This window comes from Aspergillus lucknowensis (genome assembly GCF_044049455.1).
Source record: "Aspergillus lucknowensis strain CBS 449.75 chromosome Unknown BJX67scaffold_50, whole genome shotgun sequence".
Classification (NCBI taxonomy): domain Eukaryota; kingdom Fungi; phylum Ascomycota; class Eurotiomycetes; order Eurotiales; family Aspergillaceae; genus Aspergillus; species Aspergillus lucknowensis.
The window spans coordinates 1618-122168 of NW_027263594.1; the positions used below are offsets into that span (position 1 = coordinate 1618).

The window sequence follows — 120551 nt, forward strand, 5'->3', positions numbered from 1 at the left end:
TGACAGTCTGGAGAGACCGATGCGACAACAACAATGGCGTCCTGGTGATCGATGCCCCATGGGGCTTGTCAGCTGCTGTATATCTATAATAGGGTTTATTATCAAGATGGGTATACATGCTGATACATTTCCATGGTGAGCGGCCAAATGGTTCAACAAATTAGGCGGCTTGTAAAAAGTTTACTTCTGTATGTTGCAGAAATTCGTTGGATCTTGTCTATAGCCTAAACTCCTTTGGTCACACATTTCCACAGGGCTGCAGTATCAACCTTGCCACAAACAAGGATCGAAGTCAAAGGCATCGATATGCCAAGGTTGAGGGTGTGTGAGAGGCTCTCATCCTTGTGATGATATCAGCATGCATGCCCCCTTTGTTCTTCTGCCTGGTCCCTTCAAGGCGCGGGTAAGGCTGGGGACTCTTTGTAGGTCTATACGTAAATCAGTAGCTCGTCTCTTTGTCTAATGGGACTCTTATATAGTCCTCGGCCCGAGACCTATCTCCCAATTTAACGCAGCTCAAGATTATATACTACATCCACACTGAGGTCCTTCTCATCCCGCAATAGCCCGTCTAACCACCCACCTATACAAACATCAATCTAACCATGCCCTCCAACCCACCCCAGACCAACTTCGACCTCGACCACCCCCCCAACAATCCCCGCACACATCGTCTCCCTCCCCCAATCCACCGCAGCCGCAACCTCCCTCGCCCTCTCCCTCCAATCCTCTCCAATATCGCATCCCTTTCACTCCTACCTACAAATCCCACCGGGGAAATCCAACACCCCCCGCCCACTAACAACCCACGAGAAAGCCCTAACGACCAAAATCTACAAAACACTCACAAAAGCGCACATTCTCAGCGGTGACAGCGCGCTCGTCATCTCCGCCGGCCCAAACCACGACGCCGTATCCCTGTGGCTTTCACCAGACAGCTCCCTATCCCCATTTCCGTTCCCGTTGAGATGCGAATGGCGTTGTTGGAGGGTGTTTTTGCGGAGTGGGATGTGGAAGCTCTACCTGCAACTCGGGCTAGGTGGACGCGCAGGCGGTTCTTTGCCTCGAGACAGGCGCTGCGGGCTCAGGTGGAAAAGTATCATGGGGTTTCGGGCGACGGAGACGTGGGGTGTTGGCGGAGTTGGGGACGAGAGTGGAATCGAGGGGACGGGGGTTTGGAGGGAGGGTTGTTGAGGTTGGTGTTGCGTTGGTGAGTATCTGAACGTCCCTCTCTTTTATCTCTGACTGGGGCCGACTGATAGGGATCTGCGATTATAGGCCGACTCACACCGGCAGCCGGTTTATGTGGAATGTTTCGATGAGAACGTGGTCTTCTTCGAGAGGGTTGGGTTTAGGCGGATGGGGCGGAGGAGCAGATCTTTTTGCAAGTGATGGTTAGGGAGCCGGTTTGGTAGTGTAGACGGAGACTTGACGGGATTGTGTCTTCGTACTTGATGGAGTGTCGAACGGGAATGTGAAGTCGAGACTGGCTTCAGCCTCTATCTGTGCGATGAACAGGACATAAAGACGGGCTATAGGTCTGCACTGGCAGTACAGCATTTAGAACTATTTATCGAGCGGCTGAAACCAACAAGTCATGGGTGTCTTGGCTATATATCCCTTCGCATACCTTCGCCTCTTAACATGAACCGCAAGGACTAACTACTAGCATCCGCTTGCCAAACTCATGACATGTCGACAATGCGCCGAATCCTGCCATATCTTTACACCGACCCAATGCGATAGTAAAAGACACCATTCTCGAAGCAGAGGAGGCACTCTCCCCTCACATGTACAAGAACTCATCCAAAAGGGGCCTCATGGCCGTGAACAAAAAAATCCCCGTTTACCTTCGAAACACGAGCAAACCGGAGATGGAGGAGAATGGTCGATTATAAAATACTACTCATAAAAATTGCGTGGCTCGTTTCCGGGGAAGCGGATTGAAGCGAGCGCCATAGAGGAGAATGAGCGCATCATCTCTTCCTCAGCGGCGTTTGAGCTCCGTGTTCAGAATCTCCAGAACCTGTGAACAATCAGTAAGAGAGTACGGATAACCTAACGGCGCAACGTACCGATTCGGGGACGGATCCTTGGTTGTACAGGTATTTCGCGAGGCCGCGAACTACGTCGAGCTGTTCGTCGACGGTGAGCCCATTGATGGCAGTTTCAATGATATCCCCAACGCTCGCCTTATAGACTGCAATGAAGCTGTGGTAGTACATAAATGCGAAGAATCCCATGATGAACTGGCAGTCCATTCGGTCCGTGATGCCACCGTGACCGGGAATGGACTCGCCGAAATCCTTGATTTTAAAGGTCCGCTTGAGACCTGATGCAAAAAACCCGCCAAACGGAGCAATCAGAGAGGCAAAGCTAGCGAAGAGTAGGATATGCAGCTGCATGGGCGCAAGATAGAACGTCCTGCCAAACCCGGTCCAGTCTGGAATCTCAAAGGGCTGGGGCACGAAGACCGGGTTAGGTACACACTCCAATCCAGTCAAGACGTTTGATCCAAGGTCATTGACGGGACAGATAAAGTACTTGTAGCGCATCAAAATGTTGGTCATAAAGTAGCCGAAGATGATGGTGCAGACCCATGCACCCAGGAACCCTTCCACAGTCTTTTTAGGTGATAGTTGGATCAATTGGGTCCGACCAAATGTGATGCCACAGACGTAGGCAAAGATATCGTTCGTAATAACAAGAGACGCCGGGAGGAAAAACCAGATCATGCCCTCCAGGATGTTATTCATGACAAAATGCGCCTGAACGACGATCAAATATAAGGCCATATGGGTCCAGGCGAATTGGGTAAACTGGAATCGGTAGTGGCCCTTTTGCAGGGAAGCGACGAAGAATACAAAGCCTAACGTATCCAAGTCAATAACAGAGGTAGGCATACGATAGTGGAGAAGGACAGACCCATGACATAGAGGGTAAAGCTGATGAATCGGTGATGAGTCGCTAGTGGCAGCAGCACCTTGTCGACCAAGAGGATGTGCTTAAAATAATAGATGACGCTTTCTCCGTAGAGGAAGTACATGCTGGTCGCTAAAAAGTACCAGTTCAGCGACTTGGTGAAACGGATATTCTTCTCCTTGCTCGGCACGTTCGCAATGGCGATGACTTCCTTGAACGAGATGATCTGAACGGCGGTCACGATTCCAATGATGTATATGTGGCCCGAAAACATGGCAATGAAGAAACCGGCAATCATGACAAAAGTCCATATCGTGCGCGTAATAAAGGTCTGCTTTTTCTTCTCGTATTCAGATAGAGGCTGTTCGGCTTTCTGGAGACGCTGTCAGCACCAAGTCTCCAGCCCATGTCAAGGGGGCCGGGGGCTTCACGTACCTCCTCGGGTATTGTCGTCGGCGTGTCAACAACTGCATTGTTGGTCGGACTTCCCTGATCAGAGGCAGCATCGCTGGCTTCCGATATACTCGATCGACGAGCATCGGACGACCTATGGGGAAACCGAACACTCCGGCGTGATTTGGACATGGCGGAAAAGGAGAACTCGAGGAGAAGATCGTCGGTCCGATGCGCGGGGAGAGTGGCGGGTGAGGGACAACTCGAGCGTCTCGAAGGGAAAAAGGGCAGATCGATGGCGCCGACCAGGCGAAGACGGACAAGCGTGCGAGGGGAGGAAAGGGAGGAAACGAGAGAGAGTGAGATGCAGGAGGCTGAAAGATGCGAGATCGTCGTCTCAGGAAAATTTCATGTGAGAGCCGAATGCCGGGGAGAAAAAGCAATGATCGAAGGCGAGCACCAAAGGAACAACGAGACAAGGTGGGAAACGAGAACAAAATCCCCGTTCAACCTGACATCGGCGGCGAGGGAGTCGATGAACGAGAGAGGAGAGGGGGAAGGCAAGGAAGAGGAGGAGGTGGTGAGTCCGTGAGATCAAGCAGAAGCACAGGCGGCTGCCATCGACGTCAGCCTTGAGTTTCCCTCCGTTTTTTCAGGCACGAGCCCAACAACATTTCCCTTCTCCACCACTCCCAACAACTCAAACAACTCAACCAATTCCTCCTCGATTATTCATGGCTATCTCGTTCGTTGGGCATGGAAGCTATCGACGATGACTTCTTTTCCGACGACGGCTTCGATGACCTATCCCCGGACGCTTTACTCCAGCTCGAACAAGATGCCTTTCGCGCTACACAGGCCGAGAATCTCACGCGGCCGGAAGCTCCTACGCAGTCGCACTGGGCTTCACGAGATGTTGTCGATCAAGATTCCCAGACCGGAGCCGTGAGACGACCAGGGGCCTCTACTGATGCGACTGCTCCGCTACGACCACCTGCGCATCTACATACCGGCTTAACGAGCGATTATGGAGCATTGGATGTTGGAGAGCTGGACGCGGAGGTGATTGACAGTGGGCCCAGCCCTGCAGCCCTGAACCAGGCAATTGCGTTTTCCGAGCAACGATCTCACTATCCAGATGATACCATTGTATTGGATGAGGAAGAACCTATGCAGACCGGACGGGATCCCTCCTTGTACTCCACGATGCACAAGGAATATGCACAGCTCACGGAAAAGGTACTATAAAGGTGTTTCTTATACAAATACTATGAGCTAACCTTAGTTTCTTTTGTCTTTGAATAGCTCCAACAGGAAAATGAGCGATACTCTCGCCTGGAAGCCGAACTCGCAACTGCTAAGTCCATGGCGGAAACCAAAGCCGGAGAAGCTGCCATAATTCGGTCAAAACAAGCAAAACTGATTGAGGATTACGAGAGGCAGATTGCTACCTTGCGCAAAGTGATAACTGAGGAGATGGCGAAATACAGGGAGGAGGCCGATGCCGCCCGTGCTGAGGGCAGGATGCTAGCCACCGAAAATGCATTCCTCAGACAGGATCTGGCCGAAGAGGCATTACGAACGAACCAATTAAGAGTGAAGGTACGAGCGGAAGAGAAAGAACCACCTATAACTCCCAGGAAGACCAAGGTCCTTCCCTTTAGGGATGGTTTCGACGACGACGAGATTTTAGCAGCATCTCCTAGCAAGTCGGGAAAATCCAAACGGACAACGCCAACGGTAAGTGGGAAAAAGAGGAGAAGAACAAGCCAGGGTAGCCCGACGCCTCTCCGTCTGAGTCCGCGGGGAGAGCTGCCGGGTATCGAAGCTGCTGAGGAGTCGTTGGACGAGGCAATGCTGGACGTTGCCGTGGAAAACGTCAACGCCAAAGAGCCGGCATACCGGGACGAACATCAGAGCATGCGGGTGGTGAAACGGATCCTTAATCATCGGACATATCCTCACAACAAACCCGACCTTGAAGTCATGGCCGAGTTGGCATTCCCATCGGAGCCGGAGCGAACGCTGTCGAGCATTCTCTTGGAAGAAACAGCTAGGCTGAATCTGGAAAGCTATGCCGTCGAGCATCTTCACGCCATCATGTCACTGTGGTCTCGGGCGCTGAAAGAACAATACTATCAGCCAATTCCAATGTTCCTGGAAATCGTGCAATTTGTCCTTTCTCTGGACGAGGCCGCTGTCTTGGGTCTAATCGACCGCCTGCTGCCGCTACTGCAGGACTCTGGCGATGTCAACGGGATACCTCGCTTCAAGCACTCCCCTGTGTCGCGCCAGAGCTTTGGACAGTTACGACAGACGCCGATCTCCCAGATCGAGCCGCTGGTAGACTCAACCGAAGCACTTAGGGTGATGTATCAGATGGCCTGTCGGAGCTTGAGCGTGGATCGAGATCTGGAGAACTTCTGGCGCCATATGCGCTACGACTTTGTGTTGATGATGTTGAACTGTTTTCAACGCATCACTGACATCAGCTTGACCTTGAGTCTGCTCATTACGAGTGTGCGCGGCGACTCGTTCGGCTCTATCCAAGAGACCGAACAAGACCAGAACGCGAATGAAAACTACATCGTCGACCGCGTGGCCAATCTCTTGAGCGAAACGCCGCAGCCGGATGAGGGACAGCCTCCGTACACGCGGTCAGAGATTTGCGACCTGCGACTGGAAGCGTTGTCGTTTTTAATGACTGTGGCCTTCAATCCGATTGTGCCGGCGAGCTCTCATGGCAGCTTGGTCATTGCGTCGCATCCAACAGCGTTGGCGCGCCTAATCCGGGCCATGCATGACGAATTAGATGCGCTCTACTCCTTCCCACCTGAGAGGGATATGCATGCATCGTTGGTAAACAACCTCATGCGTTTGATCTACAGCGTCGTTCGACGGCACCCCGAAGAAGTCGATTTGCAGTCGAAGCTATACCGAGTGGCGGGAGGGAAACAGAAGTTCCTAGTTGTGTTGACGCGACTCGCCTTTAGCGAAGGATTGGTCCTGGAATCCGGCATTGAGGATGAGACGGTGGAAATGGCGCACGAGATTCTGGACGACGCAGTAAATCCGCAGGAAGCGGAGGCTTTGCTAGACGCGTTTCCGCATGCAAAATGGGAGGATACGGAGATGACAGAGTGAGAGAGGCTTGCATCTTTTGGCGTTACATTCTAGCATGGATTGATTTAGATTGCACATATACCCTGCAGCATGGATATAACAACGAGGTCCAGAAGAGACGATACAATTCCCATGACATCTTTTTAAGAGAAAACTATTACAACGCAAGGAGCGAGAACGGAATACATGAAGCATCAAGCGATCCGCTCCGTCGTCGTTTACCAACTATCCCAAGCCTAGAGTATTTCCCCTTCTCCATACCCCCGCGCGAGGCGAAGAAATGATGAAAGAGATGAGACCACAACGTGGAAAGTGCCAAAGAATACGCCGATCAATGACCCGCAGGCCATTGAACAGATCATTCCGCCGCGCTGTGCAATGCAGGGACCAATCTGTAATCCACCGCCTCTTGAGCGCAGTGAATTTCAACAAGGTAAGTATGAAGAAAAAAAAGAGAAAAAAGTTTCAAAAGGACGGGGAGATCCGCGGTATTTATAGGGGCGATTGGCGGCGTGACCTCAGATTTGGCGCTAATGAGAAGCGAGACTTGCTGGCCAATCAGAGATAAGAGAGTGAGAGCCGATCTCGCTGCCTGATTACGGAGGCTGCAATATCAGGTGCTTGTTCTGTCACGTGATGCAGGTGAAGTTTTGGGTGGCCCGGCGAAATCACGGCTTGGAAAGGAACAGACAAAGGCAACTGCCAGACTCGCCAGGATGAGGAATAGGGCTACCACGCCGCTGAGACAGGTGGTACGTTTATTCGAACCTCACCCATTGAATCAATGTCACCCGGAACACACAAGTAACTAACTGCTCAGAAAATCCGACAATCATGGAGCAAATACAACCTGTATAACCTCACCCGTCTCCGCAACCCCGTAGTGGGCAACAGGACATTCTTCCAGCAAAAATGGACGGCAAAGTCTATGGCGCGAAAATACCACGGCGAACAAGTCCGCGAGAGTCAATGGGAGCGCATGTTCTCGCGCCGCCTGCGCACCGTCGTCCCCATGAGTCCCTGGAAACTGGCGGAGGATGACGGGTCGGGGATGGCTGCTGGCCGTGGAGCGGGTCTTGAGCTTCCGTCGAAGGATTCTAATTATACGCGGGAGACTCCATATACCACGATGACGTTTGCTCCGCTGGAGCGTCGGCTAGACGTGGCTATTTTTCGGGCGCTGTTTGCGAGCAGCGCGAGACAGGCGAGGCAGTTTGTTGTGCATGGGGCTGTGACGGTTAATGGGAAGAAGGTATGGTTTGTTTTATATTGGATAAACTACATTTCTGACTGATGCTAGATGAGATACCCTGGTTACCTCCTCAACCCCGGCGATATGTTCCAGGTTGACCCTGAGCGCGTGATGTTCGCTACCGGTGCGCCGAAAGACAAGTTCGACCGGCGGGAGGCTCGTATTGAGCGAAAAAAGGCTGAAGAAAAGAAGGAGGCGGAGGGCGAGGAGGGCACCGCGGAGGAGTCGAAGGAGAGCGAGCCGGAAGCGGAGCCCAAGGAAAATGAGTCTGAAAAGCTCGATACCCGCAAGACATTGCAGGGCCTTTTATCTCAGGCTAAAAATCTCATTTCAAAGGACAAAAATGTCCTTCCCGCAAAGCGCAAGCAGGAGCTGCGTGGATTCCAGAAAGCCGTCCGCCGAGTGATGTCGCGATCTGGCGCCTCCCAATCTGTCCTCACCGACAACCTCGAGGATCAATTTTCCGAACTCATGACGCTTCTGAAGGCCAAGAAAGCTGAGACGAAGGGCGAAAAGGCCCCTAAGGAATCTAAGGAATCTAAGAAGACGGACTCCGATTCACCAGCGGCCTCAGAGTCGAAAGATACCAAAGATGCCGAAGCTACCGACGCTGCCGCTAGCGAGAACAAGCCAACAGAGGCCCTCACCGAAGCCTTCCGCAAGGCGGCCGAAAATCCCGAGGAAGAGGTGGACACATCGGAGCTGACTGAGGAGGAATTCGAAGTGCTGAAGCGCGCACTTGTCCAGATGCGCGACAACCCCATCGACAGCTCCAAGCCCTATGCTACCCCATGGAGACCACGCGACTACATGAGCGCATTCGCCTTTATCCCCCGTTATCTGGAAGTCAACCAGAACATCTGCGCCGCAGTGTACCTCCGACACCCGGTTGCTCGACCCGGATACTCCGAGGTACCAACACCGTTCTCTGAGACCGTGTCGACTGGCGCCTACCACTGGTACCTGAGACGACGCTAGATGCCTTGTAATAATCCTTTTCTCCTCTTTACTCTATTCCCTTCCTTTTCTGTATTACTGGGATCTGGCGCGCATCTTCTTGTATTTGTCGAGTTGGGTCTAGCAAGGGTGACCATTTGTGAACAGCCTCCTGATGTATGGATGCACCTGTAAATTAAACTACAATCTAGATGACAGAACATTCGTCCTATACGTGACGGTCTCAGGGAGAGTTCAGCTCACAGCTCAGATATCCATCATTTCAAGAGGATGTCGCAAAAGAGGATGAAATATCTGTTTTTCACGGGACCAATCAAACGGTAATATTACACCACCGCCCTCACAAAAACCGCCCTCCGGCTCATCCCGCACTGAAAATTGCAAAACCTGCGGGATTTTTTTCACTCCGCCATCTCAACACCGTCAGGGTCAGCATCGAGAACTATCTTTATCTATCTCCTTGCCCAATTTTCGCTTGACTCGAGCTCTCTGGAGCGTGTATATATTCTCGGTATCTATTAACCATTGCCTGACCCTCCGCAACGTCCCAGACGCGACAAGCAGACACGTAAAAGTCGAAGAAGAGGGAGATGTTCAATCCCTGGGGCACCCATAACCCTGGACACGCCCACGCTCACACTCACACACATGGAGGTCATGGACACGCCCACGGCCACGGCCATACACACACGACAGCTTCCGCACCAAACGTGACGTCGGTCTCTGTCCCCGCCACCGTCTCCGCAGCAGCGGCCAGGATGGACCTCGACTCCTCCCCCTCGCACACTTCGCACAGCCAGTCGCCCCCGCAGCCGTCGTACCAGATGTCTCAGATGCGCTGGCTCCCGAGCATGGTCACGCCGCGCTCGCACAACCATAATGCGTCGCTACCGACTATTTCGTCGAATCTAAGGCTTCAGCATCCGCATCCACATCCGCATTCGCAGCACCAACAGCAGCAGCAGCAGCAACAACATGCGCAAGCGCCGGGTTCGGTCATTGCTGAGTCTAGGGCGCCGCCGCCGGCATTGGTGAACGCGGCAGCTCAGGGAAGGGGGCAGCAGCAAGTTGTGGAGTCGGTGGAGAGCGAGGAGAGTGATCGGTCCGAGAGTCCTGGGGAGACGACATCGGGGACGAGGGACGTAAGTGGGGCAGATGCATTGGGGGATCCGGACTACGCGGGCAGGAATAGTCTTGTTGGCGTTGAGAGGGGCGATGGGGATGTCAATGGCGAGGGTGGTGCAAATGGTGGGAAAGATGCTGGAGATATGGCACATATGGCACAACCAGGAAACACGAACCTCACGCCACGCAAACACGGGAAGCGACTCACAACAAAGGAAGAAGTATCTCTATTTGAGATTTGCAACCGCCACGCAGCCGAATTCGGCCGCCGCAGTAACCTCTGTAAATGGTGGATGACCGTCACCATGGAGTTTACCCGCGGCCAAAAACACCCCTACTCGTGGCACTCGGTCCGGCGAAAAGTCGAGATCGTCACGAAGCAGCGCATGAAGTTCCTAGAGGAACAGCGCGACAAGGGCAACACCGAGGCAGATGACCTCTCGAACCCGCGATGGCGTGCCGTCGTCGACGCCTGGATCCCGACATGGCAGCGCTGGGAGGAGGCCGAGGCGCGCCGCATCGAGAAACGGGACTCGAGACGCCCCAGGAAACGCAAGTGGACTGTCACTACCCCTGCCTCTACGACCATCACCACGGACGGGCAGTGGGATTTACCCAATGCAAACGCCGCCGTAACGGCCGCCGACACCTGGCGAGCACCATCAAGCACCACCAGCAGCCCCATGGTGAGCCACACCATCCACACCCACAACCACACGCCGCAAACGCACATCCAGACCCAGACCCCCCAACCCCTCGCAACACCGAAAACCGCCGCTACGTCCGTCCGTCTCCCTCCAGGCTTCGACACAATGTTCGCCCAAAGGCCCTCCCCATCATCATCATCACCCGCGGCAAACCCCACCTCAGACAACACAATGATGGCCGCCGTCCTCGAAACCCTAGGAAAACTAAACAAGCACCTCGACTCCTCTTCTACCCCATCCCTTTTACCACCAACGACGGAGCAACACCCCTCATCATCATCCCAACAAGTGCTCGTTCCTGGTCCGGAGAATCCCAACGGCCTAGACGACGGCCTGCAGAATATCCCCCCCACAGCACTCACCCGGCTAAAGGAAGAACTGAAAAAGGAAATGCTGGGTGACCTCCGGTCAGAATGGGACAAGGAGCGGGCGGTGCTAGAGGAGAAGCTCGACTCGGTGCAGCGGACGCAAGAGATGATTCTTGAGATGTTGAGGCAGGAGCCGACTTGATTTGCATCTTGGATTGTCCTTCTTCTGATTCATTTGTTGCTGTTAGCTGCGTTTTTATGATACCTCTTTCGCTGTCTTGATTTGCCCCAAGGTCGCAGCCCATTAACTCTACAGTACACAAGAAGTTACTTGAACCGGCCAGTCTCGCAATAGTATATTTCCTACAGGAGATCCAATGCAGACAAATTTGGCTAAATTACAAAGTAAACGTCATGGTGGATAATTGTAGCACGCCTATACTCGCTTCTCCCGGGTTTCAATGCATAAGGAGAAGATAATGGAACAAGCTGTGAAGGGAGAGCTAGTAGTAGAAAGTCTCATCGACGGTGCGGCCCCTCATCCATCGGGGCTCGCTGCCACGGACGTAGATATCCTCAAAGAGAATGCGGGAGTTGTTCTCGGGAATGGGCATCTTCTCAGCAATGGCAACTTCCTCATCGACGAATGCTCGGGCAGACTTGTCCAGAGCCTTAAGGTCTTCCTCAGCCATGACACCCCAGTCAAGGATCTTCTGCTTAAGGCCTGCGATGGGGTCATGGGTGCTGCGCATGCGCTGAATCTCCTCACGACTACGGTAGGTAGTACCGGGGTCAGACATGGAGTGACCACCGTAACGGTAGGTAACATATTCGAAGACGAGAGGGCCATTGCCGGAGGTAGCGTACTCCTTGCCGTACTGGACGGCAGCCTTGGTGGCGAGGACGTCCATTCCGTTGACCTTGATACCGGGGATGTACTGGCCGCGCTTGTAGTACTCGGTCAAGGCGGAGGAACGAGCGGCAGATGTACCCATACCGTACTTGTTGTCTGCAATCCATTAGCTTCTGGGAGGCTAGAGGGAGGGAACTGTAAACATACTCTCACAGCCAAAAAGAGCAGGAAGGTTCCACAACTTCGCCATGTTGAAAGCTTCGAAGACCTGACCCTGGTTGGAGGCACCATCACCGTACAGAATAATACTGGTAGCCTTCTCGTCGTTGTACTGCTGAGCGAAAGCAAGACCGGCACCAACAGGAACCTGAGCACCGACAATACCGTTACCACCATAGAAGTTGGGAGCGAACATGTGCATGGAACCACCCTTGCCGTAGGCGATACCCTCACGACGGCCGAGCAACTCTCCGATGATCGAGCGAATAGTACCACCGCGCATTAAAGCGAAACCGTGGCATCGGTATGCTGTGATAATCTTGTCGTTGCGGCTGATAGCGTGCTCGATACCGGTGGCAACGGCTTCCTGACCGGTCGACAGATGGCAGAAACCTCTGATCTTTTTCTCCTTGTACAGGCGATCGGCGGCCATCTCCATGCGCCTGTAGAGCGAGTATATTAACATGTGATGAATTCCAGATAATGCAAGAAGTGCCTAGTCCGTACCTCACCGCGACCATGTCATAGTACATCTGCTTCAGCTCCTTCTTGGTCACCTCCAGGGTGTACGGCGGAGGGTCGATCTCGTAAGTCTCGAAGCTCTCATCGGAAAGTCGAACCGTGAAGGGCTTGTCCTCTTCCTATCCAGGCACATTGCATGTCAGTATGAAACATCCATGTGCTTGAAGCCGATTGCGCAGGATTTTCATGCTCGGGATAGCTGGTACCGACCTCTGGGATATTTTCAGCATGCGACGAGGCAGCGTCGGTGGTGACGGAGCGCCGGGCAAGAGGAGCAAAGGCCTGACGCCTCAAAGGCGCGGCTTGACGGGCCCACGCAGTTCTGAACAACATGATGGACAGCAGCCAAGGCCAATTGAGAAGGGGGGGAGGTGAGAGACAGTGAGACGGAGACGGGAACGGGTTATCTTTCAACAACAGTCGGAGATGTTGGGAAATCACAGAAGGAACTTTCCGGCACCGCTAAACCGCTTTGGGAATGGGCTTAGATAAGCCCCTTCCGCTTGGGACGCCGGTGTGAGCAATGCAAACACTGCAAAGTTAGCCATTCACACATCTGCCACGCAGAATGTAGTCTGTCAAGGGACCCTTCCTGGGTTCTATCGCGCTTCGTTATCCTCCGTCAATCGCATCTAACCGTATGCGAGGTTTCGAAATCTGGCCCATCGCTAAATGAGACCAAAAGAGAGTTCCCTGCTTCTAGTTGTGATAATGCCTGAGTTATATGCATAAGCATATGTGCAACCTCGTCAAGATGGGAAGAGACTCTGTCTAGGCCTGCATTAAAGCCGCGTGGCTTGTACTCGGTATGCAGAAGCGAATGGCTCCTGTTTAAGGCGGGATAGGACTTGCAAATTGCGGAGGAAGTATAAAGTGGTTGCTATAACGTTTTCAGGGAGCAGTTGCTGTCCGCGTGAATGTTCGTCTTTGAGGGTATCTCAATAGACTTATATGACAGCACACAAATGAAGCCCCGTATCCCCATTCTACCCAGATGGACCATCTCCCACCCCCTCCAACGGAAAACTCCCCCAATCCTCCATCCAGTTCCTCCCTTTAACAGGCCACAGATCGCGGAAATGCGTCTCATACCGCGAGTGCTTGTTCAGAATCAACTTGCGCTCTAGACTCTCGTGGCACTTCTTCTTCCACCCGTCTCGCTTGTACACGAACCACCCGTCGGCGACGCGGTATGCCTCCCATATACTCTTCATCACCCGCGCGAAGCGCTCCAGGTCCAGGGGCATGCGGCCGTATTCGGTGTATACCTTCAGTGATCGGAGGGATGAGAGTGAGGAGTCTGTGATGATGGCGAGGATTGCGCGGACGAGGGATTCGTCGACGGCGAGGTTTACCAGGACATGTTTTGGATCGGGGCCGTCTTGTGTCGTTGTTCGTCTTGCTGGGAATTTGAAGGCCGTGCAGTCGAGTTCGAGGGTGATATGCTTTAGGCGTGTGAGTTTTCCGAGAGAGCGGTAGACGTTTACTTCTTTGGTGTTGCCCCCTGAGCGGGGGATGCGGAGGGTCAGGTCTTGGAGATTAGGGCAGTGAGCCCTGATGCTGTCGATTAGCTCTCGGGTGACTTGGGACCGCCAGGGGTCTCCGCGATTTATGAATATGAGGCCGAGCCTGGTTAGTGTTGGGCCGTGGTGTTGGAGGGCTGCCGTGAGTGATTCTTTGGCGTAGTAAGATACGATCAGAAGATTCTCGAGTGGAGGGAGGTTCGAGAGGAAAGTGGCAGCATCGTTATCGAGCCGGAAGGCTTCCTGAAGGCTCTCCTCGTACGCCACCATCCGCAATCGCAGGATGAGTGTTTTCAAGGAGGGGAATTGATACTCGGCGGCTTTGGCCAGGACGGTGGTGTCGTTGACAGTGGCGATTTGGAGGGCTAGTAGATTCGAGAATGAGACATGTGAACTCCACGCGTCTAAGCTGGCGGGTGACGGATCGTACAAGCTCAAGGAATGGAGGCTGGACGGCGTTGATGGTTGATCCTTGAACCGGTCTGGGCCGTGGGCAATTTGGTTTCCTTGATAGACGAGACAGACTTGATTCAAGTTCGGGGCATGCCCAGCAGCAAGCCGCATAGCCGTGCCCTCATTCCGCTGGGCAGTGCACATAATACTCGTCAGAGAGGGAGACGTTGCGAGAGCGTACTCATGACGATTGAGATCATCAGGGCCGCTTTGTTCGTCACGCAGACTCCCCAGCTTGAACGCTTTCAGATGGAGACGACACTTCGGGAGGGTCTCATGCAGGACATCAAGGAGACACGGTGGGAATTGGACGCTAGTAAGCCAGAAAAGATCCCTGAGTCCGGATAATTTTTCAAGAAATTGAGACAGCGGCTTCCAGGCCTCCATAGCCTTTGCGTCCTCGGGGTCGGGCTCGTTATTCGTCAGCTGGAGGACATTAATATACTGAGCGCCCTTGAACGTCCATTCATCTTCTCCAGAGAAACTCCGTCGACGCTTATTCGGCCGGTCTCGTACCTCCAGGTCAAGCAAGTCATCTGGATCATTGAACTCCTCGGATGGAAGATGTCCGTCGACGCTCAGGCGCCGAACGAAGGGGAAGGCGTTAGCGCTCTCAAGGACGCGCTCCCAGTGCAGGATATCTATCTGCAGTCGGTCTTCTGCGGCGACGCTGAAATGGATCTTGCGAAAACGGTGGGGGTTTGTGATGGAACAGCATCGTCTGCTTGCGAGGGAGAAAGCGTGCAGGCTGGGGAGGTGGTCGGACGCGAGAATGTCAGCCACATCGTTGAGGATTTCTGCAGGCAGCGACTCAATCGCAGAAGCCATTCCAGCGAGGGTCCCCAAGATTCAGCTTCACATCTAAATAACGAGCAAATCATATGCCTGGAGCAAAGTACGAGCGCTTTGACTCTTGCCCAGAAGGTTGCAAGTGCTCAGACGCAGCCCCGCATTCTGGAGATCCTTCCGTGGGTCGACAAGAAGCTTAAATTAATATTATTCCATTCCCTGAGAAGTAAACAACCTGTCGCCGGTTGACCCTGAGCTGGATATGCGTGTATAGTCTGTGGTATATTATTCGTCCTAGAGTTGACTTTGCGCGGGTACATCCCGTCCATCGCGACAGGGGAGAGGCACAGCAAGTTTCCGTAGGAGTTGCACAAGTGCCGTGCCTTTAATAAAAATCCCCGAGGCCGTCCGTGCTTTGGAGCGATCTTGGGACATACTTTGCCCATCGGATTAGGGCAGTAATGCTAATGGGTTCTTGGTTGTAGACGTTCAATTTTTCATAGATAGCATTCGGGCCTTAGTACATCAACTTGATATCCGATGCTTCTTAATCTCATTTTGATTCAAATACTATAGATTCATTTTAGTATGTCAAGGCTTGAGCCCATCAATCTAGTTTGCAAAGATATTATCATCACCATGAAGTCTAGCCCAACACCAGCGCTAACGGAGACCCAGCACTTGAATACCACACATCTACCGCAAAAGCTCCCCCAAATCCCTCTTCGCATTCTTCGGAATCCCACACTTCGCAAGACAAGCCTCAATCCCCAGCGCCACATTCGCCGGAATCATTTCCCGGAACGACTCCAAATCCTGTCCTTTCAGCGTCTGAACACCCCCCAGCGTCGCCTGCACGACATCACCCCGAAGACTGAAGAAATTCTGCGCAACCTGCGAAACCCCCGGGTCCGCATTATTGAACCCGGCCACGAAGACGGCCTCCTCGCAATCCGGGTTGAATTCCTGGTGGATGGCACCCTGCGGGAAGACAGCCATCTGGTACTGCGAGAGGGTGTTTTCGATTGGGGGGGAGCCGTTCTCGAGGACGAAGTTTGTCACGAGTCGGCCCTGCACGACGACGTTGAGCTCTGTTGCGCGGTTGTGCACGTGTGCGGTGTTCATGCCGCAGGGCCCCAGGAAGCCCAGGGTCATTGAGGCGCCGTTGCCGATGAGTGCCGGCATGGTCTTTGCGTGGGCGGCGACTGAGGATCCGCCGAGGCCGGAGGATTTGGAGCCCATTGGGGCGGTGGACTCGTTGAAGTCGAAGATGTAGTCGCCTGGTTGGTTGAGGAGTTGCACGCGGTCGGCTTGTGTGGGGGCCAGGAGGAGAGACGAGATGAGCTCTTGGTTGCCGGAGCGGGTGTTGACCGGGACGACGGGGGGGAGGACGGAGTCGATGTTGGGGTAGGGGTATGTGGAGGGCGACGGGGATGGAGACGGAGAGGGAGAGGGAGAGGGAGAGGAACGGGCGTCGATGTCGGAGCGGATGGATTTGGAGGGCCCTGTTGGGACGGCAAGGGCGACGCCTGCCAGGAGGGGGAGAGAGAGGACTTGGTTGAAGCGCATGTTGTATGATAAACGGAGAGTAGTATTACAGATTCAGACTGATAGATAGTTTGTATGAGTTGAAATTGCGGTGATGAGAGGTCTACCTGACGACCATGATGCCCTTTATATGCTCTTCCAAGTGTAACGATTTCGGAAATAACTGATATCCATCATCAACATTGTGAAGCTGGTCGGGCTATGCTTTGGGGTCTATTCTAGGGCTACCAAGCCACCACAAGAACCTCTGCAGAAATCCTTCCAGGATTAGCTCTGACCACCGCAGTAAACAATTGGGAAGCGTTTTCGCTTGTCATCCAGGGCTGCGGACGGCCCCCAAAGTATCGCAGACTTGGACGGCGAGCCTTTGATTGAGCTTGAAGTTTGCCAACGCACTAGCCCTGCTGCTAAGAGTTTCCAAGGTTGACTTGGCGCGCTCGTCGTCTGCTATTTAGCCCGGAGAAGGACAACAAGATCAGTTGGGGTCGCGACCTGTGCTCTACCCAACTACTTCGTATATGGACTTAAACTGGGTACTCATGGACGGTTTATTGAGAACCGATAGACGATATTCCAGCACTGCTCGTTGTGCTTCAGTCGCTTCCGAACAACCCCTGCAGGATCACCTCCAGGGTCCATCCATGGCAGTCCTAAAAATGGAGTCGAACGCGGCTTAGCCCTGGGGGCGGCTGAGCATGGGCATGAGTCCACAGGGCTGCGAGCACGGTCCACAAGCTGAATGCCGAAGCTGCGAGGACTCCATCCAAAGGACGAATCGTATGATTCAAAACCAGGAATTTGCAAATGGTTCGTGCGTGGTGCATGTTCGGCGTCCAACACTGAAGAACATTCTGCCCTGACACGTGTGGGCTGAGTCAGTCAACGGCAAGCTGTGAGCCTATCCAGATTGTTGAATCTGCGCACTAGCGGAGAGCTCCATGGCCCCAGATACCGCTCAAGCCTCCAAGCTGGAGGCACACTGGTCATGAGCCTGGCACAGCCGGGTCTCAAGCGTACGTGTGCCTCTGGACAAAAGCACCGGTAATTGTATGATTTTGAGTCATCGGATGAGACGTCAAAAGTACAGCAGGCGTGGCACTGTTCGTCTGAGTAGTCGGGATGCTTACTTGGAGGTCCCTGGATACTTCTATGCAGCTCTTTTCCCGATATATACAGGTACTTTTGATAGTCAAACTATCTAACTATCTAACTTATTTTCGTCCTCTTCTATCATGGACGGCGACACCGAATGGGACACGTAGACCCACTGGCTGAATTTGCGATGGAGGGGCCGTTTTGTCTCTGCATGTGGCAATTTCTCGTAGCATAGATTTCCAAAGCGCATTTGGTGGGAAGTGCCGTATTCCAGTCCAGTCTCGTTACAAGCGTCGACATGGTGAACGATTCCACGAACACTTCCTCCCGCCCCGAGCGTGGTGGTCGTTCGATCTCCTCAACTCTTCTCCGGCACGTGGCGTCTACTGACATCTGATGCATAGCGCACGCCGAGGATGTGAGTTGACTCTGCCATCAAAGAGTAAACTCACGGAGCCAGTGGAATGAGAAGCTCGTGTATCCGTCCACGTCAGAAGGGTGTTCGACTGCACAGGCAAATCCTCTCCTTTTTTGGTTATGGGTTGGAGGCTGTTCCGCAAGCCAGTGCATTCACTCCTCCACTTCGTATTCTTCCATCTCGACATTGAAATACTGCGCCACGCGAGCTTTCTCGGCTTCCGCATATTCCGCGTCCACGATAAACCGTACCGCTGCATCTCGGCCCTTCTCTCCTGGCTTAGGGCGTTCTCCATTCGCCGTGACTGGGATAAGAGGGTGGGGAAGTGGACCGGCTGCGGGTTTTTCATTCCTTGCTGAGCCGTTAGTTGTTGGTCCTGTTCTTCTAGCCTCTTTTCTCGCTCTTCCTTCGTCGATCCAATGAGTATACCGCGGCAACCTTTGTTCTTCGGCTTCCTTGTTCAGGGGAATACGGACGGTGAGGAATCGGTCTGCGGGGAAATGAGGGCCAACGGATGTAGAACCGCGGTTATGCGTGTATAGTTCTAAAAGGTCAAAGAGGGTTTCTAGTCGAGTTAGCTCAATATGCCGCGTTTATTTTTCCTGGGAAGCATACCCATAACCTCCTCCCGACTTGTTTTCCACCTCCTATAATCTGTTCCAAGCTCGACAGCCTCAATCCGCTGTTCCAATAGACGGCCCGCAAGCTCGAGACAGCTAAACGCCATCGTAGACGATGTCTGCTTGATTGGCGCAAAGGTGCGATAAAGGTCTTGCGAAATGCGGTACGCAACGTTCGAGACTTCCGACTGCGGTGATAACCCGTATTTCCTTGCGAGTTTGATCAAAGTTTTCTGTGGGTGCCGTGTTCGGAAATCGAAGCCGGAGCTCTCGAGCATCAGTCTCTCCAGCCCGATAATGCCTCGAGCGGGGTCGTCGAGGACCTGAACAATATACTGCGTCAGTCATAGGCCGGGTAACTGGCGTCGGCAAAGTTTCGTACCTGGTTATCCGAGGAGATGTGCTCTGACTGGGGAAGTTTGAGGTTATAAGCGGCGCAAATGATGTCGCGGGATTTCTTCAGCGTGTCCTCAATTTTGCAGGCCATAAACAGGGCAGCGGCAGCGGCATCCTAACACGTTAGGTTGAATGAGATAGGAAATCGAGAAAGGAAATTACCATATTATTGTAGTCCGTATCTGGGTGAATCAGCCGAAACTTGTGATAATACACCACAGCAGTGTTGAAGGTGCGAATTGGCCTATGCGCGCGTCAGCAATATGTTCCATAGCAGAGAAAGACGATACGAACAGATTTAGTGCCCGACGAACATTGTCAATCCAGGTCACGCCCTGCAGACGCATGGACTCTTCGCGCAGAGGATTGATCTCCAGAGCCGCGATGCATTTCTGGATGGTTTGCTCGAAGATGTACGGCTTGGCTACCTGGATAAAGGACGGGTGGATGGGCGGAGGTTCTGGCAGGGGCACGTCGGATCCGGGCTGGCTCTTCGAGTCCTGCTTCCATTCGGGCGCCATTCTCAGGGTGGAAGTTGACGATCACCCTCGAGAAGGTTTCCTTGGTTGCCGAATGCCAATGAAGAACTGGGCTTCTTTGGAGATCTGATGAGCTAGGTTCTGTCACGTGATTTTGGCATGTTCCACCAGATTTCTCCGGTCCGGAACAGTACATGACAATATTTCTGTAATAATCAATCAGGAGTGACTGCAGGAATGGAATAGATCTGGAAGAATCACGCTGAACATATTGTAAATGTGAGCGAAATAATTAACATGGTATTAATCTCTATGTTCCATTTCCTATGGTGTTGGGTGGGGTGGAATGTGGTCACTGGAAGGGGGCCTCCATTATATACTTCCATACTTTTTGAGCAGCTTCTCCATGATTGACACAGCACCAGACCGATATCCAGCTCCAAAGATCGCGTGATGGTTCAGATGATGATACCTGTGCATGTAAGTCAATTGAAGAGCATTCAGGGGTGCAACATACAATTCATACAGTCTGACCCGGTCCTCATACTCCTTGACCGGCTCCGTCTTGGGAACAATCCGGTGATATTCGCTAAAGAACGCCGACCCAAATCCTCCAAACATTTTCATGATTCCTAACTCATACTCGCTATGCGCATAGCAAGCAGAGGGGTCGTAGACGACGTCTCCAACCTCCTCGTCCTCCTTCCGCCCACTGCCTACAATGCGCCCTCGATCAGCGTTCCCACTCCAGAGGTCGCCATGAACAACGACGGGTACAATTCCCTGCCCTTCGCCGGATCTATTGTAGCCGAGATGCCCATCTCCGAGAAGCGCCGGGACAACCACTCGAGCTGTCCGCTCAACCAAGTCCCGGAGACCAGTATCGCGCCCATTCCGTTTCTCCGACGTCGCCAGAACAGTCAGGAGTCGCTCATTCGCATAGAAATCCGCCCACGACTCGCGCGGATTATTCGGCTGCTTCGTATCCCCACAGAATGTCGGTACGGGGAACCCAAACATGCGCTTCCCCGTCTCCGGATCCGCCGGTGCAGGCGTAGAGTGTAACTTTCCCAGTCTCTGCGCAAGGGACCCATCCTTTCTCCCCCCAGCACGTAAATCCAAAAACTCCGTGGCAAGGAAGTAACTTTTCTCGCTGCGTTCTTCAAGGGGCCCCCAGGCGATCGCGCGCGGACAGAAGCCGGGAACGGCACTCGAGATGGCGTTCAGGGACTCGTACTCGCCCTGGAACATCTCTTTTGCGGCGGTCCCATCGGCGGATGTCTTTACAAAATATTTTCGCTCTTCTTCGCCGGAGCCGTCCGCTGCTGGTATTGTGGCTTTTATTGCGCCTGTCGTGGTGAATCCGGAGCCTCGACCGGCTGCGGAGAGGCTGGCCTTGGAGGGGTCGGAGATGGAAAGGGCGCGGAGTATCGAAGCGGGTACTGGGGCCATTGACTTTGATGATGATAGATTGGAGATTGAAAGGCTTTGTTTAAGGAACCATGAGGAGAGGCGGAACGACGTATCATGAACGTCCTTGCTGCGATGACGTTCTCCCCTCCCCAAAATCTTATCGATAAGATAAGAGCAGACAGGGCATCGGGTGTTTGAATGTGTACAATAAAGTGGGCACAGCCACTGCACTGGGGTAGATTGCGCTAGGAATTTATTGAAGAGTTTTGTACATCTATAATAGTGCCAATATCTTTCTCATAGCCCTTATATGGCTGGGACCTGCAATCATCAGGTGCAAGAAGGCAACGCTAAGAATGAGTCAAGGAGTTTACCAAATGAAGCGCTGTCTTGGTTCGCTCTCGAACGTCAAGGTCCGGATCATGCTCCAGGCTTGCCAGTCGATCCAAAACTCCTGCTGAACGCAGTTTGAGGGCCCGCTCTCGGCATCCTTCCCGGTCGCTGGCATCGTCCTCGTACGTGAGGTTAATGACCACCCACACACAGTTTGTTCGGACGTCTCGGTGGCTGTGATTGAAGTAGTTCATGAGATAGCGCAAGAGGTCGCGGTGTGAAACAAGAAGTTGACGATGCCACGGAAGACCGGCAGCAAGATGGATGATGAAGAACGTTACCGCGACCAGAATTTCGGTGGGAACTTGGAGAGCTCGGTGGTTTGGAGACTCTCGCCGATGTGGTAGCTGAAGAGACCGCGGCCGGAGTTTGTCTGCCAAAGCGTCGAGCAACAGATCCTGGCCAATCTCTTTGAACAAGTAGTCAATCATTTCTGACGCGCCCGGCCCACAGACAACATTGCGCAACAGATCAAGAGTTTGTTCTTGTACCGCAATATCGTCCTGGCGTGCTTGAGTGGTCTGATCGAGATCCCCGTGCAAGGCGAGCTTACGCCGTCGGGTTGTGTCTGGCATGAACATCCCTAGACTGACCTTGGATGGAGGCAAGGGATCAGTCATTTTCTGGTCCTCATCTCTCCCCTCCGAATCGTCTACCGGATTTAGTAGGTCGACCCGTTCGCCAGCGGAGTTGGCTCGGCTCATTCCGCTGGGAGTACTGCTGTCCATCTCCTCGTCAAGCCCGCGCTTGGCTAAGAAGCTCGTGGGATCTTGGCCGATAACCTGCTTAATCCATTCGGCTCGTAAGCCTTCGATAATCTTGGTCTTGACGTCGTTCGTCGTATTATACGCGACATGCTTCAGTGCCCATAGTGATTCAATTCGAAGTTTGGTATTGGAGGAGTGTGCATGCTCGCACAAGATAGGAAGAATTTCAGCGGAAATGATCGCCTGTAAGAAACGAGGCGTCAGTAAAGAGTTTATAGAACATTCGGATCGGCAAGAATTACCTCTTTCATTGGACTGAAATCTAGAGCGAGATTGCATATGACCGAGGTGGCCGCAATCTGGACTTCGATATCCGGGTGTCGAATCAAGACGAAAAGAGGCGTTGAGACACCAGCGTCAATTAGGCTTGTCCTCAGAACGCTCACTGAACGGGTGAGCATCCGCGCAGCACCGCAAGCTGCTAATAGGGTGGGCGTCGGATTACCGTCAGTCGCGGTGTTCCGTGCGCTGGAAGATTCCGCAGGTAGATCGGTGGGGCATGGTTTGAGTGAATCGATGATATATGGGACCACCCCATTTTCGCAGACTGCCTTACGATATTCGTCCTTGAATGGAACCAGGGCGGCCAATGCTTTCAAAATGCTTTCGCGGAATCTCATGATATGACAGTGAAGAGGAGAGTATCCAGGGGGCCCAAGCCGACACTCCGCTGGCTGTGTGCCCAACTCCTCGGCAGTTTCCTCGCCTTCCGCATGCCACATTGGTCGCGTATTATCGTGGAGGGGATTATACGTTTCTTTGAGTAATTGGGATAGCCGCTTGATTGCATCTCCATCTACCGCATGCTTCTGTAGCTCTTGATCATCAATAACCAAGGTCGCGAGGACACCCGCGGCTTCTTCCTTGATGCGCTTGGTGGATGATATCAGCCCTCCATACTGGACGCCATCATCGGTGGAGACATCGTAATCCTTATCAAGCAGGCGAAGCAGAATTGGAATCAGTAAGTAAGAGAGCATGGAAACTCTATGCTTTTTGGTGAGGCCCAAACGGAACAACACAGTCACCAAGCGGGCTGCCATCAAGCGAGTCATGCCATTCTCCGCACGAACGAGGTACAAGAGCCAAGGGACGACGGGATTCTCATCGTCTTCAGACGTGGGCGGATCGAGGTTCGAGAGCGGGGTCGGGAATGAGTGGCTATGCCGTCGGTGTGTTCCTTGCTGGCCTGGGAGCGGAGGGAAGTTGGTGGCGCTTGCGGACGGTTTGAGCTGCGATAATGGAACCGAGGGAAGGAGATATTCCAAAGGGGTGCCCCCCAGGTGTCGCGGGACCGCTGACCCTGAAAGATACGTAGAACCCCGCGGGCCCTTCTTAATATCCGATGGCGAGAATTCAAGTTTTTGTCGGGGAAAAACGGTTAATATTCCGGGCGATGAAAGAAAGTGCTCCGCCCGCCATTTGGAATGCTCGATAATGACTGTGACAGCACGGAGGATGGGTGCGATTTTGGCCCCTCGTGGAGCAGGAGACGGGATCGACCCTAAAGTACTCGGGTCTTCCAGATGGCCATCGGCACCGGGAAAGACAAAACCTTGGGCGACTATGAAGGAGGCGATTTTTACCGCCAATGTATCCAGCACACCGCAATCTGCCAGAGATGCCTTGTGAGAATCCTCGGTGCATAGTTTCCCGATAAGCCCAGCAGCCAACTCAATCGATGTCAGGCGGCTATGTGTACCGTAATCTTGTCCAATAATGCGGGCTAGGCATCCGATGTGCTCGGTTGAGAAAAGAAGGTCCGCTAGCCGTGTATCCTTCGGCCATTGCTGCTGACTCTGAAGAGGTAATCGATCCGCCACGCTGTTTAGGATCCGAAGAATGGGAAGCACAAAGGCGGAAGGGCAATCGGGCGAGGATAAAATCGAAAGGAGAATCGGAAGGAGGTTGCTAGAAAGAATTGGGGACAGAAAAGACGCACCTCCTGATGGATGATGTCAGTAGATGCGGCCGTTACCGGTATTTAGTTTTGCTACTTTACCTTGTGCTAAGCTCCCGATAAGGATGATAGCCTGTAGGCAAGCATCATCTGCCTCTTCCTTTGACCCGGGCAAGTCGCGAATTTTCAAGCTCCTCTTCGGCTCATGTCCCCCGCCGAGATTTCGCGAGGCAAGTAGATTGGTGAGGATGGGAATAAGTCCAAACCGTACCAGAGACTCCTTGCGCTGATCGTGGCCAATTGTCTCGTTCTTAAGGTCTCGGAGAACCGCAGCCTGTGAGGACAAGGATTCCGCACTTTGTAGCTGTAAAAGAATGGGCGGCGCCACAGAGCGAGTCATGGTCCGGGGATCACCGCCTCCCGGAGGAGACGTTTGTGGTTGCGTGCGTCCGTCGGAAGAAAGGTGGGGTTATCTGGAAATCTCAGGACGTTTGATCGCTGGAAGGTAGATGTGCTGAGATGAAGGACAAAGTTGTTGTGATGAGCGGGATGGTGTTCCGGAGTGATGGGAGGCCGCTATATGCGATTGCGGGATCGAGGTCCGAAGCTTCGAATCCGAGTCACGAATGAGAGATCGAGGGAAGAATAAAGGACAAAGCACGTTATGTAAATATGAGTATATCTATCACTGAAAGAACGCCAGCCCGCAGAAGTGAAACAGAGATGGACAAGGAAATATCGAGTTCCAGCTCATTCTGATCACTCTCGCCGTCACAGCAAAGAGCATCGCGCCGGCCTTGGCACGGTCACCATCTGCTTTGCCGCTTTTGGCAGCTGATCAGGTGATAGTCACATGACATTACTCTTCCAATTGACGTCACGTGACTCAGCCTTATGGGAGTTGGACTGGAAGAGCTGGGGGATGGCGCTAAAGGGAAGGAATCAGTGAACCTGGGGTTCAGTCGGCAGATTTCCTCTCGGAACCATGTTTGCAAGGTCGGGGCTGTGCACGGGGGAAGCGATGTCATTTTCCTCCAAGTCCCCTCTTTTGCAAACGTTTTTTGGCTTGGGCCCTGAGCGTCGAGCCATTTGCCCCCCCCCAAATTTGGCGACTTTTGTCCAATAGTGACGGGACGACGACAGACTCTTCTCACCGAGGGGCCCACAGTGGCTGACTATGCTGGGCAATCTGTCGCATTCAGTTGTGAGTTTGTATTTACGTATCATGCATGTTCTGCAGTTCCGGCTTTGCCGCTGTCGCTCTCCACTTAGAGCTTCGAGTGGTCAGATGAAGAACGCTATGCTACTTTAGGAATACTTTATCTTGGCATGTTCTGGGCCTTACAGTATTGTTTCAACGCTTCCTCCACAGCTCCAGAACAGGGCACAGGGTAATGTGACTTGCAGTGGAAACAATTTCGCTTCCAAGTCTTCCTCCCTGCTCCAAACCGACTTCTCGTTCTGTCCTCACCAACTTGTCTTTTCGAACCCATCCTTTTCATTGTGAGAATCGAGTCAGTCTTGTGCTGTCCCCCGGTTGCATCACAATGAGTCTGTGCACGACACCGAAAAGTAATAGTACCAATCTTGGGTTTCACAGCGTCTGCCAGTCTCGAACAACCCCGTTCAATCGTGCGCCCACGTGGTGAAGTTGCTGGGCGGAGATGTTAGTTTCCTCGCCCTCTCCCTCCGCCGCCCTTCGACCTTCTCCCTCCTCTCCTTCCACCACCGCGCCTCAACCTCCTCTCTCTCCGTGTTCGACTCGGTTTTCACGGCGCTTGTCGTCGACTTCGGCTGCCTTTGCCTTCCATAATCAGCATTATGACTCTGCCGCCGATCGCTCTGCCGCGCCCAGTAGTCCGTTCACTCCCCGCTCCTCCCGTATCGCCATTGAAGAACTCCGGTCTGCTCTGAAGAAGCACTCGGTGTCCACTCCCCACACCAGGCCCTCAGGGGCTCTTGCTCGCGGCCGTATGTCCGCCGGGCAGACCTCCCTTGAGGGCGGAATTAGCGCCCCCGTGTCTGCAGCAACTGCTCCCGGTCCTAACGCCGCCCTCCCCGAATCCTCCGATCGGCCTGACAGTAATGGTTCCTCTGCCCCTCTTGCTGGCCCTGTTCCCGCGCACACTCCTGCACCTCCTATTGCTCCTGCTCCCGCTCCTGCTCCCGCTCCTGCTCCTTCTCAGAGCTCGCTAGCCCCTCCAATGCCAGCGCCCAATGCCACTTCGGGATCCAATAAGCGTAACAGCGCGAATGATCCATCCACTGGAGGTGTGGCTGCGGAAGGGCCAGGAAGCTCAGAGCTTGAAGGCTCGCAGTCGAAACGGCTCCGCCCCGCAAAGTCTGCCACCAAATACCTCCCAGTTCGTTATGAGTTGGCGGATACCAAGGACATGGTTGTCCTTATCTCAAGCATGTTGATGGAGCTCATTCGATTTAATGACAAGATTCCCCTCCATCAGGGTCGACTGACGCGCTTTCATTCGCGCTCCCCACCACGAATCTCGGTACAAGACTATCTACAACGATTAACGACTCACGCTACTCTGTCGCCGCCAATCCTGTTGAGTATGGTATACTATATAGACCGGCTTTGCGCGCTATACCCCGCCTTCACCGTATCCAGCCTCACAATCCATCGATTCCTGATCACGAGCGCAACTGTCGCCTCCAAGGGTCTGAGTGATAGCTTTTGGACCAACAAGACCTACGCTCGGGTTGGTGGAATCAGCATAACGGAGCTGGCTCTACTTGAACTGGAGTTTCTTTTCCGCGTTGAGTGGCGCATCGTCCCTCAGCCCGAAGTGCTCAACGACTACTATCAGAGTTTGGTGGAAAGGTGCGACGGGTATGAAATTCAAACCGAAAGGTGATTGCCCTGCTGCACCTGGCTGGAACAAGATATGAGGCATTAGAGGAACGGTGGCCTATATTTGAATGCATCGACACACATACAAGGGCATGGAGTTGGCATTGCATGGATTAGAGCACTTGACAACATACAAGTGTGGTGGGGTTCTTTTTCGCTTTGACCATTTGGGTCTCTCCGTGTTTTATAATATCCCTTGCGAGTTCTGTACAACTTCATTTCCGGCGTTTACTGGGCGAGTCTTAGGAGGCATTTTGAATTTTCTGCTTTCTGAAGACCAGCATGATATCCCATAATACACACTCATGAATATCCATTGGCGACCCCTCTCCTTGCGTACATAACTGGTTCAGAGACTATTGGATTCTGGAAGGGTGATGTAGTGACGCAATATACTGCCTGAGGCATGAAACCCCGGTCAGGGCTTAGGTTTTAGGGTACAGGGTTGGTAGGATGATCTCTTCTCCTCTCTGCTCTTCTCGAGAGATGCAAGTTGCCTGCTCATCCAGCGCCCAATCTCAAAATGCCATAATATGGACGGTCTTCTACCGCCGTTGCAGCCCCCTCCCGTGCCTTCTCCGCCCTAGCCGATAAAACGGCACCCCCGCTATCTCCTTCAAAAAGACTTCAGAACACCCCCAGAATCAATGGAGGTACAGGATGTTATTCGGGGCGTGCAGCCTCTAATAGGCGATTTAATACCTATAAAAACGGTTCAAGAGACTCAACCGACGGAGGAGTATGGTATGTACTAACGCATTTCTCTCGCGTGTCATTCAATGGCCTCTAACAACCTCTAAGGCGAGGCCTACGTCGCAGAAGTGAACGTGAAGAGCGCCGCAAAAGTAGTCAAGTAAGTCGCTCATCCTGTGGTTCATTAAATCAAGAGCTAACAACACAGATAGAGTTCTCGACGCGAACATCCCTCGCGACCCCGTCCGCCCGATGAACCATCTCCGCCGCTTCGCAAAGCAAAGCAATCTCCCCGAACCCCTCCACCCACTTCTTCTCGGCGATAACCCCTCCCCCCAAAGCATCTTCGTCCTCATCCCGCCCCCTCTACCGGAAGTTGAGCTCCTCCAAGAACTCCTCGCCCCTTTCGTCGTCCCCTCACCACAAACAGAAACAGAAGCGGACACTCCTTCCGATACGCAGTCGCAATCTACGTCCAAGGTCAAGCTATGCACCGTCAAGGTCCCGACCCTCCCACCGCTCGGCGCGGCGCAGGCAGACAGATGGACAAATGATTTGTGGCCCGTTGTGTATAACCCCGCCGCTGCACGGGCGACGGTCGCACCGCCGGTTCAGGTTCTCAATCGCACGCGGGAGTTTATCCAGCCGGATGCCGGGTGGTATTTGTCGTTTGCCCGGAAAGTCGCTGAGGAAGCCGTACAGTCCGGGCGGGGAAGGAGTGTGGGTGCGGTCGTGGTCGATCCGGATATCGTCTCCAGATTACTCGACGCGGGAGAGGATATGGATTTTCGATGGCCGGATGCGATTGTTGCTGTGGCCGGTGACGCGCGGTATTCACGTCGGGAAGCTGGGCAGCCCTCAGCAGCGGAACTCTATACCGGGGTCGGGCCTAATCCTGCAACGGAGACGTATAATGCTGACTTGGAGGGTGGCCCGGACCTGCATGCTCTCATGCGTGCAGCCGAGATCATTGCGCAGAAAAGGCGAGCTGGGGAGTGGGAGGCAGAAAACGATGAGCTGCCATCGCTCTCCCCGCTCGAGGCGCACTTCATCTCCCAGCTCGACGCTACAGCTCCAAAAGCCCACTCCGAGTCGAAAGACACAACCCCAAGTCCGGAGAAATATCAGAAGACGGGCGTTGAAGAATCTCATGCCATTCACATCTCAGCAGCATCGAAACAAGAAACTACACCGGGATTTCGGATCCGACCACGCACCCAAGGCGGATATCTATGCACGGATCTGGACGTATATTTGACTCATGAGCCCTGTGTATGCTGCTGCATGGGCCTTCTACTCTCCCGCTTTCGATCTGTTATATTCCCACAAACAGGACGAATGGTTACGGGAGGTCTAGCTTCTGAGCCTGTCGTTACACCCGTTCCTATTCCAGAGTCTGAGATGACAGAGCAGCACAACGCAGAACACAGCGAACACAGCCAGGGACATATGTTGATACAAGACGACGATGAATCGAAACGGACGCGACAGTATTACGGTCTCCACTGGCGCAAGGAATTAAACTGGCGGGCGCTGGGGTTTGAATTCATCCAGGAGAACGGGGACCATGAGAATCTAGCAGCAGACGGCGTTGCCTTTTACGCATGATCTCCTTTCACTGATCAGACTCTCTGTTGAGATGACCACTGTATTAACACCATATACTCTAGCCGGACTGACTCTGTCAAAGGCAGAAATCATGATTTAACGAATCCTTCTACGATTAATACTCTCTGTGCTTTCATTATGACATTTCAAGACCTCTCTACCGCTAAGACTTAGCATGATGTAGAAGGCCACCTACCCGTACCCGTTACGGCTAAGACAAGTCCATCAGTAGCTAGCATTAGGAAAACACTTCCTATGTACGATCCCCACGCCGACCTCCTCATACTCCTGCCGCGTAATCCACATCTTCTGGAAGAATGAGAGGCTCGAGAGGATAGAGCCTCCAATCCAAACGTCGTATAGCCTTGTACTTGATGCTGGGATGTTGAAGTGCATTCCTGGATGTGCGAGCGCTGAGAGTTCCCGGGCAAGCCGGGTTGCGAACCCGGGGAGGAGTGTTGAGCCGCCGGTCTGATGCAGAAACAACGCATTAGTCGAGGGTGACTGCGTTTTCCCTTTGTATAGTTGAGGCATGCTTAGATGGGGAGAGAAGCGTACCAAGATGACATTATACGCCAGATCCCGCCGGATATCAATATCGCACTTCATTATCGCGTCAAAGACTACCTCCTGGATCCCCCCAATATCCCTGCCCACTAAGGAAGGGGTAAAAAGAGCCTCCGCCGCTTCAAACCGCTCTGTCCCCAGAACAATCTCCCGCCCATCAGGGAGTCTATACTTCCTCTCTACGCTCGCCGCGGTCCCTGAACAACCCAACGCAGTCTTACTCTCGCTCTCTCGCGCATAGTCCTCAGCAACATAGCACAGCTCCTCCTTCATCTCCCGTGCAATCTCCCACTCCGCTGTCGAACCGAGATACACCCCGCGCCGGGTAAGCAAATCCCGTAGGGACGCCGTAACATCGACGCCCGCGAGATCCACGCGCGCGATCGCACGCGGGACGGTATAGTTGTTCGTAACAGTGAAGGTGTGCAGCACGCCCTCGCCGCAGCTCACCGCGATGCCCGTATTTCGCCCCGCCGTGAGAATGGCGAGGTACCCTGGCACAGCGACGTGGAAGCCCGGCGTTTGGAGACCTTCGAGGAAGAACTCGGCCATGTGCTCGCGGTTTGTGCGCGGGTTGTGCGGGGGCTCGGTTATGAGGATTTGGTGCTCTTCTGGGTTTATGGTGAGAGCGTTGGTTGTGATATGCGTCCAGATTTCTTCCATGGCGGGCCGGTTTGTTACCACGCCGCGGGTGATGGGGTATTCTAGGGAGAGGATACCGCGTTTGGCTTGGGCGTCGGTGCCGATGTAGGAGTCATTGGTGTTCAGAATAGGGTGTATTGCGGATCTGTGTATTGCTTTAGTGTCTGTTTCCTTGGGAGAATATTGCTATATGGGATGGTATGGAGGTACCTGTTGTTGGGAGGTCGGCCGACAAGGTTGGCTGCACCAGTCAGTCTGTTCTCTCTACAATCCACGAGGTATACAAAAGAGAGAGGGAAAAAGGAGGGAGAGGAGCTCACGAAAAACTATCTTAGGTTCGTCATCCCCTCCGAAGCCAGCTTTGCAGCTAAAAGAGCTGGGAGACAAGACGTCAGCGCATGCATTTAGCTTCAGGGTCACAGGCCATGTCTCACCCATTATCAAGCACAATGGGCAAGCGCTCGTCTGTTCCCATCATGGGTGAGGACGATGAGCTGGATTGGATGCTCGAGGAGCAGCGAAATCATCGTTGTCGTTGGGAATATGTCCAGCCTTTTCAGATCGTTTCAGCCTAGCTCGTGTGTCGACAGGATTATGCGGGGCATTGGAGAGATACCATCCTGAGAATACGAAGAGCCTGGGCAGCTTACGGAGGGCTCGCTAATTTGAAAGTTGTTGAAGAGCGTCTGGGGCACTCGTTATCTTCCCAGTGCCTACAAGCTAAGCATCAAGTACCGCCCAAGAAACACTCCAAATAACACCTCCATTCTGAAGTAGATCATATCTAATGCTCACCATGCTTCGAAGCATGCCTGGTTACCATTATGTCTGCAGACGTAGAAGCCAGCATATCCCTCATCATCTTGATGTATCGCGCCAAGCATGATTCATAACTATCGTGACATCCAAATGCAAAACGCATTCAACATGCAATCCATTACTGCCCTAACCACGCAGCTCTCTAGCACGGCGCGAGAGCGGAGGGATCCTGCGGAGGATGGGGTCGTGCGGTGCTTCCTTGGCGACGGCCATGTACAGACCATCGAGCCGCTGGATGAGGATATCCATGATCTTGGGTGTGACCTCTCGGATGTCGGGATCCTGGCAGCAAATTAGCGACGCACCTTGAGGGAAGGAGTGGATAGCGTACCCTGGGGTTGACAGTTTGAAGGACAACTTCCAGCCATGACAGCCGCTCCTTGACATTCGTCTGCAAAGATGATGTGACTGCAACGCCAACAGACAATGCCACAATCGGGGAGAGTCCATTGAGATATGAAGGGTTCAAGCGTACAAAGAGGCTGTCAAATAGGAACGCCTGCTGCTCGGATTGGAGCCACTAGACTGATGTTAGAGTGAGTTCAAAACGGGGTAAAGTCTGCCGCAAACCTTGACGGATCCTTCCTCATATCTGCCCTGGCTCATCAGCTCTGTAACTTCGGCGATCTCCAGCTCCTCCTGGCTTCTGGTATCCGCGAGAGGAACGGGCGATGCTGGAGCGGCTGACTGCTTGTGAGTATGTCTCGCTTCTTGTCCCTGGAAAGAGGCCAAGGCTTGATTGAGACGGAGGACTTCAGTCTGGAACCCAGCCTGGGCCGCGGCCATCGTAGAAACCGTGTCCGACAACCCACGAACAAGAGTGGTGAGCTGATCGATCTTGGCAACGTCACTCTGGCGCTGGGTCTCGTACTCTTTCATCTGTGCCTGCACATGCCTTTCAACGTCGTTTCCGACCTTCTCCGCAGCCCGCAGTGAGATGTTTTTAAGGGAAGATGTGATGGTATCATGCAAGGCCTTGATCTGGCCCTCCACCTTCTGACCCACAGCATCCGACACAACTTTCGTCACGTCAGGCTGCTGCAAAGCGCGATTAACTGCTTCAGGCAGAGATTGGCGCAGTTCACGAGAGATGATGGCCCCAGACTGTTGAGAGAGCACCGCGTTCAGTTGCTTGCTAACCGCAGCGGAAGTAATATCAGTCAGTGCCGGGACAACCTCAGACTGGATGCTCTGACTGACGACGCGAGCAAGGTTCTTCTCCACATTGTCGGAGAGTGTGCTCGAGACTAGTCGCAAGACCTGTTCCTGCTTGGCAGCGGACGCGGCATCCCAGCTGCGTCGCTCTTCGTCAAAACGAGTGTACAGACCTTCCAACTCGCGGCCGAGGCTCTTGTTGAATTCAGACGTGACTCCGTTCTGCAAAGTCTCAATGTGTTTGTTCCAAGTCTCAGAAGAGTCGCCGATGCTCGCCTCTGCTACTGTGAGTTTAGGGGTGACCTTCGGAGCTTCACCATTCAATTGACCCGCGATTGGTTGCACGTTGGGTGCATTTGTCGGGGATTCCTTCACCTTCGTAGCCTCACCGGCTGCAGCCCCCTTCTTTTTCTTTTTCTTTTCTTTCTCGGGCTTTTCAGGCTTCTCAGAAACTCCGACCGATGAAGCCGCCTCGATTGGCTCGTCCTGCTTCTTCTTAGTGGCAGCCTTTGTCGGCGATGGCACAGGTAGGATGCTCGGTGCAGCACCCGCGCCGCTCTCGGGAGAAGGCTCCGGCGTAGGCTTCACAAACTCTTTAGGTATCACCTTTGTGGAAGTGGATATAGAATCGCCGTTGACGGAAGGCTCGTCAAACGCATACGTCGGGAAGGCCTGAAGATCAGCAATCTCAATGAAACCCTCCTCTAAAGCGTTGACAGGGCGAGTAATCTTGTTATCTTGGCCCCATCCAAGGTCCTCTTTCTTGATATTCAGACACGTCACGCCACGCGAATGCATAACGTAAAGCTCAAAGAGCCCGCTTTCCTCCCCAGCTGCCTTCGTAATCGGAAGAAGATCCAGGCTTCGAAGCTGACCTTTTGACGCAAAGGAGATCTCACGAATTCCACTCAGGCATGCGGTTGACTCTGGCTTTGGAAGGCTAGCGTCCTTCTCCGCAGCCCGTTTAATAAACGATGCCTGCGACATCGGCTGGAGGTTGTACTTGGGGGCAGACAAATGCACAAAGTAAATGGAGTTTCTCGTGGGGTGCCCCACGACAAGTATTCCAGAAGAGGCGTGATATGCGACGCTGCAGATGGCGTCTGATTCGTTTTCATGGGGGAACTTGAGCTCCTGCACAGCCTTGCCAAGCCCAATATCCCAGAGCTGCAAGGTGTGATTCTGCTTAAGCCCAACCAAGACATAACGGAGCGCCATGGACTTGACATAAGGCCGCAACTTATCTAGGAAGAGGACAGATGTGGGCCATGACTTCTCAGTAGGAGAGCCAGTGACGAAAGTGTTCAAAGGAACACGGATTTCAGCAGAGCTGAGCCCGGAAACTGCATTGTTGACAGTCTCCCGAATGTCCCAGAAGCGGAGTCGGCCAGTCTTGTCAAGAGAAGCGATGACGGTATCATCGTCGCTGAACACGAAATCCTTCCCGGCTTTTCCAGTAGAAATCTTCAAGGCACGTTCTTTAAAGAATTTTTCGGTGTTAACAATCCGACTATTGCCAGACACACCGTACGCAGAATTTGTGGCAGCCTGCGGAGAAATCACGTAGATGTTCTTGCCGCGGCCGATTGCGAAAAATCCAGGGTGACGAGAGCTCCGTTTGGCCCGCGTTTTCAGCTGGCCGCCAGATGTGTTCTCATCAGACGCGGGGAAGGGTGGAAAGGTAAGGGACTCGCTCTCCAAAGCGTCCTGCTCAAAAAGATCTCTGTCGCCTCGCGAGATCAGGGCCCAGTAGACGGCACCGCTAACGCCAATACCGAGAACGGCCTGCTCGTCCGACGAACCGCCCGTCGACTGCGACGTGCACACGGCAACGCTGAATACACGGTCACGAGTGGAGCGGAAGACCTGTTTGTCGCTCCCATCGTCTTGGCGGATAATTCTCATACCACCGTTTTTGGCGAGAGCGTAAACAATGTAGTCCGAAGTGGCCGAAGTCAAAGATCGGTCGAGCTGATCAAACTCCTTCTTCAAGCGAGCAATATCCATGATCCCATCATCGCGCAAAGTCGGAAGCTTTCCAGCATTAGGCTTGACAACGATGGATATGAATGGCTTCAAGGGAAAATTGTGCACAGCGACGACGCGTCCTTCATCCTTTTCAGCGCTATCTTCAGCACTTTCCCAACTGTCTGCCAATGGCTCGCCACTGTCATTTGAAGTCTCTTTCACTTCGGCAGAGGAAGCAACTTCCTCCATGGCTCCTTTCAAAACCTGGCTCTTCCCATTGGTATCCTGAACAGTGGTAGTAGTGGGAAAAGGAGTAGCTTTGACGCTATCCTCCTGACCAGCTGGTGTAGGCGAACTGTCCTGCAGGGTTGACTTATCGGAAGATTTGTCGGTATCGCGAGTAATCTGCTGAACGAATCTACCAATCACATTGGACACGGCCTCTTGTTGCTCCTTGGCCAGAGGGGGTGATTTAGCGCGTTCAGTTTGGGCAACGGCCGAAGCAGGCAGAGGTCCTGCTGTGGTGGCCACGTTTACCTCGACAGCCGGGCTTTCGTCGCGAGATTTAGGTTGAGGAGTCCTACTGCGAGACGCAGCCGCAAGTAGCTCGAAGGGATCCGCGTGGCGAAAGAAAGGCTCGGCACCTGATGAGGATGGCTTATCTGGGTTTCCAGAGGCCAGCTCGGCGGTTTCCACGGCACCTTGAGTGGATGGGGCCACACTGCTGGTCAATTCAGGCTCAAAGGAGTTTCTCTGAGGTGAAATAGTGGGCGGAGACTGTACCACAGTGTGGGATGGTTCGGGTCCGCGGTTAAGCAACCGAAGTAGCATGTCTTGCGGCTTCTCGGCGCTTGGTGCGGCAGAAGATCCTTCCGCAGAGGGTTGGGTTGCTGCATGTGGCGCGGCGGCATGTCCTTGGGTAGTAGGCGCCTGGCCCTGCTTACCAAAGAGCGTGGCTACCAGGTCGGATGCTGAGATGTTCCTATTATGGGACTTCGAAGTGTCTTCCGCGCCATTTCCCGAAGGGTGAGTGTGGACGGGTTGTTCTGCAGCCGCAGGAGGCGTACTCTGCTGTGAAGAAGCGGCCTGAGGTTGATTGAACTTCAGAAGGTTCAACAAATTGGCCGAGCGATCAGGATTCTGCGGCTGGGGTTGGTGATGCGCAGGATGCCCTTCGCCTGGCGTGACGACGTTGGGGCTGAGAACGTCCGAGCCGTTACGGGGAGGGGTGTTGACGGGGGACGGGCTGTGCATGGCTGACGAGACCGAAGGGTGTCGGTACGTCTGCTGATGCAGATGGGCGTGAGTGTAGCCCTGTCCTTCATAGGGCGGCTGCTGAGGCCGGTATCCATGCTGGTAATGCTGATGATACTGAGCCATGCCGGGGTCCTGAGTAGGAGTGCTCGATGGCGACGGACGAGGCCTTATACTCGCCAGTAGGGCCTGGATATCGTTTGGGGTGGACATTTCTGTCGCTCGCCGTTGTGTAAGGCGACCTCCAAGTGCGAATCCGAGCTCAGTGTCCTCTTGGGAGCTCTCTTTCGAGAGACCGTGCAGAGCGGCGGGGAAAAGGGAACGACCAGACGTAATCGAGGAATTCAAGAACGCAAAAAGAAGCAAAGAAAAGCGGATTGCGAGAAAAAAAAAGATTAGTGTACAGGGACGAAGGAGGAAGAGTAGAAGGAGAAGCAAAGGAAGAGAAGAGAAGAAGTCTGAGAGAGGACACTGGGGAGAGCCGAAGTTTCGTCGTTGTGTGGCTGGAGCTGCCGCTGACAGTACGATACGGATGCTGATTTGTATTTTACGCAGGCGCCAACCTCAGCCCAAAACTGAACAAGAGAGGAAGAGACGATATCCACGTCAAGATCGAGAGAAGACCGTCCCCTCTTCTCCTCAACAATGGACTGTTGAGTTGGGATAACTTCACCGCACCGCTTACATTCCTGTTACATTAACCTGTTGTGGGACAGCATCAATTCCACCTCCTTTTCGCCTCCGCCCTAGTCCTTTCATCATTCCGCCTGGACATTTTTTCCCTCTCCATCCCAGCAGCGAGCTGTCTGCTGTTACGTCGTCAAGGACTCACGCCTTCACCATGTTCTGCCTCAGGAGGTAAGTGATCAGACATACATACTGCATGCCAATACGAAACTATCCTCGCCGCAAAGCACAAGAAAGCTGAGCTAACCCACACCAGCTGGCTCCCTCTCCTCTTCATTCCAACCAACGCATCCCCGCTCTTCCTCATCTCCTTCGTCACCCTCACCTACCTCCTCCACCGACCCTGCATCTACTGCTCTGCGCTCCTCGTCATCCTCTTCGCCTCAACCTGCACCTGGTCCGATCGATGCTTCTTCAACCTGCGCGCTGACTGGTTCGCACCCCGCTACTCACCCTACGATGCAGCTGCGCCAAACAGCAGTCTTACATGCCCGCACAACGCCTCCTCCGCTTCAATACTTGGCCCAGAAAACGAGTCGTTAGCAGGCTACGTCTTTGAGACGGTCAACAACACCGCGAAAGCGCTGGCTGGTGCCGTGGTCGATGAAACACAACGGCGGCTCTTTGCAGACGAGAACTCATGTCCTTCGGCTTCGGCTTCTGGCGCGAGCACAACAGCGGCGGATGAATTGACGGGCTTTGGACTGGAATGGCTGAGGAGCTTAGTTGGACGGAGGGAATGGACTCTTCCATGTGTTGATGTGAAGGTCCGAGTATGATATCGGTTTTACTTTCAGGATATCGACTCCGGTGGCCAAACATCATTACGGGGGTTCATTCATGATGAGTATGCAAATAATGTTTCTACATTTTCTTGTTTTCTCCTTTTGCATATGGCGTCAATAAGGATACCGCTTGTTTGATTGGCGATATTTATTCCTTCATTTTCTACGCATCTTTCCGCCTCCTGTCGGGGCCGCTTTTGGCAAGCCTGATGTTAACCGCCGAGGATGGCTTGGGTATGAGTATATATCCTCCCATGCGCCTTACGTTCCTCTCTCATGATGTGTTCTTATCACCACACACCTATGCGGCCTACTTTGACCCTAGTGTACTGCCACCACGAACTTGCACTTGGTCCTTGGCTTTAAATTCTGATGGCAAAGATTGCAAAGGACAATGTATTCGAAATCCTGGATCAATTTGTTAAAACGAATGGAAAGGCTCAATTGCTGAGTTGAATACAAGAAGTGGGCGCTCTTACTACACTAGTGAGCATGGAAAACTATATACCAACCCTACGAGCACCGAGCAACCGACCACGCCATAGAGTGATCACTTAGGGTACATTAACTATGTTACTAAATCCTACATACATCGCGAATAGGTATCTAACGGGGACGTAAAAAGATACAAAAATAGATATCGCTGCCTTAACCCGGCGAAAATGGACGGCACCACTGGCACATCTGGTCTCAGAATTTCCATCCTTAGAGCCGCGTGTGGCCGCCGCATATTTACGGTCCGGGTAAAGCATAGTTCAAAATGGCAGAGATGTCGTAGGCACATTGGCACATGGCACGTCCAAGACAATCGTGGGAACATAAACGGGTTCGAAGCGGGAATGCCAGTAGGTGTAGATGTCGCGTTGAGTTCCGTTCGTCATTCAAGAGGAAGGTGTGGGAGTTGAGGTTGGACGCCGAAGGATCGTGGGGTTGCGACAACGACAAGTCGCAGCTGGCGGAGGTTTGAGAGGAAGGCGAGAGAAAGACACTCTCTTATGTGAGATAGACGGTATGGTGCTTTTCGTCTCTGGTGGGTTTCGCCGCAATGCCGAGCAAAATCAATTAATTGTAACCTGGCATAGGTTGCGACATCGGCATGGGCCAGTCGTCTTCTGTGATACTGCTCCAAAAAATCCACAGCATGACAACGGAGATTACCGTGAAAAGGGTCTCGAATAAGGCGCCGTTGATCTTTCCGTCCGTCGCGTTGCACAGATGAACGCTGACGACATAGTTGAAAACTTGGCCGATGGCAAATAGAATAGCCGCAGCGCCGAGATACACTGTCCTAAGTTAGATGCATGGATTACACCAATCAACATTGCAATTCTGAATGGGGGAAGACATACGCATTGGCCGTAATTCTCCGAGAACGCGAATCACAAGGTAGGTTTCCAGAAGGAAGAACGCAACAAGACAGAGGAGTGGGAAGAGCTGGTATAGGACATAGAGGGCAATATTCCGATACTCGTTTGATGGGTTGGTCGCAAACTCGCCCGTCCAGTCAAAACCGGTGTCCAAGGCAATGTATCCAGTACCGACGAAAATAGCTGCGGCCGACACAAGAAAGAGGCCTATTGAAGCAGGAGTTCCATCATCCAGTAACTGGAAACCAACCATCGCGTTCAAGAAAAGGACCCAGGAAACTGCGGCAATCGCAGCGACGTGAACAGCCGAAAATCCCTGCCAAACATATTAGATTCGCTCGTCAGGTGCATTGGACAAGCCATACCTTTCGAACATCATCCCTAAGGGGGATACCACCTACGGAGAATATTTCGCAAATCTCAATGATAATGAAACCAAGCAGGAATAGCTGCATTTCCCTAGAGACAACCGTGAGCCCAAGTCGCATTCTCCGGGTAATCTGTCAATTCCGCATACCTTCGCCCTACAGCCGCTTGTTTCCGTTCCGATCGCCATATCAGGAGCAACGATGCTAAAATACCGATGAACGCGAGCAAAATAGAACCTGGCCAGTATGAGTAAACGTGGGTTCTCTGCCCACGAGATGACGGATCATACCGAGATTAGCGAGGTTTCGACCGCCGCTGAGTTCGAGGCCGACAAGCGGACACCCGCCGAAGATACCATTAGGGGGCTGATTTTTGGGAACAAAAAGCTTTGAAGGTGAGAATCAGCAACACGGTACCTAGGAGACGATATGTGTTGCGCGATACTGAGGAAACTAGGTAGATAAAAACGGGGCGGCATACATTGCAGACTGGCAGCGTGGAATCGCGACAGAAGTCCTTTGACGATGGAAAATGCGGTCAGTTTGTCTTCGAGAAGCGGTAGATGCCAGCAGCGTCGCTAACTCACGTCGAAGTTTCCAAACCGTGTCGAGCCCATGACTTGCGAGGCCGGGTCAAACTATCACCATGCGAGGAAAGAAAGAGACGGCGAGCGTGGAGCGATGGATGGAGATCGAAATCGGGGTCGATTTCGTCTGGTGGATCCACGCTCAAAACCAGCCGCGATCGCGCCGCAGTCGATCTGCGATGCGGGACGAGGAGGCTGTTGTTGATTATTTTGCTGGAGGTTGGCAGCAGGCAATTATTATTAGCAAGAATGGACTTCCGAAGGTGCGAAACAAACGTTGCAGAAAGAAGGACGATGGACACGCCGAATCTGATGCAACGGGTTGCAGCAGGGGTTGGCTCTGAAACTGATCGTGACGGAGCAGCGAAAAAGGAGTCACTGTCTTGGAAAGACGCCGACAATCTCACAAACTGGCGAACGAGGGTCTCGACTGAGATCGATATGGGTATATTAACGCCCGTTGCGGAAAAGACGGACCGTGACGGACGGAGAGAAACAGGGTAGAAGGAAGGAGGAAAGGCAGAGAGTCGTTGATGATGTTCGCTCCCCAAGCGTCCACGGCCAGGATTCAGGACGGTGAGCCGAGACTGGGAACCGGCTGGGATTGGACTGGGATTGGAAGAGGGAGAAACATGAGATGGCGCAGCAATTAACCAAACAAGTTCCTCCAGCCAACAACCGAATCACAATTCAAAATGACGACGAACCCTGCAGAACGCAGGGAATCTGAGGCTATTCCAATCGACTCTTGAGTTCCTCTCATCAATCCCTTCCCAGCCATCAATAATTCTTGGGGTCTTGATCGAGGATACGGTCAATCATTCACCCCTTTTATCTCCTCCGGTTGTGCCTTGGTCCCTGGCTCGTCTTCACCCATGGACCCGATCGACCCCTGGGCCCGCCCGGGGAGGAGGGGGGGGGGTTTCTATTCTGGGCTGCTGGTGCCTGGGGCAAGGTTGCAGATATCACCACATTTCCCATTTATTTCCCATCTGCAAGCAAGAGCAACAAACCTTGAAAAATCTTGAAAAATGTTTAAAAACACAGAATAGTCTGTCGCAGAAATAGCCAACATAGTCCGATCAACACTTTCAGAGACAATATCGGCAACTTCTGCTCTCCCCCTCACCGTGTGTCGCGAAGCAATTGTCCACCAGGCAACGTGACACCAGCCCAGCCACAACACCCCATCCCTGAGTGAAATGCAGATTTTGTGCCACTTCACGTATGAGATATCGGTCGCCTGCAGGTCTTTGGTGGTACCGCAATTTGCTCTGCCCCTTGCGTCTTCTCCGGATCATCGTTGATCGACACCATGGAATGGAGTGTTTGCCTTACATTGAGATCTATGGTTTCTTCGAGCAACTGGAGTTAAGAAGACTGACTTTGCAAGGAGGAGGCGTTTTTGAAACTCTAAGTTTCAAAAGTCCTACCCTCCTGTCTTTCCATATCGCTGGGACAACATCATGAAGGCTTGTGCGAGCTGTACTCGAAGTAGTCTACTCTCGTCTTGGATGTCGCATGCTAAATGACCCTCTCCAAGCGCTTGCATTGACCATTATTCGATGAGTACGGAGGCCGTCCGGGCCACTGTTATGAAGACGAAGACCCACCGCGGAGAGAAGATAAGCTCCGTCAAGCCCCATGGATATTCGTCGTCTTCCTTTACGTGGACCGCCGATCGCACCGTCCCGGCAATGGAATGTTGAATAATAGTATACAACCACTCTTGCCGCATTTCTCGCGGATGTTCTCTTCAGAGGCAAACGGATTCGGGCGACGAAGTGCGTTGAAATTCATCGGCATACCAATGGATACCCGCCCCGGCAAAGCTTTTTATCATCTCGATTACCTGCATAGTCTTCGAATCCGAATGCCCTCTCATAGAACAAACGCACACAGGCATGGCCCATGGTGATCAACAGTCAGATTCGTATGGCCTATCCTCTCATGGCTCATGTGAACGAGGATATGAGACATGGCACATGGCCGCCATACTTTCCTCATATCTCACGCCCATCCCGCCTCAACATCGATGCTCCAGAATCCCGCTCCGAATGTCCGTTATCCGGCCCCGAACAATGCAAGTTTTTCAATGCTTCTTCTCGCAGCTGGTTGCTTCCCGACCTGCTACGTTTCCGCTGGTCGCCGCCCTTTATTAGACAATACCGGACGACTGAGCCCTGGGTCTGGGGCAATGTCAGAAAGGCGCAACTAAGCATGCCAAGTTTCTCTTGGTATTTGTCGAAGATAATATGTGCTTCTGGCGCTCTGAATGGCTCGCTCGTTTGTTCGATCGCCATCAGGATCAATTCCAACATGCGATCAGCTCCTGAGCGCCTCGAAAGCATCAAACCCGTTGGGGACTGAAATGAGACTGCCTCATGCATTGAAGCCGGCGTATAGCAATATATAGACTTTGAGTCTACCTATAAAATGGTCCTGGCGGGCACGTCTCTTTGAAAATGGAAGTCATAGAATACAATATTACTCGATTGGAGACCGTTCCTAATTGTATCCAAATCGATCCCCCGACCCCGAAGAAAGAGCGTTCTCTCTAACCTGTGGCCAGCAATATCCAATTTCCTTCCGACTTCGCGCCATATCGGGCACCTTCTGAGGTGAGGGTGCAATGAGAGGTGATTGCGGACAACTCACTTTACTCTCAACCTGAGTCTCCAGGCAACCGATCTCAACGCGAGGCATTCCAACTTTACCAGGTCTCTTCCACATTCTCCCCTGCCAATGCATCAAGGCATATCTGCCCAGGTGTCGTCGGTCATATCCCGTCTCCCATCCGCCGTCCTCCTCTCTCCTACTACGTTCATCCTCCAATATTCTTTCTCTACTCTCCACCTGTGTCACCTCTTTACCCCCCTCCCAGATCATCTGTAGGCCTCTGACCTACCTCGTCCCTTCCAGCGCCTCATACATCTTCCGTATTTATAGCTTCTTACATATACTCTCCTACATTTACTTCCTTCGCCCTATCTCCTCTTCCCTTGTTCACAATCCTCTCACACATCCTTTGCCATATCGCGTTTCTCTGCCACTCCTCACGAACTTTCTTGGCTTTCTTCCACCATCAGATCTCCTCCAACTTCTAACCAGTACGGGCACCCATTTACCCTCCTCGTTGCAGTCTCTTTCTCTCTGGCTCGACCTCAGAATGAACGTCAGAAACTTCCAATTCCTTTACCATCATCTCATACTACCGCCAAAATTGCCATGCCAGCCGGAAGGTAGTCGAAGATCTCTTGAGAGGGAGCTACTTCTTTTCGTCAGAGATGCTCTGGCCTCGTTTATGGAGCAGAGACCGGCTGATATTCAAAACAAATGGAAGCCGGCAGCGAATATGATCGAAATCTGGCTCTCCATAGACGCCACAGGACATGCTCTAAATCGCCACCAGGAAGCTCTGGTCCGCGCCATTGCGGATTTGAGGATACACGGTACGGTCATATCACAGCTAGCGGAATGATTTGACTAACGCGTAGTCCATTTAGGTGCCATCGCCCTCCATATAAATGCGCAGAACTGCGGGGGGGTGGCACACTATGACACGGAGAAGGAAAACGTCATTATCGACGCTTTCGAAGCATCTGCTACAACAGCTGCTGTGCTTGACGCACTCGGTCCGCTTGTTCGTCAATTCCCCTCCAAGAGCGTTGCAATACCCGTTGCTATGATCGATGATCACCAATTCTGTGAATATTTAGCCCAGAATGTTTGTCGTCTGGAGTCAGAAGTTGTCCGCGGTATGTGCCCCAAGGCGACCGAGGCCCGGGAATATATTGAAGAGGATCGAGACACAATCCACCCTGGACTAATCACAGAGGGGCTGATGGTGCAGCTACTGGCATTTGGAGAGCACAATGCCTGGAAGTCTTTCGATAAGCACTCAAGGGATGATATCAATTTCGAGAACGGCAGGCTTCCATGGCGACGCTCGCCACTGTGGTTTGTGATCAAAGTCGCTCTTCAAACAATCCTTTATCGTGCTTTCCCAAACTGCGAGGGCCGTATGGAGTACAAAAACTTCATGATATACCTCGTGGCCGCGCTTGGATCGATTGCTACTCATTCAAAGGTCCCCGATTCCAAGGACGTTCTCACCATTATACGCGCCAAAGCCGCTCGACGAGTTTGTAAGCTCCAAGAAAAGACGCTTGATTTTGTATTGCAGAGAGTGGGGGAGGTAGACGCGGCTATTATGTTACACTTACAAAACATCCACCGACTCATTCAAGCATCTGGTGCGAAAGGAATCCCTGAGAAATTTGATACTCTGCGGGATAACGACTTGGAGACATCGCTGAAGCATTCTCGGGGATACCTGCACTCTGCTATGGGGCAAACACCGGCTCCTGCTCCTCCGAAAGGTTTCAAGCGGAGCCATAGGAAACGGCAAGTAGCCCAAGGAAGTGGGCTACCTAAACTTGAAGACAACGAAATTGTCTCGCTGGTTGACCTTGAGATCTGGGTTGACACCAAGCTACAGAGCTGGAGTACTGAAACAAAAGCTTCGGACAAAGTCTGCTGTGAGTTGGCAGAGTTGATCGAGAATTATTCGTGTTATGCACATGGAAGGTACGCCGAAAATCCTGGTGCCATGTCCTTAATGCTTCTTGTCATCTTCGAACTGTGGGTTTCTCTAGACAAGATGTGCACTTCGGTCTGCCGGTTCCTCGAGGAATTCTCGCCAGAACTTCCAGAGGATCTCCTCGAGGCACTCCTTTTACCTCGCCGGCGTCAGATGCAGCGCGCCGAGGAAGTTGAGAAGTACATTCTGTCAAGGCACGAGAAATCTAAGTCGACTGCAAGTGTCTTTGATGATCTTGGGCCGGACACGTTTGGCGCTCGGTATTTTGCTGAATATCGGCGTCCTAAAAATCTTCGGGATAAAATTACAGATTCTGCCATGAAGGAACGCGATGCTCGACGTAATTCATGGCAAGCATTGTCTAAAAAGTACCAGGACCTGATCAGCCAAGCGTCAGGTCTCTCACACGATTCCGAGCCAGACGAATGGGGTCAGGAAACTCATTTGCCAAACTGCGAGAAATGTCGGGCAGAGCGAGAAGCAGCAAATCTGACCATCGAAGTCCATGAGTGGCCACTCCCAGCTGACGAAGATTTGGTCAACAACGTTGTATTTGAGCTCGAATGTCCTCGCTGGTTCTCTAAATGGCGAGATATCACTTGGCAGATTGTGAACGACTATGGCGGATCACGAAAGGCAGAATCCTCACGTATGGAAACGGGACTGTTTGAATACCCAGGACTAAAGGAGTTTTATTCTAACCGAAGCCAGAGGCTGACCCTGGAATCTTCGAGAAAGTCCTGGCTAAACACCCATTATAGTACCCAGAGTTTTCCGGTCAGTTTTGAGAACATAGCGGTCCCTAATGCGCTTCGTTTTGCTCTCTGGGACAGAGAAAAAGAAATATGGGTTGCAAGCAGGCGTAAAATGCCGAAGCCTAGTATCAAACACCTCTATACGCTCTCTCTCAGCGCCACAGCCTATTCTGATTTTCAGTATGCCATCGAAGGGTGTCGACATACCCAAAACAAAGTAATGGCGGACCAGCGGAACCACGGGTCAAAACTGGATCTCCACGAAATGAGCGCTTTCGGTCATCTCCGCTCTGGGGAGCGCTTACAATGGTACAATATCGTCAGAGAATTGGCATCGCCGTCTCTTTCCATGAGCCAAGAGGCAGTTCACAAGTTACTTTGCCAAGCAGCATGGGAGCTCGGCTCATCAGAGCCGGCTACGTGGCTCAGGGAGGCTCACGCTTTCTTTGAAGATGATAGTTCCGTGAACGTACTCTGGGAAATGCTTGAATACAGGTTGGGCAGCATTGGGTCGAATTGGAATGAGTACTACACTCTACATACGCTTGTCATCCTGGGACTTCGCAGTCTGAGCCTGGGTCCAGCTTCGGCTGTCAAGCGTGCGGGAGCCTTCCTGCGGGATTGTAGGAAAGTGGCAATGGAATGGTGCACAAATCTAGCAGCTAGTCGTGATGCGAATGCAGAACAGGATAGCGATGGACCACTGGGACTCATGCTACGACTTGGGGGAATCTGCCTCTCGACCTACGATGTGGATGACGAGCATCTCCCGGCTTTCCTTTATACTCGAGAAGATCTGCAATTCCTAGTGAGATCCTCAATTGTGCTCTTCGAAAATACCATGCACCCATCAGCAAGCATGGACATGGAGACGAGGGGCTTGGTTTTGAGTGCCTCCCGAGTGCTTTGCCATGTAGAGCACCGAGTAACCGAGTTAATCGAATCCGACCCTTCCGGCCTCAATTGTGCGATCCAGCAAACCGTTGGCCATCTGCAAATTTCGTCTCCATGGCGATTCCTCGAGGGGAACAGCAAAAGGTGGGCTACAAATAAATCGAGCGCGAGTGTTGATGAGTGCCAACAGGAGATCCACTACAATATACTTAGCGGAGAGCTTCTCATAGATAACCAAGTTGCGAGCCGCCTTCCGGAGAGTTTCACAAAACACACTTTATACCGACAACTATTTGGTTCGGTAAGTAGATACAGCGACCGAGTCTTCCAGAGGTTGCACTAATGGTCCAAGCAAACACTCTCAGTGGTCCCTTCAAGATTGCCAGGCTCATCTTTCACGTCATCCCAGTGTTTTGGCAAGTCCAAAGTAAAAATGCCTATCTGTACGACGAATCTAAATACAGCTACTGACGTATATAGATCCATTTTCGTCTTCATGGAGGTCGGCTTATCGTGAAAGCAGAAGAAGTAGAGGAAGTAAATGAAACGGGGAGAGCGAGCAAAGGGAAACGGCTTCTGCGGTTGATCCCACACGAAACCCTACTTGGAGACTTCCCTGATTTGCTGGTTAAACAACACACACATTGGTTAGATCTCGAAGCCAGGACGCTAGAATTCCGGCCCCTTGACCAGGCATGGCAATCGAGCCACCGAAATTGGTGCACGTCTTACAGAGCTAAGAGTGGAGAGCCTTCAATAACCTCGCAAGGCCAGCGGATATTGGTCGATGTCCACAGCGAATTCTTCGCCCGTATAGCCAATGTCCTGCGAACTTTGGACACTTCGAAGCATATTTTTGTTACGAAAGCTCCAAGCGGTATAATCGAGGCCAAGCTGGTTCGGCTGCACCTAAATTTCTTCGTCAATTCCGACGGGGCGCTGGAATGCCGTGAGCACAATTCTATAGTCGATTCCGACCAAGATATTGGGTGTCTCTATGGTTTGACGAACAAGCTGGTCCTGCGGAGTAAAATTGGGCAGTGTCGCCGCACGGTCCTAATTTCTTATGGGAGGGTTCGGTTCAACAGAGGCCCTTGGCATACCGATGTCTCTATTGAGCCTCCCACCGATTCGCGAATTAGATGCTTCCACTACTTGGTGGACTCAAATCTGGGAATGCTCTCGGCTACATCTGGTATGATAGGAACTCTATATCAGGCTTATTTGCACGCCGTCACTTCGTTTGTGCTCCCTGATCCACTTACAAATCGTTCGGGAACCGAAGAAGCTCTTCGTATATTGAGGCAGGCCAAGTTAAAGTCATCCTTTCCTTTGGATAGCGACTGTGTCCATTTACTAAGCCTTATAGCGGCCCTAACGCCTCGGCGCCAGTATTATCCGCCGAAAAGAGACACCGCGTCGGCCGTCGTCTTCATGCAGAGAGTTACGTGGAACCGAGAGTTGGGCGAGCTCGCACAGCACGATGAGTTCGCGCAGGTAGCGAACAAGATATACAATTACACCAACAAATTTGCGGTTTTTCATGACCGAAAGGCAGAAAGCCCTCCAGGGTTGGTTCGCGGGGACATGAATCTTCTTGACAGAGCACGCTTTCGCCACAAGAGGTTTCATAAATCGGGGTTCGGAGGAGGTTCTCAAAGGCAAGAGGTCCAGCCCTCACCTTACAAGGCGCGGGACAGAACCCCAACGGAAAGCGCACGGAGTCGTCGTGTGTACGAAATGGCGACGCTTGTCCGAGACTGGCCGTCTACATTAACGGCCAGGGAAGACCTTTTCGACACCATCAGGAGCTGGGGTACGATGAAACTGGAGGTTCGTCTACCGGAGCAGGAGACTTACACGTCTCTGTTAGAGACGCCGATGAAAGAAATATGGTGTTCTATCTACAATAAATGCTGGTCAAGCATGCGGGAGACTGACCTTTACCGTCTATTGTCCGTGTTCTGCACCATTGCCTTTGGCGGATCGGAAATACGGTATCTCTCCACTTTGTTGGCGATTGCTGTCTCTGGAGGGTTCCCGAGTATTCCCGAGTCTCTAATGAACCAGTCGGTGGATTTGAGTATGAAGCCTGGCGAGGGGATTGATAGATCGGAGATTCAGGAGATCATCTCAGCGTGCTATCCTCCATGGCAACCGAGGCGAGACAAAAGCAAAACGGGTCTGTCACCGGCGGAGAAAAGGAAAATAACCCGTATGCGACATAAGGAATTCGATGAGAAGAAGGAACTCGACGTCCAGGCCCTGGAAATTCAGATCAGCAAACAATGGCCATGCGAAACTCTTCAACGGCCCTCTTCGTTAGAGCCATGGCAGTCAGAGAGTTTCGACGAGTGTGAGAGGCTGTTTGGACGTTGGAATCGGAACATCCAATTCTATCAGTTTCTCCAAGTGGTTCAAAGGAAGCTGGATGCAATTGCTATATCTTCACGCCCACCTCGACCACTGCCTGCCATTCCGCGGGCCCTCTATATTGATCCCCGTATCGCCCGTTTCGCCACTCGGCTTCCGCCGAGTCTCCACGATCTGCTCCGTTCTGCAATCGCTCCTTGCCCCATGGACATCGACTTGACAGCCTTAAAATTTTCGAGAGCCCAAATACCAGCAAGTTCCGATATTGGACTGAGCGATGAATTCCAGTCCCTAATCTCCGGCCTTAGTGAGACCTCAAACCCGCTCCGCCAGCAATATGCGGAAAATCTGTCGATGAGCTTGGAAGCCCTAAGGAAGGTAGACTTGCCTTGTGGCCCGACAGAATTCCCAGTTGAGAGAGAAATTCTTGAACACCATCACCAAAGTCTGTTGGAACAGCGAGACGGTCTCTGGGACGAAATTACCGCCGCACTAACAGACACTGACGATGACTGGAAGAAAGTGGCCGTTGCTACACTCTGGCCCTCTATTACAGTATCATCGATATTATCCTTCCTTGTGGCAAGCAGGTGGGTATCAGTCCCTGAACCATGGAAATACGCGTGCCTGGTATTCGCTAAAATCATTGCCTCTTTACGTCGGTGTGAGAGACTTATCATGCATTTTGACAAGGGGGATGTCAACAGCTTCTATAGAGAAGCGGAGGCTGTGGGATGTGAAGGCTGGGAGGCTTCCGAATTCCCTGAGTGGTTGCTCTTCGAGATCGAGAGCGATTTGACAATTCGCCCGCTCCAGGCAGAAGTTGCCCTGAGGATGATAACCCCTGAATATCAAGGAAATTTCGTGCTGCAGCTGAATATGGGAGAGGGTAAGACCACCGTAATCGCGCCAATGATTGCAACATTCCTCTCAAATGGATCCCAGATCCCATTAATCATGGTGCTGAAACCTCTTTTACGGCAAAGTGTTAACATTCTTTCCCAAAGGTTGGGCGGACTGCTAAACCGCCCAGTGTATCATATTCCCTTCTCGCGCACGACACCAGTTGACGAGAAGACGGTGGGTATTCTGAACACAATTTATGATGAATGTTTATGCACAAGAGGAATCCTCATTGTGCTTCCAGAACAGTTGCTCTCCTTTCGACTGGTTGGTTTGGATCTGGCAAACAACAAACCCAGCGTAGCTCGCCGTCTCGTCGAGATCGAGCAGGCATTGCAAGAAAAGTGTCGCTCTATTATCGACGAAAGTGATGAGGTCTTGGACCCCAAGTTCCAATTAATCTACACAAGGGGCAATCAACAGAACCTTGATGGGGCGAGCAACCGTTGGGAAGTCATCCAGTATGTCCTCGAGGAGGTGGAGAAGCAAGCAGTAGCTTTGCAGTCGCAAGAGCAGAGCGTGTTAGGTATCGAACGGCAGGGCAATCGCTACCCCATTCTACATTTCTTAGAGACCAACGCTGCAGATCTTCTCGTCAAGAAAGTCTTCGAAAGCATCCAGAACGGAGCTATTCCGGGCCTCCCGTTCCACGAGTGGCCGCCGCGAATTCGCGATAGCTCCCTAGAGTTTGCACACTCTGTCGAGGTCACTGGGGACTGTAAGGTGACGGTCCTCGAAGCATTCGACGGGAGTATTGTTCTGAAGAACCTGCTTGTGTTGAGGGGCCTTTTCGCTCATAGAATACTGCGTTTCGCACTGGTCAGCAAACGCTGGTACGTGGATTATGGGATCCATCCATCGCGATGCCTGCTAGCTGTACCCTTCCGAGCTAAGGGCGTCCCGTCAGAAAATGCACAGTTTGGGCATCCAGAAGTCGCTCTGATATTGACCTGTCTGAGCTACTATTACGGTGGACTCACTGAGGACCAAGTTCGACAATGTGTTTCTTTGCTGGTGAAAGAGAACGATCCTGGCGCCGAGTACCAGTCCTGGATTGCGCGTTGCAGAGAAGAGCTCCCGACGGGATTCCATTCGTTCACTGGTATTAATCTCGATGATACCCGTGGCTTCAAGCGAGATCTATATCCGCACCTCCGGTATCAGAAGGGGATCATCGACTTCTTCCTTTGCCGTGTCGTCTTTCCGCGGGAAGCCAAAGAATTCCCTTTTAAACTCTCAACTTCAGCATGGGACATTCCGTCAAGGCCTGGCCATCCCCTCGCAACGGGCTTCAGTGGGACCAACGATAATAGATACCTCCTCCCAACTTCGATGCCCCAGCAGGATCTACCATACCTTTTGCATACCAACGCTATGGTACTCGCCCAGCTTCTGCGTGAAGAAAATCGAGAGTGTGTCCTCGCTGAGGACGAGAACGGGCATCAGCTTTCGATACTTAATTTGTTGCACCTTGTTAACATTCAAGACCCTCCTATAGATGTCATCATCGACGTCGGCGCACAAATTTTGGAGCTCAGTAACCAGGAAGTTGCCGAAGAGTGGCTGAGCATATCCGGTCGAACAGCTGCTATATTCTTCGACGACAATGATGAGGCTATTGTTGTAGACCGTGAGGGCTATACGGAGCGACTTCTCGCATCTCCGTTCAACGAACAAATGTATCGTTGCGTGGTTTTCCTTGACCAACAACATTCGAGGGGGGTCGATCTCAAACTTCCATCAACATACCGCGCCGCAATAACTCTAGGCCCACGATTAACGAAAGATCGACTTGTTCAAGGTTAGAATTCGTTAGCGGAAGCCCCATGTGAGCCAGTCCTTACTGACGTCTATTAGCTTGCCATAGAATGCGAGAGCTAGGAAATGGCCAGTCAGTGACATTTCTCATTCCTCCCGAGGTTAAACACAGTATAAGCAAAGAAAGCACAACTTTTACCTCCTTTGATGTACTTCAATGGGTTCTTGAGCAAACCTGCGGCCAATTGGAAAGGCTGCGGCCACTCTGGGCATGGCAAGGACTCCATTATGTCCGTTCCGCGCAAATCTGGGATACCCTAAGTCCAAACCGGGAAGACCTAGGGCCGATAGTGGCGCGAATTCAGGAAGCAGGGTCAAAAACACTCCATCAACTTTATGCTCCTTGGGAGGAATGTTGCCGCGTCCTCCCCGAAATACGTGAGATAGCCGGACGCAATACAACGGTTGCAGAACTCCTGGGAGAGTGGGAACAGTACGGTACTGGGGGAACTCTCCTCCACGAGGAGCAAGAACGTGAGATATGTCAAGAGGTGCAGAGGGAGCTGCGGGTCTGCCGCCCTCCACCTGTCTCTCCGGCAAAGCACCTCTTACATAGCCATTTGAAATTCTTTGTGAAACATGCTTGCTTTCCTGGGCATGTTTCTGAGGCCGCCGAAGCGGCGTTCCCTATATTCGCTCGGACGTCTGCTAGCCATTTCGGCGTTCCCCATGCCATTATCGACGGATTATTTGCCTCACGCGACTTTGTTGAGACTGTCTCTCAAAATGCCGACGTGGAGGATGAATTCCTAAAACCCGTCCATTGGGTCCTCTCAAACGTCAAAAACTCGAATCTCCTCATCATTAGCGAACACGAGGCAAACGAACTCCTACCACTTATCAGGACCTCGAATAATACAACTCTCCATCTATACGCCCCGCGAACAACAAAGGACATGCGCTCCTTCAGTAAGCTGGATGTCCTCTCCATTGGAAAGAACAGAGCCGGCCTCGGCCTCTCGTTCACTCCAGAGATATTGGGGGCTCTCGAACTCTTCTCTGGAAGTCTGTATTTCGATACATACACGGAGTACGAAGACGCCCGGTGCTTCTTCGGGTTCATCTCCAAAACACCAGCTACACCGGATCTCCCCGGTGATGCGGTCACGAGCGAGGGTTTCGTGGCGAAAGAGATCCGTGACTTGGTCGGATGGCCTGTCCAATGCCCATTCCAGACGAGCCCACTCCCATTTTTGAATACGTGGTACAGTATCCGGACGAAGGGCCATGGGTTTTCACGGTCTCATATTGGGTCTATTATAGAGGCGAAACCGTTGACGGAGGACCGGTTTTGATGCACATTCTTGGTTAGTCGGCAGGGCTTCCTCCATATCGTCTGGTCCGGACGTTTATGTTCTGGTTTCTTTTTTTTTGGTTTCTACCATTTATCATGGCTCGCGGTGGGGTTTTGGATATGGGGGTCTTTTTTCTTTCGCTTTTTGGGCGTCTTTTGGAGACTGGATATCTACACCTTTCCGCTCCCGCGGCTCGGAAGCACCTTTAGTAGTCTGATTGGGAAAAGAGAGGTTGTTACTAGACTCGAGTAACATGATACCCGCAGTAAGAGACATTTCCCTTCGTTCAATTAAATACTCCTTCTCCTTCAAAATGTATCTGATTAACACCTCCACGTGGGAAACTATATACTTCTAAACAGAAGCGAAGAAACAAGAGGGGAAGTATTTACAAGAATGGATGGATAGCGATATTGAGCTATGGAAGAGGATAAGAATGTAACGAAGGCAAGTATGTGAGAGAGAGAAAGGATGGAAAGAAAGTGAATAGGAAAGAGAGACTCCACTCATGCAAATGCTCGACCTGATCTGGCTGTCTGTCCCCCCAGCCAAAGCTATACAAGGCGGAGCGGGACCGAAGTGAGGGAACAGGGTCGGGAAAACGTGAGACTCGAGGCGTCTATATCTATATGCCTGTTTTGTGCTTTGTACGTATGGGACCACCCATAGTCGTATATACATCGTGCCGTGCATCTTCATATCCTAAGTTTCCGTTCTTTCGGAGGTTAACGTAGGGTTGTAATGGGGTGTCGGGTGACTAAGAAGTGAGGTTGGGGCATTCGCCCTGTGCGCGCTGGAATGCGCCTGCGAAGAGGTCCTGCATTGCGAGGTAGTGGAATAGGATGCCGCCGAGGACAGCAAGGTGCCAGATGTTATGGCTACCGCCAAAGTAGTCGAAGAGGCCGGGGCGCCAGCGCTCTGGGATCCGGGAGGCGTAGATGCAAGCTCCGATGAAGTAGACGAGGATGCTTTTCATGACGGGGGCGTAGAAGTAGAGACACCACGCGAAGCCGCGGGTGTAGGTTAATTGGGCGAGGGGTGCAAAGCCAGTTAGCGCGAGGGTGACGTAGAAGGCGACGCGGATCCAGGCAAAATCTGCGCGGTTAAAAGTTGGGTGCCAAGGGAGGATGACGCCGCCGATTCCCAGGGACATGGTGAGGAGGATATAGATCCAGCGGGAAGTAGGCTCGCAGTAGAAGGCTGTATACTCGGTTGTGACGATAGAGGCGGCGACGAGGAGCGAGATACCGGTGTAGTCGACGCAAGCGAAGCGCTCCATGAGTGGCTGGCTGGCGATGCTGTTCATTGTGTGCCATAGGGTGCTGCAGACCAGGCATTTGCAGGCGGCGAAGAAGAAGACCGCTGCGACGAGCATGTCGGACTTTGTGCTGAGGTGGAAGTTAGGGTTCAAGGGGTAGAAGTAGAAGGCGATAGAGAGGACGATGCAGAGGCCAATTAGGTGTGACCAGATGTTGACGAGCTCGTTGGAGAAGGTAAACACGGAGGTGAAGCATTCCACTTTTGATGAGGTGAACCGGTAGCCCGAGAGAATGTGCGGGTTTATTCGCCACGGGGCGGGTAAATCTGAATATCCAATCAATCGTTTCTCTTGGGCGAGCAGAATTGCCCGGTCAATGTTTTCGCGGAGTGCATCTTTGACCATGCGAGCCCGTTCCATCCCCTCATCCACAACCTCCTTCGCCTGCACCAACTTCGAGTCGACCACCTTCCATCCATCGTCGAGAGCTCCGTAGACGCCGCGGTGTCGGACGGCGTGGGCACGAGTTTCCAGCTCGGTTAGGAATGACTCCATTAATCGGATGCCGGCTTGGGCTTTTTGCTCCAACGTCTCCTTCGTAGCCAATGCATCATTGTAGCGGTCCTCCAGAGTCTCCACCAGAATCTTGGCTCTCTTCTTGCCACTACCCATCAGCTCCCCTGAGGCATGACAACAAGAATCTCTCACAGCTTCCAGAGTTGCGTACGCTCTGCGTAGGCTGGTATCGATCTGGACTATGTGCGATCTGCGGTACTGTTCGATCCAGTGGAGACGCCTTTCCAATTCCGCGAGAAAGAGTTCAACCTGATTGTACTGTTAGGATAGATGTTGGATGCACAGAGCGCTGCGGGGCGTCCGGTTGAACGAAAACATACTCGCAGGAATATAGCATCGGCATCATACTCGCAGGATAGTTTCCTCGCCGTGTGAAAAGAATGTCTTCGCTTGCGATCCCGCAGCAGAGCGGTCTCCTCGGAGGGAGTGGCGTAGGCCGATGAGACAGCAGTATCGAGATAGGACTCGATAGTCACCGATTGAGTCGAGCACGCCATTATATAAGTATAGCCCGCAGACGCATTCCTAGGAGAATTCAACCGTACATAGCCTGGATCTGACAGCAGTCAGATCGGGCTGGGCGGCCAATGTTGGGGACCGGAGAGAGTCTCGGGTTTGGGGAAAGATGGGCGACAATACTTACATGAAGAGAGCGGACCGAACAACAGGTGCTAAATAATAAGCGAGGGAATGATGGAGGGGCTGGAAGGAGGGAATAGAGGTGATCGCTGTCGAAGAGAGGAAGAGGCGTTCAGGAGGGGAGAGAGAGAGAGAGAGAGAGAGAGAGTGAGAAGGCGCTGCGTTGGAGGAAGACAAGCAGGAGGTGGGGAAGAGATTTGTTAATTTATTTGAATCGATCGCCTTCTGGTCAACGAGTTTCTCCGACAAACAACAACTCCCGGCTCCTTGCAGCATGAAGCCTGACGAGTTGTCTCCGATGATCATCTGAATTTCTGCATCTCGACTTTGCCTTCAGAATCCAATCCGTTGGCTCGGACCCTCCACGTTCAACCCACCATCCCACCAACACCTCCCCCCAGTGCTTCTCTCCGCCATCGTCATTCGTCGTTCACCTGCCATTCGCCCTCGCCGTCTTTATCGTCATGGCTGCGACGACTGCCATCCGAGATATCGTTTCCGACCCCTCTCTGCTGCCCGTGTTGGACTCTGCCGCCGAGACTCGGGATCTTTGCCAGAAGCTGCTGTCGCTGCTGGACCCTTCGATCACCCCCGACCAGAATGCCGAATCGCCACAGACGGTCCAGAAGCACCTCTTCGCTCTCCTGGCTCAGCTCCGAGGTCAGAGTCGAGATGCCATCTTCCGGGTCCGAGATACCAAACAACGGACAGCAGAAGCAAGGCAGGAAATTGATCGGTTACACCTTCAGCTTCAGAATCTGTATTATGAACAACGGCACTTGACTGGGGAAATTGCTGCCTGCGAGTCCTACGAGTACGTTTTGTAGCCGTCTCATTCTGTTTCGTGTGTTTCACATTGCTAATCATTCGGCATTTCAGTCACAAGTACCGATCTCTCCCCTTAATCCCGCTGGAGGAATTTCTCGAGCTTCACCCAGAACACCGCGAATCGAGCGAGCACGAATTGATGGAAGCGCGGATAAATCACGAGCACGCGGAGCGCGAGAAGCTTGAACAGGCCCGACAGGAGCTGCTCAAGCGCAAGCAGGCATTGATAACAGAGAATAATAAAAGGAAGGACGACCTGGCCAGCCTTGACCAGGATCTCGAGAGGTTTATTGACGTACGTTTGTCGCCTTCCCGTAAGCTTCTCTCCCTGGCTAACCATCCACATACAGGCTGCAAAGCCTATTCAGAAGATTTTCGAAAAGGAATACTAGCATTGATCGCATAGACGGCGTTGGTTGGGTGTGTTTCTTGGGCATTTGACGATTAGCGTACGGCATTTACGGAATTAATATCAACAATGGCAACATAAATGCGATAAACACCTGTATCTCTCCCTGTCAAGGACGCCACCATCCGTAGAGACGTTTCCAGAGATTCGAGGGTTTTCAAAAGATGAGATACAGGGTAAGAAGTAGAAACCCAGTAGCACCAAACTCGACTGAAGCATGCGTGGTAGAAATCCGGAGCACGGAATGTTGCGATGCGGCTCTCCGCCCCGAACCCGCCATCAACCACGCTGGCTTTCTTCCTTGGCCTCCTCGCCGACAGTTTCACTCCACAACCTCAAGTGGATTCGGGACATCACTCGTTTGTATAAAGTATGCTCTGTCTATTATGAGCGAAAAGCATGAAGACCAGGGGGTTTCGCAGACTCTCATGACCCCCAAAACCTCCGCTTCGAGTCTCCCTCCTCCGGAGAAGCCCAGCGCCATACAAACTCGCTTCAGGGTTGTGGCCGCATTTTGGGCTGTTATTCTCTTCCTGGGGTTTCCAATATGGTGGAAGACAACTTCCATTTATCGTGCTGAGCTACCCCTGGAGGAGATGCTTAACTGGGCTGGTGGAAAGGTGAGCAGCTACCAACTCCAGACTCCTGTGGGTGTCCTTAGAAAACGCACGACTGATCAGACTTCGTGCGCAGAGTTGTCGCCCTGTCTTTCCGGTGGAAATTCGATTTGACACGCCGTCGCTGCCCGAAGTCGAAGCCCAGCAGCTTCTCCGCACCACCCAGCACACCCTTGACGATTTGAATGACTTCTCCGCGCATCATTTGCGGTTGAAGCTAGCAGATGAGGAGGTACAGGAAGGACTTGAGAAGGCAGATACTGCATTGACGGTCCGTCTTCTGGCGAAAGATGGACTAACCAGTCCTCTCTCCGAGCTTCAACCGGACACAACAATGCTCGAGATCTTCTATCCCCCGAGCCAGATCCCCCCCCCTTCGTCGTCGAATTCGCCCCTCTCCTCGTTCATTGCCGGAGAACTCCAGCGTTTATTTGCGGAAGAGAAAGCAACTGTGGCACATATCCTGTCTAACAACGCAATTGGCACCCATGCGAGCTCACCTCCACCGCAAAATAGCCAAGCACAGCAGATTTCCCCCCAACTCGCGGAGAGCATCACCAAGCGGCTGAGACGGTCAATGAAGTATGCAGAGACGTACCACCTTACCTTCTCGCTGTTCACGCCAGGACCTGCCCCTTCCTCTTGGGATATTGAATCTACAGTTCAGGACTACATATCCCCAGTCGTTCAGGCATTATCTCCAATTAGCAACTTCACCATTGACACCCAAGTCCAGCTCTACGCCACATTCTCCCCCACTGCTCCAGCACCGGAATACGATGAAACCCAATCAGTCTGGACACTCAAGGAAGAGAACCTCAGCGCTTTCATCAACGCCGCGGAATGGCCGCTCAACCCCAGCATTGGAACTGGCCCAACAATCAACTTCATACTCTACGTACCAGCACCCTCTCAATCCCCGCTCGTTGTCAAAGAAAGCAGAGCAACTAGCTGGATCATCCCACAATGGGGCGGCGTCTTCATCCTGAACCCGCTCCCTCCCACAACACAAGACACAACCCCCCTCTCAAACCCATCACACCTCACCCGCGACGCCCTCCGGCCCGCCTTCCTAACTTTCTCCCACCAACTCCTCAGCCTCCTTGGAACCCCCTCAACACCAGTCTCCCTCCCATTCCGCCTCCAAACCCTCATCCGCATCCGCGCCGCAACCCTCCTCCTCTCCGCCTCCTCGACAATGGGATCCCTCGCCCGTCTCACCGAATCCCTCCCCTCAATACCGATCCCGGCAACAGTCGCCTCCTCCGTCTCCATAACCCTCTCCCACCTATCTTCGTCCTGCGAAAGTCTCCGCAACGGCCGGTTCCAAGATGCGTTGGCGAGTGCCCGTGTCGCGGAGACGGAGGCCGAGCGCAGCTTCTTCGAGAAGAGTATGGTCGGCCAGGTCTATTTCCCTGATGAGCATAAGGTTGCCGTTTATTTGCCGTTGTTGGGCCCTATTGGTGTTCCGCTTATTTTGGGGCTTCTGAAGGAGATTAAGAGGATTGTTGCTGGTTGGAAGGGGAGGAAGTCTGCGGCTCCTGCGTGATAGTCTTTCTCTAGGGGCAGGTAGTAGAATTTGCCCTTGTAGTATACAATATACTCTTTGTTGTTCGAGTTGTTAATACCTAGATTGGACTCTTGCTTCAATTATATCTATATTGCTAATCGGGCGCGTGGGTAAGTTGAAAGTTACAGAAGAAGGTTGGGGTAAAATAAATGCTCGTTAAATGCTCGAACCGCGAGAAAACAACAATGAGGGTATGCTTCCCAATACGCTTATGCAACGGAACATAGAGAAGATAGAAACTAAGACTCGCTTCAGGGACGAAGAGGAATGATCAATAAGGCAAAGGCTTCCGACGAGCCGAACCCTGCGGCGGAGGCTGCAAGAAGCGCTGGTTTGCAGTAGTGGCAGTGCTATTAGTGCTACTATTGTTCCTGCTGGAAGCCGCCGACTGTGCCCGAATCTGGGCCTGGGCTTGATCCAAGATCTCGGTCAGGGTGGTATCAGGGCGGCGATCGGAATACGGGGCGGGATTACGGGCGCTGGCGTTCGCAAATACGCCTGGCGGTGTATAGACGCGAATGCTTTCTGTGCTTGGTTGGCGCTGGCGAGGTGGAGTCATGGGCATCGTGGGCACTGGTGGCACATCCTCTGCTGGCGCGGAATTTGGCTTGAGGCCTCCGCTGAAGAGACTCTTCACGCGGGATCTGCTGCGTTGGAGGACGGAGCGAGCGCCCTCGGAGTTGCGCTTTGGGTTCGTGCGGAGGAAGTCTGTCCGGAATGAACTCTCATCGGAGGGTATGGGGTCGGAGATGCCAATTAGAGTGCCTGTTGATTTCCGGTATGTGCTCTGGGAGACCTTCTCGCCTGCTGGAATGTTGTTTTTCTGGTGTCTCCGGAAGCAGACAGTCAGAAGTAGAGCAGCTACGGCCCCGAATACGGAACCCGGGAAGAAACCTGCTAAAACCGCGTTGGTCGGGAAGGTAGGACACTTGGCTTCCGCTGCGTTTAGGTTGTCGTCTGACGTAGCTGAGTACTGTGAGAGCGTTGGGGTTGGCACTGTGATGGCCGTGGCCGACGATTCTGTTGTTACTGTTGAAATTGTCCCTGCGGTGGGAGTTGTGGCATCAGATGTCGCCTCATCAGCGGTGGCTGTGGAGGGTACAGGGGACTTTGTCTTGGTAGTTTCAGAGGTTGACGTAGAAGTTGCTGTCGATGTAGTCTTGCCCTTAGTCGATGTGGGTGAAGGAGCATCGTCCATGGCGCAGAACTCGCCCTGACACGTGTATCCGAATGGACAGCACAAATTTCCGCATGTAGGCAAATTGTCATCCAGGCGAGTTGTCTTGATTACATTGTCAGGGAACAGACTGGGGTCTTGTTTCGTCACGTCGCATGTTATCGGCTCAATGTATGTGCAGTTCTGGCCGTCCGGGCAACAGATAACGGAGCTCCCACTGTCAATGGTAACGCAGGACGATGAAGAAGAACAGCAGAAGTTGTCCGGTAATCCATCACCAGTACATTGTTGTGAGGAGCTGGGGCAGGAGTCTGCTCTCTGGAGGTGTAGATTGGGAGAGGCATTGGCAGTCAAAATACTTAAAAGCATTAGGATTGAGCGTCTCAGGGAGACATGGGTCGTATGAGGATTCGCCATGATATGAAGATGCTTTTGACGGATGTAGTTGCAGAAAGAAGAGTAAAATCCACAATGCGACTTCAACCTTCCAGAAAACAAGGGGTGTTAAGTTTCAAAGAGGTGCGACAATGGGTTGAGGCGTGAAGTGATCACACAAGACAGGTGAAATGTGTTTGAAGAGGCATGATCTTGGGTGTTGCCTGGTATTTGACGCTCAGGCATAATTGCCTCCAGCATCATTTAACAGAAATAACCCACAACCAAGCGTCTGTAAGCGCCGTGGTCCAAGAATAGAGGCAACTGATGGAGCTCATGGTTGCTGGTCTAATGGGGAGGAATGGAGAAGCGCCGAGAGAACGGGGACAAGGAGGGACCATCTTTGGCCCGCAGCGGAGCTCCTGGTTCGACGATCAAATCAAGGCGCTTAGGGAGATGAATTAGCTACAACAGACACAGATGAACCGGCGACGTCCACAAGAGAGACGAAAATGGATGGAGGAGGATGACGGAGGTGATCTGCCGCCTGTGATTGGCCGCTGCTGGCGCCCGGTTACCTCAGCCGCGCTAAGCCGAGTTGGGTAGAGCTCAGGGAAATTCTTCGGATTCGCAGTTGGGAAAAGCTGCGATTTTGACTGTTGGACGGACTTCTTGCGGCTTTCTCTCTCCATAACCGATCGCCATGCTCAATCGCCTCCTCCGACCGCAGGCGCCACTCCGTGCGGTCTCCTCCCTCTCTCAGGTGAGCTTTCCCGCCCTTCAATGGGTTCTTGCGGTCCTCCTTAGCTAACCTGCCTCGCTCCAGAAACCCGTTTCCGCTCTCCCACGCTTCCAGACTCGAGGATTACACCAGGTGCCGCAATTAACATACAATTCGCAATACAAGGAGAATGGTGTTCCGGGTCTGCTATCTCCAGAGGCGTTCGACTTTGCGTGGACGCAATATCAGAGTCTCCTCGTCGATAAACTCAACCTGTTGACGCAAGGTATGACTGCCCCCGTATTGGCGATCTGGACGGAAAACCGATCATGAGCTAGGCTTCTGGATACTGATACGCTCTTTTAAAGACACTGTCGATGCCGATACGAAACCCGGAGACTTGCTGGTCAAATACTCCAAACGGCCGGAGATGGCGTCCGTGTTTAATCACGCTTCCATGGCTCACAACAACCATTTCTTCTTCAACTGCCTGGTGAGTGCAGTCTAAGGCTCTGGATTACAAGTGCAAGCTCTAACCGTCTTCTGCAACAGTCCCCAACACCCACCCAAATCCCCGATAAATTCGCCCGGGACATTATCGATACTTGCTCCTCCGTCGAATCCCTCAAGCTCGACTTCCTCGCCACCGCCAACGCAATGTTCGGGCCCGGCTTCGTCTGGCTGGCCAAGAACCTCGAGCGGGAAGGTCTAATGCACATCTTCTGCACCTACAACGCCGGCTCGCCCTACCCAGCTGCCCACGCCCGACGACAGTCGGTCGATATGGCCACGCATACTCCCGAAACGGCCCTTGGCAACCAATACGCTGGTGCGATGGGCGTCCACTCTGCGAACCATAAGAATCTTGCGCCTGGTGCTCTGGACGTCCAGCCTATTCTCTGCGTCAACACGTGGGAGCATGTGTGGATGATGGATTACGGTATTGGCGGGAAGGCCGAGTATCTCGAGCGGTGGTGGGACCGGATTAACTGGGATGTGGTGTTCGAGAACTACAATGCAGTTAGCTCGGCGAGGGGGTACCGGAGTGCGGGAGATTGGAAGCGCAACCTGAACATGCTGTAGACGTAGGCTGGGTCATTGTGTATGTTCTAAGAATTTGTATTATATACTACGGTTGAGGATGATTTCAGCCCATCTAACGTAGCGTGATTCATCGCAGATAGCATTCGCGGATAGTCTTGGAAAAACAGTCGCTCAATGCATGCCACATCTATATCGTACAGCTCCAACAACACCCCCATGCCACACCCCATGCAAAGCAACCCATATCTACATATACATCTATCAATACAAAGCAGGCAGACAATGCTCTAGTCATCCGTGAACCTCCCTAATCCTCCTCTCAAACGCCTCAATCATTATCCCCGCCATCTCCCCCTCAACAGCGCCCATCATCTTCGCATACAGCTGATTCTTAAACTCGAACCGGATCTCCAACTTCACCGTCGTCCTTGCCTGCCCCCCAGATCCCAATCCCGCCTCCGCCTCAGGCACAAGCTCCCACCTCGTACTCAGATACTCGAAAATCCCCTCATCCGCACCTGGGAATCCCGCAAACGCACCCAGCGCACCCAACCCGGACTTCGCGTGCGTCGTACGCCCACCTCCAGAATTAGCGTCGGATGCGATATCGAATTTCTCGCCGGACCGCGCCTCAACGACCCCCTCCTCGGGAAGGCAATCTACCTTCGACGTGAACGTTTCGCTGAGCGGTCCGTATCCGACCGTGAGGTACGCACGGGTCGGATAGTTTGTTACCGGGTCGCGAGCTGTCACGGTCGACGCTGTGAGGAAGGGGAGGAATTCAGCGTAGGATTCGACGGAGGAGATGACGCGGAAGAGAGGCGGTGGTGGGTAGGGGAGGGTGCGAGAGGCCGTTAGGGTGCGGCGGTTCGGGTGTTCATTTTCGTTTCCGTTGTTTGGTTGGGGGATGAAGGAGGAGAGGAATGTTCGTTTTGGGGGGTAGGGGGTTCTAAAGGGAGGCTTTTGCGGAGTTCGGTACGGGCGTTGTGGTGAGAGGTTTGTACGGTGGGTGTTATAGTAGGTTGAGAGATGGCGGCATCTTGACAGTCCCCCTTTGAATGGGAGGATTGGGGATCTCGACTGGCGGCAGAGGTACCGTATTGAGGGGGTGCGGTCCATGGTGAGACGAGGGGTGCGACTCAGAATTCAATTGGGTTATTGTTCCATGGTACCTAATTCAGGAGGTTGTTCTTTTTCTTGGATGTCAAAAGTTGAGGTTCGAGAAATGTTCTAGAAGCGCTTTGTCAGCGGATGCATAAATCAGTTAACTACCTAATTATGCTGGCTGCATTCTTGCCCTAAGAGGTCAACTCCCACCTCCTACTACACTATTCTGTCCTTCCTTTGCTAAATATCGATTGCCAATTAAGTTTCTGTACTTCACGAGAGAAGTTTACCTTCCACCCCGCCATACGACGCGCCACGCCCAAGGATATGTGTATCCTACCTCATGTAGCTTTGTCAACAACTAGTGTTGCTCGTAGCATCTCGACATGTAGCAGTAGGTTCATCCTCCATGAACAGCTAGATTGTAGGCCCGCCAGCAGCCCAAAACTTACGCAAACAACGACGACAAGCTACCCAAATCGACTTCCAGTAACCGCATCTTATTCCGGAACATCTTGAACCCAAATTCCGGCCTCGCCTCGAAATACCTCATCACTCCCATCAAGACCCTTAGAAACACCCTCCGCTCCTCCCGGCTGGTGATATTGAAGACCTTCGACCGGAATAACCTCAACGCCCCACAGACGGGCCGCGTATCCCGAATGCTCTGTATATACTCCGGGGGCATGGATGCCCTGAGAAATGTATACCTAAAACCCTCAACACTAATTAGGAGCTTCGTATGTCTTGAGGCTTTTATCGTAGTTAAATACCATGTTTGCTTGTAGAAGGAGGTGAGGAATTTCGTAGTGCGCTGTTCCACTAGGTCCTGGCTCGAGTTTGCTCTATATCGCGTTAGGGCCGTCTATAGAAACGACGAGGGCCATAACATAACAACGCCCAGAGGAAGACCGCGTAAGTTGACTCCATTCTGTCTGGTCGTCCGGAATATCGTCCCGTGGTCACGCCCTCACCCGGCGTTTGGGCCACAAGGCCGGTTCTTGTAAGGAAGAGTGGGGTGGTTTTCATGGTTCTATGTCATACGAACCAGTCAGTCAAGCCAACGGACAAGAATCAGCGTCAGTGGTATGCGAGTGAGACAAACAGCCGTTGGTCAGGGTATATCTGGTTAATAATATCACCGATGAGATGAGTATTCCCTATTACTAGACCCGTCGCTTTGTGCTGCCTTAGGTCGTTGAGGAACTGGTAGAAGGGGTTTTCGCGATCTCCAATAGAGATTTCATCATGGGTGAATGCGGTTTCCTCGACGGTGGCATTTTGCATTTGGGAGGATATGTGGTGGAAGTCTGTGGATTTGCTACAGTCAATGGTAGAACGGTAGTTATGAGAAAGCTACCTTCCAGGATCATCATCCGATGGGAGATATTGCGCATCCACGATTCTGTTTCTTGGAACGTTGAGATCTTCCTGGAGGTTTGCAATTCGGAGATGTTCCGTTGTCCACGCCAGTGGGTGCTGGTAGAGGAGGCGAGTGTTTCCTGGCACACGGTCTGGAGATTTAGGTCTGGGAGGGACAACATAGGGCCGTGTTCTACGCTGTTTTACTCGTTTCGCACGTTTCTTGACTGGGTCATGGGGTGCTTTTGAGGAGGCCATGTTTCATTGGAGGATACGTGAATTATTCGCCCTCCATTCACGGGATGAAGTGCCCTGATTTATAAGAGCGGATGGTACCGCAAGGACAAAGGGTCAAGACACAAAGGCGAAGAACCCTGGGGCCTCCGCAAATGCCGCTCGCCGCCTCAAATGTGTCACAAAGAGTTTTATTCGATAAGCTCGGTATTCGGGCAGCCTTGAACCCCTACAGTCGAAGAAATCTTCTCCGAGTAATAGGCTGCTGTCAAGTAGCAAATCAAGGCATACCATGCAATAATTAGGGTTTAGTAGAAGGAATAGACACGACGAGTGGCTTCTTGTTATCCATTATTCTATATTTGAATTGGTACCACAGTTTATGATGCAGCAGTCTAATCTGTCTGAGCAGCCCTCAAGCTATTGGCCTGGTTAGGCATCGACCGTACACCCCCCTAGGCAGAGATAGAAAGAAGACAAAATAACATGTATAGAAGTGAGAGTGCATGCAGTCTTGATTCAGGATTCGACTTGGTAAGAGTATTCCGGACGATGGACAAGGTACCGGCCCAATGCCACCATATACTTCAGAAACTCTCTGCAGGCCTCCCGGTCAAACAGATCAAAAGCTTTGGTATACGACACCCTCGCCGTGCCGCATGCTGGTCGCAGAGCATTGATGTTTTGGAGGTATTCTGACGATACCACAGCTTTGACAATTGTATACGTATATACTTCGACCCGGATGAGGAAGACCTCATACTCTTTCAACGTCCCCAACCGGTTGAATATATTGTTCGCCATGAGTAGAAGACGCGGGATATCATGCGCGAATCGTTCCAAGGTCTCCAGACCCTGTATGACACTATGCGTTATTTGTCTTATGTTAGCCCAACGCCATCTCGTGGGCTTATAAAGACAAAGAGAGAGAAACGAACTGAAACAGCACCTAGCGGAAACACCTGTTTTTCAAGGCCCCCTAATGGTTGCAAAATGAGACCATCGTACGAGAGAACGCTTGGTCTCTTGAGCGTGTGTATGTTTGTGCGGAGAAGACACTCCCCCAACATAATTGAATATGCCGTCAAAGAATGTGATATTTCCTGTGAGCTCCTCCACCTTGTCCTCCGGAACACCGCTGATCCCAAAGCGCATCAAGTCATACAAGGTGTCAGCGAACGGGGTGGAATTGTATCGGAAGCGTGTCTTCGCGACGGGTCTCTCAAGTAAATCTAATATTCGATTGAATTCTGTTATATTGTTTTTTATAAAAGGTTAGAATAGCCTGACAGTTCTCAGATGAATGCGCTGACTTACCAGGGTCACCATCCGCGGGAATAAACTTTGCATCTACAATTCTCTCCAAAGGAATATTGTGTTCTTGCTCAACATTGGCAATCCTGAGGTGATCCCAAGTCCAGTTCTGCGGGTATTGGAAAAGCAAGACGGTGTTTACGGGTGGGTGTTGCCTGGGTATCTTTGGCGGCTTGTCTTCGGCCAGTGCAGGTTTCCAGGATTTATTCTGCGGCACAGATGTAGATATTGCAGGGGCAAAGAAAGAAGAGGATTTCGCAGGTCTCGGGCGTAAATTGTACCGGTGTATCCGCCTTGCGGCCCCATCCCCGGGGACAACTCTGCTCTCCGAGGGCTTCTTGAAAAATGCGTAGCTTTTCTTTGACGATGCCATATCTCGGAAGACTGCTGTCTGTCGGTCTCTCTCGGATTAAGTTATTGTGATTGAGATCTGTCTTTACTGGGGGCTGGGCTTCCACATATGAGGATGTCGAATCTACTGACAAAGGATGATGGATCACAAAGACCCAAAAGCAGGGAGTATAGTATCAAGAAAGACATAAAGACTTAGCTATAAAGTGTCTACACTAGTTCCGTATCTGTCATAAAGAAGGATTTCATGACCTTGTACTTGGGTTTGTATGTCCTGAGGTCACATACGTGCGTGAAACAGACCTATTCCAAAATATTTTTTTTTCACACTACTAGTGAACCGGTATCCAAGATCAGGCTGTACATAATAATCATTCCGGTGAGAGCTGGAAATCCCAAAAACCCCAATGTGTGGCCAAAAATCTGGCCTAGAGCACGACCGCAGACACCCAGGTTATCATTGAACATAAAACAGGTCGTTTTCTGGTACTGAGAGATCTCGACGTTGGATTTGTCGGTCCCAGAGTTGCTTCTGCAGTTAGCACACAATGGCTGGATCCGACTGCAGTTCACATTACTCACCCAGTCGAGGTTGGCAGGCGTCTCCAGCATCTCTCCAATGACATCCAGCGATGCGTACGGCGTGTCAACCGGGAACATTGCCCCTGGAAAAAGCCCAGCAGGTGAATCAACGTGGTATGGCAGATTGCTGATGTTGTCCGTGTTGGGAGCCACTGGGTTTGGCCAGCTTCGATAAGGCGGCGGACTGGCTGTATCCCCGTTACTCTGCTCCTGATCTAAGCGTTGGTCACTTATACTGTTGGTAATCTTCTGAGGCTGGATGTTTATTGTAGGGCTTGGTAGATTCGTCTTTGGTGGTGGGATAGTATGTAGTCCCTTCTTGACTCGACGGAGCATAATGGTTAATGCGGCGTGTGCCTTTCGTGCATCGGCAGATTGCCGGCGCAAATTCTCGAGGGTTTTGTGAGAGTTTTCCAAGGTGGATATGAGATCATCCCGATCTGTTATAAATACGGCCAAATCTTCATTTCTTGACGCCGCTAGAGACCCGGTAGCATGGCTATAAGACAGTTCCATGCAGAGAATCATTGCGGCGAGTAGATAGTCAGTGTACTGAATAGAATTAGAAAAAAGGCTGTTCCGGCACAAGAGGCCACCTGGTTGAGTTTCGTTGTATAGATCCGCGTGCACTCGGAGGATCTGCTTTGAGGCGGTAATGCATACCACTCGAGAATATGCATATCGTAGGTTTGTGTGTACTTCTCCCAGATACCGTCTATGGAGCACGCAGCGAGCTTTTTGGTACACGCCTTCCAGGGTGAACCGCTGGAATATTAACCGTGGAGGATCAGCAATGCACTGTTCGATGGGACGGATCTGAAAAATTCGAGGGATCAGACTGTGGGCCTCTTCCAAGCGCCGGTCCAGTTCGAGCGTCTCTTCATACGTAACGGGTGAACGCGAGAATGCCATATCCAGGATCTTGCCAAAACAGAGCATAATAGGCGCCTTGGAAATCGCGTACGTTGTGTTGGTCATTTCAGTCATGGGCCGAGATGGAGGAAGTTGCACTGTTTCTTCGTCAAAATCAGCATCCAAAAGGTTCCGTGGCAGTTCTGTGTCATATTGCCAATCCTGAATTGTCCGAGGGACGCCAACCTCGAAAGCGAAGAGGGCGTCCAGCTGGCAGAGAAAAACCCACACGCGTCGTCTCATCTCCCCGTCGAACGCTGAGATTGTTGGAAATTGCTGGGAATCCCTGTGATAACCCATCCGCATCGCGAGCTTTATTGTGATTCCCAAGATATAGGGGACTTCTGCCTGAGCATCGCGGCTTTTGTAAAACTCTGTCATACTATACAGGAACAGTGATTCCACTTTATACCGCCCTGGAACTAGATAGTTGGACTGTATGAGACATTGAACACTCCGTTTTCTGAAGCTGCTAGTGATAGTCTTCGCGTCACCCGGAATACCAGGTATTGAATCGCCGGTTCGTTGGTAAAACAGGACGCCCAGGGTCAATATTGAATACAGCATCCCGAGCCACGGAAGGGACACTTCCCGTGGATTCGACCAGAAATTACAGTACTACAGAGCGTCAGCAGGTCTTCCGACGATATCTTGCCGTATGTTTCAAACCTCTTTTTGAAAGGTAGGAACATGAAAAATAGCTGGAAGAGAGGTGATCAGCCTTTAGAGATTCTCCAGAGATTCGAGCCACTTACTGACAATCGGTTCCTCTGATACCAGAAAGTAAGAAACTACCCGGTCCGTCACCTGCCGAATTGGCAGATCAGATAGAAGCTCCTCGTTGCTCGTTGGTTTGCTCAATCCAAACCAGAGCGCCGGAGCGAAACCGTCTGAATCATCCTCGTCAAGGAATCCTTCATCCGACAAATCATCGGTGTCGTTCAGAGACTCTTTGAACTCGTTTATCTGAAAGTCCGTTAGCGCCCGAAGGCAATCCAGAAAGTCCAAAGTGCAACCAACCTCTTCAAGAATGGCTTTCCAATGGGCACCGTCAATATACTTAGTCCCCGTATCGTTCACAAGTAGCCTCCCAGGTTGACTGCCGGGCGAATTTTCGCTTGTAGCCTCTGTTTCTTCAGCATTAGGTGGCGAGCGAGCCGACTGTTGCTGCGACTGCCCTCTTGGATCAGACCCAGGTGGAGACTGCGGTAGCGCTGAGGGATCTCGGTTCTGGCCTTCGTCCAGCCTTTTTTGCTGCGCAAATGACATAATAAGGTTCTCAAGGTGCTGGAGACGATCCTGCACCAGGGTCGGGCTGGCTCGGCCGTGCGATGACCTCCCTCGAGGACCCCGGCCGACAAATGTGCACATGTGTCCTTCTCCTCTCTTGAGGCAGTTAGTGCAAGGATGGGTGCGGCAGCATTTCAATCTGGTAAGACTATTAATTCTCTACTTTCAGAAACATCGGGGTATATGTCTGATGCCGCGCACTTTTTGCTTCTGCATGCTGTGCAGGAGAGCTGTACCCGGGTTCTCTTTGTTTCCTTTGGCAAATACCCGGTGTCGTTGGGCAGAATGTCAGCCATAATGGCGCCCTTTCCCTTATCAGGTGACGCTCGTGAGTATGGTCAATGCAGTCGGAGAGCGTAAGATGTATAACAGCACGATGGGAGAGAAGTTTGATGGGGGAGGACAAAGAAATGCGCGTTGGCGCTTGACGCCTGAGAGCCGTTGCCGGACTCCGCTATATTAAGTCCGTCGCTAAATCCGGCCATCCGAGCTTTGGCTTGAGGTTGAAAGAAAGCCCAGGACTTGACATTTGACTTCATTCCATGAAAAGCTACTCCCCAAAGCACCGATTTAGGTACCAAAATGCGCTAATCTGCATACATGTCTAAAGTCATCTAAAGTCTTGCACGGAACAGCGAACGCAAAGAGTCCAGCCCCGATGGCCCGTCATAGATTTGCTGTTCAACAACGCGAGTATTGACCTAGCGCAGAGTGTGAGTACTAAACATAAATGGCAACAAGATCGGATATCTTACATGCTGACGGCTTAATTGTTCAACACGTTCGACGCCAAGTAGCCGCATGCCTGTGGATGTTTCGTCGGCCAGAACTAAACACATCAGTAACTGTACACAAACCTTTGGCATGGCTTCGGTGGGACATACTCTGCAGGGTCCGCTTGACTCCATCGACACCGCCAGCTCCCAGGCCCCACAACGCAGGCCGTCCAATGCCTACAGCCTTCGCACCGAGGCAGAGCGCTTTCACAACATCAGTTCCTCGCCGAATACCACCGTCGACCCACACCTCGAGCTTGTCGAAGACCTCAGGGCAGTATTTCCGGATCTCGAGCAGCGTATGTATTCCCGGGGGAGCGGTGTCGAGAGCCCGCCCACCGTGGTTCGAGAGTATGATTCCTTTGATCTGGGGTCCATGAAGCGATGCAATATAGGCATCTTCGTGGGTCTGGAGTCCCTTGAGAATGATGGGCAGGTTGGTATGCTTAGCCAACCAAGGAAGAGTATCTCTCCAAGTAAGCGTGGGATCCGTTCCCTGGAAAAGCTGCTTCCCAACACCGCTCTCACCCTGACCAGCCCCGGCGACGGCGTTGCCCCGTTCGTCATCCTCCCGCTTTCCAGGGACAGGTGCGTCCAGTGTGAGCACCACGAACTTGATCGCTTTGAGCCTGTTGACGCGCGCCAACTGGGCCTCGCTCTTCTTGCGATCGGTCTGCACATACAGCTGCCATCCGAAAACTTGGTCTGGGGCTGCATTCTCAACAATTTGTTCCGGAGTCATGGAGGCATTGTTCGAGATGATCTGCATGGCACCAAAGCTGCGGCAAGCCTCTGCGATTCCCGCCTCGCCAGCGGGATGACCAAGACGCGCCATGGCGGCGGGAGAAACATAGATTGGTATTCCAAGCATGTGTCCAAGAACCGATATGCCCAAATCACATTTGTTGCAATCGATGAAGACCCGGGGACGCAGGATTATTGATCGATAGACTTCAGTATTGAAGTGTTTTGTGATCTTGTCGTCGGAAGCGGAATAGTAATACGCCCATGCTTTCTTGCTCACTTTCTTCGTAGCCAGTTGTTCGATGTCGTCCATGTTAAGGAGGGCCTCCATCGGAACCGCATCGTCCTCCTTTCCTTCTTGGGATAGAGTCGCATCAGCCTTCGGTTTCGGGAGTGTGGCCGGGTCGACTGTTCCTAGAAACGCCTCCGGCTTGAGGTTCTCCTCTAGGGTCCCTGGAGGGTGAATGGGATCATATTCCTCGGTGGCATCCTTGCCCGAGAGCTTGAGGATTATCTTGGAGCCACCAGGGTGCTCTGATAGAAAGTCGGTGACCTGTCCAATGGATGCTTAACATGGAATCGAGAAGAAACGCGATTAGAGTCCCATACATCGTACACTTTTCCGTAGAGAATGACCCAGCAACTCTCCTTTGAGTTGTGCTTCGCGACTACCGCAGGATTAGCACATGGTACCAGGAATATAGATCAGAAGTCGTCGAACAGACTACCTACCCTCGGCCGCGTCAAATACCTGGCTCATCTTCGCTCCTGATCGCTTAGACGATTGGGAGGAAGAGAGAAAAATGAGAAGCAGCAAGAAAACAAGGGAGAAGAGTTGGCGAGAGGAGAAGAGCAGTAAATTCAGAACTGGGTCGGTCCAATCAGTCCTGGCTTTTTTGCAGACACGGGGTCTTCTCGACCGAGCCCCCAGATATGTGTTGCCGAAATGCTGGCCCTCTCGGAGCCATCTCCGACAATAATAATTGTGCTGCGGTCCTGTCTGGATAAGATGTGGGGAAATCCCACCAAAGATGGGGGCGCCACTGACCTCAACTACCAGGTGCCTTCTCAGGGAATCTCAATAGCCGACAGACAACGGAACAAACTGGCTTGCGATCGCAAGTCAATTGGCGGAAAAAAATCAATCCGAGACTGGTTGATTGTCCGTCCAATGAACCGGAATCGTTGATATTTCCGCGAAAACGCGAGCAGGCGAGGCTCAAAGTATCTGCCACGAACTTGAGAAGAGCAAACTTCCAAGAGATGCCCAGTGAGAGTGGGTTAAGGGATTGAAGGCTTTTACCTCGCCTGGCTCCCTCAGGTTTCTCAGAGCTGTCGTTCCCAACCCTGAAGCGCGTTCAATTGACCGCGGGATGGTTCCGTTTCCTGCCTGTCCACGTGAGCGATTCTTTTGCAGCCCCAGCTGACCCCGAACCTTCAAATTCACCAACGGTGAAAGCCAGCTTCAGCACCTCGACAGCATCTCTTGTTTCGAGTATGTTAGAATTCGGAAGCACGGAAACACCCTCGAATCTGCTTTCAGCAACAACCCATTACGTTTCCTGCCATACGCCGAATAGCAAACAATGTTCGAGGTATGTTTGGCTGCCCTGCACTCTCCCATTCGTACCACCCTGTCACAATGCCGACCTTGTCCTGATTCGTGAGCCCTAACATGTACCAGCGTCGCGCAGCAGATCGTTATCGTCTACGGATGCACCGTGCCCGGACTGTCGCATTAACGAACGATGAGATCGTCGAGGTACGAGCAGCCCAACGAACCTTCGAAGGAGCTTATATCCGGACGGCGCTCTCCCAGTTCTCCTTCGCCCTCGTGGTACTGAAGATCTTCACCAGCGAATTCTACAGCACAGGGGCTTTGTTCGCGGTCTACGGTGCAGGAGTGCTTATAATTGGGCTTTTCCGACGCCAGCAGGGCAATCGACAGTTCTTCTCCGAGGTTGGAGACGACGGAATACATCGCCATAAATTTAGAACAAGCGGAAATGCAGTGGTGATCCTGACCGCCCTGAGTATCGCCGCTTACGCCACGCTCATTACTTTAACTCTGAGGCTGGACAAGTAGATCTGGCTTGCGTGGCTACAAGGGTGCTTCGGGAAACCATTGCGGCAACTGTGTCTGTTAGAGTGATGGGGGTTCTTCGAAGACAACACCGCGTAACCGCCAAGCGCGCCAAGGATTCCGCAGTATGCGATGGCCATGGTTGCTTCTCTATCGCACGTCAACCGTCATCCCGCCTAACGAGTCGGGGGCGGGACAGGCCGATGAACCTTGGGCACAGAAATCATCAGACTGTCCACCGGGAAATACGCCAAGGAAACCTAGGATATTGTGATAAATAACGAGATAGCATGGCTCAGTGGACTCAGGAAACGGGTTACACAGGGAACATCTCGGATGACAGCGCAAATGAGTTTGGCTCCGGGGATCCTGTTGCTCAGCCTCGCGTTTCAACCCATCTCAACTACTTTGATATGGCACCGGCAGCCTCAGCAGCCACGAACGACGTGGACCAATGGCAGAAGGCAGAACATGCCGGATTCCAAGCAAAGCCACAGAAGTGCAGCGTGCGATTGCATCGAATATTGTGAGACCTTGGCAACCTACGCTTTTGGCGCGTGAGCTCGATGAGTGGGAAACGGTCAGCTTATCAGTGCTGTGCCCTTGCTTGCGCCAAGCATTCTGTATTCTCTGTACTGTCACCAGGGGCTGGAGCCAAGCCTTTTTCCTTTTTGTTGTGATCTACCATACAAAGTAGAACCCAGAACATCATCGGACTTTGGGTGTAGAACAAGAAGATAGTAAATACGAGGTGAAGATCTGGAATATTTAAGGTCTTCTGTTTTCCCGGACGCATCAGGATTGTCCAAATTTGACATCATAGGTACCGCTCCAGATCAGAATCCGAGCCATCCGTGCCCATTATTCTTACCTTCGCATTTCCGCTGGAAAGCCACCGGAAATTCCCAAGTCGAGACATCGAGTGACACCTTATAAGTCAGCTCTCTGCGCCGGACCTATTACATCGTCCCATGCTGACAGGTGTTCAAGCTGTTGGGGAAAGAAGCTTCACTCATTATTATCCGTGACGTTTTGTGACTTTGGTGACTTGGTTGACTCATCCACCAACCAACGCCTGCCTCCCCTCATTCACAGGAATCTTCAAGTTGTCTCCCTTTATTCACTGCCGCTGTGACTCCAGCCTGTTGATGAGTGAAGTGTTTCTTGCTTAGCATTATCGATAAAAACCCCCCGGGTTTCTCGCCTTCTGTCGGAAATTTTATCTTTCTTCTGCGATCATCCAACATCTCATACATCTGGGTTGCAAATCCCTGCGCCACCGCCGGGGGATGGCCCAACTCACTGACATTGCACGCTCAGCGATCATGACGAGTGCCGCTTCCCCCGAACATTCTCGCAATCGAAACTCAGCCAGATTGAACGGGAACATGTCGAACGGCAAGCCGGGACACGGGAAAGACGCGACTTTAATGCCTCCTCTGAAAACTGTTGCCGGAAGAGCGCTAGGGAATGACCTGCATTCCGATGCCCACAGGAAATTACAGGCTTCCAGGGATGGTGTCGGCTTCGCCCTCACAGACACTCCGATTTCTACCGCACCCTCGTCCCCACAGTTGTAAGTCGTCCAATATCTCGTTCTTCGGTTTCGTTGGCTGGTTAGAAGCTTGTTTGCAGTTTTGCTCTTCGTGTTGCAGGAGCTTGTTGGTGGTCTAGACTTTCGATGCGTTTCTCTGTGCCCAGTTGTCCTGTCGGGTTTTTGCCCACCATCTTGTGGGCCACGAGTGTATACCTTATTATTCCTCCCTTTGCCTCGATCTTACCAATGACCTGTCGTGTTATCCTTTCTTGATTTATCTCTTTGGGGCAATGCTAATTATTCTCTAGCCTCGCCACCTCGAGTCAGGTGTCCACACCCAGCCGCGTTCGTGCAACTACTCTTGACATTCCTGGCCTCACCAAGTCTAAGGTTTCCCCCGATGGACGCATCGCTCAACGTGACCTCGGCTCCAAGTTGGTCATTGTCATGGTCGGACTCCCCGCACGGGGTAAGAGCTACGTGACGAAGAAACTAGCCCGCTACCTGAATTGGCTGCAGCATGATACTGAAATCTTCAATGTCGGAGAACGACGCCGAGTGGCCGCCGGCAAATCGCCAGCGGCACGTCACAGGGGTAGTTCTGTCCAGCAAGAGCTCGTGGATTCCGTCCGCCGTCTCAGTGTTAGTGTCGGTGGGATGACTACTGCGAATAGCGAGCCTGTTCCTGAGCCTCAGAATATATCACCTCCCGAACTCGAGACTGCACTACCGCCTCCAGTTGTACCCACCAAGATTCTTGTGAACGGAAAAGAGGAGGAACCACCTTCAATGGCCGGCAGGTCCACTGTTATTCCTTCCAGCAAAGCTGAGCCCCGGGAGCAGCAGGAAATAGTCGAAGCTTCCCCGGAGCCAATGGACCAATCCGCAAGCTTCTTCGATCCCCAGAACCAGAAAGCTTTGAAACTGAGGGAACAGGTCGCTCTCGAGACTTTGGACGAGCTTCTGGACTACATTCTAGAAGAAGGTGGCAGTGTTGGCATCCTAGACGCGACCAACAGCACTCTTGAACGCCGCAAAGCTATTGTGGACCACATCCGCAACCGTGCTGGTCCGGAGCTCGGCGTGTTGTTTCTCGAAAGCAGCTGCCAGGACCCTGTGCTTCTAGAAGCCAACATGCGCCTTAAGCTATCTGGGCCGGACTATAAGGACCAGGATCCAGTCAAAGCTCTCGAAGACTTCAAAAAGCGCGTCGCCCTATACGAAAAATCCTACGTCCCGCTCGGCGAATACGAAGAATCGAACGACATGCCGTACGTCCGTATGATCGATGTTGGACGCAAGATCGTATCGCATCAGACTCAAGGCTTCCTCTCATCCCAGGTGGTCTACTATTGCCTGAACTTCAACCTTTCGCCGCGTCAAATCTGGATAACCAGACACGGTGAGAGTAAAGACAACCAAGCAGGTCGCATTGGCGGCGATTCAGAACTCAGTGAAAACGGACATCGTTACGCGAAGGCGCTAGCACGGTTCATCAATCACCAGAGACAGCAATGGGAGCTGAACCAGAGGCAGAAGAACATCATGGCGCAGATGCCACCCCGGCCTGGAGATATTACTCCTCCGAATCCCTCCTACATACCCCAGGACCGACCTCGCAATTTTTGTGTGTGGAGCTCCATGATGCAGCGTACCGTGCAATCTGTTGAACACTTTAACGAGGATGAGTACGATATCAAACAAATGAAGATGCTTGACGAGCTCTACGCGGGGAAGATGGAAGGCATGACTTATGAGGAGATCCGCGCAAAGTTCCCTGAAGAGTACGAAACGCGCAAGAAGAACAAGTTGTACTACCGTTACCCTGGCCCTGGTGGCGAGGGATATTTAGACATCATCAACAGACTTCGAGCCGTCATTATTGAAATGGAGCGGATGACCGATCACGTACTCCTGGTTACCCATCGTTCGGTAGCACGCGTCCTTCTTGCCTACTTCCGCGGACTCAAGCGCGACGAGGTTGCCGATCTTGACGTTCCTTTGGGGATGCTTTACATGTTGGAGCCGAAGCCATACGGAGTGGAATTCAAGGCATATCGTTACAACCCTAAAAGCGACTGGTTCGATCACATACCGGACTTCCAGCTTCAGCAGGCCACTGCCCACAATTAGAGCTATTACTAGGGCAGTTCGACATAGAGGCCGGCTTCCCCACTTTCAACCCCCCGATTTTTCAGACATCTCTTTTATCACGACTCACTTATGACTGACTCAACTGGGCGAAATTCGGTTTTTCTTTCTTTTCTTTTTCGTTTCTATCGTGTCGTATTCATCAGCTGCTGGATGGCTTATTCAATTTTGTTCGCTCAGCGCTCTTTCGACCGTGTATTGCTAGATGTTCGCATGGTACAGGAGTCCGGCGGCGACGCTTCCCAATCTTGGATCTGGTTCTGCGTGTGTAAATTGAGCTGGCATGGCTCACACTTCGTCTTGTAAGGGGTGGACGGGATAGCTGGTCTTCGACACTCCATCTCTGATCAACCATGTCTCTAATGAAGTGAAGAATACTATTCGCTTGTCGCATTTGATGACAATCCCGGCTTCACGAAGACTCGCCACCCTTGAGCTGCTCAAAGATCTCTAGGAAGGCCGCTGGTTCATCAGCACCCTCCACGGCATACTGTCCCTGCACCAGGAAATAAGGCACCCCAGACACCAACTGCCTTCTCGCTTTCTCTGCCTCCTCATCAACCTCCTGCCCCCCAGCGTCTCCATCCAACAATCCCTCCACCTCCTTCCGATCCAACCCAGCCCCGACCCCAGCCTCAACGAGAACTTCACGCTCCGTAATATTCTTCTCTTCCTCAAAATACGCCCGGAACAACCTCTCCACCACCCTGGTCTGCAAGCCCCCAATCACCCCACTAGCATCCCCTTCCTTTCCAGCCTTCCGCAACTCCCTTTCCTTTTCCCCCGCCAACCATATAACTCGATGCGAATCTCTCGTCTTCCCCGTCTGCCCTCCGAACTTAAAGGCTATCCCCTCACCCTCCCCAACAGCCGAAAGACGAGTCAAGATAGCTGTCGTCCGCGACGCACCGAACTTGGAATCGAAGTACTCCTTCTTGCCTACACCCGGGAACCCCGGTGCAACGGGGTTCAGGTAGAATGGGGCCCAGGAGAGCGTGAATGTATCGGCTGGGTGGGTGGTTTTGTGGGTTGTTATTGCGCGGGAGAGGCGGCGGAGGCCGACGTAGCACCACTGGAGGACTTGGTTAGACAAGAAACTTTATGGAGAAATTACGGCGGAGGGGGGAGGTGTGAGATACCGGGCAGACGCTATCAGAGATGATTTGGATGTTGAAGTTTGTCATTTTGTCGTAGCTGGTTCGAGATTGTCGTGTTTCAACTTTCGATCTGGAGGCGAGTTTATATACATTTTAACGGAGATGAAGCATTATGAATGGATTTGTCAGCCGGCGGGTTTTCACATCCGAGCCGCCGAGTGGAATTGCCTGTCTTTTCTGTTGGTCAATTATTGAGAGCCATCAAATTCGAGCGCCGTCAAGATCAATCCATGGATTCAGTCGAGAGAGACCCCCCGCTATGACATCATTTCTTGCATGGATCTGGGGGTGGAACTGTTGGTGATCGCTCAGGCTCAGGTTGGAGAAGTTAATTAACCATCAGATGACAGCCAGCACGAGGATCCCTCTTCGGCTGTGTCATTGCAGGCCTTCCGTCTCTTTTCCTCCTCTCCGTCATCGTTAGAATTGAGAAGGAGACGGCTACCCCAATGCTCAACCACCTCCTCCGCTGCCACGATCATATTTGGGCCGCTCTCCACTTCACGATACTCAATATCCCCCCCTATCGGCTATATCTTTTCCCCTCCCTCGCTGGTTCGGTCTGGTTCCTGACGCTGACCAGTTTACTGCTAACATGGATCGGCCGGGGAATGCGGCCCTATCCGGGGCAGAGTAACCCACATGTCCCGTTCGTCACTACCCTAGTCTCTCAATCGAATCAAGTACGATTCGGCCCGAGACTGCTAACGGGAAGAAACAGGTTTATATCAGATATAGCGTCTTTCGAGCTCAAACCGCTCTTCCTAGTAGGCGCCTCCATCACGGCAATGGGCTTCTTCTTCACCGTGGCAGCTGTGCACGTCATGCGCTATGAGCCTGGCTTTGCGTTAATCCGTGCCCAAGAAAACCACCACCACTGTACATCCATTTCCAATGACGAAAATGACTATGAGGAAGAGGAAGAAGCAACCCTCAAATCTCTAAAAATCATCTCCCTCCTCTCCATCTTCGCCGCCGGACTCGCCAGCACAGCTCTCGTTCTCCTCGCGGTCATGGACACATTCCGGTATAAATCCGCCCACCACGTCTTCCTCCGTCTTTGTTTCGCGGGGCTTGCGGTTCAATCCGCTGGTACGGCGATTGTCTACGCAGATGAGGTCCTCCAGGTGGTCTCTTACCTCTCGCATTTTGGGCGTGGGCGAAACTGGGGGAGGAGCGTTCGGAGGGGTCTACGAGTTCGGATATTGTACGTTCCTCCCCCAAACCCCCACCGAAATCGAGTCTGTGAAACTGATACTACATGATGTGCAGTGCAACCCTCTCCACCTCCCTCATCCTCGTTGAACTCTTCCTTGCCGTCGCATTTCTCTCCCTGACTGTTGACGAGGAAAACGCCGATTACCGCTCTGCAGGGATCCTCGAGTGGATCATTGCATTCCTTGGGACGGCGTACTTGTGGATGTTCTGCGGGTTTTTCGATAGGTATCCCTTTCCTTCCCTCTTTCCTCTCTTTCCCATTCCCCTTCGTCTCGATGCGGACAGCGATCTACTGTGTCGTCCCATTGGCATCATTATCATCACCACACCAAAGCAGACTACCCCTGTTCGAACCGAACTGGCTTGCCTGGAAGGTCTTCTTCCTTGGTATATGCGTGCTGATACTACGCGGTGTAGGCGAACGTTTGACGGTTACGAGCCGAGTATTATCTATCAATCGACGACGGGGTCGACGGGTATGCTTACGCCTCGAACCGGAGCAACAGATTTTGGTTCTTCTGGAGTCCATGGTCATGGTCGTGCAGACGAAGACGTAGATACAGAGCGGGCGCCGTTACTTGGAGAACGGGTTCACACTGATAGAAAGTATACCTGATCGTGTTAGCCTAGAATAGATCTACGATGTAGAGTTGAATTAAAGACAGATAACACAAGTTATTCATATCTCCATTGGGTTATTTCCACGTAACGTAATAAACAAAACCTAGTAACCACCTAGATATAAGAGGATAACGATAACGATACAACTTGAGCAGGAAGCGTAGCGTTCGTTGGTCAGCATGGCATCACAAGTCAAACTTGCAATATTGAGTTACATCGACGCCGTAATGCATAATTCGATAATAGTACACTTTTGTACGGAGAGGATGAGGGGGCAACGTGTACATCAACCCAGCTAGAGGGTCTACTGTTGGTTGACGAATTCCCAGGACTCTGGCTTCTCAGCCACGGAAAGAGTCGGGTCTACGACCGGAGTGCCAGCGGGCAGGTTAGCGCGGAGCTTTTCGAGCGTGGAGGTGTACTAGTACTGCATGTTAGTTCTGAGCTAACATCCCTGGAAAGAAGTGGAGGGAGGTACCTTGAAAGCAAAGTTGAGGACGAGGGCGACAGCCAACCCGACACATACGACTATCGGACCAAATGTGTTGTCAAGATCGCGGCCACTTCGTTGCCGAATGAGCCTCGCGCGCATCTCGTGCATGTACCACCCCCATGCAGCGGAGAATATGGCAAAGCAGGTGTAAACTATGGAGAGGGCGCGTGCGATATCGTTGTGCTTTCCCGCCGCATTATACAGGCCAAGAGAGAGGGAAGACAGCAGGATACTTATGTGCAGCCATTTGATGAATGTCCGTTGGTTGGCAAGCCAAACCTTGGTTTCGACACGGACCGGCCCTGCATCCTTGATCCATGTTCCCGGTTCCTGTACGCCCGGCGGCAAAACAACAGACGATCGTTTCGTGCGATAGTATCCGGAGAATGAGGGAAATAGAACTGCTAAACGAGATTGTGTAATATTCTGCTCCTCCTCTCGTGGAATAAGTGCCGGCTCTTCCTGACGTTCTCGATCTCGTTCACGCTCTCGCTCAAGGCCATGATCCTGCACTACACTCGGACGAGGGGCCATAGATTGCGGCACCTCTTGGGGGCGAGTGGGAGGCTCTAGATCCGTAAACCTCGTTATCGGCGATCCAACAAGAGGCCGTGCAGTCGGACTCGCTCTGGTCCCTAGGAAGCTCCCCACGGCCATATCCTCTTCAGCGTGCTTGGCCTGGCGTTCTTGCTCTTCGTGGAATGCGGTTTCGGGGTCACGCCTAATATCCTTATCAAGCTCAGGGAGCCAGAAGGGGAAGCTGTTGACATGGTCCTCAAAAAGCTGCGCGATACCATGAACGAACTTGGAGAAGCGCGGAGCTTCCTTGACGAGGTGAGAAACCATCAGATCCTTCACCCACTCTGAATTATGCGCGGCAGTCCCTCGTAACTTGATTTCTAGTAGGCCGTGGGGGAACCGAACTATCTCGCCGGTCCTAATGGAGGTAAATGGGAACTCCATCCCGGCGTCGTCAATGTCGGTACGGTGCCACTCGTTGGGATCGCGGCAAGGACGCTCATCATCCAGGGAGTCCTCTCTGATCAGTGCCAAATTGGTGTCGAGAGATATTCGGATCCGGTCATCGCCCGGGATCTGGAAGGCTGTACGGGTATAGTTTGCCCGCAGCATAGGTTGCAAGTTGTTTTCCTTGATGAAGGTTTGTAGCTCCTTCACGTCCTGTTTTAGAGATTCTGCGTGCGCCGTCTCTCCATTCCCCATCCCCTCCATTCGATGGACCTGCTTCTCTAATCGATAGTCTCCATCGAGGAATTCCTTCACATGCTTCTGCTTCAGCTGGACCTTTATTTCCTTGCTGAGGTCATCGCTCGTCACGATCTTTTTCTCCAAATAGATAGCGGGCTTTTCATTCAGGTTGCCCGTCCATCGCAGCCTTAACGACCCGGCTTCATGGTTTCGAGCGACTTTCTGCGTGTAGAGGTCGAACTGAGGGTTATCAAAGTACAGCGATGTGATAGTAGGGTCGTCCGCGTGACTCTCTAGCTCCTTTGAAGATTTAGGGTTGTAGATCAGAACTGGCAGTTTCCGAAGAATAAGCGTCTTAACCTCCAAAAGGTTATCCGCATGAATCCAGAACTTGAATGACGAATAATTGTCCTTGCCGAGGCGAGGTTCCGGCTCAATGGTGCTAGCGCTCAGAATCTCGCGCACGAAAGAGTACATCACCGACAGCCTGCGGACGAGCGGCGAGTAATCTTCCGAATTGAATGGCAGCTGTGACAAGCGGACTTGGAGCAGAGGCTTGACGCGGTACCGGGCACCTCGTTTCCGGTCATGTTTCTTTGCGGCTTTCAGAAAACCCGTGAAGTTGATTCGACTGTACTTCTCCAACTCGCTAACTTCCTTGGTAATGTCATCCAGTTCCGTCAGGACCTCCGAAGCAATCCTGACCTTCTCCTCTTCATCAACGGTTGCAGCATTCTGCTCTCCAGTGCCAGCCAAAGGTCGAAGCTTGTCTTCACACGCGGTGGTCCGATCCCTCAATTGCTGCGAAGTCTGTACCTGAAACGCATTCACCTTATCCAATTGCACGTTGAGTAATTCCTGAACAAACGCCTCCTCGTCCTGTTCGGTCCACGACGTATCCGTGTCGCTCTCATCACCAATGACATCATGCTCCCTCAGCAAACTCTTGAGTTTGTGATAATCGATGTAATTCTTGCTCCATGGAGGGTAGACAGAGTTCCTCAGGGTCTTGCCGAAACGCATCCCAGCACAATTGTTTCAAAGTGGGGTTTGGCGAGACTGCGATGAAAGAGCTTGAAAGGCGAGAGCCACCAATCGAAGGGTGAGCAGAGAGTGACCAAGGACTCTCCAGCGAAAGTCAACTGTGAAGAGGCCGATTCCTCAGATCGTTTGAAATCAACTTTCGGTTCAAGCAGAGGAAGGGGGGGTTCCAACTAATATAGCTGTTCCACTCTTGTCTCCTTAGCTGATGTCTTGGTCGCTTTCTATCGCTGCATTGAGGCACGTGCGACGGAGAGCTCTCCCTGCCTTGGCCAATCGGACACGAGGTGGCGATACCGCACCAGGTCGACCGTTTTTGGTATTCCCGTGACATCTACCGAGCGATACACTCGTGGTAATTTTTGACAACTTTACCTCGGACACTCACTCGCTCTCCGCACATATTCTTGAAGCTAGAGGGACCCTTCCAACTTCTTTCTCAAGCAATCCCTGGTCAGCCATGCTCATACCCTGCGTACCTCTATACAACCCTTGATACAAACCTGTCACCTTTATATTAGACAGCCGGCAAATAGATGACATCGAATGCAATCCCGGCACCCGAGCCGGTTTCGCTCTCCCAATCGCTCCACACCGTCCTACAAGAGCTCCATCAGAATCCCTATCCCCATGTCCCCAACCCTCCCCAGTGCAAGAAACGAGCCTCCGTTGCTCTGGTCCTTCGAGTCCGCCCGACATTCAACCATCTGCTAGATCGATCTTCGCTTCCCGGAAACGATACCAGCGCCCCAGTCAACCAACAGCTAGATACCTTTTTCTCGCAGCCGTGGGTACAGAATGGAGATCCCGAGGTCCTATTCATCAAAAGGGCGTCGCGTGTAGGGGATCGCTGGACCGGCCATGTTGCTCTCCCAGGAGGAAAGCGAGATCCAGAGGACGCAGATGACCGAGCGGCCGCAATTCGAGAAGCCTCGGAAGAGGTAGGCCTCGACCTGACAACGGATGACTACATCTCCGTGGGGAATCTACCCGAAAGAGTCGTAACATCAAGCTGGGGTAGTGTACCGTATGCTCTTCTCCTGCCTGGATCTAAGACGAAGTTAACTGAATCTTCCAAGGTTGATGGTCCTGTGCCCGTACGTTTTCCTGCTGACCAGTTGCGACTCTCCCTCCCTCGCACTGCAACCCTCCGAGGTGGCATCGACGCACTGGGTCTCTCTGAACGTCCTCCTTTCTCCGTCTTCACGAACGGTAGAACATGTCGACATGACGCAACGGATTGCCAGTACTGGTGGGCTCATGGCGCGCCTCGCGAGCCGATCAATGATGGGATATATGCAATTCTCCGCGATTGAGTTGAATCCCACTGAGACCCTCCAATGTAGTATAAATCTCAAACGCAATATTGAGGCTGTTCGGGCCACCACATTGCTGCAGAGATGTAAGTCTTGGGTGTGTGGACCACAACGAGCCACGGACCAGAGCCCACCGCTTCTTCTCTGGGGCTTGACACTCGGCATACTAGCCGATTTTCTCGATATGCTACCTCCTCACACTGCCGTCCAGCTCTGGAACTACCCCAACTTCACCTCGCCGGATTTGCGTTTCATCGTGAATCTCCTTACCTACCAACTACGGAAACGCAATGTGCATCATGTCAAATTTGGTGCTCGGCCGCAACCGAACGACACCGCCGTTGATGGGGAAACTGCCGCCCTGCCAGTGAGTAAGGAGAAAAATGATCGTAACCAAGTCGGCATCGGCGGGCTTGGGGTGGGAAGATATTATGGGTCGTCGGACAAGAGCCCTGACGGGAGCGCCTATGCAGTAGGCATCATGCTTCGGGGCTACTATCAGAAGATCCGCGTCGCTCTATATGTTTTCGTTGTTTGGAGGATGGCCGTCGGGTCGTTTGCGGCTTTCTACGTATGGAAATATCTTCAACGAAGGCGGTTGGCAGGATAGAACTTTTCAGAACTTTTCAGAACCGGATTCGGGTTCACCATTTAGAGATCTGTTTGTTAATATACATACTACATTCCCAATATATAACAACTCCATCCGCTAATCGTTTTCAAAACCTCCAAAACCTCGGGGCATCGGTACAGTGTGTTGCTTCTATGAGGAGGCGTACCGTCTGTATGGTATCTGAAATACAATATTCTCGGTCAGATTCCGAAAGCCCAGCAAAGCTGCCGGTGGGGAACGATAGTAGATAGATTATGTAACGTGACCTCAGTTGGCAAGCAAAGCCCCCGCTGGCATCAGCATGAATCTACAACTCGCCCAATCTTTGGTCAATCCCCGTCATATACAAGGGCAATGGCAGCTACCCAGAAGCTTTATCCTCGCGCAACAGTCAAGCGGATAGTCAAAGCTCAGGCAAACCGCAGCTTGAGCAAAAATGCCGATATCCTGGTAAACAGACATGCAGCGAAAAGGCACCATCATTCCCGAAAACTTGCTAACGACGAAATTATTATCACTAGATATTCCTCGATTACATGCTCTTTATGCAAGAGTAAGTCGATTGCCTACCTCAGCCCGTGCCCTTCGAATTCCTCGGTGTTTTGCACAGTGACAACGCGTATCCCACCACGAGCGGAGCAGTTCTAATGAGACCAGGTTGATGCGTGAAGCCTCCATCCGATCGCGCAAGGCGGGTGAAAAGAATATTAGTGCGAATTCCGTACGGAAGGTGACCGAGGTACGTCGCTTGACAACAGGCTGCTGCGTTTGGATGCAACTAACCAAGGTGTCTTTGGGCACGCAGAAAACGCTACGAAAGTTCAAGGGTTGACTGATGGTTCCCTTCGCGATATGAAGCTTTCCGGAGGATTTGCGAGTTGTGACCAAGGCAATTGTCAGGGCGTTATTGCGTGACGCTCTACAGGCCTCACGGTTTGAACGGGCTCTTCATCCTAGATGTTGAATGAAGGTAATGGGTTATTAGAGTGAATGGCGTTATATGTTATCAAAGTTAAGATACCCAATTATTGTACGTTTGTTGTCAGAAAATACAGTCTTTCGTAACTTGAGACCTAAAGCTCCGTCCCTTTGTATCTTGCAAAGTGTCCATGAGACCCATGAACAATCAGTTGCTCCAAGCCTACTCAGTACAGAGACACTTGATAATGAAACCACGTTGTGTGGTGTTGGGCTGGTCGCCCGCAGCACGCGACAATTTAAGGCGGCGCTGAGGTTTGGCGTCGGCGACCCGCCTTGCTTTCTTCTGCCCTCCACTCGTTTCTACACGTCAGTTCTTCCTCTCCTCTGTTCAGTTTGACTGGCAATCCCATAACCAGCTGCTTGAGCTTTTTTTCAGCTCCGTCTCATCTCATAATATTCTCTTCCTTCTTTATCATCTTAATTTCCACATACTACGCCCGCGAGAGTCAAGTTAAGGCGCTCTTCGACCCACATAATGTCTGCCGACACCGCTGCACAATCTCCCTCTCCCTCAGAAGCAAAGCTGGACAGTGTTACCAATTCGACCGCAGCTCCTACCGCTACCTCTTCTCCGGCACTTGCGGAATATCCCCGCTATAAAGAACTACAGAAGTATGATCGTCCCGAGCTCATATTCGCGGGTCCTGTGGTTTCCTATGCAACTCTGTATCGGGATCGGACACGGTGCTAACTGGACGGACAGGAGCTTGCGCAATGCCTTGAAGAAGCGAGTAAGTTTCTGCCGATGTACCTTGCTTTCTAAACTCGTAACTCACGCTATCCGATCTAGAACGCAACCGCAAAGGTTGATGCTATCATCGCCGAAAACCCGGAAAAATCGCTCGACGAGTTGGTTGAGGAGAACAAAATAAATAACGACCAGAAAGCGCAGGCGCTGAAGAAGCCCGCCCTGCAGGCCACCATTGAGCATCTCGAGGAGCAGATTGCTCACTTCAAGGACTTCGCCGCATTCCTTGAGCAGCGGCAGGCCAACCAGAAGGCTGAGCTGGAGAAGGCATACAAGGAAGAGCTGGAGTCTCTGCGGGAGAAGGCCGCGAGCGCTGTCCCCGAGCCAAAGAAGGACGACTTCAGCAAGCAGTTACTGAGCTTGAGCAAGTTCCTTTGCGCTGCCGCAACTATGAGGCTCTCCGGAGATGAATCTTCTCCCGAGTCCCGCGCTTTCGAGGGCGTTCTGTATCAGGTGTATGGTGGCTCTATGGATGCGGTTGCATCGATGCAGAAGCTCATTGGTGGCGTGGATGAGAATATCGTCAGCGTTGAGGGGCACACGCTCGAAGTCACTTGTAAGGCTACCTTGAACCCTTCCTCGGCGTTGAGACTGACTTTTTCTGCAGACTCAAAAGTCAAAAAACTCTCCGAGGAGCAGATCTCTACCGAAGAGCCAGCTCCAGAAGCAGCGCCAGCGACCGATCCTACCACCGCGAACGCCGCCTACACCGAGCTCCAGGACCCGACCTATGTCGCTGCAGCTGCTACAACGGACATCGCGGGTCCCACGACCGAAGCCGAGAATATCCCTCCCCCTCCACAGACTCTCGTGTCTGATGGTGCGAACGCCGTCGCGGAAGCGGCCTGGGAGCCCCACACCGATCCTCTTGCGTCATCCACGAATACAGAGGGCTTTGTTGAAGTTCCCCGAGACCCTGCCGAAACCGATACTGGCCTTCAGGCAACTATTGCAAACAACGACGCCGACGTAGTGACAGAAGCAAGCGCAGCACCTGCCAAGGCTGGCGGCGACGACTTCAAGCAGGTCGTCCACCATCATCAGAGACAACCTAGCTTCCGTGGCCGTGGCCGCGGCCGTGGGCGTGGCGGCGATGGATTCCGAGGACGTGGTCGTGGTGATGGCCGCGGTCGTGGTCGGGGCCGTGGTGGTCGTGGACGTGGAGGACCCAACGGTGCTCCCGCCGCGCCCGCCGCGCCTCAATAGCTGCAACCGACGAACAAATACTTATCCACATTCTGAACGGCGGAGCCATTCTCTTTCATCCACAGATACGGTCTGTCTTTCTACCCACGACCTCCTTCTCGGCCTTGTCGATGTCTATTTCCCTTCTCTCATAATCTCTTCACGGGTAACGGTGGTGTTATGGTTCACGAATTCTATGAATTTTTCGAAATGATTACAACAAGACTTTGCAGGGAGAGGTTACCCTGGTCCGGAGTTTTACTCGGGATTTTTTTTTCTCCTTGATTTCCGGATGGCTACTGCACAAAAGTTTCTTTTGCTGCTTGTGTTGCAGTTATTGAGCGTGCATATGATGCTCTTCCATATCTCTTGATATCTTGTTTCTATTTACTGTGATCCGAATGGTGCGCTCATTCTACGTTCGTGATGGCTACAGCGCGTCGATTCCCTTCTCAATACCCACATATCTTCCCTTCGACCTGTAATTTAGTTTGGCTCATCTTATCGACATATAAAGCTTGGAGAAGCGGGTTGGGCAGTTGACATGGTGGGCGAAGAGGGTGTCGACTGGGCTGGATAGACAGGAGATAGTAAGGATGGATGAATTGATGGTTGGCAGATTTCTGGCCTCGAATATGCGTGCATCTGTCCTCTTCGTCCGTTGCATACCCCCGGAGTACCCCTCCCACGGTCCAACGCTCTCATACCCTGGGTGCTTTTGAAGCAAGTATGATATGCCTAATTTGGGCACCCGGACGTGGGTAGGGTCTTGGGCTCAGATAACTCAATCCACTGAGGAAAATATGAGCTCCAGCTTGAATGCTGCTTACCGAATCGAGCTATTCTCCCCAATACCGTGGACTGGTTTATAGTATACTGGTAGGTATGGATTGGATTCCTGATACGGATACTCATACGCCACACACTCAACGAGGAGGTTGAGTTAAGATATATCCGTGTCCGGCGTCAATTGCTTACGCCGAAAGACAATCTTCCCCATGTAGTTCTAATGAGAGAAAATCCGGCCTTTGTGGTTCCCTCGTCTCTTGGGATGAGTTCTGCGCTTTGCATCCCGAGGTGGAGGCCGAGGCACGGCAGATGAAGCAGGCCGATCGAGGCGGACATTTGATGAACCAGACCTTGTTTCGAGTCGCCGGAGTCCGTCCACCATCAGACCCAGGAGGCAAGGCTGGGAAGAGCTGAGAGTGGCTGATGGATGTCTTGTGTATTCGGAGGCTGTTTCTGATTGGGGGAGATGATTTGAGATCCATGGAGGACAAATAGTCGCAGAATGACATAATGTTTGCTGGCCTTTTTATTTTTATTTATTTATTTATTTATTTTTTAATTTCTATTATTATTGTCATGGAGCACTTGAAGCCAGCTTGCCTCAGCTGAACCCTTCGAGATATTTCTTCGATGAGTCTCCTTCCTCTCTCTCTTCTCTAAAGGCATCCTTCCTCAGTTTGCTTCTGCATCGCCCACAATATGGCCGTGCCCGCGGACCAGCGCAAGAAGATCCTCAAGGTCTTGATGGCCTCCTTGCTCCTCGACCTGGTAGCCATCCCCTATTCCCGTATCGTGACTCTTCTAACATCTACTTCATAGATCTCATTCACATTTATACTCCCCCTCTTCCCATCTCTCCTCTCTTTCTACTGCACCCAAGACCCCGCGCCAACCTCCACCTTGAATCGCGTCTTCCACTATCTCAATGCCTACAAGAACTCGTTCGCAAAGCCCATCGATTCGCGCTATGATATTGTCCTCCTCGGCGGTGCCCTGGGCTCCCTCTTCTCTCTCCTCCAAGCAATCGCCGCCCCCTTCATCGGCCGCCTATCAGACAAGCACGGCCGCCGCACAGCCCTCCTCGCCTCCATGGTCGGAAACACGCTCAGCGTCGCGCTCTGGGTTGCCGCGACGGACTTCCGCACCTTCCTGGCGAGTCGCGTGGTCGGTGGCCTGAGCGAGGGCAATGTCCAGCTCGCGCACGCGATCGCAACGGATATAAGTGACCCGAGTCAACGTGGGTCGACCATGGCCCTCGTAGGTGCGTGCTTCAGTATTGCATTCACCTGCGGCCCAGCACTCGGTGCCTTTCTCTCCAGTATCACGACCGTCAAGGCCAATCCGTTCGCCACGGCAGCGTCCGTCTCCCTTCTCCTCATAGTGCTTGAAACCGTCTACATCTACGCTTGCCTCCCCGAGACGCATCCCCGACTCACAAAGCTGTCGCAAACTTCGTCCTCCTCCTGGACAAAGGATTCCAAGCCATCAACAGAAAAACCAAAGCTAGCCCCCGGCAAACACACCAATAACCCCGCTATCCTAAACATCCTCCACCTCCTCTTCCTCCTGCCCTTCTCAGGAATGGAATTCTCACTCCCCTTCTTAACAGCAACATTCTACACGACCTCCACAGCCTCCCCCTCCGCCCTGAACGGCCGCCTCCTCTCAACAATGGGGCTTATCGCCTCCATCCTGCAGGGCTCCGTCGTCCGACGTCTCCCACCGCTCCTAACGGTGCGAATCGGGGTCGTCTGCGCCACGATCTCGTTCTTCCTCCTCTCTCGAGTCTCAAGCCTACCGGGCCTCTACGCCGCTGCTGCGTTGCTCGCGGTGACCAGCGCAACGGTCGTGACTGGTCTGAACAGTCTGGGGAGTCTGGAGGCGTCGGAGGAGGAGAGGGGCGTTGTTCTGGGGCGGCTGAGGAGCTGGGGACAGGTGGGACGCGCGGCGGGGCCGATACTCTTCTGTTCGTTGTTCTGGTGGGTGGGGAGGGAGGTTGCGTATTTGACGGGTAGTGTTGTTATGGCGGGGGTTTGTGTAGGTGTCTTTTTTGGGTTGAGAGCGCCGAGGACAGAGGTGAAGAGGGAGTAGATGGATGTTGGATGGGTTCCTTTTCAGGATGTGGTATCACCCCTGTGGAGGAGTATCTTCTCTCAACTATATTGTATCTAGTATTTGTTCAATTTAGCCGCTGGACGGGAAGTTGGAAACGCATTGCACCTGCAGGAGATTCATTTGGGTATAGATGATAGACATATAGTACAGCCGTATAATTAAAGTCAAGAAAGGAGATGGTCCATCGTACAACTCCCACTCTACCCGTAAGCCGAGAAAAGGTTAAACTCAGTTACCTATCCTCGCGCCTCCCTCCCTCCCTCCTCCACGCCAATGACCCAGATTTCGATCTCGATCTCGATCTCGGCCTGGATAATACACTGAAAGCCCACCCCCAGACGGTCCCAGGTTCGAACCGGAACAGCCCACCAGTCCCGGCGGCGCAGGACCAGGGTCCAACGACCCGCGCGCCTTGCCAATCAGCCAATCCGTCAGCGTCACGAACTTCGCCGTGCGCTCCCACCCACTTGCATCCTCCGCGTGTTCGATCGTCTGCGTCAGCACGCGGCCCTCCTCGTCAAACGAGAAGATAAACAGACCCGTGAACTGGTCTTCGCTGGAGAGTTTGAAGATCGGGGCGTCGCCGCCGAGTAGCATGCTCAATCCCTTGTTTGTTCCACTTCCGCCTTCGGTTTTATTCAGGCCGGAGTTGCCCGTGTCCGGTTGATGCTTCGGATTGGCCGATGAAGATGTTGACTGCACTGTCGAGGAGGATGAGGAAGAAGCCGTCTGCTCGGTCCTCCATCGAACAACAAGCCTCTCATCCCCTCCACATCCCCCGCCATCTCCATCCTGTCCATGTGCGGCCGCATGAACATGGCCGTCGAGGACCGTCCCTGCACGAACCATCCTCTCGCTCAGTATCTGCAATTTCACATTCCCAACGAGGGGGACACTGCTCCATGCAACGGGGACGGCCCATAGCGCTGCGCGGTACAATGTTCGTCCCTTAACCGTTGGTAAGTGCGGATGCGTCGACGGAAACAGATGTAGTGTCACGTTGGGGGAGAGGATATGCGGCGGAAGCGGGTTTGTGAGGATTGTTGGGAGGAGCGGGGAGAGGATTCGGAGTGCTGCGCAAAGTTGACCCATGTTAGTCGTTCCTACCCTCCAATAGGCGTAGTAGGAAGCAGGAGGAGACGTACTTTTCCCAAGCTTAATAACCCGTTCATCAGGCGGTTTATGGTCTTGGTTTTGTGAATTCAAGTCATCGGTCAGGGAGTATTCGAAGGTAAATCCTGGAGACGATTGGGATGGGAGGAGGGGCAGCGGATTCGAGGAAGACCGAGAGGAAGAGGATGAGCTCGGATTGCGGTAGAGCGGGATATCATGACGGTTTTGCGCGTGGGCTAGAGGTCGGATGTGTGAGGATGCGGCCCTTGATCTTGGTCGGGAGTGTGGTTGGCGGCGGGCGCGAAGAATATGGGAGGTTGAGGAGTAGGAGGTGGATGCAGGGATAGAGTGAGGAATGGCGAGCTTCGGCATCGCGAATAGTGATTAATATTTGATTAATGCATCGGAAGGCGCTTTTTTTATAGAGTACAGACGGAGGTCGAGCGAGAAAGAAATGGAAGAGGAGCCGGCCGAAGTTTGGACGGAAAAAAAGACTCCAATTGAGCGATGACGTCGGAGGGCTGGCCACTCAGAATCAACCAGGATAAGGCGCAACAATGCCATTAAAAATCTAGGCTATATATGGTATCAATTTTTCAAGTGCAATCTTAAGCTGGTCATACAATCGTAAATCTCAAGCCAGTTCATCATCATCGTCCTCCCCTGTATATCGCCGCTCAGCCAGGTCTCGGATCTTATCCTCCAGCACACCTCGACCATACCGCTGCGCAACTTTGACGGCAGCCTCAACCATCTTGCCGTTGCGGTCTTTCATCATATGCACCAGTTCCAGCGCCTTCATACCACGGTCTTCGCCCTCGCGACATTCAATAGCTAAGAGCTGCAGGAGGACCTTGTCGAGTTCTAATTCCTTCCGCGAGAGTTCCGCGCGTTGCGTTGCCGTCGCATGCGTAGATGAGATTAGATCTTTGAAGAGTGAGAGCAAAACGTTACCCCGGACAAAAGACTCTTCTAAGCGCATATTATCGTTGCGAGAAGCGCCCTCCTCCTCGTCCTCTTGCGCTTTCCCGGGCTTGTCGGAGATCGGTATCCGGAACTCGAATTCACTGAGCATCGGCCGCGGGAAGTAGGGGTATCGATCACCTCCTTTCAAGATGATGCAGTGAAACTTGTCTTGCGCGACTGCGATAGGCCAGTATGTCTCCTCCTTGCGTCCGGTTGCCAAACGCTCCAGCTGCTTTGTGTCGAGAAGTGGAACCCAGCGCGCCTGGCCTGGTGTGCGCCAATGCTGGAGAACCAGTAGCACGCCTTCCGAGTCGTAGATACAGGGATCCTACTCAGTCAGCCAAGTTTCGATAGCACGGTTTCTGTACTCACTCCTCTGTCCGAGAAAAAGACGCTCTTTAGTTCCGAACCCTCGGGGATAGCAACGACGTCCTCATTCTGGCAAATCTCATCGCGTTTGACGTTTTCAACTGAGTACCGTAGCGTTGCCGTCCGCCCATCGCTTCCGAGTGGACCGTTCCCGATGGTCATGACATAGTCTCGCCAGGCGGCGCAAGTCACAGCTGGGCTCTTCTGCCTGTATACCTTGAAAGGCGTCCCATATAATGTGTACACTCGCACGTAGTCTTTCGTCGTCACCGCAACGATGTATGATTCACTTAGCGCCAGCGCTGGTTCTATTAGCTCAGTCCTCCTAATTCAGCGGCCTTCATACCTCTAATGTGTTCTCCCTCCGGAAGCTGAGTCCTCCAGTCCGCTCGTGTGGTCCATGTCTCATGCGGACGGTAAAATATCGTAGCTGGACCGTCACTCGGGTTGTTGGAAAACAGAGCTCCATGTTCATCTACGCTTGTTAGTGACTGTATAAACTCAATTCAGGCATGACATACTCAGGCACGCTCGGTCATACAAATAGGGGTCCGTAAAGTGGAAATCGCGATGCAGCTCTCGGTCGTAGAACTCTACCGTCACCGTGTTGTGAGTTTCCTGATCAACAGTCCAGACGGCACCCGTCAAGTTCAAGCCTGCATCTGTTAGTCCATATCTCGTAATATGATGAATGGTCTCTTACAAAGGTACCGGCGGTTCCCCCTCCATGGCGTACTACCCGGCTGCAGCGGAAGATGGACATTGGGTTTCGCAAACGACGCCAACACCCGCTTACCAACATGTCCATCAATATCATCCAGATGCCCATTCGTGCGTTTCCCATGCCCGTTTAACCCCTCAGCATAGCCCGCCCCATCGTCGTCGTCAACAAAGTCATCCATGTCTTCGTCGTATCCTAGGATATCATCGAGAGAGTCAGGGCTACCCAGCCTCTCCCTACGTTGCGCCTCCTTCGGTCGATTCGCCAACGGTCGTCTCGCATTATCGGAGATCTCAGTCAATGCGCCGGGGAAAATAGGAGCTGCTTGCAGGGGCTTCTGAAGGAAAGGCTGATGGTCTTTGGACAAAAAACCATCATAGATGAAAAGCTCTCCGTCGGACGTAGTAAGCGATAGCGCGTTTTTCGTCGGATGCCAGTCGACGTTGATCACGTTTGGCAAGTCATATTGCCGTAGAATTTTCTGCGTCTTGCTATCCCAGAGAAGAACCTGCCCGTCTTTGGCAGCCGTCACAAGAAGCGCCCCGTTAGGAGACCAGCTCACAGCCGTGATATCCCCATTGTGGCCTCCAGAGAAAGTCATCTCCTTCTTCCACTCGCCAACGGAGAACACGGCTACGTCCCTCGTCGCCTCGGCCGTCGCGAACGCCGTCCCGTCAGGATGCCACACCACTCTCGCGGTCGCTTCGTCTTCCGGCTCAAGTCGTCGAATCACGCCGTCAAGCTTTCGTACAAGTTCTGGCTCTTCTGCGTCCAGAGAATACAGGTACACAATTCCATCCGTACACGAGACTGCCACGAACCGTCCGTTCGGATCGAATGTAATATGCTTCGTCCCCTTCGCCTGCTCACGCAGGTACTTGACCTTGGTCATATCCTCGATGTTCACCAATTTTACCGTGAGTTCACTGCCCCGTCATTAGCCGTCGCATGGCATCATAAGTTAGGTGGTAAGTGACTCACTCGCTCGCAACAGCAACCCACTCTCTATCTTTCGTAATCCCGATATCTCGCACAGGCAACGCACAGCGGACCAGTAACTTTTCCATGCGTCCCGAATGAACCTCGTATTGCCAGACCGTCCCGTCTTCAGCGCCCATGAAGAAGTACTCATTCTGTGTATATTAGCTACCAAGTCTCGTAAGATGTATTCCGCGCAATGGCATACTGTAGCACCAATCCCAAGATGTCCATCGGCTCCCTCCTCAACGGTCTTCGGCTCCCCATCCTGTCCAACGGTGTATATACGGATCGCAGAATTTGAGCCTCCGGTGATAATGTATCGGCCATCCGGGGTATATGTTAGGACTGTCGGTCCGGGGGTATCTGATTACGTTCGAGGTCGAGCATGTCAGTTCCTGGAGCCAAGTCTTCATGAGATGGGTTAAGTCAAACAGGGTACGTACGGGCTGGCCGACCCCGAGGTCGCATCGGTTCGGACATTGTGAGGGACTTTCAACAGAAAACTGAAATGAGACGATGGGGCCACCGTACTCTTTTCAGCATGTCATCGCTGATGTCCAAGACAATTGACATTGGCAATGCAGAGGGAGCGCCGCGGATGAGACGACGCGTTGGGCGCGACGCGTTCCTTCCTAATCAAGTAATATGAGGGCTTAGGGCACAGGGTCAGGGCAACCATGCATTACTTTGTTCTTTCAAGCATCGAAGGGTAGAAACGGTGCAATAACTTCAGATACGCAAAATGCTAATTACTTGACCCGCCATTAGCCGCAAGGAAGTCAAAGTCAGCACCGTCTTGCGCCTGGTTGACAGCCCGCTCATATAGCCCACGATAACCCCGTCGTTTCGGCTTCGCCTCTCGAGCAAATACCGCCTTCCTCGCCTCGATGCGGGATCCCAGCTCCTCGTTGGAAATATCTAGGGAAAGCTTTCGCTTCTCTACGTCGCATGTAATGAGGTCGCCTGTTTGAACAATGCCAAATGGGGACTCAGGGAGTGCCGACTCCGGAGAGATATGCAGGATGATTGTCCCCCCGGCTGTACCTGACATCCGTCCGTCCGAGATACGGAGAATATCCTTTACACCTGCAGACGCAAGCTTACGTGGGATAGGGAGAAGACCGGCTTCGGGCATACCGGGGTTGCCGATTGGTCCGATGCCCTTGAGGACGAGTACCGAGTTTGCCGTTACTTCGAGGTTAGGGTCATCAATTCGCTTGGCTAGGTCAGCGGAGTCCTCGAATACCACTGCAGGTCCGGTGTGAGAGAGGAGGGCACGATCTTTCGATGCGGAAGCTTTCATGACCGCGCCGTTGGGTGCTATGTTACCACTCAGGACAACCAGTGATGAGCCTGGGTAGAGAGGGTCTGATAACGGTCTGATAATCCGTCGAGAGAGTGGAAATTCCCGAAATGGTGAGGAGTCTAAGATATCGCCGAGTGTTTGACCAGTGATTGTCTTCGCAGAGAGATGTAGTAGTGGACGGAGGGTATGGAGGAGCGCCAACATTCCGCCGGCGTTATGGAAATCAGTCATGTAGTTGTCACCACTGGGTTTAAGGTCTACCAGCAGAGGCGTCTTGCGGCCGACCTCTTCGAAGGTTTGGAGGGTAATCACGCCCTGAGTCTTGGGGTTCCGATTGGCAATGGCCATGAGATGAACGACTGCGTTTGTGGACCCCCCGATTGCTTGGAGAACAGTGATAGCGTTGAGAAAGGACTCTTTTGATAGGATATCTTGAGGCTTCCACTTGTTGCGCGCCGCTATTATGGCATTGGCGCCTGTTTCTTCCGCAACTCGAGCTCTTGCAGAAGAAACAGCCGGTGCAGAAGCTCCTCGCAGTGGCATCATACCCAGAGCCGCAGTGATACAAGCCATTGTGCTAGCGGTGCCCATGACACCGCAGGTTCCGATCTAATCACGTCAGCCTCTGAAGCATCAACACTGGACTCTATAAAGGTGTGCTAACCGTGGGAGCAAGTTCCTCATTAATGGCCGAGATCTCCTCAATATCAATCTCCCCGGCACGGAAAGAAGCCCAGTTATTCCGGCAGTCCGTGCAGGCACCTATCCTCTGGCCCCGATGGCTTCCAGGCATCATGGGCCCAGTAATCAACGGTAATACCGGCTTATTCGCCGATATCCCACCCATCAGCTGCGCAGGAACTGTCTTATCACATCCTATACAACATCAATATACGAACGAGATCTCTATGAGAAAAGGGAGAATACACACCCCCAATCATGACACACGCATCCAGAGGTTGAGCACGGATCATCTCCTCCGTATCCATGCTCATAAGATTCCGCAGAAACATACTCGTCGGATGTGAGAACGACTCGTGCACACTGATAGTTGGGAACTCAACCGCGAGCCCGCCATTGAACTGGATCCCTCGCTTCGCCGCTTCGATAAGCTGGGGTACGTTTCCGTGACAGGGATTGAACCCGGAGTAAGTGTTGATGATTCCAATGATTGGCCTCGAAAGAGCATCTTCAGAGTACCCCAATGCCTTGACGAAGACCTTCCTGAGGAAGAGTGAGAAATGGGCGTCCCCGTAGGAGGTTAGCCCTTGTCGGAGGCCGGAGGTGGAGGATATTGCTGTAGAGAGGTCGTAGTCGTTGGGAGGATGGGATGCATCCTGCTCCATATTTACTGACCGACTGTGCTTTATTCTTCGAGGTATTCGGCGTTAGAGTAGACAGTCAAGCCATACAATCCTTGTTTTCCATGGTCACGTATTTGAACTTGTGGATGATGCAACCACAATCGGCGCAAGTCCGCTCCGGATTCTTTTCCACTCCCGAAGCAACGTCACTCCAATTGGCCTTTGGGTGTCAAATTGATGGAGCCTGCTTGGTTTCAACGAAGAGCCAATTCGTCCGGAAGATCTCTGCGAGCACCCTGCTCTTGGTGGGCGGCCCTCCATAACTTCCCCACTTTATTGTCGATATTGCTTGATGCAACATAATTCTATACATACACGCGGAATTGACTCATTTAAACTACTTACATCGCATCATGAAGCAAAACGGGGTGTGATCCGTACTCGAATATCGTTCTTCGGGAGAAAAGCGGCACTGGAAATCTTGTGCTCTGGAATCTTGAATTTCTCCCCATGTGCCGGTTCGACCTGCCATAAAGACACGATGGCAGCAGAGAGAGCCAAGATCTTTTTCTCCGCAAAGGCTTTCCCTTTGCATGCGGGCATACCTTCGCCGAATGGAGTCATGCCTTCGAGCTTTGCGCGCCTCTCACCGGTTTGAGGATCGGTTCGAATGAACCTTAGAGGATCGAATTGATGGGGGTTGGGGAATTGAACGGAGTTATTATGGAGGACCCCGTGAGGAATGATTATTAGCTCACCCTTCTTGAGATTGTAGGACCGTGGACCTTGTTGACCAGCATTTTTAGCCTCTTCCTCTGATTCTGCGACAGTCAGATCTGCCGTCAGCTGTCGGAAAGAGAGGCCCGCCGAATCTAAGCGTAGAGTTTCATAGAACGTTGCCTTGAAGAGTTGGCACTCAGACAACCGATTGATGTCGATGGTAATTCTGGGTGCTTCTAGGATAGGAAAGCCAGTTTCTTCCCTCGTCGGCCTGAATACTTTGACAAACGGTGCAATTTCCTTCCGTATTTCCTCCAAGAGATGGGGGTCAGCGTACAGGTGGAGGAGGTGATAGAAGACAATGTTCGGCGAGTTCCCGTTCATGGCCCACAGTAAGGATAGATGTGCTGGAGCGGCGTCTTCTGGTGACAAGCCCAGGTCTTTCGCCATGCGAACTCGTTTCTTGATCGGCTCTGAGACGTCCTCGAGGTCACGCAGATCACGAAATTCCGCCCCGATCTCTTTACCTTCGTCCCAGAATAGAAGCGCTTGATGGAATACTGTGAGCATATCTAATAGCCGGTCACGGGCAACATATGCTCTGGAAATGATGGGCGTCAACCAGCGTGGCGGTCCCATAGATAGTGTGGGAAACCGATCATCGATGCTCCAGATGTCTTCGAGCAAGCTCGGAAAAGTCTCTAGAATGGCTTGACCGAACATAGAAGCAGTTGTCGTGGTTCCAACGAAGTATCTGATGAGCGCAAAGAAATCCACTTCGCAGACGTGTCGATCCGTTCTATCCGCGACAGTAACGTCTCCCGGACGCTCCCATGGCATCTGGTCAATGATGGCCGGGCAGAAGGTCACTAAGTTCGGAGTTTCCCGTTGGATGAAACGAACCGCTGCTGCTGAAGTCTGCGACAGCGAAGGCTCGTGCATGAACTGATTAGGAATGTTATGGTGGAACACGCGGAGGTCAGTGGGATCCAACTTCTTGAACGCGCCCTTGTCACCAAAAACCTTCTGGGAGACATGGTGAATCAGAGGCGCCGTTGTTATGCCTCTAAATAAGAGAACAGACTTGATCATCGACGGCGACATGACAATAATATGGCGTGCGCCGCCCAACAATATGCCAAATACGGGCTCATTCATGCGATTCCTACTGTTGTCAGATTTTGCCCTGAACGACGTGTAATATACTGACCTCGCCTTTTCAAGAAAGCCTATGTAATTTCGAGCAAATGATAAGCTATGTCCCAGCCATGGAATCCAATACGGCACAACCCTGGGTCGGCGCGCTTGCGAGCAGCTCGTCTTCCCTGTGCGGCTCTGAAAGCCACTGAAGATGCGTGTGAGGATAAGAATTAAAGCTACAGTGAGGGTTGCCACTGCGCCCAACAATTTTGGCTGCATCCTATCGTCGATTGCCTGTACGAGTATTGTGTTCATTGTCCCCTTGTGTATCTCTAGAATTTGCTGCAAGAAAACTGGAGTAGATAGCCAGGATATATGAATGCATGTGAAAGATGTGAAGAGCGAGTAGATACCTACTTTGCAGACATGATGGTGTGAGAAGTATGAGCTTCAAAATCTCATGAGTAGTGTGAGAAGTTGGCCAAACCTGCTCGAAAGTGGCACGTATTGGAAGTAACGTCTTTCCCAAGCGAGTCGATCACCCAACCGAACCGATCACCTTGGTATTCCATATTAAATGTCTATTTTTCAAATTAACTATCTCAACCACCACCTAATCTAGACTAATAAAATGAATATAATTAGGTATATATAATATAAAACTATTAAGTAGCAGGACTGCGAGTAGTAAAACAGCGGCCAAAGCAGCCATTTTGCTGCCTGCTAGCGGTCTACCTGTGCCCAATTGGAGCGTTACACATATCTATCAATACTATTTGATTAACTAAATAAGTAATCCTTCTAACTACAAGATAGACTGTGGCTGTTGGCGTGGAGTTCTTAAGCAAGAAGAATATTTCAGGTTAATTGTGAATGCTTCAGTCCAGATTTACAGAGTACATTACAGCATCAACACTTTCGGAAATAGCTCTCAATCAATGCTCGCTTGACAAAACCTTCTGGAGCACCGCGCCCTCAGCTTCATACTTGCTGATCTTGTTCTGCGAACTGTATACCTTATTCAACAGCCACTGAATTCTCCCAGTGATTTCTCGTGGCTGCTTCGGGAGCTTGCCAAGCAGGAGGAGCTCTTCTTCATACGTTCCAATGCTCTTGTTTTCTTTGCTGATCAGCTGCGATAAAATCTCGAGGTCCAGCCGACTACTCAAGGTCTTGTTCTCTGTCAACCGCTTGAATACTGCCTGGTAAACAGGTCGTCCAGGCTTCACCCGCTCAGGTGATCCATTCACGGTGGCAATGGAGATGAGCTCCGCCTGCTCAAGTGCTCGGAGAGCCGTCTGGCCATCGGATTTGAATAAGTCAGATTGAACGACCTGGTTGTACGGCACACTGCCGTCTTTGGAATGTGCCAGCGTTTTTATCAGGTGCCACGCCTGCTGATGGTTCCACTGCTGCGAATCCGTCTCAGGGCTCAGGATGAACATTTTCAATATTTCCGAAGCTGATTGTTCCACGATTCGGCTAACCGCTCCTGTTGCAATTTAGTACTGGATATAAACAAGTTCAGCGAACTTACCTCGCGGTGTTTCGCCAGCCTCAATGCGATGTGCCATGAACTCAAGGTCCGTCACTCGTCCTCCTAACACCGCAATACAGCTATCTAGTTCTGTCAAGTCCTCCTCTTTCTGCGCAGGCTTGTTCTTATTCTTTGCTTCCTGCTCCAGGTGGCTGAGGACGAATCGTCGGCCAACTTCAAGGGAGCAATCGCCCAGGGAGATTGTTCGGAAGACCGAGTTCGGCAAAGCTTTACTCAGAGGTTTTGAGAATGAAACGTCGGTGGTCAGGAAAATGACATGCGCAATATTCCCTGTGGTTAACCCAGCAGCCCACTCTGTGATCTTGTCATACACCACGCCGCCCTCGGCGTTGTTGTGCAGGTAGTTGTCAATGACCACAACAGGACGTAGCTCGGGATGGGCTTCCAAAAACTCCTCGTCCGTAAGCTGTGCGTCTGGATCAGTCTTCTTTCGGTTCTCTAACGTAATTCCTTTCAGGGCTATGGCAGTATTTTGCCAGATATTACTAAGCTGAGCATCAAGGGTTTCGGAAAAGCCAGCCTTTGTTCCAATCATTCCCTGCGCAGCAAGGTCGATGAAACTGCTGATGCTATTCATCCATGAGAACATTGGCCGGTAGCCTACTTGGCTAGCCGCACGAGCAATCTTGGACGTGTCACCCTTAGCGTCTTGAATCTGTTTGCAATCGATGACGAGCTTGTACTTATGGTCTTTGAGAGTCCGGTCGAGAACCAGCTCGCGCTTTCCTGAGCCGCGAGGCCCGTGGATCACGATAAAAGTTTCCAAGTTCTCCGTCAACCAGGACTGGAGCTGAGCGATATCGCTTTGTCGGTCCTCCCAAATTGCTGTCAGTCTGCGACTATCGGAGTTGCTCTGCCCGAAGTAGATATTCGCTTTGCTGACTTGGTACCGGACCCATTTCACGAATTTGCTTCCTTCAGTATGGAGAGTTGCTTTAATCTTCAGCTTGATGAAGAAGGTACGGATTGGGTCGAAGACGGTCACCGTGATAGCCGCAATAAGAGCGGCGAGAGCGGGAATCACCAAACGGGGATGATTCAACAGCCAGTCTTTGAACATAGACAGGCGGATCTTCCGTTCATATTTGATCTTCACGCGCGTGCCAGACTTACCTCCGCCTTCCTTCGGAGGTATCGTGAATCCATGGATGCAGCTCTTCGCCATAACAGCATTGCTAGGACGAGTGAACTCCACTAGGGCATACCTTGGGGCTATTTTGGAGTCTGGAGGTTGCCTTTCGATATCCCGAAGTTTGCCATATTTGCGGAACAGAGTGTACAGGACCTCCGTAGTTAATTCGGCCGCGGATCCCTCTGGCTCGGCTGGATGAAATTCAACTTTGATGCGCTGACTGGGAATGCGGTAAAGGTCCTCGATCCACGGTTTTCCCAATACCCGGGAAACAGTCGCTTGTTGGAATGGATTGAACCAAGGCCGGATAGGATGCTTGACTAAGTGATCCTTAATTGCACCCTCGATATCAACGTCTGTGGCACCCGCTGTGCGGGCGTACTTTACAAAAGCACCACCTTCGCGAAATCGCGGAATAACATCTTTGATGTCGATATTTAAACCCTGTGGGAATACTTGGCGGATTATATGCAGCGGATCAGATGCTGCAAGGTGCGGGCGGTTGATACGTTTCAGCGCTTTCTCATACGACTGAGTGCCGTTGAGGGGTCCTAGGAGAAGGAGCCATTGGAGTTTCGGTGGGAAGATGTCTATATCCTGTTAGATCTGCTGAATTCATGATCGATGGCGGAGGTTGTCTCACTATTTACAAAAAGTAGACCCTCATTGTCCCCCAGTTCAATGTGTCCCGCCTCGAGCGAGCTCACATGTGAAGAGCTGAGTGCGCTCGCTTGTCGGATAATGAAAGATTGCTTTGGAGCCCGGGAAGCAGTACAGCTTCTCCAATATGGTAGGGCCCAATAACCATAAGGCGCCTTCCCGGGAATCAGGGCTCGCATCGTGGTTGCGAATGCGAAAGCATGTTGTAGTCGCAAATTGAGCAAGGGTTGTGCCGAACATAGATGACGTCAGGTGTACAATACTGAACGAAACAGATGGTTAGATTACTAGTACGTTCTGGTACCGTCATAACCGCCCAAAAAGTTACACCGCCAACCAAAGCGGAAACCACCCGTCTTCTCAACTCCCCATTCAAAACACCATCGCCCTTCCAGACGAATCTGGTTTCCGAGAACCATATTTAGAGAAATATGGGCTGGTTCTGGTCAAAAACCCCGCTCCCCCTGAAGGACGAGTCCCGATCTCCTCAACCTCCAACGCCCGAGAACCCCCCAACACCACCGCAGCCGCAATCACAATCACTCACTCGAGAAGACAAAGCGGACGCCGAGTTCAAGCAATTATGGGCAAGCCTTCAAAATGACATCAACCAAGCAGCCTCCTCGACACTAGAAGAATCCTCATCCACGTCCACACAATTCCCGAATGACCTCCAAACCCAGCCAGCATCTATTGCCCCCGAATCCCTCTACCCTGATACCATGTCCTGCCGCTCTGCCTTCGACTACGCTTTCTTCTGCCAGTCGCTGGGCGGTCAATTCGTTAATGTCTATCGATATGGTGAGCTACGGTCGTGCAGTGAGCATTGGGAGAACTTCTGGCTTTGCATGAAGACAAGGACATACTCGGAGAAGGAGAAGAGACGGATAATCCGCGATCATTACCGGAAGAAAGCGATCAAGTATAAGACCGGGCCGAGTAGTGAGGATGTGTGGGAAGTGCGGATGGAGCCGGTTAGAAACGCCTTCCAGGGGGATTTTGCTGCGTTGGAGAGGGAGATGAAAGAGCAGGAGGAGTCGCAGGCGCGCGCAGAGGCACGAGCGGCACAGACGCCAATGCAACGAGCCGCTACTTCTATCTAGACTCCTTTTGTGAGTTATTGCTTTTTCCGTGTTGTATCATACTTCATACTGATTGGCCCCAGGTTGGATACCTTGGCCTCGGTGTCCCTGTGGCTTTGATATGTACAATAACTGTATATTATATAAAGATACGTTCTAATGACAAAGACAAAGATGAAACATCTCCTTCGATGATCTTCAAGAATGCCTATTCTTCCGATGAAAGACTGTTCGGGTTTCAATGGCTCAGAAAGAGCCGACAATAACACCCTTTGTTCGCTCATCCATTGTGACGAAATTACCAGAGATTATAAAGGCAACGCCATCCCAGCTTCAGGAGACTTCGAGCGAGGCTTCGAGTCTCAAATCATCGAGCACACAATGCGTTCAACCCTAACCAAGATTTCAACCCTGATTACTAGTCGCCTCAACATGCCTTCCGTCTACAATCTCATAGACCAAATCTCCGACGTGGTCATCTCCTTCATGTGCTCCAGTGAGCGTCCCTCCTCTCCATACGGTAGTCCACCGTCCTCGCCTTCGCAACCCAACTATCCCCACCCTCGCCATATCATTCCCTTCTCCGATACCCGCGTCAGAGGTACAGGTGAATATCCCCGCCCTAATTCAGGTTCTAACGACAGCAGGAACAGTCCCAATCCCGTGCGCCCCAGGTACACTCGCACCCCCCGAAATGCCAGAAATGTACACTGGGGAGCCATCGCACAGATGCCCGATCCCCCGCACAGGTTCACAGCACCCGGTCTAAACAACTACCCGATTAGAAGAGATAGGAAGATAAATTACGTTTACGGGGCCAGCAACACCCACACCCGAGGCGCTGGTGCTGCCGCCCTCGATAGCAGCCGCAACAACAGCCCCGACGACAACGGCACAACCAGCTACGAAGAACAGCGCTACCCAAACGCCTGGTACTCCAAATCTGGAGCAGGAGAACCCGAACCTGAGTCTGAGTTTGAGTCTGACTCTTTTTCCCGTCCACTGCACCGCACGCATCGCCCACGCAGATCCATCATAAAGCCACCCACGCAGACAGACGACGAAATGCTCCTCCGCAACACATGGTCAATTATCGCTCACCAAGAGGAGCAGATAAATTATATGCACGAGTTCCTATCTTCTTTCTTGATGGTCGGTGAAGACGTCTTAGACAGCATGTGGGAGACCAGTGAAATCGGCATGAGAGAGGATGCCACCAGGCGGGCAAATGCGACGAGGGCCCGGATGAGCCAGAGTTCGCGGGAACCTCCTCGAGAGCCGAGCCCAATGCCACGCCAATTCCACGAGCAGTATCTGCCCCAGCACCAGGACCAGGGGCTGGATTCCTATCCTGAGACTCCGGATGAGTGGGAACTCCCCAGGGGCAGGACAAGGACGCGCAGAGAGTTCAGTCCGACGCAGAGTCAGCAATATCGGCCGCAACCCAGTAGCCCACTCCATGAACCTGCAGGTCCGGATCTGGATTTGGATTTGCGTCCCGAGCGCGAATATGGACGGGAAGGCGCGATGAGTAGACAGGAGGGTGAGGGCGCGTTTAGAGGATTCTCGAGAGTGGAAAGCATCATTGAGGTGTCGGATGAGGAATAATAATTTGTCGCTCTTGCAATGGCACCGCGTAAGTGACTCCCACTTCGAATCAGTCTGATCTGATTTGATATCCGATGAATCGGGAATTGCCGTGCTTACGACCAGGTGTGGCTCCCAAGAGCACTAGTATTAACATGATTAACTGCTATAGCCTGACTATCTTTACTAGCATCAGCGTGGCAGACTCCGCGGTTGGCTGGATGACTGGAATTTTCGGTGTTATTAAGGCTGTCATGACCTTTGTCTAGCTGCTTTTCTTGATTGACTAGCTAGGATAATAGAATCTCTTGCTCGCGGGTGCTATTATTAGCTCGGCCTGCATGTAGGTTATTGGTATATATATCTATGTTGTTTATCCCAAGAAGAACCTAACTAATAAATTAAATGGGGGAGGTATTGCTACCATTTTCTTTTTCTATCTCTAGACTATGAGTATGCCTTGCTATTTCTGCTAAGGATTAATTTATTAAGAGATATATACTACTAGGCTGTCTACATACCCACCTAGAATAGAACCCCCTAGATTATTAACATACTAAATTATGTCTATCCTATACCTCTTCCACTTTTATTTTATTATACTAATAGTTTTTGTATATACAGGAATTCTTCAACCTAAATATCTGCTCTCTCGCGCAAGCTGCTATAATAGCTAGCAACTAGCTCTTTAACTTTCTTATCTCCTGCTTTATAAAGTAAATATTCATGAAAATGAACTACTATATTGTAAGGCGTCGGGATTCGGCGAAAGTATTCAGCCGTCGCAACGCCAGGTGCCAGCAAGCGTCGAGCTGCCTAGTCTTCGTGAGGGAACTTGTTCAGGTTTACGCGGAGGATTATATTGCAAGAGAAACAGAACAAATTGCTTAGGGAACTAGGATACATGCGAGAGTCAGGATCCTCATATAATCGACCGTCGGGCCACCGTCAGGCAGCCATCTGAGCGGGGTCAGAGCAGGGTTGTTGTTGATACCTGTTGGTTCAGGCACCGACCGTGACAATACCCTAGCAAAGTAAGTTATTAAGGTTGAGCCTTAATAAGATACCCATATCCTTGAACAAATACAAAAGACATAGGTTACAGTATTTAGGATATTACCATGCTATTTAGTATTTGTATTAATAGATTATCTCAAGCCATGTTAGGCCACTATGTCATGCAACTGCTAGTATCTCGACCGTGGTCCAAGACTTACACCTTACACCAGCCATGGACTATAGGTAGGACTGTAGATCCTTTAAATGCAGCCTCCCGAAGTGCAGTGTCAATCCTGCACTTCGGGAGATGCTCCTCGTACCACTAATATTTCCTATCGATCGTGGTGTCGCAATCGAAGAAGCTGTGTGGAGATAATAGACTGCAAAGCAAAACCAAAGCATTATTTGATGTTTTGGTGTAGCGGTCAAGAGCTGACCATCTCTTTACGGTATTGTTTGTGTAGGTCGTAGATGGTTGCCTTGGCTTCATACTGAATCTGGATTCAATATATAGCAATGTGAGCATCCTATATATTTATATAAATAACACATAAGTAGAAGTGAGAAGACCTCATAATCCCTTATTAAAACTTGGACTCTCGGGGTAGACCAAGCATGTTTCTATTTGGGAAGCATGTGTTGGGGTGGGGGAATGTTTGAGTTCCTTGATTTCGCGTTACTAATGCTGGCCACGAAATCTTCTCAAGTAGACTTTAGTGTTACTTGAAGTGAAGCATGCCTGCTGCCTACTAGTAGGTGGCAAGCCTGACGTGGTATTTCGGGTTGAAAGTCTGTCCCTCCGTCCTAGTTGGGTTTTCAGGAACAGTGACTCATCTTGGTTTGTGGTTGAACATACCAGTCGCTCCTTCTTTAACTACTAGCTTCCCACTAGGATCAGCGTGGACAGCAAGATACTAGTATCATTTCAAATCTGGTAAGTATTTCACTATCAAACAACTATTCCTTATTTTTAACACGATTACTTATTTCGATGCCTAGTATCAGAAAAGCCCATGCTTCTCTCCATCTGCCTCTTCCAGCAACGCCTGAGCCTCCGGAATCCTTTTACACCGCAGTAATCGTCTGGAATCTGACAGGGGGGCAGGACGAAGAAATAGTCGAACAAGCCAAAGCAGCGATAGCGACTGCGCTCGCAGAGGATATAATAATGGTGGAAGTTCTAGACAGTACGATCGTTGCCGGGAATAGAAAGGGGATCGATTACGCGATATCAAGGGATACCTGTCACAAACTTCAATCGCAGATTGACCAGATGAAGGAGCGTTTGGACTCCGTGGAGAAGAGTAATATGGTACTGGAATTACGAACATCACATCTGGAGAGGAATAATAGGGACTACACGACCTTCCGCAACTGTTTTCTTTCGACTTTCAAACGGGATAAGCTGGGCACGGCCACAAAAAAAGATCTTGATCTCATATCTGCTGGTAATCAGGTTGTTCATGGTGGCAACTGCTTATGTGATGCTGAACTCTATGAACTCGGACAGCGACGAGACTTTACTGTTTACCAAGCTCTTTATGGCTTGAACCCTACAGTGGTTAAGAGCATAAGTAAGGCTAGGCCAACATCCTCTATAATCAGGGAAAAAGTACGTTAACTCGATTCTATTTTAGGTTATGCCCCCATGATAGCAGCGCTGAATCTGCACGCATCCGACGTCTCAAGTGCGTTTACGAAAACCTCACCAGAATACGAGAAGTGCTTTCATGAATTCATAACAGCTGTCGAAAATAGCGACAATGAATACAGGTGGCAGGAGCATCCGGATTCCCAGGTCTCGCAAGCGTACTGGAAATTTATCAATGCGCGTAGAACTGGTATTCGTGAATGCAAAGGAACAGCAGATACATGATAGCAAACAGACTTGCTTATTGTGTTGTCTAATTTGCCCTGCCTGTATCTCCTTGTCCGTGCTGTTTTGTGCCTCGATCCAGGCTGTTTTCTTGTACCTCTTTGAGCATTGGTTCGTTTGTTATGGCTTTTGACCTCAACGAGGCCCATTTTCACTACCTCCGTTGGCTAAAGGGAGTCAGCTGCGGGTTCTGGGGATGCTAGTTAAGAGGTTGCATTTGTTTATCTAGCTAGATATGCTGGCGATAGGATTATTAACCGCATAATCTCTATGCAGCCCAGTCCCCATTTGGACTGCCACAACATGATAAGTCATACTTATGTATTCCCCGCCATTGCTTATCGCTGTTTTGATCCTTTGTCTTCATCTTCACCTTGTCTTGCCTCTGAATGAGCCATGGACTCGTGCAAACAACCCCACTGGGAGCAACCACCTGCCCATCCCTCTTCGTATCTCCCGCCCATCACTGTGTGGAACTCATTGACTCGATCGAAGACATCCTTCATTCCATTAGACCCGGCCAGGCGCAAGGTCACTTGGTGTGCCTGCGGTCCAACTGTCTACGATAATGCCTACTTGGGACACGCCCGCAATTATATGAGCACTAATATTCTGTGCTGCATCATGATGGATCACTTCCAGTTCGACGTGCATTTCGTCATGAACATCACCAATGTAGACGATAAGGTATGACACCGTCGATCCCCGGTAGCTCGTTCTAACAGTGCTTGAAGATTATCCTCCGAGGAAGACAGCAGTATCTCTTTGCCAAATACTTGGAAGAACACCCGACCATCACTAGAGACGTCCTATATACTGCCCAACTAGCCTATAGCTTCTATATCCGCGAAAACCTCCCCCTTATCGACCATGATACGGACCCCGAACATTTCCTCTTTCAATCCGAACTGGCGTATGGCATAGTATTGCGCGGCGGGGCGTTGGATCCCGAGGGCAAACCAGGCGATGCAGAGGCAAAAATTTGAATGCACATCAAGACTGTAACCCCAGCGGTGGGGATGATTGCTGAGGTCGCATGATGCTTCAATACTGAACAGGGGTTGGCAGCGCTTCAAGGAGGCACTTTGCTACAAACACGTGTGTCTGACTTGAGGTCTGGCCGGTAACGGGCGGAGGAATGGCATGTCGACTTCACATCCTATCGACCAAGTCCGAGCACCTCGTAGTCCACCAAAGCTGGTCAAATCAGCCTTCCCTTGGCCCTTTCGTCCATAACATTGCTGCGGGGGTAGATGTCTATTTCTAGGGCTGCTTTTAGGGGCTAAGGGCGAACCTTAAGTAGATCCCCCGTGGGGATGTTTACAATATCATGGATGGTAGAAGGGTACCCTACTTGTCAATAGCTCCTGGAACTTCAAATACTCCTCCTATTGGTAGTAGTAGTAGTAGGACTAGTTATCATTACTTCCTCTAATCAAGTTGCTACTCTTGTTCTCTCCAGAGCTGCGGATATAGTTAATCTAGAAAACCAACCCAATCAGGTTAGAAATAGGGCAAACCCTTGGCATTAAGATGCCTGAGATTGGCTAAGCCTGCCAAGCCTGCCAAATGCTAACAAGCTTTACCTTCAAGATTTGATAACTCTTTATTTATCTATTAGTTATATCTTCTCAAGCAAAGGGAAACTCCCTTTTTTTTAAATATATCTGTGTCCTATTACTTTAGTTATTTACTACTTCCTATAGTTTAGCTATCTTCCAAGCCAGGGCTAGCTATTATAAGTAGCCAGACTCGGGCTAATATGTAGAATATCCTCTCGTGGATAGGGTTAAATGCTTACTAGCAAAGCCTTCCCTATGGGAGAGTGATTAGCCCTAGACATGGGCTCCTTCGTGTATTACCACTAGGATGCCTGTAGAGTTTTCAGGGTTAAACCCTTGATAACACACATGAGAAGTAGAAACCTGGGCAAAACACTCCCCCAGATAGCTCCTTGTTGGAATTTTATAGGAGCTCTATAGTAGACTATACAGCATATTATAGCCTTGCTCTTCTTAGGATGCTCTAGATGCCTTTAGGATAACCCCCAAGCAATTATAGAGAGGGCGGGAGTAGCGAAACCCTAAAGATTCTATAGATGGATGCTTTTTTAAAAGAATTTTCCACTTCTTATAGCCTTCTCTCTCTAACAACTTTATCTTTCTCTATGTTTGCTTGTAAACACCCTATACTATAAGCCTTCTTACACTAGTAGAGTACTACCTAATACCAAAGGCTATCTATAATTGGCGGATCTATATTCTGGCCCTTATTAAGTCATGCAGCTTAAATATGATTGGATATATATCTAACAGATGCTCCGCTATAGTATCTTACGTCTCTCTCCGTCAAGAGATTCAGGACAAGATTCAGGACAAGGTATCTAGGTGACGGAGAGAAGAATAGAACCCCGGTGTCCCCCTATCGTTTGTATCGTTTCCCTCTGTTTAATCAGTAGTAGAATGCCAGTTTTCCTCTCTAATATTTGAATTTTGTACTCCTTTACTCAGGCTGTAGAATGAAGTGCTGTATTGACGGGATTGAATATGTACAGAAGCAAAGACGATTGCATACGCTCCAACACCTTGCGAGTAGTTTGAAACACCCTGCAACCAAGAGCATTGAACACCCTCTTGAAAAGAAGCAATTGACAACAATGAAACAAGGAAGAAAAATAATAAGATGCGATCAAGCTCGCAAATCGAAACGAGTCCCCTTCTAACCATGACCATGCAGGTAACTGTCGACTTAGAATACAAACTCACCAACACATAACTCGCTAATCCAGTAGTAGACATTCTGTCTTTCGCTTTTCGGCATGGTGTTGTTCATAGATCGTCGTCATCGTGAGAATAGAACGGACCTCTTGCGCCGCAGGAGCCTGCCCGGCGCGCCGAAACTTCTATCTTGACTTTTGTCTTTAAGCGGCAACAATCTGCTCAGTAGCCTGGCGGACCGCGTCGATGGCGGGTCGGCGGACGATACCACCGGTGACGGGAAGCTGAGAGCTGATACCAGACAGGAAGGAGTCGACCTCACGAGCGCACTGGCGACCTTCATTGATACCCCAGACAATGAGCGACTGTCCACGGCGGCAGTCACCAGCAGCGTACACTCCGGGAACGTTGGTACCATAGTGGCCAGGATTTGTCTTGACGTTCTTGCGAGCGTCACGCTCGATCTCCTCGCCGAGGAGCCGGTCCTCAGGGCCGAGGAAACCCATAGAGAGGAGGACGAGGTCGGCAGGGAAGAACTGCTCGCTGCCTTCCACGGTCTTCATATCCCAACCGCCAGTGGCGCTCTTGGTCCACTCAACACGGACGGTGTTGATACCCTTGACGCGGCCATTTCCGTCATCGACGAATTCCTTGGACATGATGCAGAATTCACGGGGGTCCTTGCCCATGTGAGTCTTGACTTCGGAGTGGCCATAGTCGACACGGTAGATACGCGGCCACTGCGGCCATGGGTTGTCGCGAGCGCGCTCCGGAGGAGGCTGGGGAAGCAACTCGAAATTAACGACTGACTTGGCGCCATGGCGCACAGAGGTCCCAATGCAGTCGTTACCGGTATCACCACCGCCAATGACGACGACGTGCTTGTCCTTGGCGGAGATGTAAGCACCATCTGCCAATTCAGAGTCCAGGAGAGACTTGGTGTTGCGGTGCAGGAACTGCATGGCGAAGTGGATACCATCGAGCTCACGACCGGGGACTTTCAAGTCACGGGCGACGGTAGCACCAGTAGCTATAATGACAGCGTCGTTACTTTGGCGCAGAGATTCCAAAGAAACTTCGCTGTCAGGGCCAACGGAGGTGTTGGTGACAAACTTAATTCCCTCGGCGGCCATCAGGTCAACACGACGCTGCACAATCTTTTTGTCAAGCTTCATGTTGGGGATGCCATACATGAGCAAACCGCCAATACGGTCGGCACGCTCATAGACGGTCACGCTGTGTCCAGCGCGGTTGAGCTGATCTGCAGCTGCAAGACCAGCCGGACCGGATCCGATGACAGCAACGGTCTTGCCGCTGCGGGTAGCAGGAGGACGAGGAACCATCCAGCCCATTTCGAACCCACGGTCGATTATGGCGCACTCTATGGACTTGATACCAACAGGATCTTCGTTGATACCAAGAACGCATGCACCCTCACAAGGAGCAGGGCAGACACGACCAGTGAACTCGGGGAAGTTGTTGGTCATGAGCAGACGGTTGAGAGCATCTTGCCAATTATTGCGGAACACTAGCTCGTTCCACTTGGGAATGATGTTGGAGATCGGGCAACCGGTGTCGGATTGGCAGAAAGGGACACCACAGTCCATGCAACGGGCAGACTGGTACTTCAGTTCATCCTCAGTCAGGCGATTGGAAAGTTCCGCCCAGTCACGCGTACGGGTTGCCGGGTTGCGATACTTCTCGCTGCGGCGGCTGTACTTCATGAAGCCCCGAGTCTTGTCAAGGATAAGAGCGGTCCTCTTCTTCTCAACCTTGGAGTCTGTGACACTGTCCTCAATATCCAAAAGCTCGGCTTTCTTAGCGTCAGCTTCAGCCTTCGGCTTCTCCTTGTCGGCAGGGGCACTAGGTAGTTGAGGGAGAGTGGTTTCGGTTTTCTTCGCAGCAGCAGCCTTGGCAGCTTCCTCCTGGAGGATGCGCTTGTAGTCCGTAGGCAACACCTTAACGAAGTGAGGTAGGGCACGGGTAAAGTCCAAGAGGATACGAGCAGCCAGCTCGGAACCCGTGTAATGGTGATGATCTTCAATCAAGCCGCGGAGGAATGCAATCTCAGCAGGGTCTTCCAAAGAAGAGACTTCCACCATCTCCATGTTAACCTTGGAGACGAAGTCCTGGTTCATATCTAAGACGTAAGCGATACCACCAGACATACCAGCAGCAAAGTTACGACCAGTGGAGCCAAGAACAACAACACGGCCACCCGTCATGTACTCACATCCGTGGTCGCCAACACCTTCAACAACAGCAGTAGCGCCAGAGTTGCGGACAGCGAAACGCTCAGCAGCAACGCCGCGGAAGAAACATGTACCACGGGTGGCACCATACAGACAAGTGTTACCGACAACGACATTCTCCTCGGCCTTGTAGGCCGCCCCACGCGGAGGATAGACAATAAGCCTACCACCCGACAGACCCTTCCCAACATAGTCGTTGGCATCACCCTCGAGCTCCAGAGTGATACCAGGAGCAAGATAGGCACCGAAGGATTGACCGGCCGAACCCTTGATGTTAGAGTGAATAGTGTCTTGCGGGAGACCTTCTCCGCCATAACGACGGCTGACCTGGTATGAGAGGGTTGCACCCAGAGCGCGGTCGGTGTTGACGATATCACACTCAACCCGGCAAGGCAAGCCCTTCTCCAGAGCAAGCTCAGATTCGGCAATAAGCTTATTGTCAAGACGGGTATGCAGGCGGTGATCCTGCTTGCGGACGTTGTAGGTGGCGACACCAGGGCGGAGCGAATGGGCAGGGGTGAGAATGAGAGAGAGATCAATGTTCTCCTGCTTAGGGTTACGCAGGTCGTCCCTAACCTTGAGCAGCTCAGCACGCCCGACCATCTCATTGATAGTGCGAATGCCCAGTTTAGCCATGATTGCACGCAGCTCATTCGCGACGTAATAGAAGAAGTTGATCACGTGCTCAGGGGTACCCTGGAATTTTTTGCGCAATTCGGGATCCTGCGTCGCGATACCAACAGGGCACGTATTCAGATGACACTTGCGCATGAATACGCAGCCTAGAGCGATCAAAGGAGTCGTAGCGAAGCCAAATTCTTCACCTCCAAGCAGACAGGCGACGGCGACATCGCGGCCGGTCCGGATTTGCCCATCCGTCTGAACGATGACGCGGCCGCGAAGATCGTTGAGGACAAGTGTTTGGTGGGTTTCCGCAAGACCCAATTCCCATGGAAGACCAGCATACTTGATACCAGTCCATCGCGAAGCACCGGTGCCACCATCGTGGCCGGAGATGAGGATGTGGTCAGCCTTGGCCTTGGCGACACCTGAGGCAACAATGCCGACACCAACTTCGGACACGAGCTTGACGGAAACACGGGCACGGGGATTCGAGCACTTCAGGTCGTAAATGAGCTGCTTCAAGTCCTCGATGGAGTAGATGTCGTGATGAGGCGGCGGCGAGATGAGACCCACACCAGGGGTGGAGTAGCGGGTGTGGGCGATCGGCCCCACAACCTTGTGGCCCGGGAGCTCACCGCCTTCTCCGGGCTTGGCGCCTTGGGCCATTTTGATCTGCAGCTCATCGGCATCAGCAAGGTAGTGGGAAGTAACACCGAAACGACCAGACGCGATCTGCTTAATAGCAGAGCGCATAGTATCGCCATTCTCCATCCGTTTGCTGCGCTCTGGGTCTTCACCACCTTCACCAGTGTTGGACTTTCCACCGAGGCGGTTCATGGCAATAGCCAGAGTAGAGTGAGACTCCATTGAGATTGATCCGTAAGACATGGCACCTGTCACGAATCGGCGGACAATCTCGGTCCAAGGCTCAACCTGGTCGATAGGAATGGGCGTCCGCTGGTCAAAGTCGAACTCAAGCATACCACGGAGAGTGCAGTTCTTGATCTGCTCGTGTGCAGCCTTCGCGTATGCCTCGTAGGACTTGTCGTTCTTGGTGCGAACAGCATCCTGCACATTCGCGATACTGACAGGGTCGTTGACGTGCTCCTCGCCACCATCGCGCCAGTGATACTCGCCCGTCTCGGTAAGGCCAGGAATATCAATGATAGAACGAGAGGCATACCCACGCTCGTGGAAAGCGAACGCATCCTGGGCAATCAGCTCAAAGGTCATACCGCGAATGCGGCTTGCGGTACCGGCGAAGCAACGGTCGATCACGCTGTCATCGATACCAAGGGCTTCGAAAATCTGAGCACCCTTGTAAGACTGCAGTGTTGAAATACCCATCTTGCTCATGACCTTCAGGATACCACCGTCACAGGAAGCCTTGTAATTTTCGATGACCTCTTCGTCGGAGAGTTCCTTGCGGATTAAGTTCTCCCGGTTCATCTTTAGAATACACTCCATTGCGAGATAGGGGTTAATACCATCGGCACCATACCCAACAAGGACACACATGTGATGAACCTCGCGAGCTTCCGCAGTCTCAACGAGCAACGCGGTAAGCGACCTCCACTTGTTGCGGACCAAGTGATGGTGCACGAGACCCGTGGCCAGCAGAGCAGACACTGGCACTCTGTCTGCAGAAGTCGCACGGTCGGAGAGGACCAGGATCTTGTCCCCGTTCTGGATGGCCTCGGTCGTAGCATCGCAGATTCGGTCAAGGGCCTCAAGATATCCGGGCACACCCTTCTTCTTCTCGAAGGTTATGTCAATCAGTCTGACAGTCCAATCACTGTGGACACTGTTGATGTTCTTGAGAGCATTGAACTCAGGAATAGTCAGGATGGGAGAAGGGAGGAGCAGTCGGCGGCATTGTGATTGGTCCATAGCGAGAAGGTTGCCCTGAGGGCCAACATAGCACTCCAGGGACATGACTACGGCTTCACGAATGGGGTCGATAGGGGGGTTCGTGACTTGAGCGAAGAGCTGGCGAAAGTATTCGTAAAGCAAACGAGGCTGCTTAGCAATGCATGCCAGAGGGGCGTCATTACCCATGGAACCAAGTGCTTCCTTGGAATCAGCGCTCATAGGACCGAGGAGGAGAGTAACCTGCTCGAAGGAATAACCGAAGGCTTTGAGGCGGGGATCGTTCTGAACAGTGCTGTCGTCGAGAGTGTAACGGATATCCACGTTCTGCTCGACCAACTTGTCGGTAATGGCGGGTAACTTAACGAGCTCCTTGTCCAGCCAAGCGGTGAAATCTTGACGGTGGGACACAGTGTACTTGAGTTCGGAATCATCGATGATGCGGCCAGCGACAGTGTCAACCAGCAGCATTTTACCGGGCTGCAGACGACCCTTTTGGATGACTCGTTCCTGATCAATATCCACGGCACCAACTTCTGACGCACAGATGATGCGGTCATCATCAGTCACGTAGAAACGGCATGGTCGAAGACCATTCCGGTCCAGGTTCGCACCACAGTAGCGGCCATCGGAGAAAGTGAAGAGAGCTGGTCCATCCCATGGCTCCATCTGGCAGGCAGCCCATTCGTAGAAAGCCGCCTTTGAGGGGTCCATGGCCGGGTTGTCCTGCCACGCCTCAGGAATCATGATCATGAGGGCTTCTGGTAGAGAAAGAACGCCGTTGATCATCAACAGCTCCAGGACATTGTCGAAAGCAGCAGAGTCGGAACCACCATCTTCGACAATGGGGAGCAGAGACTCGATCTCATCGCCGAAAATCTCCGATTTCAGTAAGCCCTCACGAGCCCGCATCCAGTTCTTGTTTCCTCGTAGAGTGTTGATTTCACCATTGTGGGCAGCCCATCTCAGAGGTTGTGCACGATCCCACGATGGGAATGTGTTGGTAGAGAAACGGGAGTGTACAAGTGCAAAGTGGCCCTCGTAATCGACGTTTACAAGGTCGTGGTAGTACTGGTATACCTGAACAGGGGCAAGCTGGCCCTTGTACACGATGTTGCGATTGCTGAGAGAGCACAGGTAGAACCAATTGGCAAGGCCAATGATATGAGTAGCGCGCTTTCGGAGGATGTACAGCTGGAGTTCGAATGTCCTTGCGTCAAACTGCTCTGGATCAGTGACCTCAGGCTTGTTTCCCTCGCCGTAAGCGGATTTTAAAACGACAAAGGGCTGCAGAATAGTAGGCTCCCGAGAAAGAGCTGCAGGACCCAAGATGGTAGAATCACGAGGGACCTCGCGCCACCCTAGCACTCGCAGCCCCAGTGATGTGGCGATCTCCTCGAACTGTTTGATGGACTCCTTCAAAGATTCCTCGTCAGGCTTGAAGAAAAGGTTACCAACGGCATACTGGCCAAGCGGAGGGAGATCCACTCCGACTTCGCGGGAGAAATTTTTGATAAAAAATTTGTGGGGGATACTGGTCATTACACCGGCACCATCACCATCTCGTGCATCGGAACCGACAGCACCTCGGTGCGTCATGTTACAAAGCAGATTCCGTGCTGCGGAGAGAGCAGTGGTTAGTTTGCCGCTTTACAGAAATTCTCAGATTCTGTCGGAGTTCAACTCACCATCACTGACAATCTTGTGGCTAGCCTTGCCCTTGATGTTTCTAGTTGCCAAAACATGTTAGAAATATCCAAGACAATTAGGTTTAGGTCTCGCGACTTACGCAGCAAAGCCTACACCGCAAGCATCCTTTTCATATTCGGGATCATACAGGCCTTGCCGCTCGGGCAAGGTGTTTGCCCAGCCATATCCCTTCTTGGGCTGGTACTCCGAATATTCATTTGGATTCCGCTCCTCAACTAAAGTTTGGCCATATATTTCCTCCAAGTTCAGACCCATTCTTCCGCCGGCAGCCGACAGAGAATGGAAGAGCAGGAACTGGGGGAGTAGAGATCACTGTTGGGTCGGCCGGCGCTACTGAATTCGCGCGGGGTGGCAAGCCGGGATGTCTAGATAAGGGCAATGTCGTCAAGGGCGGAGCGTGGGCAGCGGGATGGCAATCAGAGTGATGTTTCGCCCAACGTTTTGCTCCGAGTCTGTTGTTGAAAAGCGAGGAAGGAGAGCAAGAGGAGAGAGAAGAAGAGGGAGGGCAAGAAATAAAATAAGGAGGGGGAGGGAGGATGCAAAAAAAAAAAAAAATTACTGGGCGGGACGGGAGTCAGAGGTCCGGGGAAGTCGTCTCGATCCTCCGATACGGAGGAGGTATTGTATGTATGGAATCGGAGGGAGGAGTGTTTCGCCTTTCGATCGTGAGATCACAGGCTGGAGGAACTTGAACAGCCCACCTTGAGGACAGAGGACTGAAGTGGGGGGAAAATTACAGCAGTGGAGATCGACGACAACAGCCCTGGAGGACGACAGGACCTGCCCACCGTGGCAAATTCCCGTTTGCTCTTTTAGGGCATAGTTAGCCCAGCCTGAATGAAAGGACAAGTCTCTCTGGTTCTGGGGACGACCGGAGAAAAAGGACGGAAAAGAAAAAGAAATACACGCCCTTCTTCGTGCTGGCGCACACTCGGTGGAATCGAAAGAGTCCTCCTCCCCTGGCTTGAGCGTTTTCGGCGGCTTCCGCTCCTGGCCAAAAAAAGCCATTCTCGAAGTCAAGGACTCGGCACGGTCTTCACATGTGAGACCAGCAGAAAAGTTCTGGAGTGCTAGTAACGAGGAGAGCTTTCCATCAACCGAACTCAGAGTCTATTTCAAACGCCCCAAGGCTTTCCGCTCCTCTCTGTTGTGTCCTCTAATGACGGGAGTCAAGCCCTTCCATCTTCGCGATTTGGACGAAGTCGGGATGGACGACGACAAGACTCACTCTGGGGAGCAGGTGATAAGCGAGAAGCAGCCAATCAGCCCACACGCTTTTCAACCTTTTAACAAGAAGATTAGGTTCCTCCTACGTCAAGATCCAAGTTGGTGGGGCCAGAAAAGCAACGCAGAAGAACTGAAGGGACGCTAGTGGGAACACCCTGGTATTGGTATTTCTATTTATTTTACGCACATCTCTCGGCAGCCATCACCGGTGAAAGAATCCCGTCGCCGTACCGTCGTAGTTTGGTGGTCAAGGAGTCCCTCGAAGAGCGCTAAGATCCCACGGGACAAACCCGGTCTGCTAATTCAAGTCACTCCTCTCGGTGAACGCAATCCCGTGAACACCCGGTGTCTCCTTCCTCGCCATGCAATTTCTCCATCGGCCCAGGCAACCTTAAACCGCCGAAGCCCTGCGGATCAGCCACTGGTTGGCCAGGGATTTGATTCGATTGAAAAGAAGAAACGAAGAACTCGAATCGCTGCAAGTCGAGCATCGAAGGGAACCGAAAACTAGTTTTGATGGATCAACAGAAGTCAGGGTCACCATGTTCATTCTGGCGCTCATTATATGACACCCCATTGCCCTGTTGACGAGGTTCAGTCGCCATGCATCCCGGGATAGGTCCCATGCAGATCATGGCGATGGGGATAATAAGCCTGGAGGACAATGAAGGTTCAAGCCAATATGCGTCCAAGATCGTGAGCCCAGATTCGAGAGCGCATCTGGACTCGCCACTCCAAGGATTCAACTTCCGCAAACCCTCAAATCAGACAGAACCAATCCACGCTTTTCCACTTGGAGTCTGGAAAAGAAGGCACCCAAAGCAAGGGATTGGAAGTTACTCACCTCCACGAAACAAATGAAGAGTCGCTTTAACACTCCCAGTGCCATCCTTCACGCTCGCTTGCTTTTTTTTCCTTCTCCGCCCTTAACGAGATCAAAAAGACCCGGCCGAATGGGTGATTGGACATGACTGGGTGGGGCAGTTGCAAGGATGCAGTGCTTATCCAACCTGTGGTCCCAAGCAGTTGGTCAGCATGGATTGGAGACGCCAATCCGCCCATGGTCAGCTCTTCGTTCCCAGAGGAAAATCTCAACATTGAAGAAGAAGAGAGAACCCGATGGCGTGGAGGCGGAAGAAAAAGCATGGGCACAGGAACGCTCCATCGAGGAACGACTGAAGCTGAAGTTGCCTGATAATGATAGGAGGCAGAGACGCCCAACGGTCCGCAATCATACCCGAATAATATCGGGAAGCAGAAAGGAAAAGTCCGGCGGACTGCTGTGTCCTTCCTTCTCTTGAGGAAGAGTCAAAAGAAAGAGGAGCCCAAGGTGTCAGCATTATCGTTGGAGTCTTGAACACCAAGAATACGAAAAAGGTAATGAGAATACGCGACCAGAAGAAGCTCTGAGCGAAGATTTTGGTGGCACATGCCACCAAACCGTGCATTGGGCAGTGGGTGGTCTCAGACGCTCCGGAAAAGTGCACGATTTCCCCTCCCAAAAGGACTTGCATTCCCCACGCCCAAGCACATGTTGTCGGGCGATTGGTGGTAATTTATCTGTACTAGCTCATACACAGCCGCGATCAACATATGTATTTTTGGCATGCCCAGATTGGCCACTTACTGGTACGGAGCTGGGCAATGTGACCACTCCCGCCAGCAACCTTGGGATAATGAGTCAAGTTCCGACAACGGCCAAGCTGCGCGCTATCCCTTTCCAGCCCGGAACACCCCCCTTTCCTCCCTCTTGTCCCCTCCAAAAATTACCAACCCCTCCCCCGAGCTCATTTCCCCCCCCAATCTCCGAAGCAGAACCAAACTTCCCCTCTTTCCTCCCCCGAAATCGGGGCCTCCGAGCCGCACCTTACCCTCCTGGCTGCGTTTGGATTGGCCCCGTTGAAGTTTCTCCAGCACATCCATTCAAGTCATCGACTCGCTTCGAGTGATACTTGCGAAGCTCATCGAGTCGACTTCGGGAAGATGTCAACCGTTCTTCTCACCTTCTTATTTACCCGATGCCAAAGTAACCATCTTGGTGCTTTCCTTACTTTTGTTCAGTCTGTTACCTCGAATCTCGCACTTCATAACCTCGCCACGTAACCTTCGCATCCACGAATGAGCCCAGCTCTCAATGGAATGCGCCTGTGGGCGACCCCGGCCAATGGGTGGCCTTCAAAGTCAGCTCGGAAAACGTGACGGGCGGTCTTGTGGTTCGTCACATACGAAAACCGTCCAGGCGCTTACCGGGCATTACGAGAATAGAAAACAGGGCGGGTCTTTCGAAAGGCACTGGCTGATAAGGGGTTTGGGAATTGCGATGATAATAAGAATACATAAAGCAAAAGATGCCCAACTTCCCCCATGCTTGCTAATGTGTCCGTCTTCGACTGGACGCTAACATACCATTCGAGCAGCAGCGCACCAGCACGATGGATGTTGTATTATGATTACCTTGCCGATTGACCCCATTCCTACGGTTTCCCCTCCACCCCCAGCCGCATGCAGTGTAACGACGACCGAAGGCGGCCCGGACTTCACTAATTGGGGGACACGAGACACCATCTTCTCTTTACGACCATGCTGATGCGGCAGGCGGACCAAAAGAGGGGGCTATTCTTCTTTTCTACCTTGATTTCGGTTTCCACAGCACTGACCTGGCGGCAGTGGCTCGAGAGAGGAATGAGGCTAATCGTGGCCTGACACCAGCTTGCGAAAGACTCATGGCGTGATTCAGACACCCGAAGCACAGGCTCGTCAAAGTAGCCAAATCGCTCCATCAGCTGCAGACCGCAAGGTGCACCGGCAAAGCCATCACATGACTGAGCGGAGACGCCAATGTTCCCCATCTCCGGAATCGCCCGATCCTCCCTCCCAAGCCTTGTCCCTTTCGGGTTCACCGACTGTACCGCCGCAGGTGGAGTGGGAGACTGCAACTTTTCGGAAGAAGTCGGAAGTTATTCCAAACCGCCGAATACCGGACTTCGCTTTGTTTTCAGTCGTCTGCCACCCAGTGTCAACAGGACGAAGATTATTGTTCAAATGGTGATCATGGGTCCTGTTCTTGCAAGAATGGGGTGTTCCCTGTTTGTCCGTCACCGGGCCTGAATCGAGAAAGCGCCCAGCGGAAGGGAAGCCAATTCTCGAACAGCAGGCTTCCGTTCTCCAGTGCAGTTGTCTGTCGACCCCCGAATTCGGCAGCATCAAACTTTGAAAATCACCATCCTGCTCTCTCCAATCTCAGGATCAAGTGTTTTGCACTCGATCACTGGTGCATTTCGACCCCCAGAATTACAGACCAACAGCACCAGAC

At 52.0% G+C, this 120551-nt stretch overlaps 41 protein-coding genes across 41 annotated transcripts; 20 read left to right on the forward strand and 21 right to left on the reverse strand.

The window, feature by feature from the left end:
- Positions 1–1949: 1949 nt before the first annotated feature.
- On the reverse strand, positions 1950–3601 carry cds1 (phosphatidate cytidylyltransferase). The gene is made up of 4 exons (XM_071026252.1): positions 3358–3601; positions 2926–3295; positions 2076–2869; positions 1950–2026 (listed from the first exon to the last, which is right to left on the reverse strand). The coding sequence occupies exons 1-4, from the start codon at positions 3505–3507 to the stop codon at positions 1988–1990; spliced, it is 1353 nt and encodes a 450-aa protein (XP_070882509.1). The 5' UTR covers positions 3508–3601; the 3' UTR covers positions 1950–1987.
- Positions 3602–3978: 377 nt separating this feature from the next.
- BJX67DRAFT_252483 (putative DNA repair protein Rad26) lies at positions 3979–6589 on the forward strand. Its single transcript, XM_071026253.1, has 2 exons — positions 3979–4554; positions 4621–6589. The coding sequence occupies exons 1-2, from the start codon at positions 4072–4074 to the stop codon at positions 6457–6459; spliced, it is 2322 nt and encodes a 773-aa protein (XP_070882510.1). The 5' UTR covers positions 3979–4071; the 3' UTR covers positions 6460–6589.
- Positions 6590–7131: 542 nt separating this feature from the next.
- BJX67DRAFT_363202 (mitochondrial 37S ribosomal protein uS4m) lies at positions 7132–9002 on the forward strand. Its single transcript, XM_071030072.1, has 3 exons — positions 7132–7190; positions 7259–7690; positions 7739–9002. The coding sequence occupies exons 1-3, from the start codon at positions 7155–7157 to the stop codon at positions 8666–8668; spliced, it is 1398 nt and encodes a 465-aa protein (XP_070882511.1). The 5' UTR covers positions 7132–7154; the 3' UTR covers positions 8669–9002.
- Positions 9003–9051: 49 nt separating this feature from the next.
- On the forward strand, positions 9052–11131 carry BJX67DRAFT_363203 (uncharacterized protein). The gene has a single exon (XM_071030073.1). The coding sequence runs from the start codon at positions 9238–9240 to the stop codon at positions 10987–10989; it is 1752 nt and encodes a 583-aa protein (XP_070882512.1). The 5' UTR covers positions 9052–9237; the 3' UTR covers positions 10990–11131.
- Positions 11132–12781, reverse strand: BJX67DRAFT_363205 (pyruvate dehydrogenase (acetyl-transferring) subunit E1 alpha). Its single transcript, XM_071030074.1, has 4 exons — positions 12592–12781; positions 12367–12500; positions 11848–12302; positions 11132–11796 (listed from the first exon to the last, which is right to left on the reverse strand). The coding sequence occupies exons 1-4, from the start codon at positions 12712–12714 to the stop codon at positions 11291–11293; spliced, it is 1218 nt and encodes a 405-aa protein (XP_070882513.1). The 5' UTR covers positions 12715–12781; the 3' UTR covers positions 11132–11290.
- Positions 12782–12933: 152 nt separating this feature from the next.
- Positions 12934–15392, reverse strand: BJX67DRAFT_363206 (uncharacterized protein). The gene has a single exon (XM_071030075.1). The coding sequence runs from the start codon at positions 15183–15185 to the stop codon at positions 13368–13370; it is 1818 nt and encodes a 605-aa protein (XP_070882514.1). The 5' UTR covers positions 15186–15392; the 3' UTR covers positions 12934–13367.
- Positions 15393–15625: 233 nt separating this feature from the next.
- On the reverse strand, positions 15626–16847 carry BJX67DRAFT_363207 (germin family protein). The gene has a single exon (XM_071030076.1). It carries the CDS (start codon positions 16713–16715, stop codon positions 15843–15845), a length of 873 nt encoding a protein of 290 aa, XP_070882515.1. The 5' UTR covers positions 16716–16847; the 3' UTR covers positions 15626–15842.
- A 1512-nt stretch (positions 16848–18359) lies between these two features.
- On the reverse strand, positions 18360–21154 carry BJX67DRAFT_374449 (putative fructosamine-3-kinase; the record flags this gene model as incomplete). Its single annotated transcript, XM_071031551.1, has 5 exons — positions 18360–18772; positions 18823–19150; positions 19210–19338; positions 19514–19745; positions 20220–21154. The coding sequence occupies 5 exons, from the start codon at positions 21152–21154 to the stop codon at positions 18360–18362; spliced, it is 2037 nt and encodes a 678-aa protein (XP_070882516.1).
- Positions 21155–21309: 155 nt separating this feature from the next.
- BJX67DRAFT_252572 (armadillo repeat protein) lies at positions 21310–24778 on the reverse strand. The gene is made up of 3 exons (XM_071026254.1): positions 24278–24778; positions 22518–24220; positions 21310–22458 (listed from the first exon to the last, which is right to left on the reverse strand). Exons 1-3 carry the CDS (start codon positions 24573–24575, stop codon positions 21466–21468), a joined length of 2994 nt encoding a protein of 997 aa, XP_070882517.1. The 5' UTR covers positions 24576–24778; the 3' UTR covers positions 21310–21465.
- A 738-nt stretch (positions 24779–25516) lies between these two features.
- Positions 25517–27493, forward strand: phoB (regulatory cyclin phoB). The gene has a single exon (XM_071026257.1). The coding sequence runs from the start codon at positions 25840–25842 to the stop codon at positions 27046–27048; it is 1209 nt and encodes a 402-aa protein (XP_070882518.1). The 5' UTR covers positions 25517–25839; the 3' UTR covers positions 27049–27493.
- On the forward strand, positions 27371–29459 carry BJX67DRAFT_252625 (putative tRNA-specific adenosine-34 deaminase subunit Tad3). Its single transcript, XM_071026258.1, has 3 exons — positions 27371–27788; positions 27846–27897; positions 27950–29459. The coding sequence occupies exons 1-3, from the start codon at positions 27692–27694 to the stop codon at positions 29343–29345; spliced, it is 1545 nt and encodes a 514-aa protein (XP_070882519.1). The 5' UTR covers positions 27371–27691; the 3' UTR covers positions 29346–29459.
- Position 29460: 1 nt separating this feature from the next.
- On the reverse strand, positions 29461–31207 carry BJX67DRAFT_252600 (actin-3, muscle-specific). The gene is made up of 5 exons (XM_071026256.1): positions 30989–31207; positions 30875–30930; positions 30765–30795; positions 29904–30699; positions 29461–29816 (listed from the first exon to the last, which is right to left on the reverse strand). Exons 1-5 carry the CDS (start codon positions 31030–31032, stop codon positions 29571–29573), a joined length of 1173 nt encoding a protein of 390 aa, XP_070882520.1. The 5' UTR covers positions 31033–31207; the 3' UTR covers positions 29461–29570.
- A 292-nt stretch (positions 31208–31499) lies between these two features.
- Positions 31500–35963, reverse strand: BJX67DRAFT_374453 (uncharacterized protein; the record flags this gene model as incomplete). Its single annotated transcript, XM_071031552.1, has 3 exons — positions 31500–31655; positions 31705–31893; positions 31944–35963. 3 exons carry the CDS (start codon positions 35961–35963, stop codon positions 31500–31502), a joined length of 4365 nt encoding a protein of 1454 aa, XP_070882521.1.
- A 380-nt stretch (positions 35964–36343) lies between these two features.
- BJX67DRAFT_252804 (uncharacterized protein) lies at positions 36344–37511 on the forward strand. The gene is made up of 3 exons (XM_071026262.1): positions 36344–36407; positions 36467–36608; positions 36694–37511. The coding sequence occupies exons 2-3, from the start codon at positions 36592–36594 to the stop codon at positions 37214–37216; spliced, it is 540 nt and encodes a 179-aa protein (XP_070882522.1). The 5' UTR covers positions 36344–36407; positions 36467–36591; the 3' UTR covers positions 37217–37511.
- Positions 37512–38163: 652 nt separating this feature from the next.
- Positions 38164–39683, reverse strand: BJX67DRAFT_252673 (chitin synthase export chaperone). Its single transcript, XM_071026259.1, has 7 exons — positions 39545–39683; positions 39439–39474; positions 39248–39344; positions 39107–39194; positions 38955–39048; positions 38572–38905; positions 38164–38505 (listed from the first exon to the last, which is right to left on the reverse strand). Exons 1-7 carry the CDS (start codon positions 39572–39574, stop codon positions 38285–38287), a joined length of 900 nt encoding a protein of 299 aa, XP_070882523.1. The 5' UTR covers positions 39575–39683; the 3' UTR covers positions 38164–38284.
- Positions 39684–41150: 1467 nt separating this feature from the next.
- Positions 41151–41986, forward strand: BJX67DRAFT_252741 (uncharacterized protein). The gene has a single exon (XM_071026260.1). The coding sequence runs from the start codon at positions 41456–41458 to the stop codon at positions 41912–41914; it is 459 nt and encodes a 152-aa protein (XP_070882524.1). The 5' UTR covers positions 41151–41455; the 3' UTR covers positions 41915–41986.
- Positions 41987–42713: 727 nt separating this feature from the next.
- BJX67DRAFT_384547 (uncharacterized protein) lies at positions 42714–52185 on the forward strand (the record flags this gene model as incomplete). The annotated part of the gene is made up of 5 exons (XM_071033683.1): positions 42714–42996; positions 43051–46097; positions 46149–46223; positions 46277–50873; positions 50930–52185. 5 exons carry the CDS (start codon positions 42714–42716, stop codon positions 52183–52185), a joined length of 9258 nt encoding a protein of 3085 aa, XP_070882525.1.
- Positions 52186–52701: 516 nt separating this feature from the next.
- Positions 52702–54819, reverse strand: BJX67DRAFT_252766 (hemolysin III family protein). The gene is made up of 2 exons (XM_071026261.1): positions 54340–54819; positions 52702–54268 (listed from the first exon to the last, which is right to left on the reverse strand). Exons 1-2 carry the CDS (start codon positions 54514–54516, stop codon positions 52943–52945), a joined length of 1503 nt encoding a protein of 500 aa, XP_070882526.1. The 5' UTR covers positions 54517–54819; the 3' UTR covers positions 52702–52942.
- A 303-nt stretch (positions 54820–55122) lies between these two features.
- On the forward strand, positions 55123–58061 carry BJX67DRAFT_374457 (phosphatidylinositol-glycan biosynthesis class S protein-domain-containing protein; the record flags this gene model as incomplete). The annotated part of the gene is made up of 5 exons (XM_071031553.1): positions 55123–55472; positions 55538–55789; positions 55837–55906; positions 56216–56515; positions 56589–58061. The coding sequence occupies 5 exons, from the start codon at positions 55123–55125 to the stop codon at positions 58059–58061; spliced, it is 2445 nt and encodes an 814-aa protein (XP_070882527.1).
- A 146-nt stretch (positions 58062–58207) lies between these two features.
- BJX67DRAFT_252880 (uncharacterized protein) lies at positions 58208–60141 on the reverse strand. The gene has a single exon (XM_071026263.1). The coding sequence runs from the start codon at positions 59674–59676 to the stop codon at positions 58354–58356; it is 1323 nt and encodes a 440-aa protein (XP_070882528.1). The 5' UTR covers positions 59677–60141; the 3' UTR covers positions 58208–58353.
- A 143-nt stretch (positions 60142–60284) lies between these two features.
- On the forward strand, positions 60285–61576 carry sod4 (mitochondrial 37S ribosomal protein mS42). The gene is made up of 4 exons (XM_071030077.1): positions 60285–60397; positions 60461–60641; positions 60724–60848; positions 60908–61576. Exons 1-4 carry the CDS (start codon positions 60338–60340, stop codon positions 61436–61438), a joined length of 897 nt encoding a protein of 298 aa, XP_070882529.1. The 5' UTR covers positions 60285–60337; the 3' UTR covers positions 61439–61576.
- Positions 61577–62589, reverse strand: BJX67DRAFT_363239 (ubiquinone-binding COQ10-like protein). The gene has a single exon (XM_071030078.1). It carries the CDS (start codon positions 62516–62518, stop codon positions 61691–61693), a length of 828 nt encoding a protein of 275 aa, XP_070882530.1. The 5' UTR covers positions 62519–62589; the 3' UTR covers positions 61577–61690.
- Positions 62590–65941: 3352 nt separating this feature from the next.
- BJX67DRAFT_253187 (putative C6 transcription factor) lies at positions 65942–69006 on the reverse strand. The gene is made up of 6 exons (XM_071026267.1): positions 68753–69006; positions 68282–68690; positions 68017–68227; positions 67931–67962; positions 66350–67879; positions 65942–66296 (listed from the first exon to the last, which is right to left on the reverse strand). Exons 1-6 carry the CDS (start codon positions 68845–68847, stop codon positions 66225–66227), a joined length of 2349 nt encoding a protein of 782 aa, XP_070882531.1. The 5' UTR covers positions 68848–69006; the 3' UTR covers positions 65942–66224.
- Positions 69007–70924, reverse strand: BJX67DRAFT_253186 (FMN-dependent alpha-hydroxy acid dehydrogenase). The gene is made up of 5 exons (XM_071026266.1): positions 70804–70924; positions 70681–70739; positions 69436–70624; positions 69307–69380; positions 69007–69252 (listed from the first exon to the last, which is right to left on the reverse strand). Exons 1-5 carry the CDS (start codon positions 70829–70831, stop codon positions 69166–69168), a joined length of 1437 nt encoding a protein of 478 aa, XP_070882532.1. The 5' UTR covers positions 70832–70924; the 3' UTR covers positions 69007–69165.
- A 733-nt stretch (positions 70925–71657) lies between these two features.
- On the forward strand, positions 71658–72157 carry BJX67DRAFT_384556 (uncharacterized protein; the record flags this gene model as incomplete). Its single annotated transcript, XM_071033684.1, has 2 exons — positions 71658–71666; positions 71756–72157. 2 exons carry the CDS (start codon positions 71658–71660, stop codon positions 72155–72157), a joined length of 411 nt encoding a protein of 136 aa, XP_070882533.1.
- A 990-nt stretch (positions 72158–73147) lies between these two features.
- BJX67DRAFT_253193 (6-phosphofructo-2-kinase PFK26) lies at positions 73148–75904 on the forward strand. Its single transcript, XM_071026268.1, has 2 exons — positions 73148–73730; positions 74000–75904. The coding sequence occupies exons 1-2, from the start codon at positions 73444–73446 to the stop codon at positions 75822–75824; spliced, it is 2112 nt and encodes a 703-aa protein (XP_070882534.1). The 5' UTR covers positions 73148–73443; the 3' UTR covers positions 75825–75904.
- A 135-nt stretch (positions 75905–76039) lies between these two features.
- Positions 76040–77188, reverse strand: BJX67DRAFT_252940 (DsbA family oxidoreductase). Its single transcript, XM_071026264.1, has 2 exons — positions 76982–77188; positions 76040–76914 (listed from the first exon to the last, which is right to left on the reverse strand). The coding sequence occupies exons 1-2, from the start codon at positions 77024–77026 to the stop codon at positions 76255–76257; spliced, it is 705 nt and encodes a 234-aa protein (XP_070882535.1). The 5' UTR covers positions 77027–77188; the 3' UTR covers positions 76040–76254.
- Positions 77189–77196: 8 nt separating this feature from the next.
- On the forward strand, positions 77197–78880 carry BJX67DRAFT_363249 (Frag1/DRAM/Sfk1 family-domain-containing protein). Its single transcript, XM_071030079.1, has 4 exons — positions 77197–77648; positions 77721–78206; positions 78272–78442; positions 78635–78880. Exons 1-4 carry the CDS (start codon positions 77449–77451, stop codon positions 78831–78833), a joined length of 1056 nt encoding a protein of 351 aa, XP_070882536.1. The 5' UTR covers positions 77197–77448; the 3' UTR covers positions 78834–78880.
- On the reverse strand, positions 78881–81761 carry BJX67DRAFT_363255 (SPX domain protein). Its single transcript, XM_071030080.1, has 2 exons — positions 79317–81761; positions 78881–79259 (listed from the first exon to the last, which is right to left on the reverse strand). Exons 1-2 carry the CDS (start codon positions 81558–81560, stop codon positions 79143–79145), a joined length of 2361 nt encoding a protein of 786 aa, XP_070882537.1. The 5' UTR covers positions 81561–81761; the 3' UTR covers positions 78881–79142.
- Positions 81762–81961: 200 nt separating this feature from the next.
- On the forward strand, positions 81962–83607 carry BJX67DRAFT_363256 (NUDIX hydrolase). The gene is made up of 3 exons (XM_071030081.1): positions 81962–82031; positions 82100–82605; positions 82658–83607. Exons 2-3 carry the CDS (start codon positions 82115–82117, stop codon positions 83502–83504), a joined length of 1338 nt encoding a protein of 445 aa, XP_070882538.1. The 5' UTR covers positions 81962–82031; positions 82100–82114; the 3' UTR covers positions 83505–83607.
- Positions 83608–85078: 1471 nt separating this feature from the next.
- On the forward strand, positions 85079–86698 carry BJX67DRAFT_363270 (uncharacterized protein). The gene has a single exon (XM_071030082.1). It carries the CDS (start codon positions 85627–85629, stop codon positions 86440–86442), a length of 816 nt encoding a protein of 271 aa, XP_070882539.1. The 5' UTR covers positions 85079–85626; the 3' UTR covers positions 86443–86698.
- A 1041-nt stretch (positions 86699–87739) lies between these two features.
- On the forward strand, positions 87740–89425 carry BJX67DRAFT_363272 (putative tetracycline transporter). The gene is made up of 2 exons (XM_071030083.1): positions 87740–87978; positions 88030–89425. The coding sequence occupies exons 1-2, from the start codon at positions 87910–87912 to the stop codon at positions 89299–89301; spliced, it is 1341 nt and encodes a 446-aa protein (XP_070882540.1). The 5' UTR covers positions 87740–87909; the 3' UTR covers positions 89302–89425.
- Positions 89426–90880, reverse strand: BJX67DRAFT_363274 (uncharacterized protein; the record flags this gene model as incomplete). Its single annotated transcript, XM_071030084.1, has 2 exons — positions 90471–90880; positions 89426–90398 (listed from the first exon to the last, which is right to left on the reverse strand). Coding segments are annotated over exons 1-2 (1181 nt in total), but the record flags the coding sequence as incomplete, so codon positions are not given.
- Positions 90881–90956: 76 nt separating this feature from the next.
- On the reverse strand, positions 90957–94067 carry BJX67DRAFT_363276 (WD40 repeat domain-containing protein). Its single transcript, XM_071030085.1, has 8 exons — positions 93919–94067; positions 93681–93838; positions 93476–93627; positions 92477–93420; positions 92295–92429; positions 92120–92248; positions 91777–92075; positions 90957–91732 (listed from the first exon to the last, which is right to left on the reverse strand). Exons 1-8 carry the CDS (start codon positions 93953–93955, stop codon positions 91073–91075), a joined length of 2514 nt encoding a protein of 837 aa, XP_070882542.1. The 5' UTR covers positions 93956–94067; the 3' UTR covers positions 90957–91072.
- Positions 94068–94182: 115 nt separating this feature from the next.
- On the reverse strand, positions 94183–96311 carry ilv3C (putative dihydroxy-acid dehydratase). Its single transcript, XM_071026269.1, has 3 exons — positions 95713–96311; positions 95446–95657; positions 94183–95390 (listed from the first exon to the last, which is right to left on the reverse strand). Exons 1-3 carry the CDS (start codon positions 96125–96127, stop codon positions 94221–94223), a joined length of 1797 nt encoding a protein of 598 aa, XP_070882543.1. The 5' UTR covers positions 96128–96311; the 3' UTR covers positions 94183–94220.
- Positions 96312–96496: 185 nt separating this feature from the next.
- On the reverse strand, positions 96497–101474 carry BJX67DRAFT_374469 (RNA12 protein-domain-containing protein; the record flags this gene model as incomplete). The annotated part of the gene is made up of 5 exons (XM_071031554.1): positions 96497–97970; positions 98016–98266; positions 98902–99437; positions 99483–101225; positions 101279–101474. 5 exons carry the CDS (start codon positions 101472–101474, stop codon positions 96497–96499), a joined length of 4200 nt encoding a protein of 1399 aa, XP_070882544.1.
- Positions 101475–101665: 191 nt separating this feature from the next.
- On the forward strand, positions 101666–102569 carry BJX67DRAFT_363282 (EMI1 family protein). Its single transcript, XM_071030086.1, has one exon. The coding sequence runs from the start codon at positions 101727–101729 to the stop codon at positions 102396–102398; it is 672 nt and encodes a 223-aa protein (XP_070882545.1). The 5' UTR covers positions 101666–101726; the 3' UTR covers positions 102399–102569.
- Positions 102570–102924: 355 nt separating this feature from the next.
- Positions 102925–104482, forward strand: BJX67DRAFT_363284 (uncharacterized protein). The gene has a single exon (XM_071030087.1). It carries the CDS (start codon positions 103107–103109, stop codon positions 103983–103985), a length of 879 nt encoding a protein of 292 aa, XP_070882546.1. The 5' UTR covers positions 102925–103106; the 3' UTR covers positions 103986–104482.
- A 1392-nt stretch (positions 104483–105874) lies between these two features.
- Positions 105875–107351, forward strand: BJX67DRAFT_363288 (uncharacterized protein). The gene is made up of 2 exons (XM_071030088.1): positions 105875–106537; positions 106601–107351. Exons 1-2 carry the CDS (start codon positions 105955–105957, stop codon positions 106837–106839), a joined length of 822 nt encoding a protein of 273 aa, XP_070882547.1. The 5' UTR covers positions 105875–105954; the 3' UTR covers positions 106840–107351.
- Positions 107236–107825, forward strand: BJX67DRAFT_384571 (tRNA synthetases class I (C) catalytic domain-containing protein; the record flags this gene model as incomplete). Its single annotated transcript, XM_071033685.1, has 2 exons — positions 107236–107526; positions 107574–107825. The coding sequence occupies 2 exons, from the start codon at positions 107236–107238 to the stop codon at positions 107823–107825; spliced, it is 543 nt and encodes a 180-aa protein (XP_070882548.1).
- A 1520-nt stretch (positions 107826–109345) lies between these two features.
- BJX67DRAFT_363293 (glutamate synthase (NADH)) lies at positions 109346–116566 on the reverse strand. Its single transcript, XM_071030089.1, has 3 exons — positions 116091–116566; positions 115990–116030; positions 109346–115920 (listed from the first exon to the last, which is right to left on the reverse strand). Exons 1-3 carry the CDS (start codon positions 116264–116266, stop codon positions 109760–109762), a joined length of 6378 nt encoding a protein of 2125 aa, XP_070882549.1. The 5' UTR covers positions 116267–116566; the 3' UTR covers positions 109346–109759.
- Positions 116567–120551: the final 3985 nt, after the last annotated feature.

Excerpts from the sequence above, each read along its gene's own strand:
- BJX67DRAFT_363276 (XM_071030085.1), bottom strand. The coding sequence starts at position 93,955 with ATGTCCGAACCGATGCGACCTCGGGGTCGGCCAGCCC. Across the intron at positions 93,628-93,680 it reads ATCTTGGGATTGGTGCTACA|AATGAGTACTTCTTCATGGG; the intron begins GTATGCCATTGC and ends TAATATACACAG. Across the intron at positions 91,733-91,776 it reads TCTTTTTCTCGGACAGAGGA|GATCCCTGTATCTACGACTC; the intron begins GTGAGTACAGAA and ends CTGACTGAGTAG.
- BJX67DRAFT_363255 (XM_071030080.1), bottom strand. The coding sequence starts at position 81,560 with ATGCGTTTCGGCAAGACCCTGAGGAACTCTGTCTACCCTCCATGGAGC. Across the intron at positions 79,260-79,316 it reads TCCTCAACTTTGCTTTCAAG|TACACCTCCACGCTCGAAAA; the intron begins GTACCTCCCTCC and ends ATGCAGTACTAG.
- BJX67DRAFT_363256 (XM_071030081.1), top strand. The coding sequence starts at position 82,115 with ATGACATCGAATGCAATCCCGGCACCCGAGCCGGTTTCGCTCTCCCAA. Across the intron at positions 82,606-82,657 it reads TCAAGCTGGGGTAGTGTACC|GTTGATGGTCCTGTGCCCGT; the intron begins GTATGCTCTTCT and ends GAATCTTCCAAG.
- BJX67DRAFT_252940 (XM_071026264.1), bottom strand. The coding sequence starts at position 77,026 with ATGACAAACTTCAACATCCAAATCATCTCTGATAGCGTCTGCCCG. Across the intron at positions 76,915-76,981 it reads TCTCTGATAGCGTCTGCCCG|TGGTGCTACGTCGGCCTCCG; the intron begins GTATCTCACACC and ends CAAGTCCTCCAG.
- BJX67DRAFT_252483 (XM_071026253.1), top strand. The coding sequence starts at position 4,072 with ATGGAAGCTATCGACGATGACTTCTTTTCCGACGACGGCTTCGATGAC. Across the intron at positions 4,555-4,620 it reads ATGCACAGCTCACGGAAAAG|CTCCAACAGGAAAATGAGCG; the intron begins GTACTATAAAGG and ends GTCTTTGAATAG.
- BJX67DRAFT_252600 (XM_071026256.1), bottom strand. The coding sequence starts at position 31,032 with ATGATGGGAACAGACGAGCGCTTGCCCATTGTGCTTGATAATGG. Across the intron at positions 30,796-30,874 it reads CGAACCTAAGATAGTTTTTC|CCAACCTTGTCGGCCGACCT; the intron begins GTGAGCTCCTCT and ends TGACTGGTGCAG. Across the intron at positions 29,817-29,903 it reads TGGCGTATAATGTCATCTTG|ACCGGCGGCTCAACACTCCT; the intron begins GTACGCTTCTCT and ends TTTCTGCATCAG.
- BJX67DRAFT_253186 (XM_071026266.1), bottom strand. The coding sequence starts at position 70,831 with ATGAGCCAGGTATTTGACGCGGCCGAGG. Across the intron at positions 70,625-70,680 it reads TCTACGGAAAAGTGTACGAT|GTCACCGACTTTCTATCAGA; the intron begins GTATGGGACTCT and ends TCCATTGGACAG. Across the intron at positions 69,381-69,435 it reads AGTCAAGCGGACCCTGCAGA|TTCTGGCCGACGAAACATCC; the intron begins GTATGTCCCACC and ends TGATGTGTTTAG.
- BJX67DRAFT_252673 (XM_071026259.1), bottom strand. The coding sequence starts at position 39,574 with ATGGGCTCGACACGGTTTGGAAACTTCGAC. Across the intron at positions 39,475-39,544 it reads CACGGTTTGGAAACTTCGAC|GACTTCTGTCGCGATTCCAC; the intron begins GTGAGTTAGCGA and ends CCATCGTCAAAG. Across the intron at positions 39,195-39,247 it reads TCGAAACCTCGCTAATCTCG|GTTCTATTTTGCTCGCGTTC; the intron begins GTATGATCCGTC and ends CATACTGGCCAG.
- BJX67DRAFT_253193 (XM_071026268.1), top strand. The coding sequence starts at position 73,444 with ATGGCCCAACTCACTGACATTGCACGCTCAGCGATCATGACGAGTGCC. Across the intron at positions 73,731-73,999 it reads GCACCCTCGTCCCCACAGTT|CCTCGCCACCTCGAGTCAGG; the intron begins GTAAGTCGTCCA and ends ATTATTCTCTAG.
- BJX67DRAFT_363205 (XM_071030074.1), bottom strand. The coding sequence starts at position 12,714 with ATGTTGTTCAGAACTGCGTGGGCCCGTCAAGCCGCGCCTTTGAGGCGT. Across the intron at positions 12,501-12,591 it reads ATGCTGAAAATATCCCAGAG|GAAGAGGACAAGCCCTTCAC; the intron begins GTCGGTACCAGC and ends GTGCCTGGATAG. Across the intron at positions 12,303-12,366 it reads TATGACATGGTCGCGGTGAG|GCGCATGGAGATGGCCGCCG; the intron begins GTACGGACTAGG and ends CTCGCTCTACAG.
- BJX67DRAFT_363239 (XM_071030078.1), bottom strand. The coding sequence starts at position 62,518 with ATGGACCGCACCCCCTCAATACGGTACCTCTGCCGCCAGTCGAGATCC.
- BJX67DRAFT_252880 (XM_071026263.1), bottom strand. The coding sequence starts at position 59,676 with ATGGCGAATCCTCATACGACCCATGTCTCCCTGAGACGCTCAATCCTA.
- sod4 (XM_071030077.1), top strand. The coding sequence starts at position 60,338 with ATGCTCAATCGCCTCCTCCGACCGCAGGCGCCACTCCGTGCGGTCTCC. Across the intron at positions 60,642-60,723 it reads ACTCAACCTGTTGACGCAAG|ACACTGTCGATGCCGATACG; the intron begins GTATGACTGCCC and ends GCTCTTTTAAAG. Across the intron at positions 60,849-60,907 it reads ATTTCTTCTTCAACTGCCTG|TCCCCAACACCCACCCAAAT; the intron begins GTGAGTGCAGTC and ends CTTCTGCAACAG.
- BJX67DRAFT_363288 (XM_071030088.1), top strand. The coding sequence starts at position 105,955 with ATGCCTAGTATCAGAAAAGCCCATGCTTCTCTCCATCTGCCTCTTCCA. Across the intron at positions 106,538-106,600 it reads TACAGTGGTTAAGAGCATAA|GTTATGCCCCCATGATAGCA; the intron begins GTAAGGCTAGGC and ends ATTCTATTTTAG.
- BJX67DRAFT_363207 (XM_071030076.1), bottom strand. The coding sequence starts at position 16,715 with ATGCGCTTCAACCAAGTCCTCTCTCTCCCCCTCCTGGCAGGCGTCGCC.
- BJX67DRAFT_252766 (XM_071026261.1), bottom strand. The coding sequence starts at position 54,516 with ATGGCGTGCTCGACTCAATCGGTGACTATCGAGTCCTATCTCGATACT. Across the intron at positions 54,269-54,339 it reads CCGATGCTATATTCCTGCGA|GTTGAACTCTTTCTCGCGGA; the intron begins GTATGTTTTCGT and ends CAGTACAATCAG.
- BJX67DRAFT_363282 (XM_071030086.1), top strand. The coding sequence starts at position 101,727 with ATGGGCTGGTTCTGGTCAAAAACCCCGCTCCCCCTGAAGGACGAGTCC.
- cds1 (XM_071026252.1), bottom strand. The coding sequence starts at position 3,507 with ATGTCCAAATCACGCCGGAGTGTTCGGTTTCCCCATAGGTCGTCCGAT. Across the intron at positions 3,296-3,357 it reads CGACGACAATACCCGAGGAG|AAAGCCGAACAGCCTCTATC; the intron begins GTACGTGAAGCC and ends CAGCGTCTCCAG. Across the intron at positions 2,870-2,925 it reads CTTTACCCTCTATGTCATGG|GCTTTGTATTCTTCGTCGCT; the intron begins GTCTGTCCTTCT and ends TGGATACGTTAG.
- ilv3C (XM_071026269.1), bottom strand. The coding sequence starts at position 96,127 with ATGGAGCAGGATGCATCCCATCCTCCCAACGACTACGACCTCTCTACA. Across the intron at positions 95,658-95,712 it reads TGCGTGTGTCATGATTGGGG|GATGTGATAAGACAGTTCCT; the intron begins GTGTGTATTCTC and ends GATGTTGTATAG. Across the intron at positions 95,391-95,445 it reads ATGAGGAACTTGCTCCCACG|ATCGGAACCTGCGGTGTCAT; the intron begins GTTAGCACACCT and ends TGACGTGATTAG.
- BJX67DRAFT_252625 (XM_071026258.1), top strand. The coding sequence starts at position 27,692 with ATGGAGGTACAGGATGTTATTCGGGGCGTGCAGCCTCTAATAGGCGAT. Across the intron at positions 27,789-27,845 it reads TCAACCGACGGAGGAGTATG|GCGAGGCCTACGTCGCAGAA; the intron begins GTATGTACTAAC and ends ACAACCTCTAAG. Across the intron at positions 27,898-27,949 it reads AGCGCCGCAAAAGTAGTCAA|AGTTCTCGACGCGAACATCC; the intron begins GTAAGTCGCTCA and ends CAACACAGATAG.
- BJX67DRAFT_363272 (XM_071030083.1), top strand. The coding sequence starts at position 87,910 with ATGGCCGTGCCCGCGGACCAGCGCAAGAAGATCCTCAAGGTCTTGATG. Across the intron at positions 87,979-88,029 it reads CCTCCTTGCTCCTCGACCTG|ATCTCATTCACATTTATACT; the intron begins GTAGCCATCCCC and ends TCTACTTCATAG.
- BJX67DRAFT_363202 (XM_071030072.1), top strand. The coding sequence starts at position 7,155 with ATGAGGAATAGGGCTACCACGCCGCTGAGACAGGTG. Across the intron at positions 7,191-7,258 it reads CCACGCCGCTGAGACAGGTG|AAAATCCGACAATCATGGAG; the intron begins GTACGTTTATTC and ends CTAACTGCTCAG. Across the intron at positions 7,691-7,738 it reads TGACGGTTAATGGGAAGAAG|ATGAGATACCCTGGTTACCT; the intron begins GTATGGTTTGTT and ends GACTGATGCTAG.
- BJX67DRAFT_363270 (XM_071030082.1), top strand. The coding sequence starts at position 85,627 with ATGAGGCTCTCCGGAGATGAATCTTCTCCCGAGTCCCGCGCTTTCGAG.
- BJX67DRAFT_363249 (XM_071030079.1), top strand. The coding sequence starts at position 77,449 with ATGCTCAACCACCTCCTCCGCTGCCACGATCATATTTGGGCCGCTCTC. Across the intron at positions 78,207-78,271 it reads GGTCTACGAGTTCGGATATT|TGCAACCCTCTCCACCTCCC; the intron begins GTACGTTCCTCC and ends CATGATGTGCAG. Across the intron at positions 78,443-78,634 it reads TTCTGCGGGTTTTTCGATAG|GCGAACGTTTGACGGTTACG; the intron begins GTATCCCTTTCC and ends TACGCGGTGTAG.
- BJX67DRAFT_252572 (XM_071026254.1), bottom strand. The coding sequence starts at position 24,575 with ATGACTCGCTCTGTGGCGCCGCCCATTCTTTTACAGCTACAAAGTGCG. Across the intron at positions 24,221-24,277 it reads TATCGGGAGCTTAGCACAAG|GAGGTGCGTCTTTTCTGTCC; the intron begins GTAAAGTAGCAA and ends ATCATCCATCAG. Across the intron at positions 22,459-22,517 it reads ATTTCAGTCCAATGAAAGAG|GCGATCATTTCCGCTGAAAT; the intron begins GTAATTCTTGCC and ends CGTTTCTTACAG.
- BJX67DRAFT_253187 (XM_071026267.1), bottom strand. The coding sequence starts at position 68,847 with ATGGCTGACATTCTGCCCAACGACACCGGGTATTTGCCAAAGGAAACA. Across the intron at positions 68,228-68,281 it reads GGAAAGCCATTCTTGAAGAG|ATAAACGAGTTCAAAGAGTC; the intron begins GTTGGTTGCACT and ends ACGGACTTTCAG. Across the intron at positions 67,880-67,930 it reads TTCCTACCTTTCAAAAAGAG|TACTGTAATTTCTGGTCGAA; the intron begins GTTTGAAACATA and ends GACGCTCTGTAG.
- BJX67DRAFT_363293 (XM_071030089.1), bottom strand. The coding sequence starts at position 116,266 with ATGGGTCTGAACTTGGAGGAAATATATGGCCAAACTTTAGTTGAGGAG. Across the intron at positions 116,031-116,090 it reads TGCGGTGTAGGCTTTGCTGC|AAACATCAAGGGCAAGGCTA; the intron begins GTAAGTCGCGAG and ends TTTGGCAACTAG. Across the intron at positions 115,921-115,989 it reads CCACAAGATTGTCAGTGATG|CACGGAATCTGCTTTGTAAC; the intron begins GTGAGTTGAACT and ends CTCTCTCCGCAG.
- BJX67DRAFT_363284 (XM_071030087.1), top strand. The coding sequence starts at position 103,107 with ATGCCCGATCCCCCGCACAGGTTCACAGCACCCGGTCTAAACAACTAC.
- phoB (XM_071026257.1), top strand. The coding sequence starts at position 25,840 with ATGTTAGTTTCCTCGCCCTCTCCCTCCGCCGCCCTTCGACCTTCTCCC.
- BJX67DRAFT_363206 (XM_071030075.1), bottom strand. The coding sequence starts at position 15,185 with ATGGCTTCTGCGATTGAGTCGCTGCCTGCAGAAATCCTCAACGATGTG.
- BJX67DRAFT_252741 (XM_071026260.1), top strand. The coding sequence starts at position 41,456 with ATGGTGATCAACAGTCAGATTCGTATGGCCTATCCTCTCATGGCTCAT.
- BJX67DRAFT_363203 (XM_071030073.1), top strand. The coding sequence starts at position 9,238 with ATGTTCAATCCCTGGGGCACCCATAACCCTGGACACGCCCACGCTCAC.